Genomic DNA, 119,625 nt, shown 5'->3' on the forward strand with positions numbered 1-119,625 from the left:
AGCTGAGGTAGATTTGCACAGAAGGGGAAGGCGTCGAAGGACTTTAGGAAGCTAGAGGCCACGGTCAGTTACCAAGGTTTAAATGGCGTGCTTGAACAGACTGAGATGAAGAGGGAAATTTTTATAAGCTTGGTCTTTAGGGACAAAAAACCGCCGTGGCTAACAGCCCACAATCCCAAACAGTCCCGATCGATGAAGGACGATGCATCCAAGGACCACTGCTCACGTTGTCCAGCCAAGGACCACTGCTCACGTTGTCCAGCCAAGGACCACGCTCACGTTGTCCAGCCAAGGACCACTGCTCACGTTGTCCAGCCAAGGACCACTGCTCACGTTGTCCAGCTCCCAGAACTGCTCCCATCTCCAGGCTCCTGTGTCCTTTGCCGCTTGTACAAGCTGGTGGCAGCCCCGACGATCACCAGCCACCACCTGAGAGGCTGGTGCGTCCGGGAGCATCTGGTCGGTGCAGAATCCCTGTCCCCTGGTGCCCCGTCAACACCAGCCACAGGGTGGGAAGGGGGGCAGGGGGAGGGCCGCAGGGGACAGGGGTCCACTCGCTCCGATTGCCTCTCTCTAGTCATCGAAAGATGACCACTTGGGTTCAAACAGCAAGCTGGCTAATTCCCCTAGTGCCAGAGCTGTGTGGACGCGAGCCTGCTGATCTATGTTTGCCTGGGACGGAGCATGAATTCCCTTATTGGCCTCTGTCAATAAGCTTTTCTTGCAAGGTCTTCATTACTTCCTAATTGTCGGGATTCATTTGCTTCATTTTTCTTGTTAGGAAACATTTAAGAAATTAATCTCCAATCTTGGGCTGCTGTCAATTTAAAAGCTCCTCCTCATTTATGAATGGCGTCATTTGTCATTTCAATCATTTCCACCACAACCACCACAGCCCCCCACATGCACCCACTTCCCACTGATACAAAGTCCTTCCTCTGCCGTCTCCCCTTTCTGGTTAAAGACTCGACTTTCCGTCTGCCCAGTGACTGCTGTGTCTGTTGTATGTAGGGGACTGGACAGGATTGCTCGATGAACATCAGCTTCCAAAACTGATGGAGTGGGTGGTCTCAAGTTCACCGCGCCCATGACCCACTCCCACCGCCCCTTCAGCGATGCCACCCAGCCCCCCTCATCGCGGCTCCCCGACTGCGGTAAGCAACGGAGGTCCCGGGAACTAGTGAAGCCATCGCCGCCTCGGCCCCTTCCCCAGCCCTGCCCACAGTGAGCTCCCAGCCAGGCGTGTGCCAAGAAATGCTCCGTACTTCAGCATCAGAGACCCACCGATGTTACTGAAAAATCAATTAGAAGGTACTTAATATGAGAACAATCTGGTTTTATTACCCCACAGCCTCAAAGAGAATCCCCTAATGCCAGAACAGCAAACAGATTTCCTCTCTATTGCCAATTCTGAACGACTGTGTTCATCATGGACTCTTCCAGAAGATCCTGAGGCTGCATTTGGGATGGGAAGGAAAGAGCACGCCAGCAGTTACCAGAACCCCTGGCTGGAGAGAGGGGGCTGGTAGTTCAGGTGTGTCCGGGCATCACAGAGAGCAGATCGAATAGGACACAGACATGGATGTGATGTTATTTTAAGAACTTGGCTCGCACAGTTGTAGGACCTGGAAAGTGTGAAACGGGGAGGGTTGGCCAGCAGTCTGGAAACCCGGGTAAACGTCGGTGTTGGGAGTCCTGAATCGCAGGACGCAGGCTGGAAGCTGAGGCAGGAGCTGCTACAGCAGTCTTGAAGCAGATTTCTTCTCGAGGAACCCTCAGTCTTTGTCCTTAATTAAAGCCACCGGCTGATTAGATGTGGCCCACCCACATTATGGAGGGTAATATCCTTCACTCAGATCGTATGGATCTCTACAGAGAACTGGCCGGAGGGGAGGGGAGATGGGGGAGGGGGAGGTACAGGCTCTCAGTTACAGAACAAAGGAGTCGCGGGAACAAAGGCTCAGCATAGGGAATCGAGTCAGTGGGATCATGATGGTGTCCTACGGGGACAGACGGGAGCTACGCATGTGAGGAGCACAGCCTGACGTTCAGAGACGTCGAATCACCATATTGTACGCCTGAAACTGATGTTACATTGTGCCAACTATACTCAAATGCTAAGATTTTAAAGACAAATAACTATAAAAACCAAAGCCAACTGCTACTGTTCATCCAAATCACACCCAAGTACTTTCCCGATAACATCGAGACTCGTGCTTGACCAAACAACGAGGTACATAAAAACACCCTGACTTCTCCAGGCTTTAGAAAGTGCCCCTCCCCTAGCCTATACCCCCCCCGACACCATCTGCACCCCTGAAACCAGTGCACCGGCCATGCGTCGAACGTGCTCTCCACACAGGACCACTCCCCAACGTGACATTTTAAAGCTCATGCTTGACCACGGAATTTAGGAGCCTTGAGGAACTTTGTGATGTGACCATAAAGCTCCCTGGGCGCCCAAGAACCGTATAGTGAGCGTCTGGCTTGCTCCCCTGCTTCCCACAGGGTTCCCGCGCCATCTCTGAAGACCTAGAGGCTCCTTCCCAGCACCCGAGAGAGGGAAGGGAGAGGTTTGAAGAAGAAGTGGAGTTAATATCCAATATGTGCTAATAGTTTAATAAGCTGAAATACATTGATTCTCCATTAAAAGCCAAAAGCCAGGAGTCAGACTAAATAGGTCTTCTCTTGCTTACGGCCTGGACTCGTGGTAATGTATGGCTGCAGTAAGACTTAATGGGTTTTGTTGGGACTGCATGGAAAAAAAAAATCGCGGAGCCCAGTTGCTACCACTAATGAGAATTGCAGAAAGTGCCATTGCGGAAACAGATGCCCCACTTCCTCGGTCATTTTCCAATCTTCTTGATCCAATGGATGCTCCCGGCCTGCCCAGATCCTCCCCAGAGCAACTCCCCCCCCCCCAGGCCCACCCATCAAGGTCACCCCGGCAGGTAGCCAAAGGCTCTCAGCCCCGGCTGATGGACATGGGGCAGCTGGTCCCTGAGCATCTGCCTTAAGTCTCTAACTCCAGGGGCACCTGCGTGGCTCAGTGGGTAAGTGTCTGCCTTTGGCTCAGGTCATGATCCCAGGGACCTGGGATTGAGCCCCACATCAGGCTCTCTGCTCAGCATGGAGTCTGCTTCTCCCTCAGCTGCCTACCCCCCGCTAGTGCGCTCTCTCTCAAATAAATGATGTCTCTTCCTCCACAGAAGCCTCCCCAGCCACAGAGCCCACATAACCACAAGCTGTGCTGACCCCTGGAGCCCCTGACCCATGGCATCCTTTGGGACGTGGCTTGAATGTCTTGCCTTAGACCTGCAAATGTTTAGAATGGGGGCCATAGGTCCCATTCTTCTAAGTGACACTCCCGTACGCAGACATCAGCCAAATGTGAGCACCATCACACCAACAGTGACTCTGCAGAAGGCACACAGTATCCTCACTGATTCTCCAGCGTCCCTGCAAGGTAAGCCACCAGGTCCTCGTGTGGTCAAGTAGGAGACCGAGTACCAGGCCTTCGGTTACACCGATCGCAAATGTCCACACGAGGCTCATCCTTTGGCTTCAACCTACAGAATCCAAACTCTCTTCCACATGACGCCGTGAGGGTCTGACTCCCGTCCAGGTCCGAGTGGGCAGGCGAGGGTCAGCAGGAAACTCCCCACGCGGCAGAACCCCAAGGGACCAGAAGGGGGCCATGCCTGCCCCTGGCTTCCTCCGCCCCAGTTCCACAGCCCCTCCCCAACCCTCCTGGAGGAAGGACATTTGTCATTTCTCACTTCAGTCTTCAGTCTCAAGCTAATCGCTTCAACAGCTCATTTGCATTTTGGGTGAGTTTCTAATTGTAAAATTTACAACTTTGGTCTGTTCAACATTCATTCAGAAGGAGGTACTGTGGACACCTTAAACGTACCCACGATTGCATGGCAATTAGACTCAATGAAGCTGGGGGGAAAAATAAACAAAAAATAACGAGTCACCTTGGTGGGTTCCACGGTGTGAGGGGTCAGAATGGTGGGGCACCTCCTTGCCTCCCAGCCCTCTCCTAGTGTCCAGGGCCCCACACATTCCTCCATCGCTCTTCCCCAGGCCAGAGAGAACTCAGCCCCAAAGACACCACCAGCCCCCTCAGCCCCTCTGCTCCTCTGGTCAACCACCTTGGAGTCTGGCCCAAGGAAGCACCCCGCCCCCTCCCTCCCCACCTGTCCTGTCCCTCGTCACCCCTCACCCTGTCCTATCCCTCCCCACCTGTCCTGTCCCTCGTCACCCCGCCCCCCTCCCTCCCCACCTGTCCTGTCCCTCATCACCCCCACCCTGTCCTATCCCTCCCCACCTGTCCTGTCCCTCGTCACCCCTCACCCCGTCCTATCCCTCCCCACCTGTCCTGTCCCTCGTCACCCCGCCCCCCTCCCTCCCCACCTGTCCTGTCCCTCGCCACCCCGCCCCCCTCCCTCCCCACTCTGCCCCAGTTCGGCTCTCTTCCCTTCAGCTCCCATGAGAACTTCTCAACCATTAAATCAGCAGCCTCTCCGAGTTTAGCCAGGGATCCTGCTTTGCTGGAATTATCAAAGCATGTGAGGTTCGGGCTCTCTCTTCCTTCTTCCCCCGCTCTACTCTTCTAGACCTGTTTCCCAAACGTGGTTGTGCACGCAAAGCACCAAGGACCCTATTAAGCACAGAGTCTGATTTGGTGGGTCTGGGGCAGCACCTGGGAGGCCACAAGGCTCACCAATTCCTGGGAGACATTGATGCCTCCATTCCAAGGAGCACCCTGTGTGTGGCAAGGACCCAGTCTTCTCTGGACAATCATGTGGAGAGCCAAGTCTTTTAGTCCAGGCCTCACATCCAAGAGTTTTTGGAAAATTGGATCTTTCAATTTCTTTTCCTTCTCATTTTTCAAGATCCCTCCCGGTGCTGCTGGAACCAGCAGAGAATTTAAAAGCTGGAGCGTGTAGAGGAATGATATTCCCCTACTTAGTGCACAGCCGGGTCAGTCCGAACAGGTGCCGTCCGCCAGCCCTGCAGAGGCTGGCGGAGCGGCGGGGGGAACACCAGCCCCCAGCGTGGATGTGCGCAGTAACGGGCTGACCTGTGTCCTCCAAGAAGCTAGGTTGAAGTCCCAACTGCTGGTCCCTAAGAATGGGACGTCATTTGGAAACAGGGTCTTTGCTGATGAAATTCAGATGGAAGTTAAGGCAAGGTCACCCTGCAGTAGGGAAAGCCCCTCGCTCAGAATGACAGGTGTCTTTGTAAGAGCAGAGACACGTGCGGACAGACACACAGAGGGAAGAAGGCAGGACTGCAGGGATGCAGCCACCAGCCCAGGGACCCCAAGGAGCACGAGCCTGCACCAGAAGCTGGCAGAGGGCACATGGCCCGGCCGACACCTGATTTCAGACCTCCAGCCTCCAGAGCTGGGAGAGAACCCACTCCTGCTGATCAAAGCCCCCCCCCCAGCGTGGGTGTTACACGCAACTGATGAATCACTGACCTCTACCTCTGAAACTAATGATGTACTGTATATTAATTAATTGATTTTAAATTAAGGGGGAAAAAGATATCTTGGGGACCATCCTAGAATTGTGCCTACTGCAGAAGGGATAAAAATCTTCAATAAATGTTCGGGGTGGGGGGGAGAACAAGAAAAGAAACTGAGGTTAAAACGAAGGATTCCTCTCAGTATTTCCATGGTCTCATTCCTACTCCCAGGGGGCTGTGCTCACAGGAGTTCAGCGCCAGCCCTGCGCACCATCCAGGTAAGGGCCAGGTTTCCTTAAGATCAAAGATAAGAGCCCTGGAAACCTTCAGTGCACCTGGAGGCTGGCCAGACGGACTCCTGGGGAACGGAGTGGATGTCACGCTCCTGAGACCACAGGGCAAGGCGGCCTGGAAGCCCACAGGCCAGGAAGAAGGCTCAGCACCGTTGTCCCTAGAGTCCTCAGCCCACTCTTTTTACAAAGAAATCTATAAAAATTGATCCTTCAACTCAGCTGTGGCCAGAGACCACTCATTACTGCCCAACACTTCCCTATTCCTTTATAATAAACCACTGATTCTTAGTGAGGCCCATGGCCCTCCAGCTAAATAACTGTTTACCACCCCCTGCAGTCGGCTGTTGCCATGTGATCAAGTTCTAGAAGGTGTGGGATGGCGTTTCCATGAGGTATCCTGAAAAGGGAGAAGCCATGCTCTTTCCATCACTTCCTTCACCAGCTGGCGGGAACGCAGAGGTGTCGGCTGGAGCTCCAGCCACCACTTTGGGCTAGGAAAACAGGAGCCTCAATCTAGGGCTGGAAGGTCGGAACACTGCAGGGAGCATGGGTCCCTGAGGTCTTCAGGGAAAGCTTGATGGTAGCCATGGTTAGCTACAGGAGAAAAACAAAACCAAAAAACCAAAAAAAAAAAAAAAAAAGGTATTAAAACTACCAACAATGCAGTTTTCCGTCACATGCGGTCAAAAATAGGTAGATTCTTTTATTTGCAAATAAAAATTCCACCCTTTTATCAGCCCAATAAATATGTGGAGGGAAAAAAATTTAGGTCGATTAACTAACCTTCCCTATCCCTGGAAAGCTTGTTTATAAATAATTAGATTCATGAAATGGGCATAGTTTCTGACTTGCCTGATAGGACTCATTACTTACCCTCGAGGAGAGGTTACAGAACTTCTAGAATAAGAATCACTTAAATTACTTCTTGTTGGGTTTTTTTTTTTTTTTGCTCTTACCCTTGGATTCGTCTTATGCTTCAGTTGAACAGTAAACGTGGGCCTCGGTCTTCAGCTGCCCTGGGTTCTCTCTGGTCCTGGTTCATAGTAACATTTTGATTTCTAAAATTGTTCAAAGAATTGGATCCTACAGAACCTACAGCTTGATACTGGCACGAGCGTTTATCTGTGTGTCCTTCCTGATGGCGGGCACGGCCGGGCCGGCTACTTCCTCCCCGACAATCTCTCTCTCTCTCTTCCAGTTCTCTTGTCCCTGCACAAAGGATCCCGATGGTCCGTGTTCAGCCCGTCCCCATGTGCTTTTCGCCACTGCAGACACAGAAGTCAGACGCACCCACCCAGGACATTAGGCAACATACTCAGCATTAGACTGGGGACAAATGAAGATTAAAAAAAAAAGAAGAAAAAGAGTAAGGGTCTGAGGAAGCCTGAAGCAAGCTGGGCATTCCAATTGCCTTCCTCAAAGGCCGGAGAACGAGCCACTTACCTGGAGACACCACCCACCGGATATCACCTACCCAACAGGGCACCCCCGACCCAGCAGGCAGGGGGAGGAAGCTTCTTCCTGACACACTTCATAACCCAGGGTGACCCCGGAGCCTGGATAACCAACTTGTACCTGACCAAAAGGAAAATGAAATTGAGTGGAGAAACTGAGTGGGTCCACCGCTGGGCGGGGCTTTGTGCCCGATGCGGTCTCTGTCCCAGGGTCCCAAGCCATCAGCTCGTCCACAAGCTGCACGGTCTGCCGTCCCCCTCAATCTCCACCCTGGCTAAGAACTGTGATTCTAACAGACTCTGAACTAGAGAACACACTGGTGGTGACCAGAGGGGAGGTGGGCAGGGGGACGGGGGTGGGGAGGGGGCACGGGATGGGGTCTAAGAGGGCACGTGCTGTGAGAGCACTGGGTGTTGTACGGACGTGTTGACTCACTGTATTGTATGCCTGATTCCAAAAACACTGCCTGATAAATTAAAAAAAAGAAAAAGTTTGTGATTCTAGGGGCACTTGGGTGGCTCAGTGGGTTAAAGCCTCTGACTTCGGCTCTTGTCATGATCCCAGAATTCTGGGATCGAGTCCCGCATCGGGCTCCCCGCTCCGCGAGAAGCTTGTTTCTCCCTCTGCCTCTCCTTCCCCGTCTCCTTCTGTGTGCTCGTGTGCACGTGCACTCTCTCTCAGATAAATAAATAAATGTTTAAAAAATAAATGAAGATTATGATTCTAGAGTGCAGGACTATGTACTACACACTCTCCAGAGGCCACGGGAATTTGTCCATCGTGAACAAACACTAAACATGTTTTAATAAATGAGTGATTCAGAAAGAAGAGCCCTGCAGGGATTATCATTTTTACTGGACAATGAAGAAAGTTGTAACGTGCCGCCGGGCGAACTGTGACAGAAGCCAGATCTCGGCTTCGCGCTGACCTTAAGCCTCACGTGTGTGTGCCCAGGTCTGAGCCCAGCCGGGGACAAAATGCAAGGCGGGACGTGTGTGGAAGTCAGGAGGCCCTACTTACCAGTCGTGTTTACCTGCAGGGGCTGCTCACGGAGGCAGCAGCTTTATTTAGTTTAAAAATCAAACTAAGCCCCCAGTCTCCACCGTGACCAACGTCCAGAGCACGACTGGCCCCTTGCCCTGGGCAGGGCAACTCGGGAGCCCATCCCAGCAGAGGGTGCCAGTGTCCACACGCCTGTGCTACGGGCTCCTCCCTCGGGGCTCCCCCACCGGCCCCCTCCTGCGTGGCCCAGCAGACCAGGAGACCAGCGCACCCAACCCACACACACCCCGGGGACCAGCGTGCCCACCCGCCCCCCACACCCCGCGCTGCCCTGGCCCCAGGCTCACCGACTGGTGCTCAGGGACTCACCCACCTCACTCCAGAAATGCATGAAATCAGACATCCTGAGGGACAAACTGTACCAGCAGGGAAGGGGTGCAGCAGGGTGAGGGGGAAGTGGGGGTGGGGGGCAGGAGCAATGCATAAACGCTTCATCCTTCCCGGCCCAGCGGTGATTCTGAGACAGGGCAAATAGATTCCTGGAAATTCGTGGGATCTGGACCAAACAGTCTAGTCAATAGGTCTGCAGGGCTTCGGAGGGCGGGGGATCCCCAGGACCACCCTCGGTCTGGCAATTCCCTGGAAGGACTCCCAGAGCGCACTGAACCCTGTCCCGTTCATGGCTACGGTTCGGGACAGTGAACAGACACAGCTCAGCGTCAGCCAAGGGACAGGCTCCAGGCGGGCGAGGGCGTTCCAAGCTGTCCCCGGCCCAGGGCTGTGGACGGCGCTACCTCCTCGCGGCCTCCCGGTGTGGTGACGCACACAGAGTTCTGCCGACCAGGGGAGCTCACGGGGCCCCAAGTCCTCGGCCCAGGGACGTGGCCACGACCCTCCACCAGGCACCGACCTTCCGTGCCCAGCCACTCTGGAGGTCACCTGACACCGTGTGGCCCAGGCCCCAGGCGAACCAAGCCGGTCCGCCAGGCAGGACGCTGCCGCGGCCCAGGGATCAGGGCAGAGGCGGGGCCCCTCTCCGGGCCGCAGCGACAGGTAACCGACGCGGGGCGCTCAGCGCGGCGGGGCGGGGCGGGGGCGCGGCAGGACGCGGCCTGAACGCGCGGCCCCGAGCGGTGCCCGGAGCGCCCCACGGCCGCGCTCATCTTCATCATGACGCATGACGGCTCCACCTAAGACATCGGAATGTGTTTCTCTTCCCCTCTGCTTTGCGGGAAGACGCGGGAGCCCACGAGCACCGCGGCGCAGACCCCCGCGCGCGTCCGGCCGGGAGCTGCTTGTCCCGTGCCCGCTCCTCGGAGGGGACGCAGCGCTGCGGCAACGGGCGTCGTGAGAACTCGGGGACATCGGTCCGGGCTGGAAGCAGGAGCCCCCAGGACGGGTCGGGGGAGTGGGCCTGCCTCTCCCTGTCGGCCCCAAGTCGGAGGTGGGGGGAAGGCTCGTGGCCACAGAACTCCAGCCCACGACCCGCAGCCATCAGCCCCCGATGGCCGGGTGCGATCAGCAACGGCCGGCTGCCCCGGCGTCCCCCACCTCCGGCTTGGGGCCAAGGGCGAGAGCCAAATCCATGCCCCGACCGGTCCGGAGGCTCCTGCTTCCAGTCAGCCGCCCTGGGCATTCCCGCGCCCACGGCCCCCCGCGGGGCCCGGCCGACCCGCCCCCCCAACCTCCCGCCGAGAGGCTGCCCCGCCCGCGCCTGCGGCTGCGTCCCCGCCGAGCGCACGACTTAGTGTCACGATAATTTGCAAATTATTTCTCCCGGTCTAGAAGGAGAGCAGTTTTCATTTTAAATTTTCCGCAGCATTTCCGCAGCATTCTCCAGAAGAGATGCTGTCGTGACATAAAAAGGCCGGAGGGCAGGGGCTACGAACCTGAGTTCCAGCGGCTAACCAGAGCGCTAACTCGAGAACCCATCGGAGAGCTAACCGGAGAGCTAACAGGGGAGCTGCCCAGAGCGCTAACCAGAGAGCTACCTCGAGAGCTAACCAGAGAGCTAACCGGAGCGCTAACCGGAGAGCTAACCAGAGCGCTAACCAGAGAGCTAACCAGAGAGCTACCTCGAGAGCTAACCAGAGAGCTAACCGAAGCGCTAACCGGAGAGCTAACCAGAGAGCTACCTCGAGAGCTAACCGGAGAGCTAACCGGAGAGCTAACAGGGGAGCTAACCAGAGCGCTAACCAGAGAGCTACCTCGAGAGCTAACCAGAGAGCTAACCGGAGCGCTAACCGGAGAGCTAACCAGAGCGCTAACCAGAGAGCTAACCAGAGAGCTACCTCGAGAGCTAACCAGAGAGCTAACCGAAGCGCTAACCGGAGAGCTAACCAGAGAGCTACCTCGAGAGCTAACCGGAGAGCTAACCGAAGAGCTAACCGGAGAGCTAACCGGAGAGCTAACTGGGGAGCTAACTGGGGAGCTAACCAGAGCGCTAACCAGAGAGCTACCTCGAGAGCTAACCAGAGAGCTAACCGAAGAGCTAACCGGAGAGCTAACCGGAGAGCTAACTGGGGAGCTAACCGGAGAGCTAACCAGAGCGCTAACCAGAGCGCTAACCAGAGAGCTACCTCGAGAGCTAACCAGAGAGCTAACCAGAGAGCTAACCGGAGAGCTAACCGGAGAGCTAACCGGGGAGCTAACCGGAGAGCTAACCGGAGCGCTAACCAGAGCGCTAACCAGAGAGCTAACCAGAGCGCTAACCAGAGAGCTACCTTGAGAGCTAACCAGAGCGCTAACCAGAGAGCTACCTTGAGAGCTAACCAGAGCGCTAACCGGAGAGCTAACCGGAGAGCTAACCAGAGCGCTAACCGGAGAGCTAACCGGAGAGCTAACCGGAGAGCTAACCGGAGAGCTAACCGGGGAGCTAACTCGAGAGCTAACGGAGAGCTGACCCAGCCTCTGAAGTCACCCGTCGAGAACACATCACAGGGCGCCTGGGTGGCTCAGTGGGTTAAGCCGCTGCCTTCGGCTCAGGTCATGATCTTGGGGTCCTGGGATCGAGTCCCGCATCGGGCTCTCTGCTCGGCAGGGAGCTTGCTTCCTCCTCTCTCTCTCTGCCTCTCTGCCTACTTGTGATCTCTGTCAGATAAATAAAATCTTTAAAAAACAAAACAAAAACACGGCGCACAGCGGAGCGGAACGCCGTCCCCGCTCCCCGCCGTCCCACAGACACGGCGCCCGCGGGAGCGACCAGGCCCGCGACACCGTCCTCTCGGAGCGCCCCGAGCGCAGGCCTCGTGCGGAGGGAACCGGGGGCGAAGGCCCGGCCGGCAGCACCGTGTCCTTCTTACTCGACCCCTACTCGGGAAAGGGCTGTCGCCGCGGAGAAACGGAGCCCGGACCCGCGCCGCGCGCGGCCGGGCTGTGGGAACCGCCGGCATCTCCCGGCGCCTCCCCGGCGGCGTCTGTGCGTCACGGCGGCGTCTGTGCGTCACGGCGGCGGAGCGCGTGCGTCACGGCGGCGGCGTCTGTGCGTCACGGCGGCGTCTGTGCGTCACGGCGGCGGCGTCTGTGCGTCACGGCGGCGTCTGTGCGTCACGGCGGCGGCGTCTGTGCGTCACGGCGGCGGAGTCCGGCCCACGGCGCGGCGAGCCCTGCGCGGGACGCCCGGAGCCAGAGTGGCCCTGCGCGTGACCTACACCGCAATTAACAGTAAAACCTAATGAAAAAGGAGCTCCTGGCGGCCTCAGTCGGAAGAGCGTGGTTGATCTCGTGGTTATGAGCTCAAGCCCCTCGCTGGGTGCAGAAACTATGTAAAAATTATGTAAAACAATAAAAATTTTTAAAAACTTAATTTTTTAAAAAAGTTACTCAACAGTCAATCAAGCAGGACATAAGCTCCATATTTCTAGAAAATGTATAATGCCATTAGGGGACATGTAGGCTGAGCGCCGTATTATACTAACATTCGTACCCCTCGTTCAGAAAGCGGCATTTGTTTTATCATGTTTATTAACGTGTGACGTATAATTAGCCCCAGGGGTACAGGTCCGTGAATCAGGCTTACACACTTCCCAGCACGCACCATCGCACACACCCTCCCCAGGGTCCATCACGCACCTGTCCCTCCCCCCACACGCCAGCAACCCTCAGTTTGTTTTGTGAGGTTAAGAATCTCTTGTGCTTTGTCTCCCTCCCGATCCCATCTTGTTTCCTTTTTTCCCTCCCCTACGCCCCACAACCCCCCTGCCCTGGCTCTCAGCTTCCTCGTATCAGGGAGATCATATAACTGTCTTTCTCCGCTTGACTTACTTCACTCAGCACAATACCCTCTAGTTCCAACCACGTCGTCACAAATGGCAAGATTTCATTTCTTTTGATGGCTGCATAGTATTCCATTGTGCATATGTACCACATCTTCCTTATCCATTCAGCTGTTGATGGACATCTAGGTTCTTTCCAAAGTCTGCCTATTGTGGACATTGCTGCTATAAACATTCGGGTGCATGTGCCCCTTCAGATCACTACATTTGTATCTTTAGGGTAAATACCCAGTAGTGCAATTGCTGGGTCGTAGGGTAACACTATTTTTGACTTTTTGAGGAACCTCCTGCTGTTTTCTAGAGTGGCTGCACCAGCTTGAGAGCGGCATTTCTATCATGCCATAGTGTTTCAATTACCTATAAAATTTAATTTACTGTGAACATAAGACCTAATGAATGAATGTTAAAACATACTAATTTAGTTCAAGGAAATGGCTGCATAGTCAGAACTCCAAGTTCATATGCAAGCCCAGCTGAGAGGGACCCATTGGTGGAACAGCATCTGTTGGTCATTGGCACTGGTACAGCTCAGAATTTATTTCTCTAGATAGCTGCTGGTTTTTTTTTTAATTTATCTATTTGACACAGAGAGAAGGAGAGAGAGAGACAGAGAGACAGCAAGAGAGGGAACACAAGCAGGGGGAGTGGGAGAGGGAGAAGCAGGCTCCCCACTGAGCAAGGAGCTGGATGGGGGGCTCGATCCCAGGATCATGACAGGAGCCAAAGGCAGATACTCAACTGACTGAGCCGCCAAGGTGCCCCTAGCTAGCTTATTTCTAATTATTATGAGGAGTCCGTTCTCTGCACTGTGATGTTATCCAAAATGCTTTGATCACTCTTAAATATCACAGTAGATTTCTCTGCAAAAGAAACAGAGCACCACACTGAGGCTTCAAAAAGACCTTGCTAGTTCTAAATACAGCCGGAGAAATTAGCGTTCTGTTTCAAGACTGAAAACCGCATCCACCAGCTATGTATTTTATTATCCCTAAACTTCAAAACGTTTGCTCCCTACCTTCATCTAGAGATCACAGGATCTGGCCATTCTGATTTCTGACTCCCTTTGGACACTCCTAATCGACTCTGCCCATTGTTGTACAGACTCAGACATAAAGCTTCCAGCTTCTCCTCCCTGGCAGAGCCTCGCAGGCCGTCTGGCCTCACACGGACTTCTCCGGAGCTGCCCATTCGCGAGCCCAAGCTCCAGAGAAGCATTCCTTCCCGTCCAGCTCGCGTCACCACCCCCCTGACACCCCACCGTTCCAGGTCCACCCCGTGACTCGGGAAAAGCTACAGCTCTTGGTAGAGACTCCCAGGCATGTCTGCACAAATCTGAGAACCCCCCTGTACTTGCTTAAGTGCTTTATTCTTAAGAGAAAGGCCAAAATTCTCCCCCAGCCCTGCCTCAGACACCCTCATCTCTTTGCTGCCCTCCACGCCAGGCTACTAGCGCTGCCTTGAAAACTGCCATGGTAACCGCCTCCTGGATACCTTCTCCCCACGCATCCTTCACTAACCTGCTTCCACGCACCCCTGGGAACTCGGCTGCCCACCGCTCCTTCAGAGCCTCCAACCCACCCCCTGGCTCCCGTGCTGGCTCCAGCCCTATGTGCCCGCAGACCGGCACCTGGACCCCTGGCCCCGCCGTGGTCAGTCACAATCTGACTCTGTAATTAACGTCTATCTGTCCCCCAGGAGGGGACGTTCCAGTCCGTCTGCACCGCAGCCCTGGCTGGCACACCATGGCTCACAGGCACTTCGAGAAGTAACCTGGGACTCAGGGGACCAACGGTCAGCGGGTGCACCGCTAGGCTGTGTCCTCGGGATCTCAGATGACCTGTTCTGTGCCCCAGGCCCCCGGCTCCGCTGTACTACCGTAAGCCAACAACACAGCACCTCGCTGACACCCTCCAGCATTCGGGCACCACTGCCAAGTACGGACCAGAAGCAAGAAGAAAGATTACTCAAGGTCAAGGAAGGTCTAGTGGGAAACTACTCAAAATGTATCTGCCAGTAAAGTGCTCCTGTGGCCAAGGGTGAATTAAATGGAGCTCTGATCAATTATTACAGCTGATCTGACCCTGAATATTGAAAATATGGCCACAGCATATCGTTTATATTTTGACATTATAAACCCTTAGGTTTGTAATGATTAATTTTTTAATAAAGTTACAGTCTTTTTATCAATTAAAAAGTTCTCAAATTTTTAGTAGCAAATCCTACTAAATTAATAACACTTATTAAGGCGTGCACACACATAGTTAGAAATCATCCACAGCAGCCCAGCCTAAAGACAAAAGGGTAAAACCTGAGAAGTCAACCAGGGAATAAACCGCTTCCTCCTGAGACTTAACACAGGGTAGTAAGAACGAACATCCCAACATTAGAAAATCCTTTCACAATACCAATATCAAGCTATAGTTTCTTTTCTCCTTTTCAAAAAGATTTCTTTCCGGGGCACCTGGGTGGCTCAGTGGGTTAAGCCTCTGCCTTCGGCTCAGGTCATGATCTCAGGGTTCTGGGATGGAGCCCCGTATCGGGCTCTCTGCTCAGCGAGGAGCCTGCTTCCTCCTCTCTCTGCCTGCATCTCTGCCTACTTGTGATCTCTCTCTGTCAAATAAATAAGTAAAAATCTTTATTAAAAAAAAAAAAAGATTTCTTTCCATCTGACCATGTGAAATTGACATAATTGCCAATTAGGGGCCCATACAATTATTTTGCCAATCAATTTATATTTCTACTTAACAAGCCTGACAGCAACTTTTAAAGGAAACATTATGAAATATTCTTCAATTAAGTAAAGAATTATTTAACAGATAAATATTCTTAATGGGTCTCTCGTGTGGTTTTCAATAAGCTGTGCACTTGATTAACCTCCCAAGCCTGTTTGGCACAACCGTAATTTTTACAAATGAGATAGGATGGAGAGATCGTAAAGAAGGAATTAATCACACAACGGTCGGTGCTTCAGTCACATGAGAGCTCTTAATTCCTATTAGTTAAGTCGGAGAATGAACCCGCTGTTACCACCATAAAATACTCTCGCTCTTCAAGGGGTCTGCGGGACAGTTTCTTCCCCTGGACTCTCGTGGGTCACCGTGCGGATGCTCTGAGATGTGCCATGGCGTCCCTCGTCCACCTTCCGGGTACCTGGGATGTCTACCGGGGTCACTATGTAGAGCTAGATTTTAATATCATTGCAAGTCTTAAGGTAATGATAGTTAATTGGGACATTAACTTGGGACATTACATTACAACCAGCTCTTGTACAAGCTTCCCTGAACATGGAACACTTGTCAGTATGGAGCTCAGGCAGCCCGGAAACCCCAGGCAGGGAGTCTCCATGTGAACAGGAATTCGGTTCAGTATTTACTGGGCGCTCACCCTGTGCCAGGTGTCAGGAGGTCCTCGGGGTACAAACATCAGTCCCCCAATTCCAAGGACCTTAGTCTGGGGCAGGGCACAGGGCATCAGCGGGGCACGGGTGAGAAGATGGCTCAATGTGGATTTCATGCACAGCCGGAGCACTCCCGGGAAAGGGTACCCTGCTGGGGCCGCTCACTCCGGGATGCTGGCACCGTCCTGCGCCGAGATCAGCGGTGATACCAAATCTCAGTGCGTTCGACCTCGTTCGCCCGCGGAACCCGTGTCACCCGAACCGAAGCCATCGCGTGCTGGTGGTGGAAAGAGGGCTCACAGCTCGGAGCTCGGCAGGAAGGCAGCAGCCGCGCCCCCAGCAAAGGGTGGCTTTTACGTGGATAATAAAAGTGACTCAATTGTATCTACAATTTAATACCGAGAAAAACCCGGGTGAAGTTTAGATGCTACCATTCTATACAGAGAGCTTTTTAAAATATGTTTTCTTACTGAAAGTTCTGAAGGCCATTTAGTTCATGAACCTAAAATTCTCCTCTCCCACTGAAAGTATTTTTTAACGCAGTTGTGATGAGAATGGCTCCCGGGGCCCAGGAACAGATGGACAACGGCCGGAATTTACGGAACACGTACAATGGGCCCATGATAGCTCTAGGCGCTCCGTCGAACAACTCTTGTATCTTACTTGTGAAATATAACAACGTCGATCTGTGTGACAAAACGTTCACTGGCAAAGCATTATGAAAGAAAATGAAAACAATTCCACATCCAAGTCCTAGATGGGTAGCTTCCTAAACACATTCCTTACCAAGGGATTTGGATTAGAGGGGAAATACTCCGTACCTACCCACGGCCATTTCCAGACTCTTCTTACTCGGGTATCTAATGGAATTCATTCCGCAGACTCCTGCCATCGGGCGGGACCCCCCACCGTCCCCCCCGGTTGCGGTCTCCCTCCTACTCTTACGAGGACGGAGGAAGCACACGTTAGAACAGACGGAGTCACGCTCTGCCTCCTAGCCGTGCTCATGGGCATGCGCTGAATCCCTTTCAGCCAGTTTCCCACCTGGAAAGCGGGGATCACAGTCCTTCTGACTTAGCGTGTTGTTGAGATCAGGTCACGTGCAGCTGCACTTAGCCAAGTCCCACCACACGCAGTGCTCCTGCTTCCACATGTCGATGAAGGCAGACACACAGGCCCGGAACACCAGGCAGGAACGTGGCTGGAGAAACCAGGAGAAACTGAAACAGTCCAGTGATCCCAAGAACCAAGTGGTCTGAGACTCTCCCATTGGGAGACCAAGGGTCTGGGGTCACTGACGATTCCTCAAGAACAAGCAGGGACTGCCTACAGCATGGAAAACTCACATTTCCCCACTATTCTCTGAGTGGAGAACTGACATTATTATTCTCATACCCGCTTCTAAACTTAAATAACAAAACTAAATGTTTCTTAAGGCAAATTTTCAGAGAATAAAACCTACTTCGTGGCTTAGAACAAATACCATAAGCACCAGTTTAGAAAGTAATGTCAGTATCATACGAAAAATGGAGAACACTGAATGTCTCAGTTCAGCCAAGTACCTTTCAAGACAGCAATCTACCCAGCAAACGTCGGAGCAGTTACTAGAAGCTGCTGGCAAGGATTCTGAACTCCCAGGAAGGGCTGCTGGGGATCCGTAAGAGACTCCAGCCCCACCCTGCCCCCAAAACCCATCCCACGGCACTTCCTGGACTCCCGGACGGGATGCAGGGGTCACTGAAGACAGGAAGTCCTCTTCAATCTGGGAAATTTTCTTCCGCAAGCTTGGCACCAGTTGCCAGCTGGGCACAGAGCGGACACCCGAAAGACCAGCACAGCACAACAGGAAATCTTTATAAAGAGTCTAACTGCTTTTATTACAAGGGTGCAAGGCAGCATTTCACCCAACACAACCAAGAGCAAACCAGCGTCTTCTATAAAACAGTTCCAGAAAGTTCAAACAGGAAAATGGAAGGTACATTATCGGTAATGATTCTCATACGACAGTGTTTAGCGTTGAAACTTCATGTCACTCCAACAAAGTGTAATCATTTTCTAGCAAACATGGCCAAAAAAAAGTCTGCTGTTGGATTTTGTTTGCCTACACACATATCAGAACATGCCCACGATGAAAAACGTGTTCTCACGGCACTCCGTGACACCAGCATCCACCCGCGCTCAGATTCAGCCAGTTGTACCAAATACCAGAAAATACAAAATGATAGGAAATATAAACATCAATTTGTATTTCAAGTTTATAACATTTTATTTACAAAAATAGGCTGGGAGGAAAAGGATTTGCAGCCCCATATTCTTTCCTGGGGGGACTATTTTGCGTCATCTTCTGGGTTTTTTTTCCTAGCGATTTTTCAAGTCGCAGGTGAATTCCTCCAGACTTGGATTCGCCCACTAGAAGCTGGGGAGGCACGGAGGCGAGGGGCGGGCTGGGGAGGGGCGGCGGGGGAAGGGCCGTCGGACAGCGGGCACACGGGTGACGTGCACTGGACTGGCTCATGCACTCGGCGACGCAAGCACGCTTCTCGACATCGACACCAAACGCCACTATTTACAGGAGCTGCGGTCTCGTCCGAGCCCCGACGGCACCTGCTCACCAGCGCGACGTGACCGGGGGACCGTGGCAAGGCGGCCGCTAGGACATGACTCCGAAGACGGGGTTGTGGCGGCAGATGCTAGGGCCGTACTCCTCGTAGTCCTTCTTGGTGTGGCAGACCTGGAAGAACTCGGGCTGCGGGGCGGCGGTTCGAGGGGATCTCGAGACCCTTCCGAAAGGAGGTCGGAGTCCTACCCCAGGACACCGGCCGGAGAGTCCTGCCCCAACACCCCACCCCTCAGCCAGGCCCCTGCGGGAAGCTCCGCGCCCCTCCAAGGCCCGAGCTACAGACTGGGACCTTATTTCATTAATTTAAAATGGACTCGGCCCCCCTTACACCAGCTACACGCTCCCCGGAATTAGCATTTCACTAGCTACTGGCAAATTTGAGGATAAAAAGGAGTTGTCACGTGAAATGGTTACAGGAATTAATGACTAAAGCAAGGCGTCTAGGTGACGTCTGGACTTCACCTGCCGTATCACCTGTAACCCCTGACCGGCAGGGACTCGCTGCGCAAAACACCTGAGACGGATCTCAGCTCTCCGGGACCCGAGTGCCAGGCACAGTGCGGGCGCGCTCCACCCACCCAGGACCGCACGGATGTGCTCCCGCCCCACAGAGGGCACAGGCAGGAGATGCGGAACGGCCTGGGGAGGACTTACCGTTGAGGCGAGCATGGAGCCCCCGAACCACACGGCGTACCGCTGCATGTGGTGCGTTATCACCTGGACCTCCACGGGCTTGGGCTGGAAAGCAGACGGCGCACAGTCACCCGCCAGGGCACACGATGGGTCACCGCTCAGCTCCCGGCTGACTAGACACCCGCTCCGAGAGCTGGCAGTGGGGCGTCCTCCCACCACTGGCACGAGGCCCGTCCCTTGTGTCCGAGTCCCTCCGTGGGGATCAGCCCGCATGTGGCCTCCGGGAGGAAGCATCTGAGCCGCCCCCCACCCCAGCGCAGTGGTGCCGAGGAGGCCCCCGGTCAAGGAGGCGCGGCGCTCACGAGGCTAAAGGCCTTTTAAACAGTAAACAATCCAAGCAATTAACCCAACTCGTATTTTCTTACAACACAAATTAGCTGTTTTAGCACCACAGAGCTAGATCAAGTGTCCCAAACCACTGTGAGAAGTGACCCTTCACCAAGAGTACGATCCGCTGGGCTGAAGCGTGCGTGTTTGCTCCCATTTTCCCCACGCCAGAGCCCAGTCTCGCCTGGAAGCTCAGGGAACACACCAGCGCATCCGGAACATGACCTCAGAGGGGCACACACAGACACTCACTGCTACAGCTAGTTATTTTAGTTTAATGAGAACGTTTGCAAAGGACGTGGAAGACCCTCACTGCAAACGGACCCCTCTCCCTGGAAGCTGGTCGTCACACAACAGGCCTCATCTCTTGTAAGACAGAGAAACTGCCGGCAGCCATGGGTCAGCGTGGGCACCAAGGGGCTGTGGCCAGCCCAGTGGCCGTCAGCCTAAGCTACACTCTTGGAAGGAGTTCAGGCGGCGAATCCCCAAATGTAGTCTCACCGAGCAGCTGAGAAACCAACCTGTTCCTCCTTCAGGCCCCGGCCACTGGTCCACAGGAGGGGGACTGGCCGTGCGTGGGAGCGGGACTGGCTGTGCACAGGGTGGGGGGGACCGGCTGTGCATGGGGGGGTGATCAACCATGCATGCGAGGGGGCCCGGCCGTGCATGGGGGGTGGGGACTGGCCGTGCATGGAGAGGGACCAGCCGTGCATGGGGGAGACCAGCTGTGCTTGGGGGGGGGCGTCCCGGGAGGGAAGGGGAGCGGCGGCGGGAAGGACCGGAAGCGGCCAGGCTGACGCGCCCGTCCCACCTGCCCCCTACCTTGATCCGGCCTCCGCTGAGCTCCTCACTGAGTCTCAGCCGCGCGTCCACCACGCGTTTCAGGTCTCGCTGCAGTCGCCGTCCGAAATCCCTGAACATCGTGGAGCCTCCTGAAAGAACGACATTCTACAAGACACAAAGCAGAGGGGTTTGCTTTGATGAAATCCCCCACCCGCGCTGGCCTGGGCACCCGCCCCACTGCTCCCGTGACGACACATTCCACCGCGCGGGCAGACGAGTCGAGGCGAAGTCCGTGCTATCAAAATTCTGCCTCCCGGTAGTTCTCCTCAGCGATGACCCAGCGGGCACAGAAATTCTGCCCTACGTGCTCCTCTGACAATGGGACAGCTCCGCAGGGTCCAGGAGCCCAAACACACTCTGAACCAACAAACTGACTTGCTAGAATGACCCAAGGCCAAAGCAACAGGAGGTCTGCAGCTGTTTTGCCTTCATAATCACGGGGGGGGGGGGGGGGGGGCGGTCCTTTCAATTAATACTTGAACCTTTTTCAAAGGGTGAGGCCAGGGAGGAAGCATGGCTTTGGGGGTTCCGGGGAGAGCCACCGCGCTGCCCACGGGCCTCCACCACGCACGTCCTGCTCAGCGGCCAAGAGAAGGGGGAGGAGGGAGCGTCACTAAATCTCTGATCGGATTCCGAGGAGGCAGATGTCATTCTTTCAGGCTACAGGACATTAATTAGGACAATGAAAGCAAAAGTAGGTATATCCTGACAATTTTTTTTTTTTACAGAAAACATCACCTGAGAAAACTGTAGACAAGGAAAATAAAGTACCCACCCCAGAGCCAGGAAGCCCTACTTCAAGGCCCTGTAGCGACACGACACGTGCGGGGCCGGCCCCTGCTCTTCCCGACCCCGGGAGCGGCGGAGCAGGACCCCTCCGGTAAGCCCCCAACAGCCAACCCTCCCCACACGGCACAGAAGGGGAAGTGCACCTCCCTGTCCCTGCTCACCCAGGGCACCGGTGACCTGACAGGATATTACAATACCCCCTTCCAGGCGGCCAGCACGGAGCAACAACGGACTGTTCTTTCTTATTAACTCCCAGAATAGGCGCCCCAGCACCCACGCAGACTTGGGGCGAGACAGGCGAGCTCAGAGCCGGGAGGAAAAGGAGCAGGGGCTGGGCGAGGCCGCTGGTGACCCTGCCTCCTACCTGGGATCCACGCCAGTTCCACCCCTGAGTGTCTGTCCGGAGAAATGCCACCCTCATGACCTACCAGCAGACTGCCCATCAACCAGACGCACCCTCCAGTGGCTGGCTGAAGAGAAACGTCCAGAGGTGGACCTTAGCTGGGGACGGGCCAGGACAGCACCTGGCTGCAAGCGGCCACCAAACTGAACCGACATTTTCTATCACCTTCAGAAGTCTCGTGTACGACCCACTTCTAAGAGAGGATCTGTGGGCGCCCTGGTGGCCCAGTGGGTGGAGCATCCGACTCCTGATTTCAGCTCAGGTTATGATCTCAGGGTCGTGAGATCAAGCCCCACACCAGGCTCCACGCTCAGCCATGAGTCTGCTTGAGATTTTCTCTCCCCCTCCCCCTCTGCCACTGTCTACTGTCTCCCCCGGCCACTTGCGCTTGTGCTCTCTCTCTCTCTCAAATAAATAGGTCAATATTTAAAAAGAGAGAGAGAGGCTGCCTGGGTGGCTCAGTGGGTTAAGTCTCTGCCTTAGGCTCAGGTAGATCGAGGCCTGCATCGGGCTCTCTGCTCAGCGGGGAGCCTGCTTCCTCCTCTCTCTCTCTCTCTCTGACTCTCCGCCTACTTGTGACCTTTCTCTGTCGAATAAATAAATAAAATCTTAAAGAGAGAGAGAGAATCTGAACTTGGCCTTCAAGGCCAGGAATGAGGAGGATTCTGATTTATGGCGGGAGCAGCACTGCGAGAACCCAGAGCCCTGACCTATGCCACAGGGCTGCCCTCGCCCCCCGCCTCCACTCTCCTACTGAAAGGAAGCAGCACTGTGCACCGCAGACCCCTGAGCAGGGAAGCCCCCCTCGGAGGGCATCCAAGAATGACCACAGCAGACAGAGCATCCCTGAAGTCTCTCCACCAGCAGACTTCACACTTGGTCAGTCCTCACTGGCATACTTGATTGGGCGCAGGCCTGACTGCTCTCGGAACAGTGTGGGCTCAGTCCCTGGGAAGCCCAGCCAGCGGCCACTTCCATTTCCTGGGGGCAAACTTCTACTGACAGCCGCCCCCCAACACAGAGACCATCAGACACCCGTCGTCTGTCTGTCCCTGACAAACTGCGAACCCAGATCTTTCAAGCCGCATCCTATCCCCCGATCAACGTCGTGAATAATCACTCCCGCGCTCGTTCTCCTTGGGGAGAACTCTCTGGGGAACAAGAGGAGAGGGTCCGGTTCCCGTCGGAGTCAAGGGGGCAACACACGGAACTGGGGGTCACCCTGGGAGCTGACACTCGAGCAGGACACCACCAAGAGGCGAGAGCTGCAGGACCGAGTGCCAGACGGACCAGATGAAGTCAAACCCACCTCCGCCCAGAGAGGTGCTGTCACCTGCGGACACAAACTGTGCATCTGTTTGCCGGTAAGAATCACAACTTAAAGGCATTCTTGATGTGTTGGTCATCATACCCTTGAACAAGCCCCACTGGCAACTGGTCCTGTTTTCTAAATGCTGGTCAGACCAGCCAACTACCTTCTGGAAGGAAAGAATCCAGCAGGAGCCGGGGGGCTGGCGGGGGGAAAGACAGACCCGGCTGCCATCTCACATCCCTAAGTGTGCTTTTATTTTCAGTGTTTTGCTGCTGTTTTTCACTCACTTTGATTTCTCAAACCCCACCACAGACAACTCCTCTGAAACCTTTCCAGGCTAAGATGACCATGGCCTTGCTCCGTGGCCTGAACTCAAAGCAGCCACCTGTCGGGCAGCACCCCGTGGGTTCCTGAGGAAGCCCCTGGATGGCCCCTCGCAGGGTGAGGCAGAGGGCCACAGTGGTCATCTCTCAAAGTCACAGCAAGACTGAGTCATCCCCCCCTTAAATGACTGTCCACAGACGTGGAGCTGCTTTTAGCTGGATACCCAATACCATGAACCAAGAGTCGTCCACTGCCGCATCCGCACACCGCGTGCGGTTATTCTGAAGGACGCGGTGAAGGCATCAGTGTCACTACTACAGCAACACAGGCCATCGGAGAGCTACCTGCGCACTTTGCCTCTCGGTACCCACCCGAAGGACCATGAATCTAGGCTCCTCGCCCTCAGCATGGCTCCAGACAGAGCGGTGAGAAGTTCACTGCCTCTTGCAGAGATAAGTGGAGAAGTGACCTTCACTCTCAGTGAAGGTCAAAAGCAGCAGCTTGTCCTAGGTCCCAGTGTCAGGAAAAGCCGGGCCTCTCAGGCAAACTCACTGGTTTCGATCCCATCTCGGAGGCCCTGTGACTCCCATCACAGATTACGCTGTCCCTCTCTCCTCTGGCGCCCGGTCCTTCCTGAATGGCTGGATAGAACCGTGCTGAGCTCCGCTGTCCTCGTCTTGCCGGAGTCACTCCTGCTCTCCCTCGCCCAGACCGCTCTTACATGGGACGTATTTTCCCGACTGCCTCAAACTCTGCACACTTAAGGATGGGCAGGTAGACAGGGGCAAGTTTCTAGGGGCAGACAAATAGGAAAGCTGAAACACATTAGAACTGGCTTCTGGGGCACCTGGGTGGCTCAGTGGGTTAAGCCGCTGCCTTCGGCTCAGGTCATGATCCCGGGGTCCTGGGGTCAAGTCCCACATCGGGCTCTCTGCTCAGCAGGGAGCCTGCTTCCCTCTCTCTCTCTCTCTCTGCCTGCCTCTCTGCCTACTTGTGATCTGTCAAATAAATAAGTAAAATCTTTAAAAAAAAAAAAAAAAAAAAAGAACTGGCTTCTGACAAAATAGGGCAAAAGGCTGAACGAGACTGGAGTTTATGCAAGAATGCTTCGTCTTCATTCTGAATTCCTTCTTTCTGTCCTTCCTTCCCTGCACAAACCTCCACAGCCTGGAGTCGGCCTGACTGCCAGACAACCTCCTAGTCCCTTCCACGCACACCTGTTGTCACTGGTGCCAACAGAAAGACCTCTGGAGCCCCTAAGAGCAAAGACTGTCTGGATGCTGCAAGTTCACTCACAGGCTGGAGGAATATGTCCAAATTCCAGGAATCTAGAGATTCCCAAAGGGGCCTAGAGATCTCAAAAAAGTTAGAAAATATAAAATGAAAAATGAAACTTTAAAACACAACTTTCTATCACTGTGAAGATTTACATTTTAAAATGTTAGTATTTGGAATCTCCTAAAAGCATTTTAGAGCTGCTCATTTCAGATTTTTCTCTAAAAGGAAACTGCTTGTTTCCTGCAGAAGAAATTGCTCTGTGCCTGAATCTTGATTCTCTTGAGAGGTGCCCAGGAAGGTCAGTGCAAGGGTCCTTGAACTGGTAATTACTGGGCTTGGGAAGGAGAGTCCCTGCACAGGTGGCAGGACTCGACCCAAGTGCCTGTTTACCACCATTAATGAGAGCTACATACATGCACCCACTCCACTGGCCCCTGAGAAAGAAAGGAGGCATCTGGGGAGCAGGTGCATCTCAGGAGAATCCATTAGGCAAGGTCACACCCAATGACAGGTAAGAGACAAATAACCCTCTTTTCCATTGCTTTGCTTTTTACCCAGAACTGTTTTGTCCTCATTGTGAAATGAGTGTGAGCTTTAAACCACAGGCTGGAGCTCCATCCACACTGTTACTACACTCTGTCGAGGTCGGCACAGTTAACGTGGTCAAAGACAATGAACTCGGACACAATGCAACACAGGGAAACCTGACGAAAACACCAGCATGAATCCTGGCAAGATTCAAGATGGCCCTACCCGCCAAGAAGATTCTGGAGAGATCAGAAAGCTTAGAAAACCATGTCATAAGCTTAGATCGTACTCAGCAAATGACAGGAACATGGAACAGGACAGATAGAACAGCAGAACTGAAAAGACTAAATTAGATGTGGTCTGAATTCAGGTTGTAATGAGATTTACTTACACAGAATACACTGTGAGCAAATGTACAAACTTCACTGTGTGAGTAGAGATGAAGAACTGACCGTGGCAGTGAATAAGTCAATTAAGATGCTCAGAGGGACAAGTGGTGAGATAAAAAATCAATGGGTCCCCCTTGTGGACAAGATGGCCCTCACTGAGCACAGCAAGTGGACAAGATGGCCCTCACTGAGCACAGCAAGTGGACAAGATTGCTCTCACCGAGCACGGCAAGTGGACGAGATGGCTCTGACCAAGGCAAGTGGACAAGATGGCTCTCATGGCCATGGCAAGTGGACAAAATGGCTCTCACTGACCACAGCTAGTGGACAAAAAGGCTCTCACTGAGCACGGCAAGTGGACGAGATGGCTCTGACCACGGCAAGTGGACGAGATGGCTCTCATGACCCCGGCAAGTGGACAAGATGGCTCTCATGACCCCGGCAAGTGGGCAAAATGGCTCTCACTGACCGTGGCAAGTAAACGAGATGACTCTCACAGATCATGGCCTGTGGACAAGATGGCTCTCGTTGACCACAGTAAGTGGACAGGATGGCTCTCATTGACCAGATCAAGCAAGCATCACTTTTCAAGAACCTACTGGCTGCACTGATTTCACTCTAAATCCTTTCCTGTTTCTGCCCTAGAACAGATCGGATCATCTGTGTCTGGCAGATTATAAGGCTTCTTCTATTCATTTTGTTGTGGCAGAAATGGATCAAATATAAAACAGTACTTGGTGAAACACAGCTGTGTTGACATTAAGTCCCTGGAGGGATGCCAGAACTTAATAGTGACCCCGTCTTCTTGACTAAGACATACACAGGGATCTTGTGCATGGGGCTCTTAATAATCTTAAATTACTCACATCAAACTTGGCACTTAAAGATATTGTAAGAAATAGAAAATACCAACAGAAAAATTTCAAATAGGCCCGTTTACCCAACAGAACTCATAGCTGGATTTCAGAGACAGAGAATTTGCAACATAAGCCAACATCATAAAATATTTTAAAAATTGAGTAGATTACATCTAAAATGGCCATTTATTTTTCAAGTAAATTTCTATTTACATTTCAAATGAGATAAGCACCATAACCTAGTTTTTAAAAAATCACCACTAATGGCTCTTTTAATACATTTAATCCTACTTTTTTGGAAAACGCAAATATTAACAAGTTGATGTAATGGATTTTTTTAAACTTTTTATTTGAAAAGAAAGACGTTACCATTTGGAAATAAGTAATTTCAAAGTAGCAAAAGCGGTACCCCCCTTTATTCAGACTTAGCTGCTGTGAACACCTAACCACACCTGCTCCATGGTTCACACTTTCTACACACACACACGCGCGCGCGCGCACACACACACGCCCTTCTTTAATCATCTGAGAGTAAATCATATGCGTCAAGGTCCTTCATTCGTAAACACTTCAGTGTGTCTAACTAAGAACAGGGACATTCTCTTATGTTGTCACAGCACAACTGTCAACTCCGTGAACTTACATGAACACAAAACTTTCATCCAACCCGTCACCCCTGCTCCAGTTTTGTCACTTGACCTAGTAATCGTCTTTACGGCATTTTTATCCCTCCAGCCCAGGGTCTGGTCCGGGTTATTACAATTATTTGTCATATCTCTGTCATGGATTTTTTTTTTTAGGTTTATTTATTTGACAGGCAGATCACAAGTAGGCAGAGAGGCAGGCGGGGGTGGGTGGGAAGCAGGCTCCCTGCTGAGCAGAGCCTGATGCGGGGCTCGATCCCAGGACCCTGAGATCATGGCCTGAGCCCAAAGCAGAGGCTTCACCCACTGAACCACACAGGCACCTGTAATGGATTTTTTAATAAAGAAATAATTCAGCCAGGTACGCACATGAACGTTCACCGTGAACTTCAGAGCACTGCAAGATCTCAGGTCGCCTTCAGAGAACTAACACGTAAAATCCATTCGAGCAATAAAAGTGCCACGGTATATATGCAGCCAAATGACTTTAGACATAGTGGCCAAGTACTTCAATAGGGGAGGGAACACAAATGAAGCTAGAGGAACGGATGCCACGGGAGGGTGTGGGCACCCACTACCAACCTTCATACACACGGTGTGACTCAACATGGGTCAGACGTCAATGCAAAGCTAGAACTAGAGAATCTCTAGAAGAAAATTGTTTTAATCTTCATCAATTTGATGTTGGCAAAAAAATCTCTTTGATGGCACACTAAAAAAGTATTAACCATAAAAGATGAAAATGGGTAAACTCGACTTCATAAAATGAAAAACTTCTGCTCCTCGGAAGAGACCACTAAGAGGGGTGCCCGGCGGCTCAGGGAGTGGAGCGCGAGACTCCTGATCTCGGGCCATGAGAGCCAGCCCACACTCGGTAGAGACTGCTTAAGAACAAACAAACAAACAAACAAAATATACCACTAAGAAAATGAAAAGACGAGCCACAGACTAGGAAAAAATATTTGGAATATACATATCTAACAAAGGACTTGTGTCCAGAATAAAGAAAACAACCCTTACACCTCAGTAAAACAAACCAATGAAAAAACAGGCAGAAAGTTTAGACACTTCACAAGAGAAGGTGCACAGGAGACCAACAAGCACACGGACAGACGGCGGACAGTGCCTGTGACGCGGGCCGCACCAATTAAACCCATCACACAGCAAGTTCAGGTTACGAGAGGAACAGACGGCACAACCGCTCTGGGGAAAGTCTGCGGGTCTCTGTCAAGTTAAGCACACGCAGACACACGACCATGGCACCCTGGCTATTTGCCCGAGGGGAACTACACACGTATCCACACACACTTGCACCCAGATGTTCACAGCAGGTTTTTGTCGTAGCCAAAACCTAGAAACAAGCCAAATTCTGTATGGGTGGGGGAAGGCCCCTGGGGGGTCGCATCCAGCAGTGCTGACTGGCACAGACAGGGACGGCCCGTGCTAGCCTGCCGCTCCGAAGCACGAGCTGAGGACAGGGGACAGAGGGCGCCGCGTATGACCCCACGTGCGTGCAGGCCCAGAAGGTCAGGTCTGACGAGTAGCGACAGAGAGAGGTCCGTGCCCTCCAGCAGCTGCGCTGAGGGACAGGGACGGCCAGCAGAGAACGGGGACCGAGTGCGGGCGGTGGTCGCGTTCTCTGCCTGCACTGTGGCAGCGGTTCCACGGCCGTGTAGACTCGTCCAATCTCCTTCAACTGTCCTTAAAGTGGGTTTGTTTTATCGCAAGTCAATTCCACCCCAGCGGAAATTTGTGGCCAGGGCGACGCGACAGAAGGCTGGTATGAATGAGGACCCGCCGAAGGGGCAGGCTCTGCACCGAGCGCCGCGGCGGGGGAAGCCCGAGGGACCTGCGCTCCGGGGGTCGGGGTCTCCCCTGCCTTGCCGCGCTCTGCCCGTGCGAGAAGCGAGCACACGGCCAGGTCCGCGAGCACTCAGCGCTGGGCCCCTCCCAGGTGCCGCTGCGCACAACGGAGGAGCAGGCCCTGCGGCCCCCGCCTCCCTGAGAGGGAGCTCCAGTCCTCACCCCCATTTCAAGCCTCGCTCAGAGCAGAGAAATGCTAAAGTGACCCGGAAATCTCGTCAGACTTACAGAGGACCAACCCTGACCTCCACCCGCTCGCCCACAGGAGCTGTTCACTCTGCTCTTCAGCCTCTGAACTCAGGCTGTCGCCCCGGACCCCCACTCTGATGGCACCCGCCCCCGCAAGCAAGCAGCTTCCTTCACACGGACACACGATGCAGCAGCCCCAGGGGAAGGTCTGCAGGGCCCAGCCACAGCCTAGGCTTCTGAGCACCACAGCTGGCAGGGACACATCCACGAGGGATCACAGACTGTAAACCCAGGCGAGCAATGCGGCCAAGAGGCAGCTGCTGGGCTCCTGTCGGCAAATGCTCCCCTCAGAACTGGCCGCCTCAGACAGCATCACTGAGGACATGCCGCCGTGACTGTCAGATGAGGTCCGGGGAAGAAAGAGAGCTTGACCCCAGCTACAAAATACCAAAACCCTAATTGTAAGAAAAGAGTTGGATACTAAAACAGACACAGGACAGAGCATTAGATCCCATTAAAAATCAGGTTTTTGAAGAATGCGGATTACTCAAGAAAATGTTCACAATCGTAATGCCAAGTGAACACACAGGACGCAAAACAGACACGCAGCAGACGGAGCCACCACTCCTGTCTCAAAACCATGACAAAGAACAGTGGTCACAGTGATGATACGCAACGATCACAGAGGAGCGACCTCGGTTTTATAAAAGATTTTGGGATTTCTCAAATTTTCTAAATGCATTTCAAGTTGGAGATAATCATCTTTGCTCACCTACAGAGTCGATGTTTTCTAGACCAAAGCTGCACCTTACGATGCGGAGCCCTGACTTGCTGAATGGCCGTGAATGCTAACGGCGCGGCGCTCCGCTCGCTCTGCAAGGCTGTTCCACCTGCTTCCTCGGGCCACCGGGCTGGCTGGAATTCTCACTGGCCTCGGCAACCACCGCTAACGCCTTACCTGGCTGCACAAATGTTTGTTTCGTGGCCAACAGAAGTCTCCGTTACAGAGCCCCTCACAAACAGAAAGGTCCTTTCTTTACACCAGGAAAGATGAGGGCAGCACATGCCACTGTCGACACCACCCGCAGCCTGTTGGCCACCCGAAGCCCAAGTCAGAAAGACTTGAAATAAAGTATGTCACAGCCAGCACGTTCACCTGACACGGCATGAGAAATGGCAACAACTCCCATTCCCGGAACTCCTGGACGCCAAGCAGATTCTGGGCGAGAGACTCTGCTTACTTTTAATCGCCTTTGACAGACATGCACTGCCCCCTGCCCACCGTGCTGTGTAACTTTAACGCGCTTCCCGGGTTCCCTGTGGTGCAAAGTGCTTGTGGGGGAGTGTCCCCCCCAGGCCAGGCTGACAACCCCATCAGAAAGTCCTGGGACCCCTCTCCCCCCACACTGCAGTCCTGAAAGGCTGTCCCTTTTTAGGGACAAGAGCTTCTCGCCTCTCAGGCAGGCCCCAGAGACAGCAAACCCAGCCAAGCCTGAACAAGCCGATCTCTGAAAGGTGGGCCGCAGAACGCACAGCCCCGGGCCGCACAGAAAATGCAGGTGAACCTCCAGGGCCGACGGTAAACAGCTGCCCGATTTGCGGGATGAAACGACTAATGACAAACGTCTCACAAGAATGTCTGCACACCCCCTTTCCCTCGTGACCCCTCTTCTTCCTGCAGCTGCTGTGATCGGTCCCCGCCCAACTCCCCCAGGCCGCTCGAGCGCCTCCTCCCAACAGCCACTTCTCCGCCCTCACCCCACGGGGCCTCTCTGCATCACCGGTCAGGGCGGAGGACAGCTGTCTTCCCTTGGCCTCCGGAGTTTTCTTTCTTCTTTCTTCCACTACCCCCCTTAGCTTCTGTGATGGCTGACGTTATGCGTCTACCTGGCCTGGCCTGGCCTGGCCGTCACACCCAGGGATCTGATCAACGTTAACCTAGACGTCACTGTGAGGGCATCTGGCAGATGTGGTTAAGTACCGAGGACCCTCAGGGCTCTGAGTGAAGAGAAGGCCTGGCTGAAGAGAAAACCTGAGGCTCCCATGTAGAAGGAATCCTGCCCTGAGGCTGCAGTGCCCACCCCGCCTGGGATTCTAGCCTGCCGGCCTGCCCACAACCTTCTGGGCTGGCCAGACTGCAAGCAGGCCAATTCTTTAAAAACATGGAGAGGGAGAGCAAGATCAGATAGACGCATAGAGAGGAAGGAAGACAGAAGATAAAGATACAGAGATACGGAGAACACAGGTAGATACAGAGACATAGAATTAGGGGGGGAAGAGCCTATTGAGTCTTCTTCAGGAGACCCTGACGGATGGCCTCCGTGGCCTCCTTTCTCTGCACAACCCTTACAATCGGACCTTCCTGTGCGCTCGACCCGAAGCCTTATCATCTCGTCACCTGTATACTCTCCGTCGGTGACAGTCACATCGATGATCCTAGAAAGTCTCAGATATTCCTGACCCTCCAGCCTGTGTATCCAACTGAGCATCCCCGAAGCTGGGACTCCTCTGACTCCTGAGCGGGCTCTCCTTCCCCTGCAGTCCCGATCCTAGTCAATGACATCCCCACCTCCCCGACGTGCAAGTAAGAAACCCGGACCTCTTCCCCGCTTCATCAAAATGCCACCAGACACCGCAGAGCCCGTCTCTCATCTCCCTCTGCGTCTCCCGCCACCTCCCCAGCCCGGGCACCTCCCACCCGGCCTGCAGCCTTCCCGGCCCCAATGACCTCCTCCGGTGCTGCGTTTCTCAAACTTAAATTGGATTGTGTCACCTCCCTGCACAGAACCCTCAGCGTCCTTGGGAGGAAAACTAATTCCATGCAAGGTCCCTCCAGGCGGACAGACCACACCACCCCCGAGCCCCGTTTAGTACCCGGCAGCTCACACCGCCCCTGCCGTGGGCCCGTGCCCGCGACTTCCATCCAGCCGTGTCAGGTCTGGAGACGCTGAGTGCCTTCCAGACCTACACATGCCGTCCTGCACCCCAGCCCTGCCCTTTCCGCAAACCAGCAAACCTTCCCCTCCTGGTGCTGCACGCCCTGCTCTGACCGGAAGTCACCAGCCTTCAGGACACAGAGCGGGTCTCAGTAGTCCCATGTGACAGCCATGAGCCACATGTGGCCACTTACGTTTCAAATTAAGGTCAACAAAATTCTAAACGCTATTCCTTGGCTACACTATTCACACCCCAAGGGCTCTGCGGCCACACCTGCCTCGTGACAGCCATATTAAACCACACACAGACCGTGTCCGCCATTACAGAAAAGTGCATCAAGAATGAAAAACATGGGCCAGACCCCCCTCACTAGGCGCTCTCCCTCACAGCCCTGTCGGAGTGAGCGTCCCCTCTGTGCCCCCCCAGCTCACTGCCCATCTGTGACCTGGGGCCCTGCAGTGAAGCCTGGCTTCCTGCAGGTGCTCCGTGCACGTCTGCTCGGCATTGTCAACACAGAGGACGCGCCACTGACGCCTTCACCGCTCAGGTTACAACGAGTTTCTGAAAGCCCTCGGCTCGGCAAGTCAACGTCCTGTGCTGGGCCTCCCCTGGCAGACATCACTGCTTCTCCCGACTGACCCGAGAACCGTGTAGTGCCAGACACATCAGCAGGATGTGCCACGGAGAGTTACAGGAGATCCAGGCATATAGTCAGGCTGAACCAGCACAGTTCTGGAACCTTCTCTGCCCACTGCCCTGCCCCAAATAGAGCAGCTTCCCTCCCATCTGTTCACATGTCAGACCTGAATCAGGATTTCATCTGAATAAAACGCTTATTTAGAAAAGGGGTGGAGGGGCGCCTGGGTGGCTCAGTGGGTTAAGCCTTCTGCCATCAGCTCAGGTCACGATCTCAGGGTCCTGGGATCGAGCCCCACAACGGGCTCTCTGCTCAGTGAGGAACCTGCTTCCTCCTCTCTCTCTGCCTGCCTCTCTGCCTAGTTGTGATCTCTCTCTCTGTCAAATAAAAAAATAAAATCTTAAAAAAAAAAATATCACTACTCACCTTTAAAAAAAAAGGGGTGGAAAAAAATATCTTAACATGTGTATTTTTCTCTCTTAAATACTAAAGATATTTTAACTTACTCAATATTAAAAATAAAAATAATAAATATAATTCATTTACTCTGCAACATGCTTCTCTGATTTAAAAGGCGATTCTGGGGCACCTGGGTGGCTCAGTGGGTTAAGCCTCTGCCTTTGGCTCAGGTCATGATCTCAGGGCCCTGGGATCGAGCCCGCATTGGGCTCTCTGCTCAGCGGGGACTCTGCTTCCCCCTCTCTCTCTGCTTACTTGTGATCTCTCTGTCAAATAAATAAATAAAATCTTTTAAAAAATAAATAAAAGACATTACCATAATTAAAATACATACACCCAATTCAAGCCATTTGTTACAGAAAAATCATTCCTTGAACTTTATCAAGATGTGTTCACATCTGCTGACAAACAAAATGAATAAGACTTTTTAACAACTCCCAACCCACTGTGTGCTAAAGCACGTTTAACAGTATTTTATTTCTGGCCCTGCCCTCCGTCCCAGACTTGCTGCTGATGACCCTCAGTGCCATCTTGGAATCCACCCCAAACAGACCTCTGAGACACCTGTCCCACTCCCCCACCGCCACCTGTGAAACTCTGTCCTCCCGCTCACCGCAGCCCCCCCACCTGGCCAAGCCCTCAGGACTCTGCTCAACCACCCCCTTCTGCAGCCTTTCAGGACCCCCTCCACGAAGCGCAGTCTGCCCCTTCTCTCAATGACCGTGATGTGCACAACTCGCTTTCATGACACTCAGCTTGTGGTGGCTCCACCAGAATTACTGATTATCTGTAGCTTTCGTAGAAGCTCTTGAAGACGAGAACCACCTCTCACACACACATCGTCTAATTTAGCAGCAAGAGAGGGCTGCAGTTAGTGGGGCACTGGTGTGACCAAGGGAACTCAGGAGCAGAAGACACCTAGCTACATCACAGAGCAATGCAAGCTTGGTCTTGCCCTCAAGTAGAGCATAAAGTTACTAAACACTGACTAATCCCGGAGCAGACTAGTTGCTGACAGGGTAACACGGTTCTCCATTCAGCTGCGCGTTAGAATCCCCCCGGGGAAGCTTTTAATGTCCACATGCCCAGGCCCAGCCTAGTTCCATCAGAATCTCCGGGGTGAGACCAGGGCTCTGCCAGAGGTGTGGCTATAAGCCCCCAGGGCCAAAAATTTCCCGTTTCCGGAAGCACCTGCTCCTTGTAACAACTTGGCCTTCTGGGGAAATCACTGGCCTAACCAAAACCGGGGTCTCACTCGAGTCCCCCCCGTCCAGGCCCCACTTCCTCAATGTAGCAGCTGAACAGAGGAGGAGGCATGTACACAAATAAAAATTAGATGGGAACTACTTTCATCTAAAAAATTATGGGGCGCCTGATGTGGAGCGTGCGACTCTTGATCTCGGGGTTTTGAGCTCAAGCCCCACACTGGGTGTGCAGGTTACTTAAGAATAAATACCTTTTTTTAAAGATAAATAAATAAAAATAAAAATGAAAAGCTGTTCTGCTTCTATAAAGATTCTAAGTGCTCGTCTGCCCACCATCCCTGCTTACCTGTCCACAGGCCTGACCACGGGTTACTCAAGGGCCGGGAGCGCCTCGGGTATTTTCAGCAGAGCCTCGATAGCTCACAAAGGGGGCACGGGGTGCGGTCCCCTCTGTGTCCCTGTCTCCCCACAGCGCACAGAGCCTGGCCCCACAACAAAGCAGAAAAGCCCCATCAACTGCCCCATTAACCCAACTGAAGGTCTAGCCGCCTGCAAGGCTGCCATCGCCACACAGAGGCCACCCCAGGAACACTGGCGGTGACGCAACGGAGCCAAGACCACCCTGGCACCGACAACTGCGGCCCAGCCAGCACCTTCCCCACCGCCGGGAGAGACGGCGGCCCTCGGGATGAGGTGGTCAGGGACAGGCCTTCCCTCGTTGCAGAATCATCTTCCTTCCGCATGTGTCGTGTGTCGACGGACGTGGGACGAGACCCTGAACCCAGCCGCCTGGCTCCGCAGCTACGTGACCTCCCCCGCACTTCGCTCCTCCGATCTGCAAACAGGACCGGTTTCCTCAACAGAAGGGTGTGAGGCCTGAAGGACCACGTCCCTGCCCACGACAGGCCTCCGCGGACACAGCAGGGCCACCGGGAGCCAGCAGCCGCCTCACGACAGCCCTGTGCGGGACGCGTTTCATCTGTTCTCGACACAAATCAGCACCCAGTCAATGAGCTGTCGCCATTTACGAAGCGATCTGTTAAAGTCTGTGAAGAACGTGATTTGTTCAAGAGAAATCTGTTCAGAGATGGAGACACTCAAGGTTGTTTCTGAACAAGGTCAGGGGCATCCGGAGAGCAATTAACCACAAAAAGGAAATCTGAAATTTCCTATCTTTTAAAAAATTACATTTAGAAGCTCAACCACTTCCTCCAACTTCCTGAGCACAGGACCGATAGAAATCTGAGACTTTAAAAATGTGTTGGGATGGGGTACCTGAGGGGTTCAGGTGGTTAAACGCCGCCTCTTTGTTCTGGCTCAGGTCATGATCTCAGGGTCATGGGAGCCAGCCCCGAGTCGGGCTCCACGCTCAGCAGAGCCGGCTTCAGATTCCTTCTCTCCTTCTGCCCCTCCCCCCACTCACTCTCTCTGAATAAATCAATTAATTAAACCTTTAAAAATAAATAACATTGGGAAATGCAAGTAACTGGGTTAAAGCCCTTGCATTAGGACTTTAGTCCCATCCTCAGTCCTAACCCACCCCCACCTCCCCGTCCCAGCACCCAACCCTCTACACCAGCTCTGCACTGACCTCTCCCAGCCTGTGGCCCAGGGAGCAGTGTGCACAGCCACCAGCACCGAGGGAAGGTCTCCCCACCTGTCTCACCCGCCTTCACCCCACACCCATCAGGAGGAGGACTCTGAGGCCAAGTGACCCGCTGGTACCTCTTCACTCTCACTGCAGGAGCATCACCGGTGTGACCTGCCTGGGGCTGTGGCTGAACCCGGCCCACCCTTCCAATCAGGTGATGACCACAGGGAGACAAACTGTCAGCCCCGCCTGTGCACATATCGCTTCTGTGGTGGCTACGGAGTCACCTGGGAGCGTCTAGAAAGCGGATAGAATTGGAGGCTGGACCTCCCGAGTGGTGAGGGGGCAGAGAACCCGATCGCAGCGGCTGCTGCAGGAGACTTTCTCCTCCCCAGCCCCCAGAACTCATCTTCCCTCCCCCGCGTCACAAGCCATATCCTCTCCCACCTGCAATCCTTCTGATGACTGTGCTCCGAGCACACTGCTGTTAGCAACTCAGACTCTGCGCTGGAAATGGCGTCCCAGTGCGATTACTGGCCAGACAGGAAGGAGCAGGCCCCCCCACAAGGGGAGAGACAGGAGGCCCACTCCTCCAGCGAACCCAGGGCAGAACACGGTGGAAGGAAAGACACTCTCCTCTTGGAAGCAGCAGAGACTGTCCTCCCCACCCAGCCTTACCAGCTCCCGTCACCAGGGTTAAGGAACCCGTCCTGTGACGAGAAACGTGAAGCGGGACCAAAGACAGCCTGACGGGTGGCGGCTCCACGTGGCCCAGCACCCCTAGCTTGGCCTCCTCTACCCATCTCTGGGCTCGGTCCACACAGTCTCCAAGACCATCTCTTCTTCGAGAATCCTAGAAATCCACTGAGCGTGAACTAGTGTCACCAGAAAGGCCCCCCCACCCCCCGGAGCAATCTGCGCCGCTGGTGGGAGCTGTGCACACCTGCTCTCACCCTCGGGGACCAGGAGACACAGCCCGAGGCTAGTGAGGGTTAGGAAGGGGGAAGGGCACGTGTGACTCTTTCACTCAGTAAGAAGTGAGGAAACCCCCCACCCCCTCACCCCCCCACCTCCCCCTGCCCCGTCGGTCGTCAGTTTCGCTCTTGCACATTTTACTTGAGAAGAAAGATACGCAACAAATAAAAATAGAATTTTAAGGGCGCCTGGGTGGCTCAGTGGGTAAAGCCGCTGCCTTCGGCTCAGGTCATGATCTCAGGGTCCTGGGATCAAGCCCCGCATCGGGCTCTCTGCTCATCGGGGAGCCTGCTTCCTCCTCTCTCTCTCTCTGCCTGCCTCTCTGTCTACTTGTGATCTCTCTCTGTCAAATAAATAAATAAAAAATATTTTAAAAAAAAATAGAATTTTAATTTGTTTCCACCCGTAAGAAGTTATCTACATATGAATTCTTTCCAATAATAAAAATAACATTTGTTAACTATGGAATCTCCCATAATTTTAAAACACAAAAAGTAGAAAGTAAAACCTGTCCATTCCCCACCCCCGAGGACACCGCACATTCAAGTCCTCTTCTACACCCACGCGAGCTCTATTTCTACATGAAACGCCGTGACAGTGTGTGGAAGTGGTATAACTTGCTTTCTCACATCTTTTCATTTGAACTCACGTGGATTTACCTCACTCTCCTTAAACTAACTGCATAGTATCCCGCCGCACAGATGCTACAGGACTCAGCAGCTGTCCTCCCTGAGCCCGATTCTCTCCCTGCCACACGCGCCACCTGCGTCCGGGGGAGGCAGGCCGGAGCCACGGGCCATGGCTGACAGTGTGACGTGCTCAGGCAGAAGCCACTTTACCGTGAACGCCAGCAGACCTCTACCTTCTGCTCTCGACATGGGGCTGTCAGCAGTATTTCCTTTATCCTACAGTGACATGGCTAGCTTTTCCTCATTTTGAGGTCCAAAATACCTCGCAATCAAAGAATTCTGGAGAAAATGTTATATGACCATTTTCTCTTTGACTGTTTCATCTCAGGCTCTAACTTCTTCTGGCTACACCACTTTTGGCACCAAACCCCAGACATGTATGAAACAAGACCAGTGGATCTCATGGAAAGCAAAAGGGGAAGTATCTTCTTTCAACCAATAAACATGGTTGAGGTCCAACTTAAAATATAGCTTGCCAGATAAGAACAGAAAATCCTAGCGTATTTAAATTCAATATTTCCAGCTAACTGAGTCATTATTTCCATATTTAAGTCACCCCCAGTCTAAGAAAAATATTTTACCATCACACCGGCCTTTAACAAAGCCTATCGAACAAGAGTGGAACGGGAATGTCTGTGAATTCTTTAATGCTGAAACGAAATCGAAGCACCTAATCATACCTTATATAGCGGACGGCGCACATCGATGGGGCAGTTCTGGATTACTTCGTCAACGACATCGGAGATGGATTCCATAAAGTCTGGGTTGGCAAACTATATTTTACAGAAATATAAAAGAAACATTATACATTTCTCTCAATACAACAAAAAAAAACTCTTTTTAAAAAGTAGCTTTGACAGATACGGGATTTACCGTACGTTTCAAAACTTCACACTCATATCGGTGTAATTTGCCAAATGAACCCCACATGACTTGGGCAGCGACGAAGACATACGTCCCCTCAAGAGAGGAGAGGGCTGGGTCTAGTGAAGGAAAACTAGCAAACTGATCAATGAGACCAGTCCTGTGTTAGGAATATGCGATGTATTGTGCTGATAAGAGACTATAAAAGTATGTGCATGATACCTAACCAGAAACACCATGAGAACATAACAAGCATAACACTTACAAATATTCACGTCATGAAAGAAATTAGGCAAGACATAACCAAAAACACCCCAAGGACAATGAAAGATCATGGTAGCGGGCTACAAGACGGGTGGAAGGCTGCGCGATCTGATGATGGTGGTTTATGTTTTTTAAGCAGTCTCCACGCCCAGCACATCCATGACCCTGAGCTCAGAACTCACCACCCTGAGCTCAAGACCTGAGCTGAGATGAAGAGTCGGACGCTTTACGGACTGAGCCCCCTGTGCCCCAAACTGAAGACGGGGTCTTTAAAATGACAAAACCGAGATGGTGTTGATCAAGCTACCGAGTGACCAATCTTCTACTTCATTCTCTGAGTTAAATATGCTAAAGTATAAATAATTCAATTACATCGTAAGCAGATTTTAAAAATCAAGAGAAGCTTTAATGTACACTAGTCTCAAGGAAGAAGAAGGTAACATCCAATTCTCTAAGCTGTTCACCAGACCCTGCCCGTTTCACGTCTGTTTTAGGTATCAGCAAAGGCCTGCGTGAATGAGCTCGATGCTGTTAGAGGACAGTAACTCGGACATCGGCGCCACTTCCTGGACGAAAGGGGCATAGACGCATCCAGGATAGGCCGCAGTTTGTGACCTAGTGAGTATAAACGGAATTGGGCAGAAATATATACCAAAATACAAATGAAATGCCTTTTATTGAAACCTTAAAATTTTGCCTCCTGCAAAAGTAGTAATTCTTTGTGACTAATAGTTAAAATGGTGACATCTGTAATTCTTAGACTACGTAACTGATGGAAAGGCTAGTCCTCCTCCAACCAAAGCTTCAACTGCTCTGCAGAACAACGTCCTGGGTTAAACACTGGGAGCAGGAAGGATGGCCTCCAAAGACGGAGAGACCCTGTGTTACCCCACTTTTAAAAAGAAGCAACTTTCATTTGGTCCCTGAGGCAAACTAGCTTTCCTAGCAGTGTGAGACTGGACTTTAATCCCCTTACCTTCCCCTGCTCTTCCCAGCCACCCCGTGATCAGTCATTAACCATCTAACAGGCGGGTGTGCGCAGAGACAGACTGAACAGCCACCCTGACAGACGGCAGAGCCGCGGGGATTCCAGTCCTCCCGCACTGCTCTCCAGGCACACTAGGTGGCAGCGTCGCTCCACGGACGCCTCACTCTGGCACAGTCCAAAGCAGACCTCTTACCTCGGGGTGAAAGAAAATCTCCGGCCCCAGGAATCTTTCGTAGCCCACATCAATGACGAACTTCCTCTGGTTGATGGCGTTGATACCCGTGTACTGCTTGATCCACTTCCGGGGATCCACGTCGTATTTGGCAAATTCCTTGACTATGTCGGGGCAAATGTAACAGTATTTCTCCTGCAGACGCGAACACAAAGACGGCACCAGGCATTAACGAGGCAGAGTCTGTTCCCTCCAACAGAAGTACCCAGTGACCCCCCGCACGAAACACGCCAGAACTCCAGTGTGGACGTGCCGTAGGGCCTCCTGCTCTCCCCGCTCACGGCAGACAGCGCTGTGCTTGGATTCTGGATTCAGCCGGCTTTCTCTGCAGCTCAGCTGGAAATCTCCGCCTTACTCTCTCAGATTTTGTTGCCCTATTACCTGAAACAATGTCCAAATGTGTCTACTAAGTGTCCTGTCTCGGGGTGCCTGGGTGGCTCAATCGGTTAAGTGTCTGCCTTCAGCTCAGGTCATAATCCCGGGGTCCTGGGATCCAGCCCCACGTCAGGCTCCCTGTTTAGTGGGGGGCCTGCTTCCTCCTCTCCCTTGATCTCTCTCGCTCTCTCTCAAATAAACAAAAATCTTTAAGTGTCCTGTCTCATCTTCCCTTACTCCTCTGAGGTCCCCAGACGGCACTGGCCCAGGCGCTGGCCCAGCAGACCCTCACGCCTACCATGATCAGTAATTCAGCCGTGAGCCTGCTGTGCAGCGTGACACGGCCTGGTCACGGCTCTGTGACAAGTACGCACTGAGGGCCTAGGCACATGGGCTGTGCAAAGGAACAAACACACAGAGACCCCTGCCTACTGGAACATACACTCTGGCTGAGAGCTGGACAGTAACCGATGGCCATAACACATGAGTAGACGACAGTGTGCTTCGAGGAGGGAGATGCCGTGAACAAATAGAAAAGGCAGTGTAGACGGGAGCACTGGGGGTCCCAGCTGCTGCCGCCAGGACGCTCTTCGCCAACCCGAGATGTGCCCGGCATTCCCTCAGCATCTGGTAGCGTGTGACAGGCAATCTGTGGGTGGCTCCTCTGTCCCCACAGCTGACCTCAGCTAGCCGGCAGGTGGCACTGGGGTACCAGCTCCCGAGAGTAAGCTTCCCGTGGGCGAAGGCCCGGTGGGCTCTGTTGGTCTGGCACTGTCGGGTGCACAGGGGGTGCCGTTACACAGTCCCGAAGGACCTCTGCAGGTGTTTTCCTAATACCGAGTTCTACGTTTTTTAGGATCCCTGAAACCTATTCTAATAGCATCCTTAACACACTCTCACAAATTAACAAGACCGACAAGCCACGGTTGTTACCACCACGTGTGCCCTGACGCTAGAGGGGGTGAGTGGGGCCACGCGACTTGAAAGCTCCCGGGCCGGACAGGGGCGGTAAGCAGTCAGAGGCCTGCTCAGCTCCCTGCAGCCTCGCTCATACCGGAAACGCCTCCACAGACCTGGCTGGAGGGCGGCGCTGTGAGTCTTACACTCTGGACTCCTGCCGCACTGATGCTGTGTGCCTGCTCGTGGCCACGGGGGACGGCCACAGGGCCACCACGACACTGGGGTGCCTCTCAACCACTCTTTCCAGAACCTCCTCCTTCACAGAAGGCAGAGAGAAGACAACCAACAGCAGGCTACGCCGCACAACGGGGCCCGCACAGCTGGCCAGGGGGGCACGGAGGACTCGGGGCGTTCACCGCCGAGCAGGACGTGGTCACAGCCCGAATGGCAGGCCCAGCTGCCGGGTGACAACCGGTCCCCAGACAGACTGTGAGCAAAGTGGACCCCACTGCAAGGACCAAGACAGCACACTCAGAAACCTTCACTACAAATGGAACTCTCACACTCGCCAGACAGCCCTGAGTGTCACGGACAAGTAGTTCAATCCTGAATCACATTAGTAACAGATGCGGGGTGACGAGGGAACATGGATCAAATATCCAAATTTCTTTCATTGAAGAAAGGCAAGGAAAAAAGGAAAATCTTGGGAAATATTGTAATCTAAAAGAAAGACTACTTCCGTAAACTCTGCCCCCGGGTTCACCCAGGGCAAACTATTCTAGCCCTAGGAGTACCCAACCCCTGACACGCCAGTCCCCCGGACGCTGGGGCAGCTGGCCATCCTCCCAGCAGGAGACCTGGCCTCCACCAGTGCACTCTGTCCGGACAACGCCAGTTTTTACCAAGAGCGGCACACAAAATGTGGGTCCTCTTTGATGACTCTCCTTCGATCAGCCCACTACTGGGTGCTCAGATGGGAGCGGGGGCTTAGGCTCACCTCCCCTTAGCCAGCCCATGTTCCATAAAACAGGAGATGCTCGTGGTCACAATCACACTCCTCCCCAAAAACAGACAAAACCCTTCCCTCTTCAACTATGGGACAGTTATCCTTGCGCTACTAAAAATCTTCTTGCCTTTTGGCTAAAAAATAATCTGCCCTGATTTTGAAACCTAAAAAGTGAAGTCCCTTCAGAAAGGGTCTGCCAGCTGCCACACACAGAGTAATACAAAGCTGAAACTGATGGGCCAGGTCCCGTGGACAGTTTAAGGACCAGTGAGCCATTTTTCTTCTAATCCTACTGATTTACATGGTCAAACCGCCTGTGACTTCTCCCACACGGTACCCAGAGCCTAGGAGATGCAGGAGGATGTTGTTTCATGGTCTGAGACCCCAGAACGGCGTCATTCTCAGCCATCGTTCCCAGGGCACAGAAGCTCAGCCGAGCACCAGCCGTCGGTCTGAGGACTGGCCCGCTGCACGGGAAGCCCAGCTCTGCTGTGCTGGTGCTTGCGCCTCTTTGCAGAAAGGAAGCACAGAGGCAGATGCGGAAGGCACATTCAGTTAATTGAAGGTTCCATCTAATTAGGCTCCAATTAAATGATGCTGTACTACGTGTGCCTGTGCTCAGAACCAGTGATCAAGCTGTTTGCGCTTACAGCGGAGCCTCCACAGCATTTGCGCTCGGAGAAGGCGAAGCTTCCAGGCTTTCAGTCCCTTAGCTCAGGTGGTCGCGAACAAGACCCACAGTCTCCCCACATGCTCTGGAGGGGAGAGGAAGGAGGGAGGGAGCAGGGGTGACGGCGGCGAGGGGAAGTGTCCGAACACCGTTTCTCTCTCCCCCCAAACCGGCCCATTCCCCGGCCCATTCCCCGTCTGTTTTTACCTTAATGGCTTTTGCGGTCTCCAGTGACTGCTCAGGAGGGATTCCCACCTCCCTCTCCCTTAGCAGCTGCTGAATGAAATACGTAATGTCTCTACCTGCAATCGGGATGTGTTTGATGCAGCTTCCGATGACGTAACCCTCTGCCTGGGGAGGAAGAGGAGGCAGAATGACTGGAGTGAGTGACCCCAGCAGGCAGAGCTCCCGGACGCTGTATGTCCTGCCCCCTCGGAGCCCAGCATGTCCTGGACCCCCAGTCCAGGCAAAGCTCAGGACAGGAGCCTCTGAAAATGACTGCATGCACAAGCCCATTAATAGAACCTGAGACTCTCTGCAAACAACCAAAATGATTACATCAGAAAAGTGAAGAGAAAAACCAGTGCATTTCCAAAAAGTCGTGCCATCTGTGAGAACAGGAACAAGGGAAAAGCTTTACCTATAAAGTGGGAAACCAGCTATGAACCTACTGACATTTAGGAGTCAACAATCTGGCTAAGTACACGGGGATTAGACTCAGACAACCTGGATGCAAATCCCGGCTCCGAGACAGTCCGCTGAGTGACCACGCACAAGCCTGTCAACGCATGTCAGCCCCAAAACTTTCCTCCACAATATGGGCAAACAAAACCCACACGTAGTTTACAACAGAGACTTGGTGAAACACAGTAAGTCAAGCCCATAGCACTGTTTTGGGGCACGTACTTGGTACTTGATAAACGGTCCCATTTATGGTACCAAGAGCTGCACGTGTTAGGACTAATTCTGGTCAGTTGACCCTGTGCAGCTGGAGAGCAGTGCTGGTCAGGAGCTGGGCCGCTCTGGCTAGGCAGGCCATGTGCCTGGTCGGCAAAGCACGTCTGTGGGGCCCGGACAGGGAGCAAGCCAGGAGTTCACAGGCCGGCCGCACATAGGCGGCCCCAGCCCCTCACCAGCTGTCCTGGGGGCACAAGTTGCCCCAGAAGCCACGGTTCTCCGGTGGCTGGCGGCCAGAGTGGACGGCTTCCTACCACAGTCCCAGCCGAAGACAGGAGACGCTCCGGACTCCACATTCTAGCACCGGCTTCTATGCCACATGCCCACGGGAGGCGGGGGACAGCGGTGACCATAAGGTGACCTCACCTTATGGGTGGGTTGGAGCTAAGGGTTACCAGCACCAGACACACTGGCAGTTAAGCTGCAAGGACAGGTGCCCAAATTCCTCTCGCGTGCTTTCTGATGGACCTGAACTCTAGAAGTAAAAGATTTGGCCTCTCCACAGTGTCCGAGCTATTTGTGAAATATTTTGAGATGGAAATAAAAGATGGTACAAATTATTAAAGTAATGAAGATTGACCCAAGCTCACAAGAATATTAGCTAACATAAACAACTCACAAACTAAATTATCATATTCTATGCATTACATGTAACATTTTCTAAAATGAAGTTGACCAGCATTAAGTAAGTATTGGCTTAAAAAAAAAAAAAACCCTACGTGTCCAACCACAGGAAAATAAATGAATGGGTTATCCTGTACCACACAATGGGCTACAATGCAACTATTAAATATTTCTTCACAGAATATTTAACCATGAGAAAAAATATTAGGAACAAGCCAATATGCAAAACCTAACTTCAAGATCAATTATACAATTAGAATACATAACCAGACACAGAATACCCCGGTTTTGCCTAAAACATGCATCCTTGTGCACCTAAGAAAAAGAACTGGGAAGGTTCTCCCAACAAAAGTATGATGTGGTTCTCTGGGCAGGTTTATGGGTCATGTTACTTTCTGTTTTACAGAAATTTTGTACAACAAAGGTAATTTCTATAATCAGGAAAAAACTGATTAAAAAGCATAGATAAAACGTCTAAAACCACTTCCTCTGTGGACCTGTACATTCTGTGGAATCTGCTCTCTCTACTTCTCCTCATTGGAGACCATGGACTGAGCAGCAGCCCCTCTGGTACCCCTGCCCCCGGGGCTTGGCTGCACCGAACTTGGAGGGCACGACCTCAGAGACAAGCCCAATGCCAGAATCTCCCCGTCAGTGTTACACATCGAGTGGCACTAACACTTCACGATGACCCAGAAGAGGAGTAAGCGTGCTGAGGGGGCCCTGGTGCTCCCAGCCCAGGCTCCGCAGGCATCAGCCAGGCCTGCCCGATGCCTCCTTCCCCCTCTCCAGCAGGGACCCCCGGATGGAGCACGGGACAAATCTGGCGTTTCTAATTCCTGACTGCAGATGTCTCTTGAAGCCTGAATTAGGAATCACTTCTCTAAGGTTTTAAAAATCAAAACCAGAAAATGGCACTGCAGAGCACTCTGCAAGTCAAAATGTGCAATCTCTCCTTCTTCGTTCTTGAATCTGTTTTTTAAAAAACAAGACGCAATTCCTCGAATGATTCCTCTAAAGCATGAGAGGCTCAAAGCCGTACACACCCGGTCCCAGAACACAGCAGTAACCCTCCACGGGGTCGCGCCCCAGGCCAACAACCCGTCTCCACGATGGCATCTACCCAGCAGCTCCGCACGCAAGCCGGGGAAAGTCCACGGGTGACGCCACCCCGGGAGGAGCACACGGAGGCCAGGGAGTCCAAACTGCCGCTCAAGCCCCGACTGCGGACATCTGCCGTTACAAAGTGAAAACCACCAATGCCATGGCGAGGGGACATCTGTCCTTCCCATATACCTGGGTTAAAAACCTCCTGTTACCTTTTCTAAGTACAGCCATGACTTTTAATGTGATATTTTAATTACAGAAGGGGTTTTCTCTTTCATTTCTTCCCTTACCTCAAAATTAGGTGAGGCCTACAGAGAGTGAAGCATTGACTATCCTGCTTACCACTGGGATGGCATGAGTGACCCCGTCCCCGCTGTCAATGACGATCCCTGTTAACGTACGTTCACCAACTTGTCGAGATGTCCAAGATGCAGCCAAGGCCAGCACTGCCTGCATAAAAGACGCAGAGAGCATGAGCACACGGGAACTGTTTCTTGAGTGTTCTGCCTGCATGTTCTCAGGCTCATTGATAAGCTCTTCCTTAGCTACTCCAAGCAAATCTCAACCTGCCCTATCCTCCACCCTCCCCCCACCCCTACCTCCTCCCCACCTTTGGCAGGCTACCAAAGCCCCCACTGCTCCAAAATCCAAATTCCAAATTGCACAACACACAAATTTAGTACACTTAAGCTGGACGGGTCAAGTTTTCAATACAATAAATCGACGTTTACAAAGGAAAGCCCGTGAGAGAGGAACTTCACTATGGAGGAAGAAGATTTTAATCTCTAAGCCCCTAGTTCTCAGTGTGGTCCACAGATATGATAAGATCATTTGTGGAGTTAAAAAAAAAAAAAAAAAAAAAACAGATTACTAGGCCTCACACCCAGATACTCTGATCTGGTAGGACTAGAGCAGCTGTGCGCAGACAGGGCAAGGTTGCCCCCCAGGAAATCTCTGCAATGTCTAGAACCATTTTGGATTGTCCCTTGGAGAAGAGGAAGCCGGTGGTGGTGTTTCTTCCAGCGGGGAGAGGCCAGAAATGCCGACCGCCCTGCAACACACAGGGCAGCCCCCACCACAGAGAACTGCGCATTCTGAACCACTGAGGTTGGAAAACCTTGGTCTGAGACGAAGCTTGAGAATCTGTTCTTACATAAAACCCTCTCCAGGCAGCCTCAAAGCACTTGGCTGGGGTTCAGTGTTTCCTAAAGTGTCTCCCTACTCCATGGGATGTAAATAACTTGGGGAAGAGGAGATTTCTGGTTAAATAAATTTGGAAGTGTTGGAATGAACAGATTTCTTCAACGCAGGCATTCTCAGGGCCTTTACTCTGCTACTCACTGTGAATCACCACCAGCAGGCTACAGCGTGTGGGATCTCCCAAATTATTTTCCTATGCAACTCCTCCTCCTTTTCCTTAAAAGGGACTAGTATGATGCAAAAAATATTTTGGGAAACACCTGCCCCATTATTCCCCAAAATTTCAGCCAATTCCTTTATATAGGATGGCAGAGAAAAAACCACCCAAACCAACAAATACCCCCGCGCTACGAGCAAGGAGCTTCAGAGGAAGTTGTTGGTTCAGGGAACCACAGGAGCCTGAAATCCATAAGGGGGACCCTCTCAAGCTATTTATTTTCTTTTTTAACAGACTCTACAGCATCTTTCCTCTATTATGATCAGGAGTGAAAGAACCAAAAACCCCACACCTACTTCCTGATCTTGTCATCCGAAGAGAAATACAACAGATTTTAATGCACGTTCTCTACAATGTTTGAGTTCAAACCCGAGTGGGGCCGGTGTGTGCGCTAAGGGAGCGGGAAAGGCAAGGACACGCCGCACGGTCTTCCCACAGCCTCTGGAATCACCGTTCCGTCCACTAGTGGACAGCTAAGCTCTGTTGGGAATTGTAAAAATAACTTTGTTTTTACCTGAACCGCAATGTAGAGTCCTGGTACGTTAAATGATTCAAACATAATTTCTGCAAGATATTCTCTGTTTTCTGGCGTATTCAGTGGAGGTTCTGTCTGTAAGAAAACACCGACTATATTTAGCCTTTGCCCAAATTTCCTGTAATTACATCACAGCCATAAAAAAATTAACCTGAAAGCATATTAATCAGGGTGCTGTACCATTCCCTAATTTTACAGATAGAGTACATTTACAGTGATTAATTAAAGAAATCGGGCGCGGGTCCTAAAAGCTAGAAGATGGCAAAGACCTCCCAAAACATTTCTGCTTTTATTAACCACACCAAAACAAGAACAAGTTACAGAGAAGGACATAACACCTAAAATACCCTGAAACTGGAAAGACCTGTTGCAAGCTGCCAAGGGCAGTAAAAACTCAACCGAGACACGTGAAGATGGGCACCAAAAGGGAACACCAGGGACTCTGATCCCAGGCAAAGAGCAGAGCTCTCCCCGAGGAGCAGAAGCGTCAGCCCTGGCTCCGAACCAGAGTGTCCATTTGAGCAGAAGAGCTGGAGATGCCTCCCGAGCCCCGAGCCCCACCTGCCCTCAGAGTGCAGGAGGCAAGGTCAGGAAACATCTTTGCTGCCAGGAAAGCGCAGGCGAGAGGCAGCCTCACCTAGACCCGGCCGCCCCCCAGCCCAGACTGAGGTCACGCACACAGCAAGTGGAGGAAGAACTAGTCGGAGGTCGGAGGTGAGGGAAGAGCGCACGGAAACCAGCCAGATGCCGCATGGAAACACTAAAAGAAAACAAGAGGGGAAAGAGAGAAAATAGGAAAAACAAACAGCAGACAAAACACACATGCCCAGGGAGATACAAAAACAAAGCAGACACAAATCAAGACCAAGAACAGCTCGAAAAACTCAAGTATCCATTTTAAAACAATCATCGTTATCAAATAGGAAGATTATAGAAAAATAAAAAGAATAAATAAACCTGCTTTTTGTCATTCAGCAATATGTTGTGAACATTTTTCCATGTCAATAAATACGGACATACATCCCATATTTAATGCTGCAAAAAGAAAAAAAAAAAGAATAAATAAAAATTCTTTGGGCATTTTGGCCAAAAAAAAAAAAAAAAAAGTCCACATTACCCTTCATTACAGACCGAACTGTGTCCTGAAGTTCTTATGCTGAAGCCCAACCCCAGTGACTGTATCTGGAGATGGCGCCTCTAAGGCGGTGGTCACAGTTAAATGAGGGCCTAAGAGTGGGGCCTTAATCCGCTAGCACTGATGCCTTTTTGAGAAAGGAGACACCCGAGAGCTCTCTCCACACACCAACACAGGAAAGGCCACGTGAGCACACAGCGAGAAGTGGCCGCCTGCCAGCCAGGAAGAGAGCCCTCACCACACACGACCCGGACAGCGCCGAGATCTCACACCTAAAGCCTCAAACACTGTGACAGCACAAATGCCTGTTGTGTAAGACGCCCAGCCTGTGGTACTTTGTCACGGCAGTTTGCACACACTCTGATACCTGTCAAGCGGGGAAAGTACAGCCGCCCTGGGCAGACACAGAGCTTTTAACACTGGGACACAGGGGGCCATGCATACAGTCCTCTGCGCAGGAAGGTGTGACCCAAGAATTCTACGTCTGGTCACACTGCTGGTCAAGCCTGTTACAAAAATGAAATTATCTTTAAACGTACAAGAACTTGGAGAAGTCCTTCGGGAATTAACTCTACTAGAAGATAAAGTTCAGCCAAACAAGAAGAATGCACCAAGTACAGCCGAAGACTTACAGGCGCCATTAATCCGTGCAGGAGGTAGAAGGAAAGATGGCTCTTTCCTGGGACGTACAGAACAGCACGCAAATGTTGTAAATTAAAACAGCAGAAATAGTATCAAGCTGAGAGAATATAAAGACAGTGATATCCTCTTGTCATGGAATCAAACACACTGTTTTAGACTGATCAGGCACGGGAAGCACTGGCACACACAATGTTATGAATGTCGACTGTGGAGCGTGATCAGTAACCACCCATCCAGAGCAGGGGGTAGAAGAGCAGAAGAGGAGGTAAGAAATGTGGAAGTGTACCAACGTGCTCACTAACCACAGTAATTCACCCCTCAACAAATACCAGGTAAATATATACAGCTAGAGTTGTACGGAAATAACTATATATGTATAGTTACACTAAAAAATGTTTTAAAATACCCAATTATTAGGAAGCATACACACTTGTTACAAAGCAAAGAGAAAACTAAGCCGAGTTGCTTTTTTTTTAACATTTTATTTCTTTAGTTGAGAGAGAGACAGAGACAGTGACAGAGATAGCAAGAGACAGCACGAGCAGGGAGAAGAGGAAGGAGCAGGCTCCCTGCCCGGGTCCATTCCGGGCCCTGGGATCGTGACCTGGGCCGAAGGCAGACGCCTAACCAACTGAGCTACCCAGGTGCCCCACCGAGCCAGAGTTTTAAGAAAAATTAACACATAAATAGGATACACTAAACAGAGAAAGCTTAACATAGTGTAAAAGAGCTCATCAGCGAGCAAGCAGGATGGTCTCGCCGTAGCAGCAGCGGCGGCAGCAGCAGCAGCAGCAGTGACCCGCGGAGTTCGCACGAGGGTTCTGAGTCCTCGCCGCGGGGCTAGACCCCAGCCTTCGCTCTCGCTGTCTGCAGAGCGAGCCCCTCTGTCTGCGGGAACCAGAGGCGGGAGATGGACGGGCTGTAAGTAAACGGCACGGCGGCACCTGCCACACGCAATGGGCTCCATGAAAGTGAGTTATTTTTACTAAAAGCTTCCGCAAACCCAAGTGAGAAACTCCGCTACTGAAAAGTAAAGTCTGTCTGTAGGACCAGGAGACAACATCCAGTCACACCCCGTAGGCAAGAGCGCCACCCCACCAAGATGCTCCAGAAGGGCGAGCGTCCGCAGCGCTCGCGGGAGGGGACGAGAAGCCCCCGCGTCGTCGTGAAGGCCGCGAGGACCAAAGTCACGCCGTGTCCACGGACCAGAACACGCCGCGGCCGTCAGGAGGAGCGAGCGGGCTCTGAGCCGCGGGGACACAAGCCGGGAGAAGCTGCCCCCGGAAAGAGAGAGGCGTCTCCGAGTCATACACATGCTCAACAGATCTTCGGAGTCCATGATTTGTAATGAAAACCTTCTAGAATGCGGAGCATGGGGAGAGATGGGGAGCTGCTCCACGGGCAAATGCGGACAAGGACAGGACAGGAGCCCCACCCGCAGCGACGTGAACCGGGAACACGACCAGACGAGACATTCACAAACCACTGGGAGGGCGGATCTCACATCACATGTCTGTCGCCACATCTTTATTTTCTTCAATAAAAAGAAAACAAGGTGTACAAGAGGTAGGCTTGGTTACTGTTTGTATTAAAACAGAAGTTCACACACAATCCATCCGCCTGCTCACAGTTCCCTCTGGAAAGAGGACGACGAGCTCGCTAAGAACTGACGAGGGTTAAAGGCGCCTCCTCCTATGGGGACATGGAGAGGAGAAGGGAGTCGGGGGAAACTGGAGGGGAGGTGACCCATGAGAGACTGTGGACTCTGAGAGACAATCTGAGGGCTTTAAAGGGGCGGGGGGTGGGAGGTCGGGGAACCAGGTGGTGGGTATTGGGGAGGGCACGGATTGCATGGAGCACTGGGTGTGGTGCAAAAATAATGAATACTGTTATGCTGAAAATAAATAAAAAATAAATTTAAAAAAAACTGAGGAGGGTGGTTTCCTCTTGGAGGAGGGTCTGGGGACCCGAGCAGAGGGGAGAAGGCAATAGACTCCAGCACCTTCCGACTTCTGCGCTGCGTGCATGTCACCTTGTCAAACAAACCAGCCTAGCGACCCGCCAGCTGCCCCCTTCGGTTTCGACTCCAGCACCGCAAGAGAACAAAGCTCAAACGTAGTGTCACCAGAAAGTTTTATTGGCATAATTAGAAGCAATACATTCCCTGGATGGGCGGAGACGGCAATCTTAAAACACAGGAGAGAAATAAGGAAGTCATCCACAAAACCAGGTCGTAATTAGGGACCTAAAAAAATCACTCAACAATATCTGACTTATGTTAACGTGCCCCCCGCACCGGACTGTTGGACCCGTGAAGTGCCCGGCACGCACTTCACACTGCAAACGGTAGTGCCTACTGCGACAGACTTCTCTTCTTGACCTCACAGGGTCGGCGGCTGCAGAGTCCAGCGTGTGGGCTGCAGGGCCCCTCTCTTCCAGAACCTCCCACCAGTCTGAAGAATGGGCCTAGGAACTACCTACCCACTTCAAGGTTGTCGTGGAATCAGATGAAGGAGTTAACACACGTGAATACCTGGGAGGCGGGGGGCCTGGGCGTAGGGCGCGCAGTCAAGAATGCAGCTGTGATTATCCGTATACGCTACTCAGACCAGCAGAAATAACATAAACTAAAGAAAGCTATCCTGTCTTCTCACATGAACAGGAATCCAAGCACTTCAATAATAAGTTTATTTTTAAAAAGGGGGAAGCCGGGGGTGCCTGAGCGGCTCAGTGGGTTAAAGCCTCTGCCTTCGGCTCAGGTCATGGTCTCAGGGTCCTGGGATCGAGCCCCGCATCGGGCTCTCTGCTCAGCAGGGAGCCTGCTTCTCTGCCTACTTGTGAATTCGCTCTATCAAAATACATTAAAAAAAAAATTTAAAAAGGGGGGGCACTTAAACTGCATAGAAGGGGAACAGCATCAAGAGAGAAAGGTTGAGAAGGTCTGGAGAGCAAGGGCATAGGTCACACAGATCAGGGGGTGTTTCCTGCCCATGCGAAAGGAGTTCCCTACGTGACCTACAGCAAAAGGTGAGCCTCCAGAAAGACACCGCCAGCAGGGAGCAGGGAGTAGATTAACCCTGGCTCCCCAGATCTTCCCTGGGTTCAAGTTCATGTCAAATCACATTCCAAATAACCCCAAATGGATAAAGACAGGGTATAAACATCAAAGGGAAATAGATTTACTACATGAAAATTTAAAGTTATAGATGCTCAAAAAACGTAGCCTACAAAAGGAAAAAAATCAACTGAGAAAAACACACTCTGGGGGCTCCTGGGTGGCTCAGTGGGTTAAAGCCTCTGCCTTCGGCTCAGGTCATGATCTCAGGGTCCTGGGATCGAGCCCGGCATCGGGCTCTCTGCTCAGCGGGGAGCCTGCTTCCTCCTCTCTCTCTGCCTGCCTCTCTGCCTACTTGTCATCTCTCTCTTTCTGTCAAATAAATAAATAAAATCTTTAACAAAAAAAAATACACTCTGATGCCGACAAAAGCTTCCTGTTCTGCGCAAGAGCTCACAGAACAAACACAACACAGGACATGCATACAACGGGATCTTCCTCAGCCCTAAAAAGGAAGGACATCCTGACACCTGCTACAGTGGATGACCCCGGACGTCGTGCTAAGAGATATACGCCAGTCACAGAAGGACAAATCCCGTGTGGAGCCCCGTGCATGAGGGCCCTGGAGGGGTCAGAGTCACAGACACAGGGAGTAAAAGGGTGGGCGCCAGGGCTGCGGGAGGACACAGGGATGCGTGTTTAGTGGGGACAGTGTTTCAGTTTGGGAAGATGAAAAGTTCTGGACGTGACAGTGCTGATGGCTGCAAAACAGGGTGAATGTACTTCGTGCCCCCAAATCATACATTCAAAAATAACTAAGATGATCAATTTTATAGTGTGTACATTTTATCACAAAAAATCTGGGAGATCATAGCAATAAGAGAAGCAACAAAACACTGAAATGCACAAGAGCGGAGCACACGAACCAGCAACTCACAGGAGGAAATACAGCCAGTACACCTGTGAGAGAATGTGTACGGTCCAAGCTCTTGAAAAATGCAAATGAAAAACAAGCTGAATTTTTACTTCATCAAATAATCAAAAAAGGTATCAACCAATGCTGACAGGAGTACAGACAGAGTGGCCTCTGTTTGCTGCGGACAGAGCCTGAGATGGTAAGCTAAAGATGATTGCGGTGGTTTTTATTTGTTTATCTGACAGAGAGAGAACACAGAGGGAGAGGGAGAAGCAGACTCCCCGCTGAGCAGGGAGCCCAACACAGGGCTTGATCCCAGGACCCCGGGATCATGACCTGAGCTGAAGGCAGACGCCTAACCAACTGAGCCACCCAGGTACCACAAGACTTGATATTAACACTTCTGGACCCCAATATCAAATACTAGTAAGTTCTTTTTAGAGGAAAAATGTTCTAAATGTAGAAAGAAACTGTATGCTAAGACTGTTTTGTTTCTAATAAAATCAAGAAATTGGAAACACAGTTAACATCTAAAGAGACCAGAACAGCTCAACAGACAGGAAGCGTCCACTGGACAGCTGAGTGCAGGGCCATTAGGATAGGAGCAACAGATACCACAAGAGAAGGGCCAGGGGAAGGCCAGGGACACGGTACTCAGTGTGCGTCACCGAAACACATGAGAAGACAGCAGATGTTAATCAGTCCGCTTACTGTGACAGGACTGAGCTGAGTCCCAGAGGCAGTCTCCGAATGTTCTGTCATACTCACAGTTCTGGAACGGGAAGAAAACCTTCCCCAGAGGGGCGAAGCCCTGGGTCACAGCCTGAGGTCGAAGGGCCACAGAAACGCCAAAGACAAGGCCCTGTCTCCCGAGTCCACACCCGGAGAGACTCACCAGGAGCAGAAGAGCCATAGCACAGGAGCAGCAGCACACCCCGACTGGGCCCTTCCCTCACCCGCGGGCTCCCCAGAGCCCACGGCAGTCTCCACACAGCTAGGATCCGGCCAGCATTCTGCAAACAGCTCAGTTCTTGTTTTGCCACTGTCCTCACACCTGTGGTCACACCATATGCAGCATGCACTCTCCCTTCTGCCCTACTGACAGAGCATCCATCATTCACAGGAGGTGGGAGCGAGCCCTGAGAAAAAGCATTTCCCACACTTCCTTGTGGACAGAGATGACCAAGTGAGTAAGTTCAGGCCAATAAGAAGCAAAAGCTGATAGATTATGGCTCCTAGGAAAGCTCATTATAAGGTTAGGATTTGCGGAGGAGAATTCTCTTCTCTCCTGGAATGCAGATGTGATGACTGGAGCTGCAGCAGCCAACTTGTGGTCATGAGGCATCCTTAGAGTAGTAGTCATATGCTAAAGATACTAGAGCCCAGAGATCTCCAACGACACCAGAGAACTGTCATTAACAGCACTGGCCTCCCTACTATTTCTATTGAAGAAAAATAAAACCCCTAACTTGTTTAATTGACTGTTTTCTACACTTTTATTACTTGCTGCCAAACAATTCACCACCTGTAAAGAAGTTACACTAAAATCTATATATTTCCACTTAAGGGAACATTTATAATATAATTAGGTTCTCCTGATTCCTGAATCAAATTCAGCATTATTAAGGGCAATATCTCCAAAGGTTCTAAGCAACATAATAAAAAATCCATTTCTTCCTCAATCCTCCATTTCTTCTATGCTTCCTACCAGTAGCTGTTCCTTTAGGAGGTCAAATTTATTTTTTTTTCTAAATATGGAACCCTCCACGAATTTGCATGTCATCCTTCTACAGGGGCCATGCTAATCTTCTCTGTATCATTCCCACAATTACTGTCTGTGCTGCCAAAGCGAACACACATCGATTTAAATAAAACTTTCCCAAACCATTATGTATAAGAAGACCTAAGGTGAAGTATCGAGTTTTTATTTTTTTAAATACTGAAGCATATGATTAAAATATCCCAGGAATGCAAGCAGCATAAACATTTTTGTTCATAACAATGGTAAAATATCATCTGGTATTGATTCAGAAATGAATAATTAATCAGTACCATAAAAACCAATCCATATTTCTGGATAAAGACAGCAAAATGAACACATGTACCTAATACTGCTCTACTCCCATATGCCTCTATAACAGCAATAAAGAAACCTTTTCAAAAATATAAATCCTCAAGGAAGGGGGAGTGGAGAGGACACTACACCAGAGTATGGAAGCACATGGCCAGTGGGAACAGAGGGAACCTGAGGACGTGCAGCTCTGCCCTTGCCCTGGCTGGTGGCTATGGGACCATGCAGAGACAGCCTACATCATTCGCCAATAGGGGCATACCACGTGCGATCGTTAGTTTTACGTGTCAACTTGACTGGTCTAAGGGATGCCCAGAGAGCGGGTTACACATGATTTCTGGGTGGGTTGTGAGGCTGCTTCTGGAGGAGATTAGCATTCAGTAGACTGAGTAAAGAGATCTGCTCTCACCAGTGTGCGTGGGACCAGAACAGAACAAAAAGGCAGAGGACGGGAGATTCTCCCCTCGCCCCCTCCCTCAAGCGGGGACGGCCACCTGCCCTGCTCTTGGACGCCGGAGCTCCACATCCTCAGGCCTTTTAGGACAGCACATGCTACTCACTTGTTCTCGCTTGATTCATAGTCAAAAAATCTGCAAATCTCTTCGGAAGTTATAACTCAATTTCTACTCGAAAGCACTGCCATTCCTTAAAATACATGATTCTATTTTGAACTGCGAGCAACTCAGTATTGAAGGAAAGAGTACAATTCCGGTTTGCTGTCTGCTCAGTCCACATGAAGAATACGATGGGAGTCTCTGAAACTTCTCGAAAAATACGAGCTGTGCAGAGTCTCCTCGCCCGCATGTCTGGGCGACTGCTCACAGCAGTCAGAAGGAACAATTGTGAGCCCCCGAGGGCCTACGGTTTAGGCCTCTGAGACTCTCGAACACCAATGATCTCTTACTGATGGAGCAGTTCAGTACATGTCTTCAATTAACTTCTATGACTTGGCCATAAATCTCCATACTTGCTGTATTCCCCTTTAACTGTTCCATTAACTGATGATTAAGGGTATAAACCTGAAAGAAATTTACCATTCTCACCACTTCCTCAAGCCCCTCCTGCAATGAACAGACATGCAGAATTCAAAGCATAATGTGCATTAACATAATATTGTCTTATCTTTAATAAACTTGATTTTTTTCTCAACAATCATTACAGAGACTCGTTTTGGGCCAACGAACTTCAGCTTTTCCATATTCAAACATGTCTGATTCCTTCCTGGCAAGTGGTTTTGCCTCACCGGCCCATATATGCCAGCTAAACTGGAAAAAAATTTCTTTCAGGAGAAACTTCCTGGGTGGCGATGTCCTGGGGGCCTCCCGCATGTGGAGTGAAGGGGAGAAGTCCTGACCCAGCAAGCTGCGGCAGACAGAAGCAAGCAGCTGGCCACAGTGCCTGCTCCTAAAATCCTATCCAACAGGTAGTTACGTGGTGGGCTAGAGGAGGAAAAATGCCAAGTGTGGCAGGTGGGAACTTGTTTTGGCTCTCAAGACAAAGCCGTGCAGACACACGCGGTCAGTCTCCTGGCTTCTGCAGATCCGCAGCGTAGACACTTCCCGGGGGCCTGTAAAACACAGGACCCATCCTCGGCTGTTCCCAGTTGCGAAGATACGACCAGAAGGAAGATCAGAGCACTTTCAAGAACTTGCTTTAACAGACATTAAATATAGATTCCCCTAACTACCATACTAGCCTTAGAGTTAGCACACTTTAAGTCAGATAATTCTAAAGAACACTCCATATTTAACATTAGGAAGAATTATATAATCGGATCTGGGACCATTTGACAATATACTTGGGTGGAAACAATCCAAAGCTAAATTATGTACGTTTTAATATGCAGCTTATGTTACATGCAATCGCTCTCTCTAAAGCAAGTGTTGTGAACATGTAATTAATTTTAACTTAAAAAGAACATTTCAGGGAAGGAAACACATAACGTTGAGTAGAACAACTAGAAAAGATCCCATAACCAAGAGACATTTCTCCTCATTTCTTTGTAATGTTGCATTTTATCTGAACAAGATCAATTAAATACCATAATCAGGGCCCATAACTCAGCTCAATTTTATTTTATAACGAGATCCAAGCCCTGGGGCACCTGGCTGGCTCAGCCGGAAGAGCAGGAGACGCTTGATCTCAGGGGTCATGAGTTCAAGCCCCATGTTGGGTATAGAGATTACTTAAACAATAAGCTAAAAAAAAAAGAAAAAAATTTAAACCCTGGCAAAATAATATTTTGACTCTGCTATAAAGAAAAATCACAGAGGCGCCTGAATGGCTCAGTGGGTTGGGCCTCTGCCTTCGGCTTGGGTCTTGATCTCAGGGTCCTGGGATCGAGCCCCATATCGGGCTTCTCCCCTCTCTCTGCCTGCTCTCTGCCTACGTGTGATCTCTCTCTGTCAAATAAATAAATATAATTTTTAAAAAAAGAAAAAAAAGAAAAATCACAGTCATCAAGTTACCTCAGGGGGCTATCAAGGTACATAGTCGGTTTCCTACCCCAGTGCATTCCTCCCTCTGCCTTCCTTACAAATCGAGGCCTATTTTGGTAATTCAGGTATTCGCCCTCCTGGGGCGGGTGATCAGTGATGGTCCCCTGCCCAGCCCCAGGGAAGAAATGTGATTAATCTGCACCCATCAGGGTAATTCCATCCCCCTTGCTGGAGAGGGGGACAGATGGGACACGTCTGCTGGGAAGGCTCCCGGGAAAGGGACTCTTCATTCTTACAAAGCCCTTCTACCTCTGAGGTGGCACCGGTGGCGGGGGCGTGGGGGGGGGGGGCGCGGGGAATGGGCGGCCACCCTGGGGCCAGCAGGGAACCAGCACAGGAGGCCACACTAGAGCCCGAGGTGAGCGGCCCGGGAACCGCCCAGTTCTGGCCTTCCTGTTCTGAGAGAGAATGAGCCCCTTTGATTTGAGACATTTTTGTGGAGCCTCCTGTTACTTGCCCAAAAAGCACCCCGATTCATACAAATAGATTAACAGGAATTAAAAACTCTCCAGAGGAGAATATCTTGATTTTAAAGTCTAAGTAATCTGGGGAAAAAAACCCACAATCCACGTAACTGGGAATTTTGAGGGACGCAGCGCTCCTGGCAGCAGGTACTCACCATCAGAAAGTAGTGATCTTCAGGCTCGGCTCGAAGATACTTAAAAATCACTTGCTCCATGAACCTTTCCATGAGATCCCAGTCTTCGATTATCCCATGTCTTATGGGCCACTGCAGCAAGAGAGACCGAAACACGCCAGCTTCAGTTCACGGCAGTGACACCAAGAGCCCCACGACGCTGGCCCAGGACGGACCGGGTGGGTGGGGGTACGGCCTCCTGCACGGGCCTGGCACTGACTCGGGCCCAGAAATGACACGCACCCCCCCACCCCCCCGGAGAGGCTCCCACTGTGTTCACGCGCCCCCCACCCACGGCTAAGCACGAAGAACCGTCTCAACAATGGGCAAAGGATGGAAAAGTGCAGACGAGCCCCAGTACCATTCAGTCTGGAGCATTTTTTTTTTTCCTAGAACAAATGTCTACTTAATTTTCGTCCTTTTTTTTTAAGTAATCAATCTGTAACTGCCCATCCCGGACAGGCTAATCAATCAATGGCACAGCAGCAGACCCCGCTCCCGTGGGTACTCAGCGAGGCTGTGGCAGTTCTGCCTTCTAGAGTTTTCTGAATTCACTTGATTTCCCACATCAAAAACACCCCACGCAAGAACAAAAAAAAACCCTTCTTTTTAAACATAAGAATAAAAATAGACCCATAACTCCTAAATACAATTTCCAGATAATCTCATTTTGTGTTACTCATTCCACTGCTCCGCTCTTGGCTACACACGGAAAGCAGCAAATTCCTCTCAGGAGCTCACCTTCGTGGCATACGTGGGCTTATCTATGGCCTCGTCCCCTATGAAAAAGTCCAGGTCATCGACTCCCCTCAACACCCTCCTTTGGGCTTGGTCAACTACCTTTGCTGACTCTCTGATGGCAATACCTTAAAAAGAAAAGAAAAAAAAAGCACGAAGATTTCCATCACGATTCACATTTATTTGAATGACCAAGAAAGGCTACAATAATCCCCATATATGTACAAGTACATTTTCAATGTTAGGGTTTTGAGACGTTCCCGAAAAGGCACCACCGATGAGCACCTAAAACACAGAAACAAGTTTTCTGTCGCAGCATTCTTTCCAGAAGGGCACAAAGGAACTTCACTGATCTGCTGCTCATCAGACAGAAACTACATCACGAAATCTCTCAGTTTCATCTGGAAAAAATCCCTCGAGAGAGTAAATGAAATGCCCATGGAGTACAGTATATATATCAATAGGTTCCAAATTTTAAAATACAATATAGAAGTAGACAAAGTTACTAATACGATACAAAAGAGAAAAATAAAAAATAATACCTATACACTCTCAAGTCATCTTACTAAAACTCTGCATCAGATTTAAAACATGTATTTTTAATCTTATTATAGAAAAACAACTGACTTCATTTAAAGGAAAAATAAGGAAATTGCTGGCTAAATCCATCATGAAAAGTACAATAATCAAATAGGTATTTTATGTAAAAAAATATCAATGGCTTCATGATCTATTATTTTAAAAAGAGGTTAACCTTGGTATTTGGGAGTATACTTAGAAGTAAATAATCAAACAGGACTTCACTCCAAAATCTAACAGCTAATGAAATGTGGAAGCTTCCCAAAGATTCAATTCCCCATTTAAACTCCTAAGTCTCGGGCGCCTGGGTGGCTCAGATGGTTAAGTGTCTACCTTTAGCTCACGTCATGATTCTGCGGTCCTGTGATCAAGTCCCGCTTCACTCCCTGCTCCTCGGGGAGGCTGCTTCTCCCTCTGCCCCCACCGCCTCTCTCGCTCTCTCTGTTTCTCATGAATAAATAAATAAAATCTTTAAATAAATAAATAAATTATTTTTATAATAATTTATTATTATTATTAGGGTGAACTAAGCCTTGGTCACACTCTGAGCTCCCATTAATTCATCTTCATCGAATTTACTCCAAAACAAATTAGTAAACATATAAAATTATTTTTAAAGCATATTATCTGAAATCCCCAACTTAATACAAATGAAGAACGGCAATAAAGCTACACAAGTGAATTTGAATTTTTTTCAGAAAGGCATCTCTTGCAATCACAGGGGAAGAGGTGAAAAGGGAACCGTCCAGGACAGAAACCACTCTGCCCACCTCCTTTCCTCACTCCAACTCACCGCCACGTTTAGACTCAAAGCTTTCAAGTTACAAAACGTGGCACAAATCCAAGCAACAGGATTTCTGCGGGACTGAACAAGCAGGTGTGGTGAGGACACGCCGGGGACAGAGCCTAAGGAGGGTGTCCAAGTCCAAGGCGGTGCGCACGCCCAGAACCCTAAGTCTGATAACAGGGCAGAAAGGTCTGGTGGGCCCCAACTGGCTGAGAAGATCTGTAGAAACAAATAAAACCACCTCTGAAGACTGACCACGCCACACACAGACAGACTCCCACTGGATCACCTGACGCGCACGTCATGGACAGGAAGGGCCCCTGGCAAGATGGCTCGCCACAGACCCCACGGTCCTCACAGTGCGTGCCACAGTGACAGAGTCTACCCTCTGGGCAAGATCAAACTTAATTATGCATGAATTTAGAATTAAACTGCCAAGTTAAAATAAAAAATTGTGAAGAGACAAGGGCAAAAAGATTCTGCAACTCACGACATCATTCAAGTTTACCAAGAATTTGGGGGCAACATATTATGCAAAAGAAAAATCACCACCTTGCACAGAGAAAAATGTGAAACTTACTGAGGTGACATTTCCACACTCAAAAATCTTAACGAAAACAAAGTAAATCTTAGCCCTCCCAAGAAGGTAATCAAAATACTCAGACCCCAAATCATAGCAGATCTATGTTTTTGTGGCCATTAGAAATAAGAAAACAAAATTTTAAACCATAAAGTATACTTCTTTTAACTATTATTAACCATTATTATAAGAAGAAGCAACCGAATCCATGAAACAGATTAAAGGTATATAAAGCTTATAGTCAAAATCTTTTGTTTGTGCCTGTGAAGAGTTTTAAGATGTGGTCCACACAGTCCTTAGGAACATGACAAAGAAATGTGTCTGAGAGTCACTATCCAAGACTGTCTATGAGTATCCACAGATCATATGACATATCCCCGAGTAAGGATCCGTGTCATCCCGACCGTGATCTCCAGGCCCCCGCAACATACAGTCTCAGACCCTGACTTGGGTGTAAGCAGAGAAGACCCAGACAAGGAAAGAAGAACGAATATAACTGGTAATGGTGTCCACACTGACACACTCCAACTGCTTACAGGGAGGAGGCATCTCCACACCATGGAGCATCATGAAGCCATGAAAAAAAATCAAGCAGGTCTTCACATACGAATCTAAAAGGATCACTAAGATGTAGCGTCATGAGAAAAAACATGAGGTGGGGGGCGCCTGGGTGGCTCAGTGGGTTAAAGCCTCTGCCTTCGGCTCAGGTCATGATCCCAGGGTCCTGGGATGGAGCCCCATATTGGGCTCTCTGCTCAGCGGGGAGCCTGCTTCCCCCTCTCTCCGCTTCCCTCTCTGCCTACTCGTGATCTCTGTCAAATAAATAAAATCTTGAAAAAAGAAAAAAAACACCAGATGTTAAAGAGTGGACATGGCAAAATGCCACCAGGGGTTTGAAAATAGATGCCGCGTGTGTTTGCTGGTATGTGCAGGATACCTCAGGAAGGACTTATAAGAAACCAGAAATGACATCTGTCCTCTAAGAGGGGAAGTTAGTGGGAGATGTTACTTTTCACCATGTGTCTCCTTATACCATTTAATTTCCATGGCATATGAATATATTTTCTACAAAACTAAATAAACTTGGAATTTCCTGTTGCTCTTACTGAGTACGGCCAGGACCCCTGGACCTTCCAGACCAAAGAAACGAGCCAAAAGCTGAAGAGCAGGCAGACTGGCTGGGACCGCCAGATCCCAGGAACACACCAGTGACTTTCTGGGTCTTCTTTTCGTCTCCTATAACCCAGATTGGGTGCTAGAGAAGCTGGCAACCCAGAAACACCAATGAGCTCAAAACAAAAAAAGTACCTCCAAAAAAATGCCTGCTATCTCCAGCCTAAGAAGATAAAAGGGGCAGTCTGAAAAGATAATGAAAAAACAAAACAAACAAAAACAAAAAACAAACAAAAGAAACTTCTAAACAACACCCATTTGACTCCAGTCAAAGGGCATGGGAAACCACCCCCCCCCACCACCATCACAGTGCAGGAGCCCAAGGGGGGGAAGCTGGCCTTCCACCCCACCCAGCAGAATCAATCCATCCATCTGCTTCCAATGCTGGGGTTTCATCAGAGGAGGCCTAGTAGAAAATCAGGACTTCCACCATCACCAGCAGTAACAAGGTGCCCCTGTCCCTCTCAGCCAGGATATCACCTGCTGAGACCTAGTATGAAGGCTGAACTCCCATCCTAAATGAGCAGGAACACCCAACCAAATGTCAACAAAGGCCAAGAGGAGACACTGAATTTCAACCCCAAACTGGCATTAACAAGGGGGCATTCTCCCTTTCTTTGCTGGAGCAATATCAGAAGTAACCTGCCAAAACATCAGATTTAAACAAGATCCAGAATCTCAGAATATAGTATCTAAAATGTCCAGGTTTCAGTAAAAATAATCTCTCACCATAGCAAAAACCAGAAACATCTCAAATGAAATGAGAAAAGACAACCAACAGATGCCAACACCAAGAAGACATGGATAACAGAATTATTAAACAAGACTTTAGGAGCCAGCTTACAATACCTCAGTGAGCAATTACAAACACACCTGAAACAATGGAAGATACAAGAAAGTCTCAGCAAAGAAACACAAAAGGAAAGCAAAGATTGAATACAGACAAAACCACATGGAATTTTGGAACTAAGAAACATCATACCTGTAATAAAAACTTCAGTGGATGAATTCAGCAGAAAAGGACAGAGGAAAGAATCACTGATCTTGAAGATATAACAATAGCAATTACCCAATCTGAACAACAAAGAAAACAGACTACAAAGCAAATGAACTGGGCTTCAGGGACACATAGGATATATAATAAAAGCACTAACATGCCTGCATTCCAAGTCCCAGAAGGAGAGCAGAGAGGAGGTGGGGCTGGAAAAGTATTCAAAGAAATAATGGCTAAAAATCTGCCAAATTTGACTAAAAAAGAAATAAGCCTACAGATTCAACACTGAACAAACCCCAAACAGAATAAACCCAAAGAAATCCATGCCAAGACATATTACAGCCAAAATTCTAAAAAATGAAGACCAAAGAAAAAATTCTGAAAGCCTCCAACAAATTTTCATCAGAAATCAGGGCACCCAGAAAGAAATGGTGTATTTTTCAAGTACTAAGAGAACTGTCCACTCAGAATTCTTTCAGAAAAAAATCCCTCAAAAAAGCAGAGCAGGGGCACCTGGGTGGCTCAGTGGGTTAAAGCCTCTGCCTTCGGCTCAGGTCATGATCTTAGGGTCCTGGGATAGAGCCCCACATCAGGCTCTCTGCCCAGGTGGGAGCCTGCTTCCCCCCCCCCTCTGTCTGGCTCTCTGCCTCCTTGTGATCTCTCTCTTAAAATCTTTAAATATATATATATATATATATTTTTTTTAAAAGCAGAGCAAATCAAGACCTTCTTAGATAAACAAAACCTAACAGGATTTTGTCACCAGCATACCTACTCTAAAAGAATGGCTCGAGAAAGTTCTCTACACAGGGAGGAAATGGTAAAAGGAATCTTGGAACATCAGGAGGGAAGAAAAATGGAAAGAACAAAAATAAGCATAATTACTTTCCTTCTTCTCTTGAGTTTTTCTAAATTATGTTTGGCAGTTGAAGCAAAAATTATAACACTGATGTCCTTCTCAATGTATGTTATACTAGAGAGGCAGGAAGGTAAAGAGACCTTGCACTCAGACTAGTAAGGTGTTGCCATCAGTAGAATAAGAAAAGATAGGTATAGATGATGTAATAGTTACACCAACCACTTAAAAATTTACACAAAGAGATGCACTCAAAAAAAACAACAACATATAAATCAAAATAAAATTATAAAAATGTTTAAATAATCCCCAAACCTAGGTGAAACAAAAAAACAGAACAAACAGAAAAAGGACTAATCAATAATTACAATAAATATAAGTGGTCTAACTACATCAATTAAAAGACAGATATTGGCTGAGTATATTTAAAAAACCCAACTTCATTCTATGCTGTCTACAAAAAACTCTCTTCAAATATAAAGATATATGTAGGTTAAAAGCAGAAGGACAGAAAAAGATATCCACACAAATGTTAATCAAAAAAAGCATGAGTGACTATACTGTGATCAGATAAAGTAAATTTTATAGCAAAGAAAGAGAATATAGAGAACATTAAAAAAATAAAGGGTCAGTCCATCAAGAAGACATGGCAATCTTAAATGTGCACTTAACAGAAACAGAAATGTAAAATACATGAGACAAAACCTGACAGGATAAACAGACGAACCCACAATTATAGTTATAGACCTCAATACCTCTCTGAACAACTGATAGAACAAGGACAGAAGAACTCAACAACACAATCAACCTACAGGAACTAAGCAACATACACAAGAACACTTCCCCCAATGAGAACAGAATATACACTGTTTACAAGTGCCCATCAAACCAAAATAAACCTTATACTGGACAAAAAAGAAACCTTAATAATTTTTCAAGAATTAAAGTCATACAGGGATGCGATGGCTGGGTGGCTCAGTTGTTTGAGTGTCTGCCTTCAGTTTAGGTCATGACCCCAGAGCCCTGGAGTCAAGCCCCATGTCAGGCTCCCTGCTCAGTGGAGAGTCTGCTTCTACCTCTCCATCTGCCTACCATTCCCCCTGCCTGTTTCTCTCTCTCTCTGCCAAATAAATTAATTGTCTTTTTTTAATTTTTAAAAATTAAGTCACACAGAGTATGGTTTCTGACTATAATGGAATAAACTCAAAAATCAGTAACAAAAACACAGAAAGAAAATCCCCAAAATAACTAGAAATTAAACCACATAGTTCTAAATGAGTCAAAGAGAAAATCTCAGGGAAAGCAAAAACTACATGAAAGACATGGAAGTGAAAATATAAAATATCAAAATGTGTTTTTGACATTTTGATATTGCCACAGCAAAAGCAGTGCTAAATGGGAAAATTTAAACACTAAATGCTTACAACAGAAAAGAGAAAAAGTCTCAAATCAATCATCTAAGTTTGCACCTTAAGAACCCAGAAAAAGAAGAGCAAAAAAAATCCAAAACAAAAAAAAAGGAAAGATACATGGATAAAAGCAAAAATCAATAAAATTTAAAGTAGAAAAACAGAGAAAACCCAATAAATCCAAAAGCTGGTGTATGAAAAGCTAAGCCTTTTGCTTTGCAGAAGACCTTGGGAAGAAGACAGAAAGAGAAACTACACAATGGGAGAAATTATTTGCAAACCATATATCCAACAAAGGACTCATATCTGGTACATACAGAGATCTCTCAAAACCTCACAGTAAAATTATAAGCAATCCAATTAGAAAATGGGCCAAAGACATGAAGAGACATTTAATGGAACAGGATACTCAGAAAATAAGTACATGAAAAGATGTTCGACACCACTGGTCATTAGGGAAATGAAGATTAAGACCATGATGAGACCTCACCATATACTGATGATAACAGCTTTAATAAAAAATTGTGACAAAACCAAAGGCTGGCAAGGATGCAGTGAAGCTGGCTCTCTCACACACAGCTGGTGGAAATGAAAAATGATACAGCCACTCTGGGAAAAACATTGGCAGTTTCTTAATAATACTAAACATAAATTTGCCATACAATGCACCAACTGCACTACATGGTATTTATCTAGAGAAATGAAAATTTATGTCCACATAAAAACCTGTACACATTTTTTTTTGCACACAACTTTCAGAGCAGCTTTATTTGTAATAGCTAAAAAGTAGAAATAACCAAGATGTCCCTCAGTAGATGAATGTTTAAACAAACTGTGGTATATCCATGCTCCGGAATACTACTCAGATAAGAAAAGACACAATCTATTGATACATGGATCTCAAGGCATTATGCCAAGTGAAAAAGCCAATCTCAAAAGGACATATACCATATGATTCCAGCTATAAAACCTTCTCAAAGGGGCGCCTGGGTGGCTCAATGGGTTAAGCCTCTGCCTTCAGCTAAGGCCATGATCCCAGGGTCCTGGAATCGAGCCCCGCATCAGGCTCTCTGCTCAGCAGGGAGCCTGCTTCCCCCCCGCCCCGCCTGCCCCTTTGCCTGATCTCTGTGTGCTAAATAAATAAATAAAATCTTTTTAAAAAATTCTCAAAAAAACAAAATCACGGAGCTAGAAACAGTAGTAGATGCCAAAGGTTAGGAATGATGGAGGGAAGGGAGGTAAACATAAAAATCATAAAGAGACAGCCCAGGAGAGACTGCTGTGGTGGTGACGGCTGTGGAGCCTGACTGCAGGGATGATTACAGGAATCTACAAATGGGGTAAATGAACAGAAATCCACACACAGTGCACGCGTGTCCAGCTCCTGGACTTAATGCCGTGCTATAACCACATAAGCTATAGTCTATGATGAAACACAGAGAAGGGGACACAAGACCTCTCCACACTATAGTTTACACTGCTTGTGAATCTATAATTATTTTAAATTATTCAAAATAACATATTTAAAGACAAATAAAATATAGTTTGCAAATCATTTAAACAAATTAAAAAATAAAACCCCTCAGTTACCTGTAAGTTAACAAAACTTACAAGATTAAACTTAATAAAGAAAAATATAAAAGTTCTGCAGGTAAAAAAGAAAAAAATTACATGGGTACAGAATAAGAGAAACTAGAAGAGAGGCACCTGAGTGGCTCAGTCGTTAAGCTTCTGCCTTTAGCTCAGGTTGTGATCCCAAGGTCCTGGGATCAAGCCCCACAACGGGTTTCATGCTAGGTGGGAAGCCTGCTTCTTCCTCTCCCTTTACCCCTGCTTGTGTTCCCTCTCTCACTGTCTCTCTCTGTTAAAAAATAAAATCTTTAAAAATAAATAAGAGTATCCAGAAGAGACAGATTATTTTCCTAATGCCAAAAAGTCATCTGAGGGTAATCTAAGGAGATTATCAGAAGAGTGTATCTGAGGCGAGCACATCTACTTGGATATAAATCCTGTATCTCAGAAACACTTGCCACAGTAGTTACCAGACAATAGTAATGTTTTAATTAATATATCTAGTACATTTCCCAAAAGAATGTCACATATTTGACTAAGCCTTCAAGGAATAATAATTCTAATCTTATATAAACTGTTCCAAAGAACAGAAAAGAAAGCTGAAAAACTCATTTTTAAAAGCCACTATAATTTTGATTTTCAAACCAGACAAAAAGAGTACAAGAAAGGAAAATTACAGACCAATCTCACTTTTGAACATTGATGCAAAAATCCAAATAAATATTGCCAAATACAATTCAGCAGGTAGTTGGTATTTCATAAAAGTAGGGCTTATCTCATGAATGAAATAAATGACAGTTCAATATTTGAAAATATATTAATATAATTCATCATATTAGGAGCTCAACTGTCTAAAACCATATAATCATCTCAACAGAGAGACAAAAGGCCTTAAATGTTAATATCCATCCACAATTTTTTTAAAAAAATCCTCTTAGTAAACTAGAAATAGAAAGGGCTAGAAAGGGCACTGCATTAACTTGAAAAAAGCATTTCCACAAAAAACAAGAGTAATCACTAGTGGAACACTAATATCACTGTCTTTAAAGTCAGAAAGACAGGGGCGACTGGGTGGCTCAGTTGGTTTAAGATCCAACTCTTGATCTCAGGGTCCTGAGATCCAGCCCCACACTGGGCTTTGCATTCAGCTCAGCAGGGAGTCTGCTTACGATTCTCTGCCTCTGCCTCTGCCCCCCACCCTGCCACCACCACCACCCACCCCGCACTCACACATGTGCGCGCGCTCTCTTTCTCCCTTAAAAGAAGACATCTTTTTAAAAAAGGCCTTAAAACTTTTTAAAAATAAAATCAGAAAGACAGAAACACCCAGCTCTAGTCACTGTGGCAAGGAAGAAGTTCTAGCCAGTACAAAAGACCAAGAAAAAAATATGAAATACTGGGATTGAAAGAGACAAAATAACTAGTATTTGCAGTTAACGGTCGGCATAGAAAACTTACAAGAATCTGCAAGCTAATAGAAGAAATAAGAGAAGTAAGACTGTTGGCATAAAAAACAAAAAAACTCAATAGCATTCCTATATGCTAGCAATTACTAATCAGAAAATGTAATTTTAGAAAATTCACAACAGCAACACACACATAAAGATATTTAAAGTTAAATCTAGCAAAAGGTGTATGAGCCTGGGGCACCAAGGTGGCTCAGTTAAATGGCCAATTCTTGGTTCCAGCTCAGGTCATGATCTCAGGGACCTGGCATCAGGCCTCCTTGTGGTGGTGGGGGGGTCTATGCTCAACAGGGGATCTGCTTGGGATTCTCTTTCCCTCTCCCTCTGACCCTCCCCCTGCTCTTGCACATTTTTTCTCTCTAAAATAAATAAATCTTTTTTTCAAAAAAGGTGTATGAGTTTTATGAAGACTATTAGGAAACATTACTGAAAATATGAGAGTCATCAATAAACAACAAAAAATATATACCATATTCATTGACAGAAATACTCAATTCATAAAGATGTCAAATTTTTCCCAAATTAATCTATAAAATAGGTGTGTCTCTAACCAAATCCCATTACAATTTTTCATGAAGCTTAAACTGGTTTTAAAATCTATAATAAAGAGTAAGGGCCTAAGGGTGCTGGGTGGCTCAGTGGGTTGAGCATCTGTCTTCAGCTCAGATCATGATCCTGGAGTCCTGGGATTGAGTCCCACATTGAGCTCCCTGCTCAGCAGAGGATCTGCTTCTCTGCCTCTCCCCTGGCCCACTCGCAATTTCTCTCTCTCACTCACTCTCTCTCAATTAAATAAATAAAGTCTTTAAAAAAAAAAAAAAAAAGAGTAAGGTCCTAAGAATAGCCAAGGTTATTCTGAAAAATACAAAAGAGGAAAAACCGCACCTACCAGAAATCAAGACACTTGCTAAATTAATAGTATTTAGACAGCTTGAAAATGAAACAAAATAAAAACACTAGAAATATTCCCAAGCATATATGGTACCTCAATATGATTAAAAAGGCATGACAAATTAAAATGCACTCTTTAATAAATGCCCCTGGGACAAGTGTCCTTCCTTTTGGAAAGTAAGTAACTACCTCACAGCATATTCAAAAAACAAACTCAAAATTTTTTCAGAAGAAAATTCAGATTTAGAAAGTCTTTATGGCTTTGGAACAGGAATGTATTTTTCAAGATGGAAACAAATTTTATATGGAAAATAATGAAATTTTAACCATATCAAAATTTTAAATTTCTCCATTTAAAAAATCATTTAAACAGATATCATAAAATAGGAGACAATATTTGCAAAAAAATTAATATTCAGAGTATATAAAACTCCATAAAAAAGACTAAAAAATGCGGGCGCCTAGGTGACTCAGTGGGTTAAGCCTCTGCCTTCGGCTCAGGTCATGATCTCGGGGTCCTGGGATCAAGCCCCGCGTCAGGCTCTCTGCTCAGCAGGGAGCCTGCTTCCCCCCTCTTTCTGCCTGCCTCTCTGCCTACTTGTGATCTCTGTTTGTTAAATAAATAAATAAAATCTTTTAAAAAAAAAGAAAGAAAGAAAAGTGGGCAAAGATATGATGAACAGGCAATCAAAGGTGCTCAACCATACTAGTCATCAGAGAAAAAGCACATTCATTAGACCAGCAAAAATTTAAGTCTACCAACATCACCTACTGTCAAGGCTGCGCAGAAACAGAAACCCTCCGCCCCGGTGATGAGAGTTTAAACCAGCACAAGCACTCCAAGGAGCCACCTGGCAACAGCCGCAAGGCTGAAGAGGTGCACACCTGCAGGATGTGTGCGCTACTTTCTCTTGGGAAGCTGGCACGTGTGGGTGGAGAGAGGTTTACAGCACATTCTGCGTATTAGAGAAAACTGGAAAATGTCCAAATGAAAAGAAGAACTGTTGAAATTCAAATGCTAGAACTCTGACCGAGAACTTCTTACATCAACATCGATAAATCTTAAAAACACGTTATTGAGGGATTTTTTTTTAAAGGACAGTGCAGAAGTAATTCATAGTACGGTGTCATTTGCAAACATGTAAAGGACAGACCAATGCGACATCCAGCTGAGGAGCTCTGTGCCTAGAAGGTCAGGGTAGAACACACTGGCCACAGGAAGTACCTGGCAGGGGAGGGAGTTCTAGGGAAGGGGGCGGGCTGGGGGAAAAGGAAGAGGGCTGCACCACTCTGATGCGTGTGTTTACTACGTACGCACCAGATGCAATCACGGCAGCATCTGTTCATGCCAGGTGGTGGGCACATGGGCCTATGCCATATTATCTTCTAAAAATTACTGGCTGAGATAAAAATTCATTTAAAAAAAAAAACAAAAATAGGGGCACCTGGGTGGCTCAGTGGGTTAAAGCTTCTGCCGTCAGCTCAGGTCATGATCCCAGGGTCCTGGGATCAAGCCCGGCATCGGGCTCTCTGCTCAGCAGGGAGCCTGCCTGTTCCTCTCCCTCTGCCTGCCTCTCTGCCTACTTGTGATTTCTGTCTGTCAAAAAAATAAATAAATAATCTTTAAAAAAAAAAAAATCTCTGGGCTCAGTGTGTATCTCCAGTCTAGACCTTCCCCTGAGCACGACGCCTACCACCCGATGCCCACAGGACTTTCACACCCCAACTCTGTAGACGCAGAGTGTCTGAAATGTACTTCCTTTGTCCCGACCCCTCCCTGCACCTCCCGCGCCCTCTGTCCAGAGCCGTGATCTCCGCACACACTCACTCCTCTGCTGGAAACTTTTCAGCGATTTTCATATACTCCGACAACTTAAAGCAAAAGAAAGGTAGGGAAAACCTTTACTCAAACAATCAGGAAAATCCCGCGCACACAAGCACAAACAAACTGGATACCCGGGGAGCTGCTCTGGTAGAGCGGGACGGGGCTCAGGGCTGAGCACCTCGCCAGTCCAGGGGGCAGGCCTGAGGGAGCCCCTCAAGGAACAATCTGAAAATTCCTGGATGCAAAATAAAACTAAAATTCCTTAAGAGAACCAAGTCTCCCATGGTCCGGTGGTCCTGCACGTTTCCAACCACGCTCCCCACCGCTCCGCTCAGGGCTGGGATCTCCTACACCATCAGAGCACGTCCGTTCTCCACAGCCCCAGTGTGCCTCGCCCCTGTGTCCACCGCCCCTATGTCCACTAGCATCCGCGAGCCTGACCACACGTCCACACAAACGCCACCTTTTCTCGGCAGGTGCCACTTCAGCCCGGGTCTTGAACTTCACCTTGTGAATGGAGCCTCTCTAGCCAGAAAAATGATTCCACTCCCAGAACAAGACGAGCAGTGAAGCCAACAGCCCAAGGGAACCGAGGCCTCTACCTACCCCAACAGCCCTGCTTCTGCCCAAACACCTTCCCACCTCGCCCCCCCCCCCCCCGGGTTCTCCATCTCTTGCAGCAAACTCAGCCAACAATGTACCTGTTCTTTTACTCCCACCTCTTTAACATTTCTGTGCTCTTTCTAGCTTCTGCTACTGTGAAGGTTCTGACAGCACCCATGTGAGAGCCGCCTTGCAGTCTGACAGCGAATGAAATTCTGCTAATAAGTGACTTCAGTTCCCCACCCTGTTAATGATGACAGGTTAAATGGGCCAGCCCGCTGAACGCTGCGGGCAGTTTTAAATGGCAACGCGTTCAAGTAAAAGGTGCAAGGTCAGCCTTTTAGAGCTGTGGCACTTAACAAGGTTAAATCCAATCTGCTCTGAGAAGTCAGAAAGTCCAATTTATCAGTCCAGCATGGAACAATCAAGTTCTGGGGCACTCGTGATGATAAAATTCACAAAAGACTCATCTGGCCTACAAAGTGCCAACTGTGACGGACTTCACTGTGTCCCTTCAAAATTCCTACGCTGGACCCCTTACCCCCAGTGTTAGTGCATTCGGAGATGGGGACTAGGAGGAGGTAATAAAAGTTAAATGAGGTCATAAGGTGGAGTCTTAATCTAATTGAACTGTTGCCTTCTAAGAAGAGGAAGAGACAACAGGGACTGAGTGCAGAGAAAAGGCCAAGTGAGAACAGGGTGAGAAGGTGCCATCTGCAGACCAAGGAGGGCGGCCACTCCAAAATCCAGCAGTGACCGCACCTTGATCTTGGACTCCATTCTGGGATCAAATACATTCTGTTGTTAAAGACATTCAGTCTGTGGTATTTTGTAAGGGCAGCCCTAGCAAACTGTGACACCAGATTATGAATTTTAACTAAAGATACAGCAGACAAATCACGCGTCTCATTGAAGACACCCCACCATGGTACTTCAAACCTAGAAGTCAAATTCCTGATCAACTTCATCCTGCCGGCCAGGAAACAGAATGAGGTGACTCCACTGTGCTCAAGGAACCTGAGGACATAGATATGCACCCAAAAGGGCTTCCGTCTTGCCTTGAATAAATGCTAAGCTCCTTGTCCCCAGCTCTCCCAAGCTTTCCCTGTTCCATACTGCTCACAAGGGCCAGTCATTACAAAAACGTCACTGGCCTCGGACCACTCAGAATTTCTAAGATCACAACTCATCTTACAAGAGCTACAGTTAGGAGGCAGTGTTTCCCTTTATTCTGGAAGGACAGACATTACTCTGGTAAACCATCCCCAAGTAACAACTCAGAATTTGAATACTTCCAGAGGAGAATTTTTCCCTATAAACAACTGACCGGACCTGGGATGCTGCTGTGGGGAACAAAGAGTGGGGAGGATACACGGTTGCCAAAATGTGAGAACATTTCTTCTTTGAAGTTGATCATCCTCTATGGACTAAAATTTAAACAAAAGCAGACACTCTGAACACAATGAAACAGTCATGGGGCCTCTCATTTAAAAAAAAGAAAAAAAGAAAAAATTAAAAAAGGTCTTTCAGTAGAGTGAATAGTGCAGCACAATGGATATTTAGTCCACAGAGCTGCCAAGTTAACGAAACTATACTCATTTAAGATACGAATTAACCTTATAGGACCAGATCTGCTTCTTCGAAGAAGCTCTGACATTCTTGATTGAAGGAAAAGCCCCCGCCAACCAGCCAGGGGGAAACGCCAGTGTCAGTGACGAGGGGCTCATCAGGAGACAAGCTGAGGGTCGGAAGGCTGGGGTTTCTCAGGCCACAGTGACAGTCCACAGCAATGTTCAGCCACTAGGTGTGTCAATATTACAACCCTCCCCAGTCCCCAGAACAGCCTTCTGAAAGCAGATGACAGGTCAAATAATACGCCTTGAAAAACAGACTGTTGAGAACCCCAATCCTTTAGAAACGCGAGGGTGGGCTGTACTTACATGAAGGAATAATGAACTGGGGCTCAGTGTTGCCTGCGTAGCCAAGCTTGGTGTACCTAAAAGCACAAAGTCATCAACACAGGTTTAGACAATAATACTCTCCCTTGGATCCCACTAGCGTCTTCTATTACAAGCTCTCCAAGTCCAAAAATAGCAAGCCTCAGAGCGGCCACTTGAATTAAATAAATAAATAAATAAATAAAAAGCTTCTGATGACTGAGAAGCAAACCCTAGTTTCAGATAAGCAAGCTGTTGTTAGAACAGAACACGTTGTGCTCGTTTCTACCAGGGACAAGCTTGCACACGTGCAATCACACGTAAACCACATTTCTGCATCCCCACCAACGTACAAGTGCCCTTACACTCTTTCGCTTTTTAAAAAAAACCCCGTAGAGAAAGTAAATATTATCCCTATTTAGCAGATGAGAACACTGAGGCGCTGGGGAGCTAATTCAGCTGCCCAAAGCCAAGCAGCTGGTGAAGTGGGGGGTGGGGGGGGCAGTGGTGGGTAAAATCCAATCTGAATATACAGGCTAAATTCCAGAGCTGGCTCTCATAAGAAGTGTACTTACTTCTCAAACTTCATGAACTTTGGGGGGGGGGGGTAAAAATGATTATATAATTTTCTTAAAATGTCATGGCATATGTCTAGAAACAGCTACTGCCACCTCCTGAGACTATCTGACAGGAGCATCTCTTTATCATCTCATTTCCGAAGGAGCCCATTTTCTGTCAAGATCCTCTGTGTGATGGATTCCAAAAGTCTTAACTAAAACAAATGCCAAAATACTACTATCTGTTCCAAAAGCATTTGCTAATCCCTTAAATTAAAAAAAAAAAAAAAAGTGGTGGGGGGGACCACCACTGAGAACCATCTGCTGGAAATAAAAAATTGAAAACCAAAAAGACTCATCAGCTCTTCCTTTCTTATTAGGCCTACGGTAATGAACAGTAAAGTCTGGACAAGTGAGCCAACGTTCTACAGTAAGGCTCGTAATGAAGAAAAAAACTCCCCAACAGTGTTGAAAGTGACTTTATTAATTCATTCCTTTTTATAAATTATTTTAAGACGCTCGATACTAAAATTTTTTGATGTAGTAGTACATTCCAAATTCTAATAAATTAATTTTATGATTTTTCAATGTATTTTACCATATGCTAATTTTACTATTTCTGAACACACCGTGAATGAATAAGCTTTGGTGAGCCAAAAACGGCAAGTGAGCTCCCTTTAAATCACGCCTTACTGCTCAGTCTCCAGGGATCTGACGTCTTGGTGCCACAAGGACCCAGGTGAGGCTGGGCTCTGAAAGCCACCAGGCCCCAAAAGAAGTTTCCGAGACCCACCTGAGGGCCCCCCAAGTTCCACAAATAACCAGACACACAAACAAAGTGGACCCCATGCCAGGGCTCACCAGACCCAGAGGAAGGTTTCAAAGTCAACCCAGAGCGAGCCGGGGACTTTCCAGAAGACAGACAACATATCCTGAACTTCTAAAAATTCCCAATTCAACCACCATTCTGGAAGTATATTTCAGACAATCAATACAAACGAACTGAATTTCTGACCCAAGGCTCAAGAAGCCTAGCAAGCAGGTCAGAAATCACTAAAATCCTCAAATTTAAGATTGTGTTATTTAAAAGGCCACATCACCCACCCACCCACCCCCCCAAAAAAATAGGCATCTCGAGCTTCAAGAATCTCTGCCTGCCCACACTGATGGATTTCAAGCCACACGATGACAGAACGTAGTCCTTCCTGACTGCAGCCCCGCCCCGGCACCGCGCCTGGGACGCAGCAAGCACTCCAGCAAGATCTGCCCAGTGAGTTCTTAGCCGTGTAAGGAAAGGTCACTGCTGTCCAACTGCTGGGCAAAGGAGCAGTGTTGGAAAGGGGGATGCTGAAAGTCAGAAATGCAAGGTGATGGGCCACAAAAAGCCAGACCCACCATCTAGCAAAATCCTTCATTTATAGGTGAGAAAGCACTTGCCTCTGTGATGAGATTATTTTCAACAAAGGAAAAGAAAAACCTGAAACAAATACAGTAAAATATTAACACTTATTAAGATTAGGTGCTAAGTATCATTTCTATCTACTATTCTGTGTTATTTCTGAAAGTGAAGCGTGTGTTGTGCTGGTTATGACCACACACTCCGGCACGAGACTGCTCGGGTTCAAGTCCCAGCTCCGTTATTCGCCAAATGTGTGGCTTTGGGCAAGTTACCATACCTATCTGTACCTCAGTTTCTCCATCTGTAAAATGGGGATAATAATACAACCTATTTCCTAGGGTGCGTTTTATATATAAATAGGGAAACAGAGAAAGCGTTAGAACATGCTATCTATAGGTTTTACTTTTTCACTATTGTTATTTTTCTGTACGTTTGAAAAATTTCCTAATTTAAAATTTCAAAAATCTCAGAAAACACACACATAGTATGGTCTGTGGCTGTGTTCAGTCTTTCTGCTGTACGTGACTCTATAGGCCAGAGACAAACACCTTGCGCGGTGGGAGAAATAAAATGCAAATGGTAAACCCTGCAGATATCAGCTCTCCTTCCGCAACTGTGTCCTATACCCTGCGGTCATGAACTACAGTCCAGAGCAGCAAAATGTGCCTGCAGAAATGGGCTGGGGCACGCTTAAATCCACAGCTCCAAAATTCAACTGATGATGCCATCACCACGGGCCACTAGCCAGCAGCTGCTGGAATGCTGGGATCCCGCAAGCACAGCACTCTCTTGGACAGACAGCCCTCAAGGGTGGCCTTCTGTCATCCGTCACACGGGTAATGGAGCATCAATAAAATTAAGCAAACAACGATTTTCATCACTGAGGCAAACTAATATTAAGACACATGAATGTTTTGGGGCGCCTGGGTGGCTCAGTGGGTTAAGCCTCTGCCTTCGGCTCAGGTCATGATCCCAGGGTCCTCAGATCGAGCCCCGCATCGGGCTCTCTGCTCGGCAGGGAGCCTGCTTCCCTTTCTCTCCCTGCCTGCCTCTCTGCCTCCTTGTGATCTCTGTCAACTAAATAAATAAAATCTTTAAAAAAAAAAAAAGACATAGGAATGTTTTTATGTATAAACAAATTACAATGAACTCCCCTACCCAAACTGAAACCATTAAAAACAGTAGCAAAAGTACAAATTACTCAGATTACTTAAGGTAACTCAGTATCTTTAGATTTTGCTACTCCTTACAGAGCATCAAATACACTTGAGGTTTCGTTCTTTGAATAATCACAATGTAATGAATGTTTAACAAGATTTATTTTAATAACATCTTCATCAACCGAGGCTCATACCAAACTTCAATGAGAACATATTAAATGTAACAGCGTAAATGTGGCCTAACAAGCACTCACCCTATAAGCCTCTCCCAGGACGACAATCCAGTGCTAGCCTGGAAGCCCCCTTAGAGGCAATTTTACAACTATATGAAGAGCAGAACCAAAAAAAAAATCAACACATAAAACACAACTATTAAATAAGGACCGTGTTCAAGACACCATTTATGAAAACAAAGAGGCATTTTTTTTCTCTCCCAGTCAGTTTCCCAGCTAGCAGCATGGAGCAGGCGTACCACGAGGATCCTAAGACCGGAAGGAGAAAAGCACGGCCCCAGTCCTCAAAATACTGCTCCACACGTTTACCTATTAGAAACGGGATTTCAAATTGATTTTTTTAATTGCAACATGGCCTACTTTCTCTGAAAGGCAGGTTGAAGATCATCTGGGTAGGCTTCCAGAAAATCTGCACCAAACCTTCTGAACAGATCACCACGGAAACATCAAAAATATATACTCTCAGTACTGTCCCAGAATCACTGGCGGGAATCCCCAGATTCCTGAATCTTTAGCATCTTCCGTCCCAACCCCAGGGTTCTGATAGTATGCTTAGAAATCATTAGATAACACGAATCACAAATGACTAAATAAAACGAGTAACATTGGGAAGGAGGAGACAAAATGTATTTGTAAATGAGAATTGCAGACCCGGACTTCCTAAGGAAACCAAGTAGAAAAGTAAACGAAATGAGAAATTCAGTGAGATGGCCAGTTACTAAATACACAGACAAAAACCTGACGAGAAGTGAGAATCCACACTGGTTGAAAAGATCCCGATCACAATGGCAACAACACGGGGTCACACTGCCTTCAAGACTACGCTACCCCGACACACAGAGCGACGCAGACGTGGGGAGAGGCGTGTGCGAGGAACTCTCCATACACAAGCCAGCAAATAAACTGAGCCAGGCCTTACTCTTACACAGGAAGAGTACTGTTTTTTTAAGAAATGTCAAATGGCATTAAATTCACCTACAAATTGATTCCAAGACCATTCAGCCTCAGCCAGTACTGACGAAGGTGGTAGGGAGTACACACGGGCGGCAGTGAAAGGCCGGGGAGTCATTATACACGGAAGTTCCACATTCTCTATCAGAATTTTAAATGCGTATCCCCTATTGTCCACACAGCACATTTCTGGGAATCTACCCCACAGAAGCACTTTAAGACGTAGGCAAAGAAAAGAACAAAAAACGTTCACTGCAGCATTGTAATAGCAAAACAACAACAAAAAACTGGAAACACCCAAATGCATCAACACAGGATGTACTAAATAAATCATAATAATTCCATAAAATGCTCTACAGCCATCGAAAATGGAGACTGACGTTACTCCATACACAGATGGCAATATGCACTCTGAAACAGCCCATGTTTGTGATGTGAGGGAGTTTCATGGGACTTGCAACACTGGGTCCAAAACACAGCACTAGGACTTCGGGCAAGTAAATGAACCCCGCGTACATCAGCTGCTTCATCTGTAAAAGATAAATAACAATAATCCCTACCTAATGTTAAACAGTATGATTTCCAGGAAATATTAAATATTACCATTTCCAGGAAATATTTCCTAATTCAAAAAGTAAAAGGATCCATTATTTGATCATTTTGAGGGGCTCCTGGGCAGCCCAGTTGGTTGAGTACCTGACTCTTGATTTCAACTCAGATCATGATTTCAGGGTTGTAAGATCGATTCCCTGCGACAGCCCACACTCCAGGCAGAGTCTGCTTGAATTTCTCTCCCTCTTGCCCCTCCTGCACACACACGCACATCTCTAATAAATAATCTTTTTTTAAATGTTATTTGAGCATTTGAGCTATCTTTATTTTTCCACATAATACCCTTAGAAAATTTTCTACTAGAGTTTTAGTACTTTACCAATTTGTGCAAATCCTTACGTTCCAAGGATATGAATCCTTGCTCCTATACACATCACCAATTTTTCCCAGTTATACATTTCCTGGCAGACAACCGTTGACAGTTGAGATGATCATATCTACCAATTATCTTCCTAAATAACTTCCTGTCTCATTTCAATTTTGAAAGTCCCTCGCTGTATTAAAATTTCATATTATTTCTCTTCCAGGTCTATGTATATCTTTTCATCCAAATGGGAAGAGCTATGTCAATCAAATTTTCCCAGGTGGGTACATAAGGAATCAAGACCAACAATTCTGATGTTAAAAGCCCTTGATTTTTGTTTGTTTGAACGTTCTCTTCCAAAAGGATAGCCAGCATAGTAAAGGTAGGCATCATTCTCAAGAAAATGTAAACTACGCCACATTCTCAAACTCAAGGCTACTTCCATACGTCCCCTGGCTTGAGACCCCTTCTCACACAGCAATAGAATGAGGAGCTGTATAAGGCAATACCCATAGTTACCACTCAGCCTTGTACACAAGTCTGTCCTCATTGTCCAGACTTGAAAACACCATAAAAAGGTATCCATGAAGAAGTCTCACTCCCCATCCTGCCCCGTGCACCCCACTTCTGCCTTCCACCGCTTCCTATTCTTACGTGTCCTTCCAAAGTCTCCTCCTGTAAATACAATATATCCTCATTTGCCCCAAACATTTTAAACAGCCCTGGTGCAAAGATTCTTTCACTCTTCTGGTAAACGCCACTATTTTTCCACAGCAGTAACACACAGACTTTTCAATTCTGCCGTCAAGAGAATTAATCTGACTACTGTCAACTCAACATATTTATATATAGTTAAAATTCCTCCTACAACCATGTGTCTAGAGCAGAAGGTGACAACTTAAGCTCAATTAATCTATGTTTAAAAGTGGAAATGTCACATCCTAGAACAGTGTTTTTCAAACTGTACCCTGTAGGGAGGTTCTTTCCACTGAGACCCCTTATGAGGTCCAGTCTTATACCCCAAACTTCAGCCAAAACAGCTCTACTCCTTCCTGAGGTTTTCAGTTAAAAAAAAAAAAAAAAAAGTGATTGCAACGGCCTTAGACTATGGTTCTGATAAAACTAAAACTATCCCCAGATCTCAGTTACCGTTTCTAAATAATACACACCCTCTCTGCATTGTATACTGTAAACTAATAACACGATCGAGCGCTTCAAACATTCCTTGGGCTACTGAACAGAAAAGGGTAGTCTCTGTTTCCAGGACGAAGAGTTTAATATATAACTTCACATTTATTTACTCGTTATTTTCTCTAAATCCAATACCTTTCTTTCTTTGTCTATGTGATCTGTGAATTTGCCTTTACTGAATATACTTCTCCATTTGTCCTTCTATAAGCAGCATTTTTTGATCTGTGTTTGGTAAATATAAGACCATGAGGTATGGTCTTTTTGTGCATTTTGATCACTATAAAGTGAACTCTAACTTCTAGGTTAAAATGGTAGACTAAATATATAATATAATTATTTTACTCTGTCCCAAAGCCCCACTAAAATCAAAGCAAAATGGTTTTTTTTAAGCTGTGTTAAACCACAACCACAGGAAGAAAAGAAGAGGCGCCAGTAACAAAGGTTTGGTTCGGAGGAGCTGAGGATCGGGGTAACCGGCTTTGGGAGAGGAAAACAGGCAGAGGCCAAAGCTGAGAGCCAGCCCAGCACACACGCCTGCATCCTTAAAGGCTCCAGAAATAGACAGCTGCAGAGGAGCCTCTGGAAGTAAGACCAACGGGCCCAAACCGGGTGAGATTCCCCGCCCACATGCTGGGGGCCACAGCTCCCCCCTGACCCCAGCATTCTCCAGAAGCTGACTCTTTGGAGGTGGTAAAGCTAAAGGTCTCTGGCCCCGGAGTCACTGGGCACAGGTGAAGCCAGCACCATCCCGACACCAACGGCCCTCTGGCCTGCATCCACAGTAAACGCGGATGCTCAGAAACCCTCTCCCACGCCCTCCTCTCTCTTCCTGTCCTCCCGCAGAACACCAGCACCCAGGCCCAGCCCACCAAGCAGAGGATCCCCAGCAGAATCTCTGGGGAGATGAGCAGCTCAAAAAGAAAGATCAACAGATCCTAAATCCCAGGAGACTCCCCAAAAAACAACCTGCCAGTATCACCCTTTGAGAAGCTCAAAATCAATAAGCAAATCTACACATTGAGAGTCCAATGCTCACTTTATTTTTTTGACTTCTCATCATGAGCAGGCAGCCAGGAATTACCAACATCTGAGGAAAGCCTCCATCACCAAATAGAGTGAGAGCACGCAAATCAAAAACCAACTCAGAAGAAACAAAACCTACTTGGGGAGAAACCTGCACAACCACCAAGAAAACCACGATCCTCAATACCCTATGAGAAGACACCACATCCAAAAAACAAAATGAGAGGCTATTAGTAAAAGAACATTTAGAAAACACAAAGAATTTTGGAAATTGAAAATAAGAGCAGAATTGAAAACACTGAAGAGAAGGGTAAGAAGACAAGGCGAGGCGTACCCTAGAAGCAAGGAAGCAGGACCGGATGATGGAAAACGAGAGAGACAAGAAAGTCAGAGAGTCAGCCCAAGAATTCTACACAGAAACCACAGGAGTCTCAGCCAGGGCATGCACGTGAGCACAGGACAGACAGAGAGAAAGATGCACACACAGTGGAGGAAGAAATAATCTAAACGTATTACCCAGAACTCAAAGATGCTCATTTCCAGACTGCAGGAACTCACAAAATGCCCAGCACAGAGGAAAACAAACCTACTTCAAGGCACATCATTGTGAAATTTCAGAAACCAGTGACCAAGTAGAAATCCTAAAATCTCCCAAAAAGGAGAATGGGGAGTCAAAGGCACAAAGTCTTCAGACTTCTCAGCAGCAAAATCAGAAGCAAGAAAACAAAGAATCAGTGTCTTAAAAATTCTGAAGGTAAATTATTTCCAACACCGAAGACTACACCCTAACAATCAACCAAGTGAGGGATTAGAGAAAAAACATTTCAGAAAAGCAAGACATTTTAAAAATTCACCTCCCACACGTTCTTTCTGAGAAAGCTACTGAAGGATACCCTCCACCAAAACAAAGGAGAAAACCAAAAAAGAAGACACGGAACAGACACACAGGAGAGAGGTTCATGAACCCCTGGACTGATGGCAGGAGACACCAGGATGACAAACGTGCACAGATGGGCGGAAATGAGACTCAGGACCCAGGCACAGCAAAGGCACTCACCACAAACCCCTGCACTGCTAGGTCACCATCCCTGCCCCCCAAAGCTGGGAGGACTATGAGCAGGGAGGAAAGCAGACAGCAAGAAGGAATGGACTCAGAAAACACACTCAATCCAGGAGAAAGGCAAAGGAAAGGCCTAGAAGGTTATAAGGAAAGTCCCAGGCTATGTGGCAGGCCTGGGAGGCAACCACCCAGAGAGAAGGACAGAGGTTTGCAAAGGGGAGGTCTCCAAAAACAGACTCTGGTAGGATCTGTAATGGGATTAGCCTTGTGGAAAGCTGTACTGAGAAGCTGGCTACTTAAAAATATGGAAAATTGGGACGCCTGGGTGGCTCAGTTCGTTAAGCAGCTGCCTTCGGCTCAGGTGATGATACCAGCGTCCTGGGGTCGAGTCCCACATCGGGCTCCTTGCTCGGCGGGGAGCCTGCTTCTCCCTCTGCCTCTGCCTGCCATTCTGTCTGCCTGTGCTCGCTCTCTCTCCCTCTCTTTCTGACAAATAAATAAAATCTTAAAAAAAAAAATATGGAAAATAATTAGCAGTGGATACCAAGAAAACAAAAAAGGCAATCATTAACTTCCATAAAAACAAAATGTAAGAGACAAAAATACTTGTAGTATACTTTCATAAATGAGGACATATACTTGCATAGGCCTAACAGTATAAATGCTGATCACAAATTAAGTGGAAAATGTAATAATATCTCTCTATTGGGAGAACAGGGAAGGAGAAACAGGGCAAAGGCAGAATGAGAGACACCATCATCTAACAACAGTAAATTAACAGATAATGTGAAAAATTGGTAATCAAAAAATAGATCCATGTGCCTATTACTTAGAAACATGGACATCCATAAATGCTGGAAGACACAGATTAAACCTGAAAGTAGTTGCTTCTGGGCAAAGACAGAGAACAGCAGGCAGGACAGCACCCCACATGTTTGCACATTGGCCTCTGAGCACTATTTGACTCTTAATTAGTGTGCATATTACTCTTATGAAATCAAAATTTTTATCAAAACTTGTGACATCACGTTTAAATCATACTCTTGCATTCCGCTGGTTTGCCTTTGTTCGGTACATTTTTGACCATCCTTTTACCTTCTGACAAAGCAGATCTCGGCTTTCAGGAGGCCAGAAACAGGACGCCGGCACCACGGGACAGCAACAGCTGGGGGAGGCGCTCCAGGAAGCAGCAGCGCCTTTCACAAAGCAGCGGGAAATAATGACAGAAGACTCAACACTACACGCTCAGTCCAACATGGAGTAAGTGGAGATAAAAAACGGGAAGACCGAAATACCGTCATGAGTAAAGCAGCTCATGTCGAACTCTGAACCCAAAGACAGAGAACAGATCTTCACATACAAGTAGGACCTGCACAAAACGGACCACGTCTAAGACGCCATGAAGCCCAGATAAGAGAAATAAAGCTAACAGCACTCTCTGAGCAATACTGCAACAACACTAGAAATTAAAAACAAAAACCAAAAAAATAAACAGGCCCTTATACCTAAAAATTTTAAAACATGCTAGTATAGAAATACTAGTTACAGGGGAACTCAAAATAAAAATACAGAAATTTCTTTAAAATTATAAGGAAAAAAAATGTATCTAAATCTAAGGGATACATACAGCTTAGGACATAACCACCAAAATTCTGTAGTATTCATTCCCCTCAATTAAAGGAAAAAATAAAAATGAATTTAACATCTAATTCAAAAAAAAAAGACAAGAACAAAGGAAAGCCAGAGAAAAAATAAAGATAAAAGCAACATAAATGAGTCAAAAAAACAGAAAAATAACAGGGTCCTGAGATCAAGCCCCGCATCGGGCTCTCTGCTCAAGAGCAAGCCTGCTTGCCTTCCTCTCTCTCTGCCTGCCTCTCTGCCTACTTGTGACCTGTCTGTCAAATAAATAATAAATAAATAAATTAAAATCTTTTAAAAAAAATTCAACTTTGTTAACATACAGTGTATCATGAGCTTCAGAGGTAGAGGTCAGTGATTCATCGGTAGCATGTAGATGAGCATGTGATGTAGCTCATCACATCACGTGCCCTCCTTCATGCTGTCACCCAGTGACCCCGCCCCCCACCCCCCTCCCCTCCAGCAGCTCTCAGTTTGTTTCCTAGAGTTAAGAGTCTCTCATGGTTTTGTCTGCCTCTCTGAGTTAATTTTATTTTTCCTTCCCTTCGCCTATGCTCATCTGTTTTGTTTCTTAAATTCCACATGAGCGAAATCATATGGTTGTCTTTCCTGACTTATTTCACTTAGCATAATACCCTCTACTTCTATCCACATAGTTACAAATGGCAAGAGTTCATTCTTTTTTGATGGCTGAGGAATATCCATTGTAGATATACATCACATCTCCTTTTTCCTTTCATCTGTTGATGGACGTCTCGGCTTTCTCCACAGTGTGGCCACTGCTGCTATAAACATTGGGGTGCATGTGCCCCTTCAGATCACTATTTTTGTATCCTTCGTATTCAATATCTAGTAGTGCGATTGCTGGGTCATAGGGTAGCTCTATTTTTTACTTTTTGAGGAACCTCCATGCTGTTTTCCAGAGTGGCTGCACCAGCTTGCGTTCCCACCAACAGTGTAGGAGGCTCCCCTTTCTCCACATCCTCACCAACACCTGTTATTTTCTGACTCGTTAATTTTTAGCTGTTCTGACTGGTGTGAGTTGGTACCTCATTGTGGGTTTGGTCTGTATTTCCCTGATGCTGAGTGATATGGAGAATTTTTTCATGTCTGTAAGCCCGTAAGTTTGTCGTCTTTGGAGAAATGTCTGTTCATGTCCTCTAACCATTTCCTGACTGAATTTTCGTTTTTTGGGTGTTGAATTTGGTAAGTTCTTCGTAGATTTTTATCCAATCTGTTATTTGTGAATATCTTCTCCCATTCCATAGGTCAGCATCTTATTTTAAAAACACCAGAAGTTCCCCACTAAAGTAAGAACAAAAGAATAATGCCCACTAACTCCATTCCTATTTAACATTATTTTGGAGGTAATGGTCACTGCAGTGTGTCCAAAAAAAAAAGGCAAATAGAGTCCCTACCAATAGAAAAGAAGGGGTAAACCCTGTCTAATTGCCAAAGATTTTGTATCTGGAAAACCCTTAAGATCAAGGGAAAAAATTTATACAACCTAAGAGTAAAAAAATTTATACAACCTAAATAAATACAACCTATTTTGCAAAGTAGCAGTTTACAATATTGGCGCAAAAAAACTAAGAGCCTTGGGGCGGCTGGGTGATGCAGTGGGTTAAGCCTCTGCCTTCAGGTCAGGTCAGGATCCCAGGGTCCTAGGATCGAGCCCCACATTGGGCTCTCTGCTTGGTGGGGAGCCTGCTTCCCTTCCTCTCTCTCTGCCTGCTGCTCTGCCTACTTGTGATCTCTCTCTGTCAAACAAATAAAAATAAATCTTAAAAAAAAAAAAGAAACTAAGAGCCTTAATGTATTGAAGAAAAACAGAAAACATAAAGAACAAGAAGACACCATTTATGAGAGCAAAACAGAAATCACATACTGAGGTATAAAATTAACAAGAAATCTACCTGGGGGAAACACAGTGTTCCTAAAAGGCACAAAACAGACTTGATCTAATGGAAAGAGATGCCCTGTTCTTCCATGGGGGGACTCACCTTCACAAAGATGATGGTCCTCATTAAATTAACTTATAAATTTAATAGAATCCAAATCAAAATGCCATCAGGCATTCTCCCTGTGGAACTAGAGAAGCTGACTGCAAGTTCATTTGGAGGAACCAGAAGCAAAAACTTAGCAGAAAGCCCTAAAAACAGAAAGGATGTGCAGGCGAGGCCAGCCCCACCAGGTATGAAATCATTCTAGAGCCTCAGTAATTAAAACTCTGTGGTGGCGGTGGCTTATGCTTAAATAGATTGAGGCAACTCGAAACAAGGTCTAGAAATAAACACAATTGCACTGACAAATTTAGTACATGATAAAGACAGAATCTCCAAGCACGGGGTTTTGTTTTTTGGGTTTTTTTTTCCATAAATGATGCTGCAACAAATGGGACAGGCAGAAGGAAAAAAGACAGTAGTAGTTCCAACTGGGTCCTTTCCTCATACCAGATCCCAGGACACATTCCAAATGGAGTAAGATTTAAATGGGGAGGGGAGGGAAGGGATGAAACCATTAGAAAAAAATCACCATATAACCTAGAAATGGGGCGGTGGGGGGACTTTCTTAACTCTAACTCAAAATCTAGAAACAATAAGGAAAAAATAAATAAATTTGATTACTTTAAGAAACCTTTGAGGGCATCTGGGTGGCTGAGTCATTGAGCATCTACCGCCGACTCGGGTCATGATCCCGGGGTCCTGGCATCGAGTCCTACATCGGGCTCCCTGCTCAGCAGGAAGCCTGCTTCTCCCTCTCCCACTCCCCCTGCTGTGTTCCCTCTCTCACTGTGTCTCTGTCAATTAAATTAATAAGAAAAAAATCAGCAAAATATCTCAGTTCTTTAACAGGAAACATGTATTTGTGACTTCCACCCTAAAGAGCTAACGCCCCAAAGTGCAGAAAAGAGTTCACCGGCCCAAGACTGCTCTCTAGAAACCCTGCTGGTAGGTTTGGCCACCCAGCTGGCATCTGGGAACTGTGGGCTCAGGAGGGCTCTTGCCATTCCCCCAATGGCATTCACTGGACCTCACCACACTAACAGTAGTTTACGCTGAACACCTATCTGCCTTCCCTCTGGGGCTCTGCAATTTGGTATGTGTACGGCAGGGGTGCCGTGGCCAGCCTCAACAACGCTGGCCACCGAGTCTTTAACGAGCCTCCTTGGTGTGCTGTCAGAACCGGAGGCTGCCGGAGCACGTCTGTGTAGCTCCAGGGAGAGAGGACTCTGGAAACTTGCGGTTTCCTCCTGACTCTGCTTCATGTGCCTTTTCCCTTGGCTGATTCTGCTTTGTACTTTTTCACTACAGTCCTGGAATTGCTCCTAGCAGATCGCTGAAGCCAGGAGCAGTCTGTGGACCTCCAACACACCCTAATATTTCCAAAATCAAAGAAACACAAGACCAAAAACACACAGAAAAATGGGCTAGAGAAACGATGAGACACAATACAGAAATGTAAATGTCTCTTAACCAAATGAAAAGATGCCCTTATTCCCACATAAGAAATGCAAATTAAAACTATATTATCATTTCTTACCCTCTAGATTGGTAAAAATTAAAAAAAATTGACAATGTATTTTGTTAGTGAGTCTGTAAGACACAGGCAGTTTCATACATTGCTGGTGAGGATACACACTGCTGAGTGGGATTTCACACCGACTAGCAAAACTACATATACAGTTACTCTCTAACCCAGAAATCCCACTCCTAGAAATCTATCCCAGAGATACCCAGCAAAAAATACAAAAAGAGGCATGCACAGGCAAGACGATCATTGCAGTCTCTATTGGTAATAGCAACAGGCTCAAAAAAAAAAAAAAAAAAAAAAAGATAGGGACATGTCTAAAGAACACCAGAAAACAGTTTGAATGGGCTTTTATTGGTCAAATCTCAAACAGTTTAAGCATCAAAACAAATAATGCCAACAACAGATAATAACCCATTTAATATCATAAGAATGACCTTTTGAATAAAATAATCCACACAAATGATAAGTAGATGAAAACTATGGGAAAGTGTGCCCTCATAGTAAAACATTCGCTAATAAATGTAGACATAACACCGAGTATTAGTAATCACAATCAGGTCATCATCAGTACAATTATCAATGAGGCAAAAATCACCAACAGATATGAAGACTAATGGGTGAAAGTTTAAGGAAGAACAGGTATTTACATAATCTCAAAATCTCTCTCCATAAATGACACTAATTACACAGGAAAAAACCAAAGATGCAATGGGGGAATTTAGGGGACATCTGCCTATCCAAATAGCCCAGTGAACTTAAGGAGGTATCACTACTTGAAGCCATCCGACTGGAGGGCTCTCCTGTACAGTGCAGCGACTATAGTCAGTAACACTGTATAATAAACCTGAAAGTTGCTAAGAGACTAGAACTTAATCATTCTCACCATGGAAAAGAAATGTCAACTATGTGATGGGAGGGAGGTGTGAGCTGAATCTATGGTGGTAATCATTTTGCAATACATAAATATATCAGATCAGAATGCCATATACTTTAAATTCATACAATGTCACATGTCGGTTAGATCTCAGGAATGCTGGGGCTGGGGAGATTCTGGTGCGATGCACTGAAAAGGACTGGTGTTGCTTCTGCAATATTCCTGACAAAAATGCATACCCCGAATCTGTCATGGGGAAACACGGGGGACAATATACATAGCAACTGGCTCCCAAAAATCTCAGGTCCTGAAAATCAGAACAAGGCTAAGGACCTGGCCCCGTTGGATGAGACTTGAAAGACAGGCGCAGTGCTGGACGAGGGAGAGGAAGAAGAATCCACAGCACACACGGCCCGCTCGTGGGAATCCAGACAGCACATCAGAGAGCGCCACTGCATCAAAGTCAGGCCTTTTTACTTTAGATCATTGGTCTCTGATTATACAGAAGTCCCTCTTAGTATGCACTGAATTATTCTGGTATAAAAGGGCACAATATCTGCAACTCACTCTCAAACAGTGCAGAAAAATAATATGTATAGGTTATACAGAGAATGATAAAGCAAATGTTAATAGCTGGTGAAAATGGATGAAAAATATACAGTAGAGGGAGGGGTGCCTGGGTGCTCATCAGGTAAGCATCCGGCTCTGGATTTCAGCTGACTTCATGATCTCAGGCTTGTGAGATCAGTGCCACACCGGGCTCCACGTTGGGTGTGGAGTCTGCTTAAGATTCTCGCTCTGCACTCCCTCCACACCTGCTCCTCTCTCTCTCTCCCTCCCTCCCCCACAAAATTTAAAAAAAAAAAAAAATAAGGGGGGGGTAGTGTTTTTTGGTACTCTGCTTGCAGTTTTTCAGTTGATCTGAAATTTTTTCGAAGTAAGTTTTAAAATGCAAGAAAAGGGGCACCTGGCTGGCTCAGTCAGTGCAGCGTGCAACTCTTGATCTCGGGATTGTGGGTTCAAGCCCTGTAATGGGTATAAAGATAACTTTAAAAAAAAAAAAAACAGACTTTTAAAAAAAAAATACCAAAAGAGGGGGCACGCCTGGGTGGCTCAGTGGGTTAGGCCCCTGTCTTCAGCTCAGGCCATGATCTCAGGGTCCTGAGATCAAGCCTCGAATCCAGTTCTCTGCTTAGCAGGGAGCCTGCTTCCTCCTCTCTGCCTACTTGTGATCTCTCTGTCAAATAAATATATAAAATCTTTAAAAAAAAAAAAAAAAAAAGGGCAGGAGAAGTGCGACTAGAATTTGTAGAATATTCTCCGAAAACAAGGCAATGCTGTAATCCCTTTATATAAAATAAGCTTTATCTTTGGATGAAAGAGGTACCTAGGTCGGCATTACCCATCCCCCCCATACACACTGGTGCTGAGCTGGTCTCAGGAATTATGAGAGGAGGATGCACGGCTACCAGGATGAATTTTATTTACCATAGAAAGTAGTATTTGGTACACTGTCTACTAAATCACTCCTGTTCATTATGTGTAGCTCCACATGAATTTTTCTTTTAGAATTTAGTACTAGGAAAAAGCTTTTTCACCCTAGAAGGGTATTTCTCTTCCTTCTTGATGACAAGAATTGCAGTAACTGACAATGAGTAATAATTTTGTCCGACAGGCAGACTAAGGTCAAATGTGGGGCCCAACCACAGTGACCACTGGTCTACAGTTTAGGATGACTACTTAGGTCTTTTTCCTTTGTCCTTATTTTTATGGGCATTTTACCCTTTTTCGGGTCCTATTTTGACCTAAAAGTCAAGAACAATTTCCGCTCTCTGGGAAATATAAGAACTACTGATACGCTCCGGTGAATTTAAGCCCTCCGAGGCTGTTCCTCCTGCCCGTATTCCGGATCCTGGGAATCCATGGTAAATCACAGTCGCTTCCAGGACAGAGTATGTCCGTGTGAAACCTAGAAGGACGAGTCCCTGCCCCTGTCTACAACAGACTGCCCAAGCCTGCAACAGACAAAAGACAACTGCACGGACCTGGGGTCATCACACGATGATACGCTGAAGTTCCATCCCCAAGCTGCATTTACCGCTTACCTCAAAAGGTCAGCACCACGGCTTAGACATTTATAGCAAGAATGATGAGTAAGGCCCCAGCTGACCAATATCAGAGGTAGGACAAACTCGGGGGGCATTACTTTAATGCCAGTACCAAGAGATGCTCTCGATTTCCGTAGGTTACAAGGCCAAAAATACAAAAGCCGAAATTTCACGCGCACAGGTGGAAAAGCTCCACTGACCCGCTGCCTTCATGACACAGCCAGACCTCGGGGGCCTGGGATGAACGCCCCACCGCGGGAGAAGGGAAGGCGCGCGTCCAGCAACGGGGGGCGGGGCACGGCAAGTCCGACTCGGGCTCGCGTTCGGGGTCGCAGGGCCGCTTCCACAATCACGGGCCGCGAAACTTCGGGTACTTATTTCAGAAAGAATCGGCCCAAGCCGAGAGGCTGCTCCTGCCAGCCTGGAACCGGGGCCAGGGGCTCCAGCCGCAAAAGGAAAGCGGCTCCGCGGGAGAGGCACTGTCACCCGCTGAAGGCGACGCCCCCGCCCGGTTGCCAGGGACACCGAGCCCAGCGCGCTCTCCCACCCGCGAGAACCAAGGCCAGGGTGCGCGCCGCGGACACTCCGACAAACACACCGAACAGCCCGCGTCGGGAAGTCTGGACGCGACTCGACTCCGTCCCCCGCGGCGGCGCCCGAACTCGCGGCCCGCGGCCCGGGGACGCGCTGCCCCGCCCGGCCAGGCTCGGGCCGCCCAGTGCGGGAGGCTCTCCGAGGTCCCTTCCGCGCGCCCCAGCCACCTCGGAAGAAACCCTCGACCAAAGCGGAGACAGGGGAAGGGAGAAAACAAACTGCCGCACAGAGGCCGCCCCAAATCCAGACTTTGTTTCTCAAAACGGAGCCTTTGCCACGTTGGTTCCCCAGCGACACGGCGAGGGGCGCGCACCGGGGCGAGCGCCCGGCCCCCGCGAGCCACCGGCGCCCCGAGCGCGGAGCGGCCGCGCGAGGGTGTGCGCGGGCGGAGCGACGTGAACCCGTCCCCGGCCAGCGGCCCGGGATCGCGACGACCAGTGACATGCAGCGGGGGCCCAGGTAGGGGCGCGGCCGCAGGTGCGAGGCCCGGAGCGCCAGCAGGGGTGCAGGGAGGCCAGGCGCGCGCGCGGCGGCCGCGACCGGCGCCCTTCAAGGTGAGCGGCCGCCGCGCGTGGCCCCGGGGCCCGGAGGCGGGGGCGGGGCGCACAGGTGGCGGCCGGGAGCCGGGCCGGGGCCCGCGGCGGGGCGTCGCGCGGCCGCCAGGTGAGCCGGGGCGGGCCGCGGAGCAGGTGCTCGGCGCCGGGGCAGGGGCGGGCCGCGCGGGAGCCGGGCGGGCGCCGGCGGCTCTTACCCGGTGCCGCAGTCCACCACGCAGGGAGGCAGGGAGCCCGCCATGCTCGGCGCGCGTGCCGCTTGGCCCACGCGGGCGGCCGGGGAGGCGCCGCCGCCGCCGTCCGCTCGCCGCGCCGCCCGCTCCCGGGAGCCTCCGCAGCGCCGCCACCGGGGGCCCGGATGCTCGGCGGCCGCCCACGTGACGCTGCGCCGCCGGCCAATCAGGCCGCGGGCACGCCCCGCCCCGCCCAGCCGCCCGCCCGCCATCTTTACTGCTGGCGGCGAGGCCGCCTTGCGTGGAGGTTTAATGCCGCCGCTGGAGAGGTTGGGGGCTATTTTTAACTGACTTACCGTGAACCTGACCTCGTTTCCGGGGCCTGGCTCCTTCTGCTTTAAATCTCGGCTGGAATGTCACCTTCTCAGGAAGTTGTCCCGAATCATCCTAACTAGGTCCCCTCCCTGCACCTCACTCCATCTCAAGACCTATTGCTCTCCTCGACAGTGCCTGGAGCACCTTTTTTTTTTTTTTTTTAATTTTATTTATTTATTTGACACACACAGAGAGAGAGAGATATCACAAGAAGGCAGAGCAGCAGGCAGAGAGAGAGGGGGGGAAGCAGGGTCCCTGCCGAGCAGAGAGCCTGATGCAGGACTCGATCCCAAGACCCTGAGATCATGACCTGAGCCGAAGGCAGCGGCTTAACCCACTGAGCCACCCAAGTGCCCTTCTGGAGCACATTTTTAATGCTAGTTTATCTGTGCTTTCCCCGGCGCCGCCCCACTGGACTGCGTGCTCCACCAGGATGGAGCTGGTGTCTGTCTCACCGCGGGCGACCTGGTGCTCAGCACAGTATCTGGTGCATGCAGGGGAGCACATAAGTGTTTGCTGAGTGAATGAGTAATCTTCACCTTAAAGATAAAACAATTACCGTCAGGGGCGCCCGGGTGGCTCAGTGGGTTAAAACCTCTGCCTTTGGCTCGGGTCATGATCCCAGTGCCCTGGGATCTAGCCCCATGTCCGGCTCTCTGCTCAGCAAAGAGCCTGCTTCCCTTCCTTTCTCTCTGCTTGCCTCTCCGCCTACTTGCAATCTCTGTCTGAAATAAATAAATAAAATCTTTAAAAAACAAACAAACAATTACCGTCAGAAGTGATGGAGTCCATGACCTTAGATGGAGTAACACCACAGCAAGACCATCATGGGAAGATGTTGTCAAGCATCAAACATGAGATGATTCTCCCAGAGTGCTTAGGGAAACCAGGCACCAGGGGTGCCTGGCTGGCTCAGTCAGTAGAGCATGTGCCTTATGATCTCTGGGCCCTGAGTTCAAGGCCCACATGGGATGTAGAAATAACCAAATAAATAAACTTCTTTTAGAAGGAGTTAGTGGGGGGAGGGGAGGCAAAGCAGGCAAGCACCTACCCACTGTATTATGAAGGCACGAAAGCCCTACTTGCCTCCAGCTCTCTGCCCTATCATAAATTCTTCACATTAATTTTTAGGAGCTTTCTGGAGACTTAGTTCCATGTAGTTTGACTAAGATTTAAAGCAATGTGTTTTTTCTAGAAGAAGTAGCAGATGAGTGAGTCTTTCTAGGTAACCCATGTTCACTCCTTTTTTCCCCCCTAAAGTGAACTGGCGAGAGGAGTAGAAGATGAGAGGGAAATGACAGGTCAGAAGGGTGGAGAAATCCCAGAATAGGACCCAAGGCCAGGGACAAACAGTGACCTGCCTGCTTTGGGTGTTGCCAAGGGCCTGCCGGTTCCTACTCTTTCAGGATCCTAGTCAGAATGCTGTAGGTCAACGCTGGATTGCAAACGGGGGCTCAGCCTTATCTCTTATTTTCTTTCACTTAGTACATGTTTATCAAGGCCCTTCTGTGAGGTAGGCTTTGTGTTATATTGGACATGGAACAGGAACCAGAGGACTCACAGGTTTTGCCTCCACACCCCAGAGTCTAATGAGGGATAGAGACAGTGAATGGGCAACCACAACCCAGGTGGTAAATGCTAAGTTGGGGGAAGTCCAGGGTGCCCAGAACGCCATTAGCAGGGCACCCAACCCAAACCTGGGAGTCAATGAAGTGTTCTCAAAGCAATGGTATCTAAGCTGACACCCAGAGGGTGGGGTGGAGAGTAGCTGCGTGGTGGAGAATTTGGGGTGAGAGAGTATTTCTGGGGTGAGAAATATGTACAAAGCCCAGCAGGCCCTCAAGGCTCGTTTATGGCCCAGTTTGCTTTGACAGCAAAGATGCCTCAGTGGAACTGGGAGTAGCTAGTAATGAAGCATATGGGCAGGGCTCCTGGGTGGCTCTGTTGTTAAGCATCTGCCTTCGGCTCAGGTCACGATCTCGGGGTCCTGGAATCGAGCCCCACTGTCCGGCTCCCTGCTCAGCAGGGAGCCTGCTTCTCCCTTGGCCTCTGCCCTCCACCCCCCCACTTGTGCTCCCTCTTTCTCTCTCTCTCCCAAATAATACACCACCTCTGTGAAGCTTTCCCTCCCCTCATCACTCTCTCCTCTGTGCTCCCAGAGAGCCTTGTGCCCCCTCCCACCTCTGCCTTATTTGATGGCATTGTGATGGTGACACTTCTGTCATTCCCATACACAGGAGCTCGCTGATAGTAGAAGCATGTCTTTTATATACTTCTGTCTTCAGTTCACTAGATACTACCTAACACCCTGTAGCCACTTTCAATGAATGATTTTTTTTAAAGATTTATTTATTTGACAGAGAGAGATCACAAGTAGGCAGAGAGGCAGGCAGAGAGAGAAAAGGAAGCAGGCTCCCTGCCAAGCAGAGAGCCGGATGTGGGACTCGATCCCAGGACTCTGAGATCATGGCCTGAGCTGAAGGCAGAGGCTTAACCCACTGAGCCACCCACGTGCCCTCAATGAATGATTATTGAATAAATAAAAGCCATCAGGAAATTTTTTAAGCTCTCAATTATGCATGCCATTTGCTTTTATTTACTTTTTTGTTGTCATCAAAAGCAGAGGAGAGCAAACACTAGGCATAACTTATACGTTCATGTTTTTGCCACATTTCCTATATATTACAACATGTGCTTCTGTGTCATTCTTCTTAGATTATAAACTATACATCAGAGACTGAGGGCATAGCTTTTCACAGTGTTAGGACAAAACACCCACAGAGAAATGAACCTCGTTCTAAAAGGAGCGCTTCAAGTACGACCTCTAGGAATTATATTGCCAAAGATGTTAGTTCCAAGATCTTTCGCCGAATTCTACTCATTCGATTTGTCGTCGGCTTTCCTAAGCGGAAAGAGGCGTCTTTTTATTGCGCTTCTCCGCAGTGTGATTCCTACTCCACCTTCTCCCAACAGGCAGAAATGTGGAAGCCGGAACACTTCCCAAAAGGTCAACGTCTCTTCCAGGGCCCATGTTGTAAGCTTCCCCAACTGCTCTCCTGACAACTGAATAACTCAGGATGACTTTTTTCTTTGTAAGTTTTATTGATTTGAGAGAGAGAGAGAGAGCATGAGCAGACGGGGCAAAGGGAAAGGGAGAAAGAATCCCAAGCAGACTCCACCCTGAGCGCAGAGCCCACAGCAGGGCTCCATCTCAGGACCCTGAGATCACAACCTGACAGAGCCACCCAGGCGCCCCAGGACCACTTTCAAAGGAACTTTTAAGAAATACCTTTTGATGCTGGGAATGATGCATATGTACCCACACGAAGACAACTTCAAAACAAAACAATCAAGGCTTAGAGATTGCCAGTCTCATGCAGTTTAATCAGTGAGCACCCAGACAAAGTGACCTTCGTTTCCTGTGTTTCCCTAGTTGTGCTGGGCCAAGAAGGAAAAAGAACACAAAAACCAAAGGCTGTCTTCAAAAACTGCTCACCCAGCAGCTCTGTGAATCTTAAGTCGTGGAGCTTGTAAGCAGGAACGATCTGTGTGTTCCCCGTTGCCATGAGATTGCAAACAGAGAAGAGCACCGAAAACTCAGTACCCACTGCTTTGAAAGAAGCTGGCATTCTGCTTTAAGAGGAAGGGCCTGTCACGCCACTCAATGGGCTTCCCGGAGGTCTTGGCAACCGCTGGAGAAAATGATCCAGACCAGAGCTGATTGGCCAGAGTGTGTTAAGTGTGTCAGAGAGTTGATAACAGACCCAAACCAAAGGATGGGTAAGGAAATCACCGAGATCGTGAACATATTCAGACCAACTCCAGCTCCCGTGTGTTCCTGCCTCCACCCATGGCACTTGCTCAGGCCGGAAGCCCTTGTCTGCCGCCCTCCTCCCAAATCGCTCAGCAGCCAAGTCCGGCTAATTCCGGCCGCCCACTTTGCCTGCGTCTGCAGCCTGGCTTTCTATGCCACCGTCGCTCTGGCTGAACTATACAGTGGTCTCCCACTAGCTGCCCTGTCTCCGTGCTTTGCCTGTCCAAGACATCTTTTGGGGAAGTTATACTGTTATAAGAGGCATCATGGCAAAATACAGGGGTTTTGTACATCATGCCAACAGCCTCTTTCGCCATAGTCTTTGATGATTCCCTATGAATTACTATGGAATTTGACCCAAACCCTGATGGTGGCCTTCAAGGTCCTCCATGATCCTCTCCTGAGTTACTTTCCTAATCTCATCTCACATTATGCTCTTGACACATGAGGGCAGCCCCCCAGACCACACACCAAACGTTCTGTATTATCCAGTCAGTCTAGAACATTCTTCGTCACCTACCCATCGTCTTCATCCTTCAAGATTCCATTCAAGGTTCACTCATCCTTCCATTTCAATTCAAAACCACTTCCTTCCTTTCTCAAACAAAATAGGGTGAGGTTTCTTTATACCTCTAATCAGATCAATCACCAGTTCTATGTCTGTCAGTCAGAATCTAGAAACAAATCTATAGATGTGCATATTAATGAGGCCAACTGTTCTACCAAATAGTATTATAATTTTATTTGTAATGAAATCCTATCCAACTCTGATGGAGAATTGAATTACAATAATGTCTTGGTTTACAAAGCATTTTCCGTACATTGTCACATTTACTCTCCATCACATCCCATGAGGTAGGTATTATAAATACCTTTTTTAATCAAAAAAGAAAACTGGGACTCAAACTTTACAAATTAGGATATATTAAAACTTCATTGTCATTCAGGGCCCCTTCTTTAGGCCCTCTTGAGAAAACAGGGAAATGCTAGCATGTCGTACCCCAGCATCTGGTGCTAACATGTTGTACCCCAGCATCTGGAAGCACGGAGGTAATGTGCGTACGGAGCTGGGAGGGATCCCGACAGCCTGACCTTCAGACTAACCTGGTCCTTTGATCATTGCAAAGACACTTTGAAAATTTTGAGCTCTTCACCTTGAACGTTTTCTATTTCCAGTAACAACTGCCCATGAACTTCCATTAGGCTACCACTATATGTTCTAGAGACTGAGCAGCATCCAAGAAAAATCTAATTCTTTTACCAATAGGAATGAAACAGCTGAGTAGTGTAATTGGACGCCAGGCACTCTGGACAGAGCATACTGCCAACAGCAAAGTCCAAATGTCTCTTGCCAGGGTGCCATCTCAGAACCTCAGTAGGTTCTGGAAGAATTGGCCGCCCAGGAGCCTCTCCTTTCCTTGCCGATGTCCATTCTAGAACGTTCTTTTAAAAGCAACACAACAGGAACTCTTAGGTTGTTAGAATGAACAAAGCAAGACTGTGCCACTTCCAAATAGCTTCACCAGATGTTGACTTGGTCCTTTGGGGCTGGAGAAGTGGTGCAGGGAAACTTAGAGAGGGCAGCGTGAATGATGGGGAGCACCTGAACAGTGGCGGGGGGAGGAGCAGGGAGCGAGAACCAGGCCAGCTAAGTCTGCGTCTTTTCATCCAGCGGAAACTCTGATTGCAACAATGTATGTCTGGATCATGTCTTAGATCACTATTCTTGTGTTCGTTTGACTGACCAAGGTGGGAGATGAATTCTAAGCAAGGACAATTTGTAGGAGAGTCACTGTGTTCCTGATAAATGTAGCCGATAACAAATAGCTATTGGTTAACGTAAAAATCCTACTGTATTCTTAATCCAGACATTTTTAGTTATATTAATAATGATAAAAATGTATAAAATTAATTTTCTTTATTAGAGTATGGGAAGAGCCCAAATTTTGAAGTCTTTGTGGATGTGTCCAAACACCATCTCAGAAACTTAAATGTGTTTCTGCGTGAGTTATTCACAGTCTCTGAGCTTTACTGTCCTTATTGGTAAGGAAGGGGTCTTCTGAGCTGCATGGTGAGTTTATAAAAATGCCAGGTTAGAAAGTGTTCACTGTCCTCATTGTCTTGGCTCCCAGCAGCTGCTTTTCCCTCTAATTAATAATTCTCATATTCTTGGATTTCTTAGCCACAATCTCTGACTTCTGTTCTGGCTATTTGGATGATAACCAAGGTATCCAAAAGAGTTAAATAAATAGACTGAGCCTCACTGTTACTTAAGATTTGAGACATTTTTCCACTCATGGACACGAGCTGCATCTAATCACTCATACCCTCTCACCAGCTCTCCCGATGCCCAGGCCCCCTGAATTCTCACAACGCTAAAACTTGTCTGATTCAGAGTTGAATAGTTTATATTGGTAAAAGTCGTAGCTTTGAACTCAAATGGCCTGAGTTTGAATTTCAGCACTGACTTTATGAATTTGTGCTCCTGGGCAAGTTCTTTAACCTCTCCGTGCCTCAGTTTCCATCTTGGTAAAATTTAGGAAATAATAGGACCTGCTTCATGAGGACTGGTGCAAAGAATAAAGAGATAATCTATGTGAAACACTTACAGTGGTGCCGGGTACCCAGCAGGCATTCAAGAAACGACAGTTATCATCATTATAATGTTATAATTACTGTTGCTACAGGGGAATCAAGTGTTCGAGGTTGACCTCATTAGTACTTAGGGGGTTTTTTGGTTTTTGAGACAGAGAGCATGTGCACATGTGTGCACAGGGAGGGGGAGAGAGAATCTGAAGCAGGCCCCATGCCCAGCATAGACAGGGACACGGGGTTCAGTCTCACAACCCTGAGATCATGATGACCTGAACTGAAATCGAGGCAGACACTTAACCAACTGAGCCACCCAGATGCCCCGGTAATTACTTAGTTTTTAACCCAACCAGCTAACGAAAAACAACCACTGGAAAATTTTCCAGTCATTGCAAGCTGAGTACCTCATCTGCCTTGAATAAGAAAGCAAATTCTAGGGCGCCTGGCTGGCTCAGTCATTAAGCGCCTGCCTTCAGCTCAGGTCATGATCCCAGGGTCCTGGGATGGATTGGGCTCTCTGCTCAGCAGGGAGTCTCATTCTCCCTTTCCCTCTGCCTCTCTCCCTCGCTCATTCTCTCTCTCAAATAAATAAATAAAATCTTAAAAAATAATTACTTTGTATATAACTGGATGAAAGCCTCCAATCAAAAGACATAGGGTAACAGAACGGATTAAAAAAAAAAATAAGACCCATCTATATGTTGCCTGTAAGAGATTCATTTTAGACCTAAAGACACCTGCAGATTGAAAGCAAGGGGATGGAGAAACACTAATCGTGCAAAAACATGCCGAAAGAAAACCAGAGTAGTCATACTTACATCAGACAAAATAGAATTGACTCTTATTAGTAGACCCTACGTCCAACATGAGCCTTGAACTCAAGACCCGATGCTCAAGAGGGACGTGCTCTACCTTCTGAGCCAGCCAGGCACCCCAGATAAAATAGACTTTAGAACAAAGACTGTAACAAGAGTTGTGTCCTTTCTGTTCCCATCTGCAGGTCTGGCTCCCAGAAGAAAACAGTTCTTGACAGCAGTAGCTCAGACTGATCTTCCCGACACTCTCCTGGGCAAAGAGGAGGTTGCTAATGTTTTCTGTACCCCACAGTTTGTGTATAAAGATGAATATTTATGCCGTCATGACACAGGGTTCTGTACCTCTCAGGAGTCACTGTAAGTAAGTACAGTTTCACACCTATGCGGTGGCTGGGTATTCGAGATTCTGGTTCCCCCCGACCTGCCGACCACGGGAGCTGGTCACCTGTGGTTTAGGAACTGTAAACCCCGCTGGCTCTGTGTGGACCGCCGCCTCACAGCCGAACACAGCTCCATTCAGAACTCAGTTGACTGAAAGAATTGCTGCCAGTCGCATTCTTGCTGGCCAGTTTCGGAAAATGGCATCGTTAGTAAAGTATCAGAACTGTCTCCCCTTTCTGCATACCCTTCCTCACGTGCTTCCTCCTCACAGCCATTCTCCTGGCCCAGCTTTGGTGCCGAGAAATCAGAAGACAGTGTCCTTCCCTCTCCAAAATGATTTAGAAAAAGAAAAACCTGGAATGAGGACCCAAGGTCCCTTTGAGATGTGATTCTGCAAATAACCGCGGGGTCAGGATACTTACTCCAAGAAAGCAGACAAGAGGCCTTTGGTGGGGGGATGTCAGCCTCGGACGGTCTCAGCGACCTTCTTCTCCCTCTCGTTTTACAGCCTCTCCCTTGCCTGCCCCTTCCCTTCTGCGCCTCGATCACTGGGCAGGAACACAGCGCGTGGCAGGGCTGCCTTTGTTGGCTTCTGAACACACTCACGAGAAGGGCCCCATGCCTGAGAAGGGCCCCGTGCCTGGTTTAATGCTCCACTGAAGTGGCCTTCTGGAAAGTCTTCATCATCTTTTTAACTAAGGGCCTGGCATTTCCATCCTGCACTGGCTGCCGCCCATGCCCGTCTCATAGCGGTGACCTTCCAGGACCGTCACCCTGATTTACATCCCTAGCTGACAGAGGAGACGAGGACAGGCCGCTGGACGCGGGGATCCTACCCTGCCCATCTCTGAATCAGTCCCCAGCACCCAGCAGGGGGCTGGCACACACTGCAAATCTACAGCTCTTTGTGGAGGGGAGGGGAGGAGAGGGTGGACTGGGGGGGGTGGAGAGAAGGGAAGGCCTATGGGATTCACTTAAGCACCAATTTTTTTTTTTAGATTTTATTTGTTTAGTTAGTTGAGAGAGAGTGAAGCCGGGGAGGGGGAGGGAGGGGGAAGAATCTCACGAAGTCTGTCCTGAATCCAGGGCTCCATCCCACATCACGGTCTGAGCCAAAACCAGGAGTTGGGACACTTCCCCGACTGAGCCACCCAGGCGCCCCTCACTCAAGCCCCATGTCCACTGAACAGTCCCCACAAAGAAATTAACTTCTCTTCCCCTGAGTCCCTTTTGTTGTGTGAAGCAAGGAAGGAGAATGGTCTTCTGCCTGAGAATCAGAACCAAACCTGACAATCCCGACTCCAGCTCGGCTGATACAGAGTGAATGTCCCCTTAACAAGCCAATGGGAATGGCCAGTATTTGGCCATGTAATGGACTTCCGTAGCTCCCGGTCTGAAGGCAACCACACACCCCACGCAGGTCACCCCCACGGACCATACACTGAACAGAACGTGTACCCCCCGCTCACACAGCATTCTGAGCTCCTGCTTCAAATGCCCTTCCCCAGTTTCCGCCTTCAAGACTCACTTGCAGAAGCTTCCCAACCTGGTATTCTTGATTCCTGAGTAGGAGTTAACACAAAGTGAATTGCTTTGGGGACTAAATGGACAAAACACAGCGGGCATGTGAGAAAATGAGGGGCCCCATCCTGGGGAGTTTGGAGAAGGCAAGGAGCTGCCCCCCAGGCATTAAAATGGGCCACGTGGAGAGGAGGGAGGATTGTACCCTGAGGCAGGAGGTGAGAGCTCTCCGTGTCAACATTTGTTTGCAGAGTTGTCAGTGTAGGGGAGGGGAGAAAAACAGTTCCTCCAACCTCTTAGGTAAGTGACTGGGACATGCAAATTAAAGGGAGAGAAGACAAAATCACAGGAGAAAGGTCTGTTTCATATACACACAGGGAGCCTCCCCCACCCCCCAAAAAAGTGAGAACTCTAAAAAGCAGTGAGGCCTGGGCATCTATATACTGCATTAACAGAGGACAATATATAGGAGAAAGTGGCAAGACAAATGAACGAGGTGTGGGCCTCTAGTGGCAGTAGATTATGGGAAGGTAAATATATGGAAAAAATTAATGGAAAACAAGGGTTATTTAGTAAGGTTTGTTTAGGCAGACCTGCCTCACTGCTGACTTTCTGTGTCCTGGGACTGGGATGTTCCCTTCCCCCTGGTTCAGGAGAAGGGTGGTGGGGGGTAGGGGGAACCTGCGCTGAAGGAATTGTACGTCCTGCTTTCAGGCAGAAAGGGAGAGAGCAGAGTTCCTCCTGCATCTGCTGCTTAATTGCCTTCAGTTCAAAATAATCCTATGCCAAAGTGGCATCTTTGGGGGTGGCATATTGTGGTCCAAACTTCAGAGATAGGAAACAAGATGCCCCCAAGATGCAACTGCCCTCTGCCAGAATAAAAGATTTTCAGCACATTTTATACACCTAATTATTAAGGCCGTTTTAGATGTTGGCTGTCGGCTAAGGGATTGGGGTCTACAGAGGAGAACTTCCAAGGCTGTATCGAGGAGACGCGTCCAAGTCCGCCTGTGGCTAGGACAGAGTGGGGTCATTTTAGGGAGCACCAACAACTAATTCTGATTAGGAGAACTAGGACAAGCTCCATTGAGAGGCAAACACTTAAAAATAAAATGATGAAAAGTGGGAAAAGAAGAGCAGCATTGACAGAGGCAGAGGACTTCAGGAAATGGCTCGGGGCTCGGTGCAAGCTAGCACGTGTTCTATCTGTTATATCCAGGACATGGGTACTTTATTCTAGACAATAAATATTCAGATGTGTTGTAGGGGGTGTGTGTGTATGTGTGCGTGCACACGTCAGTGTGTGCCTGGAGGAGGTGCATAAGGGAGGAAATCATTTAGGAAACCACGGAGATGGATCTTCGTGGGACTTGGGATAAATAAGACATTTCCATGGTAGAAACAAAAGGTCTCAGGGACCGGTTGGGATGGGGGTGGGAAGAAGAAAAAGTAATTGCTATTTTTGACTGTCTGCATGGCGAAGCTGTGACATGGGCCAGAAGAAGGACCAGCAGGAGCATTTGAGGCACTTCTGGGGTATCCAGGGAAAGATGCTCCAGAGGCAGCTGGAAAGGTTGGCCAGCAGCTAAACAGAGAGGACAGGCACCGTTCAGGGCTCCAGTATGCAAAAAGGTCGGAACAGATTCTCTGTTATGTTTGGAAGGGGCGGGGGCATGGCGGGGTCATCCGTGCCTGTCTCTGTCTGTGCCCCGGGGATAGAGACACATCAGTCCTGTCCACTGCTCCGCCGCCCGCCCCTTGCCATCCACCAGCTTGCTCTTTTAGCTGCCCTATCTCTGGCCCGCATCCCAGGTTCAATGATTCGGCCCCATAAATGTATTTGGGTCCCCGTAAATGTATTTGTACCAGACTGTGCCTCCCAATTTTTGTCTTGGACAACACGAGTACCTTAGCCATCAGTTACCCATAAACCACACATTTCGTCACTGGCTTGGACGTACTCCTTGTGTCCCACAGATCACGGCCAATCCCCGTCATCGACAGCGACACTGACCAAGCGCGTGACCCATCTGAGGTCCCAGGGTCCGTCTGAGTCCCTCCACCGTGCGGCTCTCTGACTCTCTGAAACACTGCTGCGGCTCTTGGAGAAACTGCTTTCAGGAACGGGAGAAAGAGAGAGGGGTGACGAGCCCCGAAATAGCGTCCTAGGAAGGGCATTCTTCACGTCCCGGTGCTACCATCCTGGGCTCACGCTATGTCACCGCCTGAAATGCTAGATCCCATATCTTTAAAAATGGGAATAACTTTGGGAAGGGGAAGGGGCTCGGGGCATCGACAGATCGTCGTAAAGTAGCGGTTGCTTTCCTGAGCCTGCTACCGAGGACATGGGAACATTGGATGCAGGGCGCAGAGGGCAGAGGGGGCGGGAGGAGACGGCTGTTTATTTTTTTTAAGGTCTGGACAACTGCCAAACAACCTGAATATTTCATTACCGCGGCGGGAAGGGAATCATAGTGAAGGAAAACCTGTCGTAGGACGGGGGCTGAAGGGCCCTGGGGTGCGGTGGGTGGGAGCCTGCCCCCTTCCCACGCCGCAGAGCCCCCCGCCCCTGCGAGGCACACCCGGGTCCCTGCCCCGTCAGTAACACAAGGAAGTATTTACCGGGAATCGAATCAAATGCCCGATGTTCTTCATGTGGGCAAGTATGTTCAGATTCAATCAACTGAATGTAAAATGAGCTTTTTTTGGAGCTTGATCCCTGTGTGAGTTGGAAACTGTCTCATAATAAAAATAGCGACCGTTTTTTAAACACAGATCAGTGCACTGAAGGCTTTGCCTGGGTTATTCCGTTCCATCCCCACCGCAGCTCTGAGACTGGCGCACTGGGGTTCACGCTCACTTTGTAGACCGAGAAGCAGTGGTGGGTCCCAGGTTCCAACGTCCAAACAGCGCGCTCCCCGGGATGGAGAAGATATTGTCAATCCACAGAGCGATTCTGGGCCGTGCGAGCGGTGATTAAGAGGAGGGGCACGGGTTCAAGTTCTGGCTCTGCCGCTTACACTCCCAGTCCGCCTGGGCAAGCTTCTCATTGTCTCTGAAACGTAACACCTTCCCCCAGAGCACAGGGAAATAATGCCGACTGTACAAAAAAGGCGGGAAGTTAAGGAGGAGATAGGCATGCCCGCACTTTGTGAGTGTTCAGTAAGTCGCAATAACCCCTCTGTCTCCCACACCTCCTCCCCAGACGGAAGGCTAAACTCAGAGATGCAGACCAAGGACTCCACCCGAACTGTAGGGGCAAATAATGCCTTCTGGTTCTCTCAGTTCTCAGCAGGTTGGTCATGAGACGTTCCTGTGCTTCCGCACAAGCAGCCTGCAAGCAGGCAGATCCCCGGAGGCCTGTAGACCCCGCCGACAGCAGTAGCCTTCTTCACAGTAAGTCGCTGTATTTACAGCCTCTCCTGGGATTACCCACAGCTGGCGAAAGGCAAACACGGTCCAAGTTCCCAAGCCAAACTGGGTGGGTCGAGGGACCGTTGCTAGGTGGAAAAACTGCCACTTGGTTTCCGTGGCTTTGCTGTTTTGTCTGCGGGCTAGAACGCACTGGGCAAAACTACAAGAGAATGAAGTTTCTAGAAACTGGTGTTGGGTCTTACAAAGAAGGGAGATTTCTGCAGTCACCCACACCAGCGTGACGAAGCTGGGTTTCCAGGCTCTGCTCTGCCCCTGGCAAACTTTTTGGCTGTAAAACTCGACCTGAAGGGAGGTGAGACTGTTTTCTCATCTTTTTCCTACTTAGTGTGAAAACACGCATGTCTCACGGCAGAAACACCAGCATGAGTGATTATCCCGCTGCTGTTTCTGGTAAGACTCGACACGTGCACCATTTCCATGTCCAACGGTGCAGACTTCTGAAACACGCTGCAACCACCGGGTCTGGATAAAGGACAGTAGAAAAGTATTAGATCTTTTCTCTTTGCTCTGTCTGAAATAAAGAATTAAGAAGACAGTTCCATTTATCGATGGCACTGAATTTTCCGAGGCAGTGAACATGGGCTACCTTTTTATTTTGTAAAATTAAGGGTTGTGGGGTTTTTTTTTGTTTTTGAGAAGGATCACGTCTTCCAGCCCCTTCACTTTACACACAAGGAAACCGAGACCTAGGGAGGCTATGTGCCTTGCGTAAGGCCCCATATTTTGAAGCTGTTAAAGGACGTTCCATCCATCCCCGGTGGGGGATGAGGATTTGTCCACTCGCCCTCACTCGTGGGACCCGGCATGCCGCGTTACGGTTTGGGGCTTAGCAGCCTGCTGAGCGGCCCCCTCTCAGGGTGACCCTTACCGCTGTCATGCTGGGTTACAAGCCTGAGGCTTGGTGATGGACCCTTTACAACCCCTAGAGTGTTTGACACCTCGGTTTCCTGAAGCATCCATCTCCCAACTGGAGTATATATCAGTCAAACCATGAGGCGACAGGGAAAATTCCTATCGTACCTATTTTTTTATATAAACAGAGACAAAATACAGTTTTGCTCATAGCTAAGAGCTTGGTGGACACGGGTCAGTGCCCTGGCTGCTCTGTGTCCCTGATGGAAAGCGAAGACGGTAGGCACTCCAGGGGCTGACCGCGGCCCCCGTGAAGCCCCCGCTTACACGCATGGGTCATGGATAACACTGTCTTAAAGTCGGTGATCATCCCAGAAGTTTTTTAATGAGATGCAGATTGACCCTGAAGATACGTTCTATGGCACATAAGCCCAGGGGTTATTTTCTTTGCACAGAATTTCAAAGAATCTTTGAGTTGAAAGACAAGCCATTCATTTCTCCATTTCTCTGAAAAATATCTTTTTCAGCAAAGCAGGCAAGTTTCAGTAATGAAAACAAGCACAGAAGGAAACCAAATTTGATACCAGACTTTGAATAATTATCATAGTGTTAAATAAAGATCTTGTGCAATAGTGAGACATAATCGATCACAAAGTAAAATGCGTTTTGTTCCATTAATAGATGAAATTAAATGAGAATTATTTTAAAATATTATTTCATTCTTTCATATTTTTGTTTTTTGTGTGTGTTGTACAATAGCATTAACACAGTAGCATACATATGCAACAATATATGCGTATAAATATAGGGCATACACACACAAAAATATGTGATGCAAGTTCAAAAAAAATTTTTTTTAATTTAAATTCAAGTTAGTTAACATATAGTGTGGTATTAATTTCAGGAGTAGAATTTAATGATTCATCACTACATACATACAAAACCCAGTGCGCATCCCAACAAGCACCACCTTTAATGCCCATCACCATTTAACACAGCCCCCCCCACCTCCCTCTACCAACCCTCAGTTTGTTCTCTGTAGTCAAGAGTCTCTTACGGTTTGCCTCTCTCTCTGTTTTTATCTAACTTTTTCCTTCCTTCCCCTATGTTCATCTATTTTGTTTCTTCAATTCCACCTATGAGTGAAATCGTGTGGCATTGTCTTTCTCCAACTGACTCATTTCACTTGGCATAACACCCTCTAGTTCCATCCATGTTGTTGGAAATGGCAAGATCTCATGCCTTTTGATGGCCGCATAGTATTCCATTGTATATATACACCACATCTTCTTAATCCATTCATCCGCCAGTGGGCCTTGGGCTCTCTCCATGATTGGGCTATTGTTGCTAATGCTGCTGTAAGCATTCGGGTGCACGTGCCACTTCTGATCAGCATTTTGTAGCCTTTGGATAAATAACCAGTAGCGCAATTACTGGGTCATAGGGTAGTTCTATTTTTCACTTTTTGAGGAACCTCCATACTGTTCTCCAGAGTGGCCGCACCAGTTGGCATTCCCAGCAACAGTGCACGAGGGTCCCCCTTTCTCCGCATCCTGGCCAACACTTGCTGTTTCTCGACATTTGAGATTTTTGCAAGTGGCTCTCTGAATATTTTTGGAGTTGGAATTCAAGGGACTGGATGAAACCTGTAATTGTACTTTTTCTCCTCGTTTCCTAAACTCAGGTGCTGCATTTGTCTGTAGGCACCAACTCTTCCCACTTTGCATTCCTGATAACCGATGTCCTTCAGGGTCTCACATCATACTCTGGTATGCGTTAATCCAGAGCTGTCACCAGACACTCAACAGCAAGCGTGGGCATCTCCGATGGAATGAAAAATAACCTGGAGAAAACGTGGACAAAGATACGCAAGAAGTGTCCTAGCCTCTTTTCTTGAAGGAAACCTTCCCACGGTCTCTGGTTTTGTTACTGCTCTGTAAATAGTAAACGAGGAATCGTGGGTCTTTGCTCAAACATTCCCTTCTACTCAATATGTTCATGTGTATAAGCTTACGGTTTGCTTTCCATTATCAACATGAAATGGGGGAGAAACGTGTATTTTAACTGACCATTTATTATAACCGCCTATTCTCAGAAATGTTAGAAATCATCAAGGTCAGTTTTCGGGTACTTCTTTGTCTATTCTCAGCTCACCTTCAAGTGGAAGTTCTAATGGTTTATTTGTTTGTTTTTAAGATTTACCTCTTTGTCAGAGAGAAAGAGAGTGAGCACAAGCAGGAGGAAGCGGCAGACAGGGGCGGCAGGCAGAGGGAGAAGCGGGCTCCCCTCTGACCAAGGAGCCCCATGCGGCTCCATCCCAGGACCCTGGCATCATGACCTGAGCCGAAAGTGGATGCTTAACTGACTGAGACACCCAGGCACCTCCCTCACGGTTTTAAACTCATCCCACTGCCTCTTGAGAGGAAGAGAAGCAAGAAGCCTGAATTAGCCTCAAAATCAAGACACGTAACTAGCAAGGGACCATTTACTCTTCTTACTTTGTGGTACTATATTTGGAACAATAGCATGTCCCCAAAGGTATTTAATATATATTTTTAAAATTTATAGCTAGTACTGTGCTATTCAAGATATGAAACTTCAATGCTCCATCAAAATCAAATATTGCATATCTTTTGCTTCATGATATCTAGCAATCAAAGCAGTCACTCCATTGGAGAAGAAAATTAAAATCCACTGACAAGACTTGTTCTCATAATTGTGCTTTATAATTGATTGATTGATCGCTGTCAGCCACTGATATCATTCTACTGTCGGTCAATGTCTTAGATGGATAAATGGAATATTAGAACATTGAATTCGTTAATATGATTACTTACAAAGATATAAGTAAAATTCAACCTAAATAGTACAATATTTCGTTAATCACAAGGCACACCCTCTATTTACAACAGCTTTTTGTTGTGGGGCGGGAAATGCTTTAAATAGTTTAGAAAACTTAATGAGTGGGAAAAAAAAAAAAAAAAACCTTAGGACGGAAGAAAAATTTATCGAGCATCTATTCCTGCAAAGTGCCGGGCATTTATTCTAGAGCCATGTCCTTGAGTGCACACAGTAGTGAAGCCAGAACCCCAGAGAGCATCGCCCTGGATAAGCCCCGGGTGAACTTTCACCCCTGTGTGCCTTTGAGAGGACATGCCACTCACCTTTGGATGCTATTTTCAAGTTTTGGATAATTTTTTATTTTTTTAAAGATTTATTTGTTTGAGAGAGAGAGAGGGTCTGCCAGCTTGTGCATGTGGCGGGGAGGGGCTGAGGGAGAGTGAGGATCTCACAGCAGCCTCTGTGCTCCACACCGGGCCCTACACAGAGCCGATCTCAGGACCCTGAGATCACGACCTGACCCGAAACCAAGAGTCAGACAATCGACTGAGCCCCCCAGGTACCCCAGATAATCTCTTAAAAAGTCCCCTCCCCGCTAAAAAATAGTACTGCAGGTTATTTTTTCTATTATTTATCTTGATGACAAGCAAAGGCTGGTCTCCTTATTGTAGTCTGATTGTTACAGTTACAGCGGAGGGTTATATTAAGTTGGCAGGGGCAACTCCCCAAAGATCTGAGGTGGAAAGTAATTACTCTGCTGTATAAGCTGACTTTAAAATTACTTGGAAGATTGTCTGCATCTCGGTTGTACGAAGCTTAAGGAGCACACCATTCCGGGCGGGAAAAGTTTCCAAAGCGTGATAGTTTTGTCCTTCCTGCCTCTGCATCAGTCACTTGTTTCGAGACTCTGAGTTTCCCAAATTGCCACCGTCTCACTCCCCAACAGGGGAGCCTCTCCTGTTTGGGGATCCCAAGGGCACCTCCCGTTTCAGCACATAAAAAGAGATAAATTACGATGTTTTCCAACAAACTCAATCTTCTCCCTGTGGGAAAAACTCTGAACAATTCTTTTTTTTATTTTTTAAGTAGTCTCCATGCCCCATGTGGGGCTCGAACTCACAACCCCGAGATCAAGAGAGGCGTGCTCTACCAACTGAGCCAGCCAGGCGCTCCCTGTATGAATTATTTTAAAACACTTTGTGGTCCACACCAATACCAAATTGTTGATCTCCCTGGGTTTCCAAATCAACCTTAGAAAGTGGATTTACAGGAGGGTCAAACACCTGATTGATCTATTCAACTGGGTAACAGGCCAGGGTGGGCAGGGTGAAGTCAGAGAAATGACCCAGCAGCTGTGCGTGGGTGGAAGGCCGTTCTCACTGCCTGACAGCAGCTCCATAGCCAGGAGAAGGAGCTGGATGCTGCGCGGGGTACCACAGAGTGCTCTGATGGTGTCTAAGAGAGCAGAGGCTGTCTTTTCCCTTAAAGGCAGCTGGACTCTGGCTGCTGCCCAGATAGTCTTTCCCCAGATGCATGCATGAGTTCACAGTTCTTAACCTTTAAAACATCCCCACTGTTTAAATTCTAGCTGTTCTCTATGGTAATATTTTTTAAAAGTCCAGATTTGAGGGATAGTGGGCGGGCTCATTCGGTACAGCGTGCAACGCTGGATCTTGGGGTCTTGAGTTCAAACCCCACGTTGGGTGTAGATCAGTTAAAAATCTAAAAAAAAGAGAGAGAAAAGAAAAAAGAAAAAAATCTAGAGAATACTAGAAGATGGCAGTAATAAGAGGGTGTGAATTTGGAACGACTGATGCCCATTAATTTTGTAAAACTACTGTATCTCTTGAGACTTGATGTCCATGAATAGACATTTTTCTCTCCCTTTCCTTTTCTTCCCTCATCTGTCTTCTTTTTCTTTTTTTTAAGATTTTATTTGATTATTTGAGAGAGAGACAGTGAGAGAGAGAATGAGAGAGGAGTAACAGACTCCCCGTGGAGCTGGGAGCCCGATGCGGGGCTCAATCCTGATACTCCGGGATCATGACCTGAGCCGAAGACAGTTGCCCAACCAACTGAGCCACCCACACGCCCCCTCATCTGTCCTTTTATCTCTTCTATTTCTGAGGTCACCCGTCCCCCGATAAAAGTGTTAAGGTGCTACTTACTGATAATTAGAAAGACTTAATACCCACTTCTTTCTTAAGCAGACCACGAGACTGAAATTCGTTGGCCACGTACTAGCTAACTGACCCCGATGAACACCCTCATCCCTGTGGTGACAAGGGGGCCTAATAATGGCTTCCCGAGCTGCCTGAAAGGACCGTTGGAAGGTGAGGTGAGATCATAAACATGCAGGTGCTCTGATGAATGGAGAAGAGTGATGCACATGTCAGGTGTTATTATTAATAATTCATGAACTGAAACACTGACTTATACTCCCCAACCAGTAAATTAGTTCTTGGATTTTTTTTTTTTATTATTATTCCATTTACTCTTAGGAGACCATAGCTTTGACCAAAACTCAAAGTGTAGGGGTGGCTCATTCTCAACAAGTTGTTTCCATGTAAGACACTGTAAATTAAAGACTTAATATGTCAACAGAAACAATGAACTCAATGCGAAAGCCTATTGTACAACATCCAAATAAAAAGGGTTGGAACAGCAGGCCTTTAAGAATGTTCTCGGTTGAAGCTTTTGGGAAGGTGCTGATTGCCGTGGGGAATCAACAGTCATTTAGCGGGATTACATGACATCAGTCTGAGTCATGCTAGTATGTAAAACTAGTATGAGGTCATTTTAAGCTAATCAAATGGGTGGCTGGAGAGAGGTGCCATTCACCATTTATTACCTCAACCAGAAACAAAAGGCCTGGATTTAGTTAATGGAAACCAAGGGCCTAATGAATCAGACAAAACAAGGAGGGTGGTGGTAATTGTGTCATTAAGGCCTTAATGCTGAGAATCTGTCTACTTCTTATATTGGCCCTAAGGCAACTTTTCCAAAGGTGATTCTATGGTCATTAAAAAAAGCTTTCTGCTTTCAACTCGTAGAGCTTTTCTCATTGAAAGTCACTGAAAAGTGGTTTCTGGGTTACTGAGAGTTTGTTCTGGGTCACCGGGAATGTTCGTTATTGGTCGGCAACGATGTTGGTTATGCCCATCAAGTTCTCTTCCACTGGCAGATGTCTAATCAGCCCGTTGATGGGGCTAAAAAAAAAAACCAAACCTAAACTAAAGCTGATTATATTGGATGGCTTCTGGAGACCAGTCTCATGTTCTTACTGTGCCATCACGTCAGACGAACATACAAATTATTACAATTCCAAAGAAGGGGCCCTAAAAGGAGCCTTAAGGCCCAGAGGAGGGGGGAGGGGAAGACCAAAGCAATGACATCTTTTCGATCCAACTGGTGGGCTCTGGAGCTCCTCCGTAGAAAGATGACTCTTCAGCCATTCGTGGGGCGGATGGAAGAGCCGAGAGAGGGCGGGAGTGGAGGCTGGAGGTGGTGGGAATCTGAGAGGTCGTGTGTTAGAGCCCGCAGAGCAGGGACGGGCCAAGGAGACCCGCACCACAAAGGGACTGGAAGAGAGCGTTGGCTCTCCGTCTGAGTATGCGGGGCAGAAGGGAGACATGTGCCCGAAAGATGGAGTGAGGGGAAGGGCCTGTGGGGGGGGGGGGGGTGCGGGGAAGATGACTTGGGTTTGGAATGTGTTACCCTGAAGCCTCGTGAATTCCTGTGGGGAAAGAAGACCAGAAGGGACCTGGGGCCGGGGCAATCTGCCCTCTACAGAGGACATGTCCCCAAACAACAGGAGTAAAGAGGTCATGATCCAGCAAGGGACACTGCGACGACCCCAGATCGGGTGGCCGGTCCCAGGATGGAGAGAGGGGGGAGGCCAGGCTGGGATGGGGCGCGGCTCGGTGTGGAGCAGCAGGTCTCCTACGTGAGCGTGAGCGCATCACCTCGCTTCTCTGAAAGCTCCAATTTTCTCAAGTGGAAAGTGAAGAAATAAACTCTGTACCTCCAGGACGAGGGGGTGCGTGGTTACAGAGCCTCCTAAGGGAGCCGGCATGCAGCCGGTGTTCAGTGTGGGGGCCTACAGTAGGGGGGTAGGACCACAGGCAGGGAGGCAGACAGTCACGGAGGCCAACAGAAACCTGCCAGACGTGCAAAGGGAGAGAAGAAATGACAAGGAGCACGAGGAAACCTGTGGTCGACAGAAGACAGGGCAGGTAGCTCCTTAGCCCGGAGAGCAGTCAGTCCCGGGTGCTTTGGTACCCGGTACCTGGCTTTGCTGGTGGGGTAACTGTTTGAAGATACAGTTGGGGAGGGACACCTGGGGGGCTCAGTGAAGGGTCCCGCTCCTGGTGTCCGCTCAGGTCATGATCTTGGGGTCTCGGGACCAAGCCCAGGCGGGCTCCGTGCTCAGCGGGGCGTCCATGTGAGAGTCTTTCTCTCTCCCTCCCTCCTTCCTACCCCCGACCACTCTCATACACGTCCTCTGTCTCTCAAATAAATCAATCAATAAAATATTTTTTAAAAATACAGCTGGGGAGCAAGAATGAACATGGTCACTAGACAGGATACAGTAATGGATAAAACAAAACATGTTTACACCTGAGCCCTGCCCCCCGGGGGGTGTGGGTTGTCCACTGGTAACCACAGCAGACCGTCCTCTAAAGAAGATGCATCCTCCTGGTCTCTGGTGCTGGGGCACCGCATGGCGCCAAGAGCACCAAACTGCGAACCAGACCAAGGCAGCCAATTCTATGAAGGGCAAAACCAGCTACCTAATTTGCAGGCCCCAGTGCAACACGAAAACGCAGGGCCCCGGTTCAAAAAGTATTAAGAATGTCAAGCAAGGGTCAGCAGCGTGGCACCGAGCGTGGGCCCATCCTCAGGTTGGAGCCCCGTGGGCCATGTCGAGCGCCAGCATGGCCGGCCTGAACTTGCAAACTCTGCAGCTCAGCTCACAGCTCAGGCAACGTCTTAGAATGAAAAGGAAAAAATTCTCTTCTCTCCCAGTTAGAGCCCTTTCGGGGCACACTGGTGAGCTAGAGCCTGGTTTGCATCCCTTGCTGGGGATCCATTTTCAGATTAAGCTTTTATGTCATCATGTTCGCGTTGGGCAGTTGATGCAGGCTCACTCCCGCTGGGAAACGTCCCTCTCCTGACCATGGCCGCGAGTCCACGCGTCACGCAGTGTCTGAAGTCGACACTAGGAGGTGCTGTTGTCTAGGTGTCTGTTTGTAAGGCCGCGCGGCAAGAATGTTTTTTTCCTCTTAGTTCCACATGCTAATGGACTTGGAAGCTGTATCTTAACTGAAGGGACACTCTTAATTGTCTACTTCACAGCAGTTGAACTATATCAGATTTATGGGGGGAGCCACAAAAGAAAAATGCAGAGGTCCTTTTGAGTGCAGGGTGCCCGTGTTAACGGGATTACATAAACCACTCAGCCTACAACCGCAGGGTCAGAATCCAAAAGAGACTCTCCTAAGTAAGAACTGAAGAAAAGCTTAGATGGTTGGGGGTGGGGGGTAAACTTGCAGTGCAATGATGCCCACAGCACTGCCTTGGACCAGAGGGAATTTTCTATTGGATCCTGATGGCCTGAGGCTTACCAGCTTTCCTTTGTTAGCAAAATGAAGGAGAAGCGAGAGGGACAGAAGCTAGCAATGGTCTTGGCTTTCAAGGCTCTTCACGGGAGTTTACAGCCGACCTTGTGGGCGACTCCACTCTCCCCAGGGCCACAGACCCCTCTGCTTCTACCTCCAGAAAAAGCCCTCAACCCAAGCCCTCTGGAAATGGTCATTGAGTTCCTAGGATGGGCTTAGATATGTTATTTTCTATCTTAAAGGAAGTCGTCCATAAGCACAAATAACGATGTGATGGTGTATTAAAGGAAGTGGTGCGAACAGTATGGCGCCCGGCAAAGGATTTCCAGGTGGGACAGGGAGGGATCCCTTGGGTCAGGGAGAGTCTGGCTTCCCGAGGGTGGCACTTTAAAGAGGCCTTTCTCAGAGGAAATGGAGCAGAGGGAGAGACGCACAACCTGGGTTCAAGGTGCGGCGGGTCATCAATCTCTACAGGACAGTCTGGAGAGATGGACTGGCTCCAAACGGGGAGTTTGACTGGTGCCTGTTACAGAACCCACCAAGATTTTTAGAAAAGAGCTGAAAAGCGTCTTGTGGGAGGATCCATGGAAGAGAATGAATGAACTAGGAGCAAAGCAGCACTTTAAAAAAAAAAAAAAAAAAAAGTATCCCCAAAATACAGCTGAGTCCGGGGACAAGATACCCAGGCTGTTTGCCTGAGAATTTCTGCTCCCTCACTTGGAGCTGTGTGACCTTGGGCGAGCTGGTTAGCCCTCCTGAGCCTGTTGGTCGTGTGTAACACCGGGCTAGTGCGAGCAGGAACCTCATAGGGTCCACATATAGATGGCACAGATCACATATAGAAGGCGCTGTACAGGCGTAGCGCTGCACACGAGTCAGTGATGGAGGAAATCCGAGCTCAACCAGATCCAAAACTAACCAGAGGCAAATCCGAACAAACCAGAGTCGTCTGAATCGGGTCCAGAGCTCTTCTGTCTTACACAAACACCTTAAAAATCCAAAGTCCTTCCATCCTGAAATACTTCCTGCAATCTTATACTTTGACCTTTGTGTTAAAGCACAAATACTTCTGGGGCCCCTGGATGGCTCGGTAGGTTAAGCAGCTGCCTTCAGCTCAGGTCATGATCCCAGGGACCTGGGACTGAGTACCCCATCGGGCTGCCTGCTTAGCGGGGAGCCTGCTTCTCCCTCTCTGCCACTCCCCCTGCTTGTGCTCTCAACCTCTCTTACTCTCTCTCAGATAAATAAATAAATAAATAAATCTTAAAAGGAAAAGGCACAAATTCTTTCATAAATATAATAGCCTCAGGGGTGCCTGGGTGGCTTAGTAGGTTAAAGCTCAGGTCATGATCTCAGGGTCCTGGGATCGAGCCCCGCATCGGGCTCTCTGCTCAACAGGGAGCCTGCTTCCTCCTCTCTCTCTGCCTGCCTCTCTGCCTACTTGTGATCTCTGTCTGTCAAATAAATAAATAAAATCATAAATAAATAAGGTAGCCTTAGTAGTAGCTTCACTTTCAGGACTCCAAGGAAGAAAGTCTAATTCTATGATCACAGTTAACTGATTCTTAATCAATAAAGATTTTGTTTAGCTGGGAATGTCAATGCCTTTCAGCTGAATACATTGTTTTCATTACAATAAGTAAATTTGATAGTATCTACAAACATGCTATACAATAAAATGTATTTAAATTTTTTTCCACTTTAGGAGACATAATCTATACATATTTATTTATTTATTTATTTATTTATTTATTTGACAGACAGAGATCACAGGAAGGCAGAGAGGCAGGCAGAGAGAGAGGGGAGGAAGCAGGCTCCCTGCTGAGCAGAGAGTCCGATGCGGGGTTCAATCCCAGGACCCTGGGATCATGACCTGAGCCAAAGGCAGAGGCTTTAACCCACTGAGCCAACCAGGCGCCCATAATCTATACATTTTTATTATTTTTTTGAAGTTTGATTTATTTATTTTAGAGGGAAAGGGAGAGGCAGACGGAGAGAATGTCAAGGAGACTTCCCCATGAGCAGGGAGCCCAATGTGGGGCTCCAACCCAGGACCCTAAGTTCATGACCTGAACTGAAACCAAGAGTCGGTTGTTTGACTGACTGAACTACCCAGACACCCCTTGTTTGTACATTTTGTAAAAGTTATCTTAATTTTTATTTTATTTTTTTGTTATCTTAATTTTTAAAGTTCACTTTTGTAGCTGCAAGAAAAAACCCAAATCACATAAATATCTTATTTACACAAGTAAAATTCAGATAACTGAGATACACAAAGTCTTCAGGATGTAACCACATGTAAACAAACGCTATAATAGCCATAATCCATGCCATGTAACAGCCGGATAATGCTATAAGAACAAGAACAAACCAACCAACCTTTCACCAGAAGTGAGTAACTGGTTTTATTTAACTCAAAGCAAGCTTCCTGCTTTGAGTGATTTTCTTTGGCAAGAAATATGCATGATTATTTCAATTCTATAATGCCACAGGAGGAATATGGAAACTCAAAATATTTTGAAGGGTGGTGGGAGAGAGAAGGCCACTGTCTTGAAACCCTTGCAGAACTGTCACTGCATGGAAAAGTTCTGCTCATTCTGTGAAGTTCTAGAAGCCAAGGCAAGGACAAAACTGTTCGAAAAGACAAATCCAGCTCAATTTTAGGCACAACGTCCTGTCAGTTAGAGTGCTCAAAATGGAACTTAATGTGAAATTATGTTGTCATTCATCTTAAATAAAAAGTCTGTGCATGGCCCTGGCTGAAGGAAGGGAACTATGGTCCTATGAACATGTGAACCAAACCCTTCATATCATATATAAAAACGTCACAGTGGTTGCCACAGGAAGGGGCACTGAACAGACAGAGAATCCTCCCATTCAGCATACTCTTTTGTGCTGCATGTGTTTTCATATATAATAAGATGAAAATAAAATGAATGCCGCGGCGATTTTCCCGATATTGATGGCGCTTGAGCACAGTCCTGTCGATCAGTTCCTAAGATGACTTTCAGAAGAATTCCTGCTTTGAGGGTGGACAAGTTCATGACAGAATCCCAAGTTCCCTTTTGATTTAGAGATCTATGAGCAGGTTAGTGTGGTAGGGGTCGGGGGGGCCGCAAATGAGGCAGGAGAGCCAGGGGAAGGGGAGAGGTCCTCACCCACTACCCTCCCTTCCAAGTTCCAGGAGAGAAGGGATGCCAGCTTCCCAGGTGCACACCAATGCAGAATCCACTGTGGTTATCAGACACAGAGGGAAGCTTGCAACCCAGTCTTGATTTTTTCTCTTTCCTTATGCTTTTCTGCTTGTATATTTAATCTCTCTTTTAGTTTCAAATCAGCACAGTGGCGGATAGTATCAACAACCATTATCCCTGTCCCGAGGTAGTCGTCAACCCGGGAGAGAAACAGGATCAGCTCTGGGGAAATGGCACCTGGGCTTTGCTCCTAGAGCCTGTAATTGCCTCTGTCAGGAGAGGTATGAAACCCCATGTCCCTCTGCCACAGACGCCAGACTGAAAGTCTCCTCCCTTGCATTCCTCTGGGCCGGTCCCATAGACAATGAGGCTGAGGCTGGCTCTGGACAAGAAGGAAATGAAAGCAGATTTGCCCCAGTTACTACGTCTCACTGGATCCTTCCAGCTGCCACTCCCCTATCCAGGTCTGCTGACCTCCCCTGGGCACGGTGGTCCGCTGACTGCCAGCGCCATCTTGTCTCCTTTGCTACTGTTCACTCTGGCCCAGCCTGGCCCAGGCTTCGGCTGAATGCTTAGCATTGATCCCTAACGTAGCTATAACCTTTCTTAAGAGGTCACCTCCTTGCTTGTGCCTTTAACCCAGTGTGACATATGGTACGTACAACCCCAGGTCATCACAGAAGAAAGAACAAGTTCTGTCCTACTTGATGAGATACCTGATTACTTTATGCTTTGCATAAAGAGAAGTTTGCTTCAGGTAACATATAACACATAAAAGCTGAGAATGGAACTGCTTTTTAAAAAGAAGAATGTCTGCTCAACCAAATTTGGGGAATGTTTCTCTTATCTCCATTGTTCGGGCATCAACCAGATCTTTCCCTTTATCTCGTTTGGCTGCCTGCCTTGCTTTTCAGTTATTTAGAAAGTACCTTAATGGCATCTTCACCAATGAGTAAAGAAACAGTAAATGACATTTAAAAAAACAAAAGCTTTTTTTGTTTGTTTTGTTTTTACTATTAGCTTATCTGGTAAGGATAAAGTTTTAAAGGATTGAATCAGATACCTTCTGCAAATGGCAGACTAGATAATGGAGAACTACTCTTTCACTGAGAACAATTAGAAAAGCTGCCCAAAATATAAAAATAAATTGTTTGAAGACATTAGGGGAACTAAAACACAGTAAATAATTACAGAGCTGGGATCTAGAGAAGAATTAAGGAGTGGCATCCAGTGTTAGGTCTACTGTTCTCCTGGGGCTTCTGCCAATTCCTAAAAAAGTAACTGAAATATTGAAAAGATGAGCAGATATTTTAATAGCCTTGTGAGGGAGACCTCAGTGAGGGGGAGTTCTAGAGAAACACACACACACACACACACACACACACACACACTGGGTTGGGAAATTCAAGGGCCAGATCCTAGGAATCAGGATGAACTGAAGCTCAGCTCCCAATTATCTTAAGGCCTCTATTGAATTAATCTGATCTGGAATTGTTAGTGTCCCTAGCCACCTGCCAAAAGCAAATACAAATCTTCTCTAGCAAAAGCTAACATTATATTAGATTCAAATTATTTCTGTAATAATGAATATGCAAGGTCTTGTGCACAAAAAAAATAAATAGGTTTGTGAGGAGTCAAATCCACTGAACCTAGAGAAACAATGAACAACAAAAACATACCCATAAGAGATCAAAATAATGGAGTTCTTCCTACTCAAATGTGTTAAAATAACTCTGCTAAATATGTTCTAGGAGAATAAAGACAACTCAAAAGAGAATTGGAAACCATAAGATAGAGCTAAATGAAAGTTATAGGATTAGAAAAATAATAACCAAATTTAAATACTCAGTATACGGGTTTAACCTCATATTACACACAGCTAACAAGAGAATAAATCAGAAGATATGTCAGAAAAAAAAAATACCTAGCATGAAGCATTGAGAGACAAAAGGACAGAAACCATAGAAGAGAAAGAAAGAGGTAGAGATAGAAAGAACTAAAAGGCACGTAAGTGAAGTACCAAGGAGAGAATAGAGAGAATGGGGATGAAGCAATATTTGAAGAGATAATGGTAGAGAATTGTCCAAAACTGATGAAAGATATGAAGCTACAGATACAATCATTGCTGAGCCCCAAGCAAGATAAATACAGAGAAAAACTCCCACTTAGATACATCACAGTAGAACTTCTTGGAAACCAAAAACAAAGGAAAAAATAATTAAGTGCCGCCCGAGGGAAAAAAGCTTTCCAAAGAACAACTCTGAGACTGGCAGCAAAATTCTCAAAAGAAACAATGGGATCCAAAAGATATGAAATATCTTTAAAGTGGTTAAAAAAAAGAATTAGAAACTACCTGATAAAAAGCAACCTTATCAATTCATTTAACCAGTACATATTATTAATCCATGGTATGCCAGGCACTCTGTTGGACAATGGGCTTATAGCAATGAAAAGGCACATTC

At 48.2% G+C, this 119,625-nt stretch overlaps 1 protein-coding gene and 1 non-coding gene across 4 annotated transcripts; both read right to left on the reverse strand.

Annotated features, from left to right (window-relative positions):
- Positions 1-18,140: 18,140 nt before the first annotated feature.
- On the reverse strand, positions 18,141-91,875 carry ACTR3B (actin related protein 3B). Of its 3 annotated transcripts, XM_032304551.1 has the most exons (12): positions 91,747-91,875; positions 73,758-73,813; positions 59,086-59,210; positions 58,327-58,437; positions 47,370-47,465; positions 45,781-45,888; positions 42,958-43,101; positions 39,761-39,934; positions 38,132-38,224; positions 20,362-20,487; positions 19,174-19,257; positions 18,141-18,645 (listed from the first exon to the last, which is right to left on the reverse strand). In XM_032304551.1, the coding sequence occupies exons 1-12, from the start codon at positions 91,788-91,790 to the stop codon at positions 18,550-18,552; spliced, it is 1,257 nt and encodes a 418-aa protein (XP_032160442.1). In that variant the 5' UTR covers positions 91,791-91,875; the 3' UTR covers positions 18,141-18,549. The 3 variants fall into 3 exon arrangements, with proteins under 3 accessions (XP_032160442.1, XP_032160443.1, XP_032160444.1); XM_032304552.1 differs by lacking the exon at positions 42,958-43,101; XM_032304553.1 differs by lacking the exon at positions 73,758-73,813 and having other exon boundaries at positions 91,747-91,870.
- LOC116569733 lies at positions 54,887-54,994 on the reverse strand. Its single transcript, XR_004277164.1, has one exon. It is a non-coding gene; the product is annotated as a U6 spliceosomal RNA (small nuclear RNA).
- Positions 91,876-119,625: the final 27,750 nt, after the last annotated feature.

Source organism: Mustela erminea, chromosome 11 (genome assembly GCF_009829155.1).
Source record: "Mustela erminea isolate mMusErm1 chromosome 11, mMusErm1.Pri, whole genome shotgun sequence".
NCBI classification, from domain to species: domain Eukaryota; kingdom Metazoa; phylum Chordata; class Mammalia; order Carnivora; family Mustelidae; genus Mustela; species Mustela erminea.

Coding starts and splice junctions, on each gene's coding strand:
- ACTR3B (XM_032304551.1), bottom strand. CDS start 91,790: ATGGCGGGCTCCCTGCCTCCCTGCGTGGTGGACTGCGGCACCGG. Junction 59,211..73,757: donor CCAGTTCATTATTCCTTCAT/GTAAGTACAGCC, acceptor TTTCTTTTTAAG/GTATTGCCATCAGAGAGTCA. Junction 43,102..45,780: donor TCACTCATGCCATCCCAGTG/GTAAGCAGGATA, acceptor CTTCCTCCCCAG/GCAGAGGGTTACGTCATCGG.